This window comes from Aricia agestis, chromosome 16 (genome assembly GCF_905147365.1).
Source record: "Aricia agestis chromosome 16, ilAriAges1.1, whole genome shotgun sequence".
Taxonomy (NCBI): Eukaryota; Metazoa; Arthropoda; class Insecta; order Lepidoptera; family Lycaenidae; genus Aricia; species Aricia agestis.
Genome location: NC_056421.1, coordinates 5524961 through 5667110, shown reverse-complemented (window position 1 = coordinate 5667110; position 142150 = coordinate 5524961). Strand labels below are relative to the sequence as shown.

At 35.7% G+C, this 142150-nt stretch overlaps 12 protein-coding genes and 1 non-coding gene across 21 annotated transcripts in view; 6 read left to right on the top strand and 7 right to left on the bottom strand.

Annotated features, from left to right (window-relative positions):
* Positions 1 to 1532, bottom strand: part of LOC121734911 (inositol-tetrakisphosphate 1-kinase-like) — a 4394-nt gene extending 2862 nt beyond the window's left edge. The window contains exons 1-3 of one of the 2 annotated variants that reach the window (XM_042125542.1): positions 1463 to 1532; positions 593 to 691; positions 208 to 305 (exon numbers count right to left, since the gene is read on the bottom strand). In XM_042125542.1, the coding sequence (XP_041981476.1) occupies positions 208 to 305; positions 593 to 691; positions 1463 to 1471 (206 nt within the window). In that variant the 5' untranslated portion in view covers positions 1472 to 1532. The other variant, XM_042125541.1, reaches the window with a different exon arrangement.
* A 2653-nt stretch (positions 1533 to 4185) lies between these two features.
* On the top strand, positions 4186 to 5853 carry LOC121734675. 2 transcript variants are annotated; one of them, XM_042125272.1, is made up of 5 exons: positions 4186 to 4195; positions 4236 to 4355; positions 4427 to 4692; positions 5206 to 5337; positions 5421 to 5853. In XM_042125272.1, the coding sequence occupies exons 2-5, from the start codon at positions 4238 to 4240 to the stop codon at positions 5838 to 5840; spliced, it is 936 nt and encodes a 311-aa protein (XP_041981206.1). In that variant the 5' UTR covers positions 4186 to 4195; positions 4236 to 4237; the 3' UTR covers positions 5841 to 5853. The 2 variants fall into 2 exon arrangements, with proteins under 2 accessions (XP_041981206.1, XP_041981207.1); XM_042125273.1 differs by lacking the exon at positions 4186 to 4195 and having other exon boundaries at positions 4242 to 4355; positions 4435 to 4692.
* Positions 5854 to 7563: 1710 nt separating this feature from the next.
* Positions 7564 to 26827, top strand: LOC121734746 (CLK4-associating serine/arginine rich protein). 6 transcript variants are annotated; one of them, XM_042125353.1, is made up of 17 exons: positions 7564 to 7788; positions 7899 to 7996; positions 8171 to 8349; positions 9765 to 9926; positions 10031 to 10137; positions 12209 to 12381; positions 15941 to 16104; positions 16980 to 17070; positions 18184 to 18384; positions 18415 to 18474; positions 18985 to 19038; positions 19208 to 19336; positions 19762 to 19825; positions 20549 to 20621; positions 21462 to 21567; positions 21814 to 21891; positions 25918 to 26827. In XM_042125353.1, the coding sequence occupies exons 1-17, from the start codon at positions 7690 to 7692 to the stop codon at positions 26654 to 26656; spliced, it is 2577 nt and encodes an 858-aa protein (XP_041981287.1). In that variant the 5' UTR covers positions 7564 to 7689; the 3' UTR covers positions 26657 to 26827. The 6 variants fall into 6 exon arrangements, with proteins under 6 accessions (XP_041981287.1, XP_041981290.1, XP_041981288.1 ...); XM_042125356.1 differs by having other exon boundaries at positions 18184 to 18474; positions 25918 to 26379; positions 26455 to 26827; XM_042125354.1 differs by having other exon boundaries at positions 18184 to 18474; positions 25918 to 26379; positions 26419 to 26827.
* Positions 26828 to 30310: 3483 nt separating this feature from the next.
* On the bottom strand, positions 30311 to 36186 carry LOC121734789 (H2.0-like homeobox protein). The gene is made up of 3 exons (XM_042125404.1): positions 35945 to 36186; positions 33027 to 33238; positions 30311 to 30496 (listed from the first exon to the last, which is right to left on the bottom strand). Exons 1-3 carry the CDS (start codon positions 36168 to 36170, stop codon positions 30347 to 30349), a joined length of 588 nt encoding a protein of 195 aa, XP_041981338.1. The 5' UTR covers positions 36171 to 36186; the 3' UTR covers positions 30311 to 30346.
* Positions 36187 to 43229: 7043 nt separating this feature from the next.
* Trnak-uuu lies at positions 43230 to 43302 on the bottom strand. Its single transcript has one exon. It is a non-coding gene; the product is annotated as a tRNA-Lys (tRNA).
* Positions 43303 to 63176: 19874 nt separating this feature from the next.
* LOC121735025 lies at positions 63177 to 63770 on the bottom strand. The gene has a single exon (XM_042125693.1). It carries the CDS (start codon positions 63735 to 63737, stop codon positions 63177 to 63179), a length of 561 nt encoding a protein of 186 aa, XP_041981627.1. The 5' UTR covers positions 63738 to 63770.
* Positions 63771 to 65095: 1325 nt separating this feature from the next.
* Positions 65096 to 68135, top strand: LOC121734872. The gene is made up of 3 exons (XM_042125509.1): positions 65096 to 65213; positions 65499 to 65749; positions 67749 to 68135. The coding sequence occupies exons 1-3, from the start codon at positions 65096 to 65098 to the stop codon at positions 68133 to 68135; spliced, it is 756 nt and encodes a 251-aa protein (XP_041981443.1).
* Positions 68136 to 99823: 31688 nt separating this feature from the next.
* Positions 99824 to 102777, top strand: LOC121734615. The gene is made up of 6 exons (XM_042125201.1): positions 99824 to 99925; positions 100114 to 100306; positions 100931 to 101127; positions 101700 to 101783; positions 101926 to 102176; positions 102461 to 102777. Exons 1-6 carry the CDS (start codon positions 99824 to 99826, stop codon positions 102585 to 102587), a joined length of 954 nt encoding a protein of 317 aa, XP_041981135.1. The 3' UTR covers positions 102588 to 102777.
* A 1087-nt stretch (positions 102778 to 103864) lies between these two features.
* Positions 103865 to 106154, top strand: LOC121735024. Its single transcript, XM_042125691.1, has 3 exons — positions 103865 to 103927; positions 104482 to 104562; positions 105746 to 106154. Exons 1-3 carry the CDS (start codon positions 103869 to 103871, stop codon positions 106152 to 106154), a joined length of 549 nt encoding a protein of 182 aa, XP_041981625.1. The 5' UTR covers positions 103865 to 103868.
* An 876-nt stretch (positions 106155 to 107030) lies between these two features.
* Positions 107031 to 119265, bottom strand: LOC121734613 (YLP motif-containing protein 1-like). 2 transcript variants are annotated; one of them, XM_042125198.1, is made up of 9 exons: positions 119015 to 119264; positions 116792 to 118400; positions 114751 to 115551; positions 114402 to 114550; positions 111180 to 111368; positions 109396 to 109623; positions 108980 to 109034; positions 108487 to 108596; positions 107031 to 107439 (listed from the first exon to the last, which is right to left on the bottom strand). In XM_042125198.1, exons 1-9 carry the CDS (start codon positions 119189 to 119191, stop codon positions 107281 to 107283), a joined length of 3477 nt encoding a protein of 1158 aa, XP_041981132.1. In that variant the 5' UTR covers positions 119192 to 119264; the 3' UTR covers positions 107031 to 107280. The 2 variants fall into 2 exon arrangements, with proteins under 2 accessions (XP_041981132.1, XP_041981133.1); XM_042125199.1 differs by lacking the exon at positions 108980 to 109034 and having other exon boundaries at positions 107311 to 107439; positions 119015 to 119265.
* Positions 119266 to 125185: 5920 nt separating this feature from the next.
* LOC121734614 lies at positions 125186 to 127410 on the top strand. The gene has a single exon (XM_042125200.1). The coding sequence runs from the start codon at positions 125443 to 125445 to the stop codon at positions 126808 to 126810; it is 1368 nt and encodes a 455-aa protein (XP_041981134.1). The 5' UTR covers positions 125186 to 125442; the 3' UTR covers positions 126811 to 127410.
* Positions 127411 to 133153: 5743 nt separating this feature from the next.
* On the bottom strand, positions 133154 to 135742 carry LOC121734787 (ribokinase). The gene is made up of 6 exons (XM_042125402.1): positions 135394 to 135742; positions 135122 to 135254; positions 134724 to 135008; positions 134188 to 134309; positions 133877 to 134027; positions 133154 to 133463 (listed from the first exon to the last, which is right to left on the bottom strand). Exons 1-6 carry the CDS (start codon positions 135459 to 135461, stop codon positions 133275 to 133277), a joined length of 948 nt encoding a protein of 315 aa, XP_041981336.1. The 5' UTR covers positions 135462 to 135742; the 3' UTR covers positions 133154 to 133274.
* Positions 135743 to 140238: 4496 nt separating this feature from the next.
* LOC121734788 (39S ribosomal protein L17, mitochondrial) lies at positions 140239 to 141279 on the bottom strand. Its single transcript, XM_042125403.1, has 2 exons — positions 140949 to 141279; positions 140239 to 140696 (listed from the first exon to the last, which is right to left on the bottom strand). Exons 1-2 carry the CDS (start codon positions 141144 to 141146, stop codon positions 140310 to 140312), a joined length of 585 nt encoding a protein of 194 aa, XP_041981337.1. The 5' UTR covers positions 141147 to 141279; the 3' UTR covers positions 140239 to 140309.
* Between the last annotated feature and the right edge of the window lie 871 nt (positions 141280 to 142150).

Genomic DNA, 142150 nt, shown 5'->3' with positions numbered 1-142150 from the left:
TGTTTAAGCAGTGACCTTACAATTTGAGAATTTAAGGTCACTCTTCAGAATATTTTCATTGTGGAATAAACAATTTGTATTATAAATGTACAAAATATTTTCCACATGCACTGGAACAAATAAAATCTACAGGAAAATTCTTAGAAGCTAGCGTAAGAGTAGGAACTACAATTTTACCTAAATAAAAATTCCAATAATAGAACTCACCTATTTAACAGTATCCTAACATTGTCCAAGGGATCAATAACTAATACATTTGGATGATTAGACAGATACTGCTCAATGCGGTTTATGATGATGGAGGTCTGAAAAGTATTGTATAAGTTATAAGCCTCAAATCCAATAATGTTGCAGCTACAGTCCATTGACAGTCATTCATAGTCAATAATGATTAGTCATAAATTAATGCTTGAAAGCAGAAAAAATTTTTAAAGAACTTAGATTTATAAGTTTTTTTTTACTTCCAAAACTAAAAAGTTATTTTAATATTTAAGTACTTAAAATATTCGACGTTCTGTGGCTCAGACGTGGAGCGTCCATAGATATTAAATTATTATTATAGATCAAAAATTTTTATGACTTAAGAACTCACCTTCTCTTCCCCTTGATCGGCTGATGCTATAACATCTGTTAGCTTGTGTAAGAATATGTTGATTTCACCCTGCTCCTCAAACGGTTTTTCTATATCCAACTGAAATAATAATAATATAAATTTATTAATTGGAGATCTAAGGCAGCAGACTTCGTGTTGTTTTATAGTGTGATATGTTAAATTATTATAGTGATAATAATATTATTTAATCATTTTACATTTAAGGCACTTTTACCCCAATTATTAGACAAAAAAAAACATTATTACTTGGACACCAACAAAACTTTAGATATTAAAATATATTTTTTTACCAAATAAAGATGTCATATAAAAATTATACGAACTTACTTTTACAATATTATATCCGTGAGAATTGCATGACACAATCAGTTCCTTCCAGTTTAATTTCTGGCTTTTCTTGTCTGATATCCATATACCCAAGCTTTTCGAAAAGCTTTGATTAACATTCATTTTTGCAATGAAACCCAAAAGGGACTTTTAAGTGATACTCGAGAGAATTCAATTATAAACACGCACGTAGCCTTGCGAGTTTTCACATAAAATGACTCACATTCAATACAAATACTTAACTAAATCGTAGAACTCGTTATAAATAAGTAACCTCCGATAAACTAAAACCGGTTAGAGTGGTAGAAAATCATTAGCTAGTGTGTTTTAAAATATTTTTTATCATTTTATAAAAATTCGCTCAACGAAACACTCGATTTTAAACTCAAATCACTTTGTACGGAGGTAACACATCTACAGGTTGAACTGAAAACACTTTGACCACTATTGAAATAATAATTAATAAACTTTAACGATTTTTATGCAAATAAATCTGTAAAATAACTATTTTAAAATACAAACTTTCGTCATCAACGATTCACGTTCCCGGTTCACCAAGTCACAGATTACTAGTATATATTTTGTAGACACCAAGTTCTACTTCCCGTATGATTGACATCACAGAGTACGTACAGTACGTAGTACTTTATATTGACATAATGACATTTAAAACTTGACAGTTGACAAGGGATATTACTGTCTTTTTTTTTCTTATTATGGCACTTCGGCTATATAACCATGGTCAGTGTCAAGTATTATAAATGTAAAATGGCCGGAAAACAGTATTGTTATATTTTGTTGCATACAATAATTTTCAGCATCGTTATTCGTTTCTTTATATCGTCAGGTCAAAAGTCTGGTCAAAGTCGAAGTAAAAAGTCAATATACAGTCAAGGAGTCAAGTCAGTCGATTATTATGATAAGAGTATGACCGTTTTTTTTTCTTATAATGGCACTTCGACTATAACCATGGCCAGTGTCGAGTATAATAATATTATAATGGCTTTCCCGCCATAATAATATTATAAAGCCGGGAAAACAATATTCTTTAATACAATTTTTTCTATATCGTCAGGTCAGTCAGGTCTAAAGTCTAGTCAAAGTCTAAGTATAAAATCAATACAGTCAAGAAGTCAAGTCGGCCGATTCTGTAAAGTAGTAGACGCTTTACTGAAACTTTCGATGGAGTTTTGGAGGGAACACAAAATAGCTCGTTTCTGGATATTGCATCACTTTCCTACACTTTTGCACGATAACGAATATCTAATGGTTAATATCCTACCAATATTACACATTAAAAACCCCATTAACACAATTTTAGGAAAATAATACAAAAACACAACATCACTCTTTCACATTCCCGACAAAACTCATTACGGCCCGGCCGCACCTGCGTCTATCGTCCGAAGCTTCGGGCTACGTGTGGGGCTACGAGACGATACTATTGGACGATACACGCAGATCGTCCAATAGTATCGGTTGTAGCGGGAAGTACTACGCATATGCGTAGTACCATCAATAATTGCTACAAAACTGGGCAAGAGAATGTAAAACTTGATACATTTCAATTTGAAAAAGACGCAATAATATACCAATAAATAGGACAATAAAGTTATTATATAAACGATGTTTTAGTTACAACTCACGGAAGAAATAGCCCTATTTACCGTTATTCACACTTAATGTCACAAGAATTATACATTTTGGTTTTGACAACATCTTACCTGCACTTGTGCAAGATAACGGGTATTTAATTACCAATAACGAACATCAAAAACCCAATTAACACAATTTGGGAAAAAATAATTAAAACCACACAAACAATAAAAAGTAGGAGAAGTGTCAAAGTAACATGCCCGCCAAAACTCTTTCAGTTGTCAGTTTTCAGTTTGACAAGTATTATTATATCGTCGCCTGAGTGCTAGATTGTCCAATAGAAAGATGACCAAATTTTTCACTAGACAGGTTTTTATGTTTATTTCTGTGATGCATGCGTAAGGCGACCAATTACTTAAATGACTGTTTATAATGATAAGTGGAATCAAAAACTACTTCATCAAAATATGATGAGATTTCGTTTATTTTTAACAGTAATAGGAGGTGGAACAAAATACCACCAACAAAATTACGAATATGGACTTAGAACAAAAATGCATTCCACTTAGCACAAATTGCAAAATAATCGGTCAGTGCTTCTTTGTTCCAGCTACCACTTTGTTCTTCGTTCAAGGTACAGGATGTTTAAAAATAATTATGTCATTTCAAATTTTAAAAAAATATTGAAGTATTCGTACATTCTTATTTTAGCCACAAAATGTGCATGAAATGCATGAAATGTGCAAGAAAGAGTGTAGGCAATTTATGTTAGTTAGGTTCAAAATACATTCAGATATTTTGTTGCATAATGCATCATCATTATCCACCAAAACACCTTAGACACAGAAATTAAAATTCAATCAACAGGTTCGAACCACTCCCGTCGAGTTCCCGCCAAAAAGTCCTCACTTTTAATTACTTAGGTGACGTAATCTCAACATTCTGTAGAAGATGATATTTGTGGTGAGCATAGTGATTGCAAATTTTCCTTCAAATACAAAATAAATTTTGAATCGCATGAACAAATCTATGTCACAGTATAGCAATATGACATGCTGTACTGTGTCCAATGAGTTTCTAAAATAGAATATCATTGACTGTGTCTATGTATAAAGATGAAGAAATGGAAGAAGACGATGCGAATGTTTAATCTTATAAAAGTGCAATATATTTTATGTGTATTTTTACTTTTCTTACTTTAAAACAACAGTAAATAAAGATGGCAGTATTTGGGCATTTTTTACTACAGGCTTTGGCAGGATTTGGCAGTTTTTTGACCAAAGTTTGGCAGGATCTGTAATTTAAATATGGTCACCCTGCGAACTCGGAACTCCTACGAATTTTTTATGATACACTCAAATAATATACTAGTAATCTGTATTTTTTTTACGTCCGTGGTAATCTGTGATACACTCGTAAAGAAAGATACAATCAATCTCTTTGGTTTTTATGTTTTAAAAACAATAATTATTATTACAACAATATACCTTTTTCAATAGTTACCCTTAAACCTACCTATAATTATTATAATACTAAAGTGAGTATTTACTATTTAAAAACCGCTATGAAAGCAAAACTAAAAATATGTAAATGACATAACCTCATTCCTGTGCACTGTGTTATGTTACAAAATATACCTACTATATAGCATTTCAATAAGTACCTAAGTACTACATACAATTTTTTTTCTATTTTTAAGGTATGGCCGAGGTTAATGTGATCAATACTAAAAGTCAAATTTTAGAGATACTTTCGGAATTAAACGTGGATGATGTACAAACAATCGAAAAATGGATATGTTCAGGATCATACAAAGAAGGTTGGTTAAATTTACATGACATAAAATAAGTTATGAATTTTATATTATAATATTTATATTCACTTTGGCAGATTTACAGAAACTAAAAACATTGCAAGATCTTGAAAAACCACTTAAGAAAATAGGTACAACCTTAAAACCTATGGTCCCGTTTAAAGCTGAAATGCCAACAGAAACTATTATACCACCAGAAGTTGGTGACCAAGCTGACTGCAATGAAGTTAACACTCTCCACATAGACGAATTTCTGTATGATGTGAAAGATGTTGAGAAACTTATTAAAAAAGGCAAAATAAAAAAATATTATTGCAAAGACTGCGGCTCCCGAAACTCAGAGGTAAACATTTTGTTTTAATGTCTGTCTATAGAACTATATTATAATAACAAAACTAAGAAGGTTAATATTTAAACGTCGATCGTCGAAAAATGAGACACAATAGAACAGGGGTCACCAATTAGCTTCGCTCGGGGTCCATTTTATAACATAAAATAACTTTCACGGTCCACACATAAAAAAATAAACAATGTAATTACGGAGATTACAAAGGTATTTATTTACATACTTATCAATGAGAAAAGTGTCAATTTTTCGTTGTGTGTTTGAAGTGAAATTGGTGCAAGCTATTGACATTAAATCCTGGAGATCAGTAAGTCGAGACCTAAATTTATTTTTAACAAGTTCATCTTTGAACATGCTTGGTCCGCACACAATGGGTCGGTGGTCCGGATGCGGACCGCGGTCCGCCATTAGGTGACCCTTGCAATAGAATTTCTATTGTGTCTCGGTCACCGGTGACCATATGGGGATTGATGAATTAATTTGGTATACATGCTAATAAACTTATTTTAGGAATTGATCGTCACATCTCATTCAATGTCAAGAAAAGCTCTTCAGTATATATTTAAAGTGTTGTTGCCAGCAGATTTGAAAGGTAAACAGTTATTGGATGTGGGATCTAGATTAGGAGCAGTGTTATATGGTGTAAGTTGAAAGTATTAATGCGTCTGATTTAGTGTGGTTGTTACTCTATAATGTTTATTCATTATTGCTTTTTTTTCTTTCAGGCATATTACTGTTCTAATGCGGCTAAAATCATTGGAGTTGAAATAAATAAAGAACTCTGTGATATACAAGATAAAATAATAAAACAATTTTCTATGGACAAAAATAGAATACTTGTGGAGCATTCAGACGTAACAAATGTGGAAAATTTAATCAAAACCACAGATATTCTCGTAGTAAATGTTTTGGACTTTTTTGTTGATATACAAAAGCATATAGAAATATGGCGATTTTTAAGAAAACATTTAAAAAAGGGAGCACATCTGGTTGCAAATAGAAGCATGGTTGATACTTTTAACTGCCTTGATATTTTTGAAGAATTTATTGATTGGTTAACAATATGCAAACCTTATCAAATAGATAATGAGATGTTATTTGATGTTGAAGAATACAGTGAAATATATTTGTATACTATTATGTAAAATATAAATTAGTTTTATAAAAATATTTTGTTTCATTCAATAATCACACTACCTATGGGATAACAAAAGGGGATAACTTTATGGTGAAAATTTTATCCAAAAGGAAAAATCAGATATGACCACTGATCTCCAAGGTATACAAGTACGCTGGACTTATGATACCTACCCAACTGTTTTTTGTGCCTATTTGAAGCGGAATCAGCGCCCCCAATTGCGGGGGAAGAGAACTAAATCTGACGTAACTTGCAAATGGCCGCTTAATCGCTATTGGTTGTAAAAACTAGTATTTGTTACAAGTACTCCCACTACCAATGAATAAGGAAACATACCCACTACTTAGAACATAAATATTTTCAAAAAGAAAAGTGATAATCATAATGTAAATACTAGAAATAAGAACAAGTTAGCAATATTTTTTTTGCTTACTTTGGCTAGTCTGAACATTGGGTTCAGACTAGCCAAAGTAAGCAAATCCTTTAAAGACCAATGTATACGCCTATACAATAAAATCCCAGAAAATGTTCAAAATCTACCCTTAAACAAATTTAAAAAAGCAGTTAAAAATGTTTGTGTGCTAAAGCGTATTATAAAGTCAATGATTTCAATTTTCATCGAGGACAGCACACCTTGGGAATAGGGTGGCTCCATGCAGGTTACCTACTTTTATTTTGTTACATAGCTGTAAGCCATCAAATTGTAATTTTCCATTTTTTAGTAAAAGATGGCCCCGTGCGAGTTTCTTACGCCGGTTCTTCTCGGCGGGGTAGTTCCCGAACCGGCAAGCAACGGTAGGCAACGTAGTTTCTTCGTTCGACTTTCAAAAAGTGTATCATGATACCCATTTTGTATAAAAAGATATTTTATTTTATATATTTTATTTTATTGCTATCAGCGCCAATATGGCGACTTTCAAACGTCATTTTTACGTCAGATTTAGTTCTCTTCCCCCGCATTGGGGGAGCTGATTTCGCTTCAAATAGGCACAAAAAATAGCTATCATTTCAAAGGGTATCTTATGTCCAGCGTACCTACATACTTGTTTAGTGGAGGTCAGTGGATATGACTCTGAATATGCTCAAAAACACCTACATCTATCATAGACAATATTTTTCTCCGCAAAAAAAACCAAAGACTTTTTTTTTATTTGTCCCGGTCGGGACAGGCAAAGGGAGCGTTGTCCATACAGCCAAAAACCAATGACCTAGGTATTATGTAAATAAAAAAAAAACATTTTTTTAGAGAAGAGATCTGTGATTTTTTTACCTTTTTCTAAGTTTTTGACAGGGTTTTTGGGAGAATGTGAAAGAGTGATGTTGTGTTTTTATATTATTTTCCTAAAATTGTGTTATCTGGGTTTTAATGTGTAATATTGGTAGGATATTAACCATTAAATATTCGTTATCGTGCACAAGTGTGGAAAAGTGATGTAGTAACCAGAAACGTGCTCTTTTGTGTTCCCTCCAAAACTCCATCAAAAGTTTCAGTAAAGCGTCCTACCACTTTACTGAATCGACCGACTTGACTTCTTGACTGTATTGACTTTATACTTAGACTTTGACTAGACTTTGGACCTGACTGACCTGACGATAATATATAAAAAATTGCATTAAAGAATATTGTTTTCCCGCCATAATATTATACTCGACACTGGCTATGGTTATAGCCGAAGTGCCATTATATGAAAAAAAAAAGTTTTTGACAAATGACAATTGACAACAATGGCGTCGAATCTTCAATGTTTCAAGTGCTAATTTTTATGGATTTTTGTGAATAAAAATTTTGATGTTTATGTAGTCAGTGTATACTGTATGCAGGAGTTTAATTTAATGTTATAATCCTACTCTCAAAGATGTGGCACGAAGCTAGAAAGCAAGAGCGATTAATTCGCGGAATGATAGTTGACTATCGTCGACGCGCAGAACGCAGAAAAGATTTTTATGAAAAAATCGTAAGTAAATACTTCAACTAAGTAATAATCATGACAATTTAATGTTCAGTAATATTTACAACGTATCACAAAGTTTGTATGATAACACTATACTATCATAAATTTTACAGAAAGCGGAGCCGACACAATTTCTCCAATTGCATGGCAGACAATGTAAAATTCATCTAGATCCAGCCGTTGCTGCGGCGGGTGAAGGTCCGGCTATAATGTGAGCATTTTGAAAATAATAGGACTTATAAAAGTAGAATAGTCCAAACGTTAGTTCAAAACTCCATAAACATGCAAAGACATCAATTGTTTCAATTGTTGCAACCTAATTTTTCTTTCAAAACTATCATATTGAAAGTAGAAACAGTTTTTAATAACACATTTATTATTACAGGATGCCATGGCAAGGAGATCAAAACAATATGATTGATCGTTTTGATGTTCGAGCTCATTTGGACTACATACCCGAGGTCAAGGCCCCTGATATACCACCAGAAGAGTTAAACACAGAAGAAAGACAATGCAATTACGAAAGATACAGAATACTTGCTCAAAATGTCTTTCTGGGGATAAGTGAGTAAAATCTATAGTTTTTTTTTCTTGAAACTATGTATCATGTATATGTCGTAAGATTATTTGATAAATTCGATTTATCAAATAATCCTACGACATATACATGATACATATCGCGAAAATTCTAGAGATTTCGCGAAAACACGGATAATTAGATAATGCTGTTTATATTTTTCAATTTTTCTAAAAAAAGTTAGGTTTTTTGGGAAAATGCAAGTTGCCTTAGTAACTTTGCACATTCTTAACGCTGATTGGCTTGATTTTTTGCTGACTGACCAACTCTTATTCTGATTGGTTACTATCTTTTCCTATCTTTGAGGTATTATACCATAGAATTATAAAGGGTAAGAAACGACAATGCCTCTTCATAGGAACTTTACTTTTTACTTAACCTTTTTCTCATCTCAACCATAACCAAGTTTCTAGCTCTGTTGAACTTTCAGCACTAATTTCACTTGTATCAGTAATTTTGTATTTACAGACACACTTTTAGATAACTCTCCGCACTATTTTTCAAGTCCCACTGTAATTTTAAACACATTATAATATATCAAAAACTTCTAGCTCGCTTACAAAAACAGCCACAAACAAAACACATTTAAAACGTCAAGTCTTCAACCAATCAGAGAAGATGTTGTTGTGGGGTGCTTAAACCGACCAATCAGTGATTTTTTTCGATAATACCTAACGATTCGTTTCGCAATCTTACTAAGGCGACCCGCGTTTTCGCGAAAACACTACCTTTTGTCAGTAAGGTTGAAAAATGTAATCACCATTGTCTAATTATCCGTGTTTTCGCGAAGTCCCTAGAAGTTTCGCGATAATTCGATTTATCAAATCATCCTACGACATATATAATATTGTATACTTACTTAACGTGACCATTTATTTTTTTGTCAGAGCAGGATATATGCAGAATTATACAAAAAATAAAAAAGTCGGCCAAGTGTGAGTAGGACTCACGCGCGAAGGTTCCGTATCATTATAAAACAAAAATAATTGGGCAAAATTTGTGTTTTTTTATTAATTAATTAATTAGCCTTAATTAATTAATATTAATTATTATAAATTTTCATTTTGTTATTAATTAATTATTAAAGTATAAAGACAATTGAGTGTTTTGTGAATATTTCAAGTGCCTATCTATTGCCATTATTGATATCTAGCAAAATATGGCAGATAAATCATGTTTATTTTGTATGGGAGTGCGTTACTTCTAAGCATTTCACAAGCATTTTGAATATAAAAACACTTTTAAATTATCACTTGTCCTGTTTGCAAAAGCGGGACAATTTTGGCCTCGCGGGGGCACCGGGACAGACTGTCTCGTCCAACACAGGATGTATGGTCACGTTATGTATACTACCAATTGAAAGCAATAAAGAAAATTTGCTAATGAAACTCATTATTTTTAGGTGAAGACAAGTTCCTTCAACAATTGGCCATAGAAGAGCAGTTTGGTGTCACCATAGAAGAGAAGGAAATGCAAAAAGAGAAGTTGAGTGAAAAGAAGGGCACCGGTGTTGCCATAGGATACAATTATAATGATCCAACGGCTCAGCCTTCCAGTATTACCGGTAGATTTTATCTTTCCTTATGCAAGCTGTGACGAAGACTGGGTAATGGAAAAAGTACTTTGATTTTTTGGGGTAACTTTATGGCATTCAGTATTACGTTACAGGATCTGAACCTAAAAAAGTTGAAGCGAAGGACTCTGATGATGATTCCGATTTGGAGATTATTGATGTGGACCTAAGTATTGATGTCAACAAGATGGAAGCTCAACAGGTTATTATATTTTTTGATATTTTACTTGTTACATAAAGTCCTAAATAAATTTAAAAGGTTTTATATTTTATATTTAATATTATAATAAATAATTTATTTGCTAAAACAAGAAAAATAAAAACCTTTCTGTAACTTGTAATTTAAGTCTAGGCAAATTACACTTCTCCAATAATTAAAAGTCCTACATATTCAATGTTATGTGCTAATGGGTTTTGTAAGTAACAAATTATTGTTTTTTAAGCTTTAGTTATCTATATATTAATACCTGAGCCAAAAACTTTGTATCCCTTTTGACGAAAAATGGGGAAACGTAGGTGAATGAAATTTTGCACAGTTATAGTTTATATGGTGAAGGAGTGCATCGACCTAATATTATTTTGAAATAATGCTTTTATCATACATTTTTTTAACAAATAAAACATTACACACACTACAACACACACACTAGTCATCTCTACTTTCCCTATAATAATATGACAAATCTATATCAGGTTATCGATCATTCGTCAACAAATCGTTAACGATTCGGCCACGGTACGCGTGGCTAATGTAATATTACACGCAGCCAGGTGTGCTAACTACAGTCTACGATTCACCGTGAATTACAATTGAGTCGGGGTCTTGAGAGTTTTGGCGATGGAATGTATAATGTGGACGTGGGAGAGCCATGCTTCGGCATGGATGGGCCGGCTCGACCGGAGAAATACCACGTTCTCACAGAAAAAACTGAGTGAGTGAGTTTACCGGAGGCCCAATCCCCTACCCTATTCCCTTCCCTACCCTTCCCATTCCCCTATTCCCTTTCCTTGCCACCCCTACCCTCCCCTATTACCCTATTCCCTCTTAAAAGGCCGGAAACGTACCTGTAGCTCTTCTGATGCAGCGAGTGTCCATGGGCGGCGGAAGTTGCTTTCCATCTGATGACCCGTTTGCCCCCTTATTTCATAAAAAATGTGCAGAACCCGAACATAAATATGTATAAAGATTAAAGACACATAAATGATATACTGTATATTTTAAAGTAAATAATGATTTATAAAGTAAGCCGTCTTTATGCTAGCTGTATGACATTTTAAAGCCAATGACGTTCTCAGCGCCCCCACAACACCACTAACAGTTTTATTTTTATTATCTGGTCCAACTTCTTGATAATATGGTAAATTATTGTAGGTTCTATATGAACAAGGTTTCTGTACTTGACTGTAGATTCTTTATAATTAGATTTAACTTTTACTAATCGGCTAAATTACCGCTCGACTATACAGTGACCATAAGTCACACTCAGAGCATTCGTATTATCTATCTATATATTAATACGTGAGCCAAAAACTTTGTATCCCTTTTGACAAAAAATGGGGAAACGTAGGTGAATGAAATTTTGCACAGTTATAGTTTATATGGTGAAGGAGTGCATCGAGCTAATATTATTTTGAAATTATGCTTTTATCATACATTTTTTTAACAAATAAAATATTACACACACTACAACACACACACTAGGAAAATGACAGATTTTTGAGTGACAAGCCTATACATACGAATTATACTCTTTTATTTATGGTTGAAGTCTGTTGACAACAAGGTGACAAATTGAAAATGGATTATAGTTTTTTTTTATTGAATCTTAGATACTATTAGACAATGCTTACACGGCCAGTCTGAGATCAGCTGAGTCCCAGAGACAAGAATTGAAAAAAATATGATAGTCAATATTTTTTTTTTAAATGTAGGTAGTAGTCCTAATGTCATTGAAACTAAGGTCGAATTTCGACCATTGGGCGAACTCTAGTTATAGTAAACATCAATAAGTTCAATAACATTCATTATGTGCTTACAATAATTAAACTGATAAATAACTTCCCCTATTGATGATTATTTTGTTTGTCATATTGTTTGTTTGTGTAAGGCAGACGGCACACTTTTTCTGTGATCGAGTCTGCGGCGTGCATATAATCTGCATGGCCGCGCGATCTCCCTTAAGCACACGTTTGAACTGTGAATGTTGATTTTATAATATTTGCTTTATTTGGCAATAATATTTTTTTTTACTAATTTTATATGCGGAGTACAGGCACACGAGCTAAATGCTGTCGGACCACAGTTTGGAATGGCCGGATGTGACTTGTTCTCGTTTCTGACGGGAGATGCGGATGATGCAGAACACCAAAAACAGCTGATGCGGGAAGAAAAGGAGAAGGCAATGTTTTCTGGTCGAAAGAGCAGGAGGGAAAGACGCGCGCATCGGTAAGTGCTTATTGAATGAGAATTCCAATATGAGGCTGTTTAGCTCAAGAATGCTACTCGTTATTACAAAAGTCGAGCTGTATAGATTTTTTATTTTCATACAGTTGCATTCATGTCGGTGCCAGTATTACTTTCAGTGCTTAATCAGCAATCACACACAGAACCAATACCTTTTCTATTTTTTTTAAAGCAGTCAGAAAGAGAGGTCAAAACTCACAATGTTTAATGTGACGTCATATCGTCCGTACTGCACACAAAGTCTAACTTGCGTTATAGACACTAACAGCCATTCCCAATATTCAATCTATCTCTGGTTTGACATACAACCGATCGCAGCTAACATTGAATTGACATAAAATATATGTCTCTAATGTCTAATGTGAGCTATTCCTATCTCTAGTAGGGCAAAACCAGAGATAGATCAAATATTGAGAATGGCCGTAATAGTGAGGAGAGGAGGGTGCTTTTTTTGTAGTCACTCGAGCGTCATGGAGACTTACTAGGTGTTGTACATTAGGTAAAACTGATTAAAAAATAATAAGAGCGTTTTTTATTTTAGCGGTGGGTTCAGAAACTGCAGCCATTTTAAAGTTTTAAAAGAGAAAATATATTTAAAGAATGGCTTATTTAAGTCAGTTATAAATATAAAATATATTTATAACTGACTTAAATAAGCCATTCTTTAAATACAGCAAGAACTAAATCATTTAGTTTAGTACAAAATAAAATATCTGCGAAGCTTAGTTAGGAAAATATGAAGCTATACTTTTTATATTTTAAAATATACCTACAGGGTACAGGCTTACCAAACCTTTGAATTTGGGGTATACTAAACATCCAATATCTTAATCTGACAGATCCGATGACATTTCAATATTTAAAAAAAAAATTTTAACCCACCACATGAGACATCTGATTTCTATACCATGATAACTAGACACATGGCGGAAGCTTATACAAGCTTAATCTGACACGCCTGCGCTACTACCGAAATCCCCTCTTCCCCTCCCCAACTATAAGAGCCTGTTTCACCACTTCCTGAAAAGTGGCGAATAGGCTATCCACCAATTTACTTGACAGATCAAGTATGGAGAATCTGTCAAAAAAGTTGTGAATAGCCTATTCAGCACTTTATCAGAAAGTGGTGAAACAGGCCCTAAATAACGCGTGGTAGTCAGTAGGGATTGCAATCCGGCGTCATTTTCAATCCCGACCGGATTTGACCGGATTACCGTCAATCCGGCCGGATCCGGTCGGATCCGGCCGGATTGATGAAATTGAACTAAAAACCGAAAATCATCCTATTTTTGCTTTCTAATTAAAAAACAAGGCATATATGCATCACTTGTAGCTGATTAATGCAATATTTTCAAAACGAGATAACCACTCTTTAAAAACTGTAGAGCATGGAATAATATTTAAATGTCCGTATGGTTGCTCAGGCACATTACGGCATTATCGCAACCTAGTCGGCCTAACCTAGAAGAATGAGCAGGTTAATTGCACCCTCCCCACCACCATACGTAGCCGTAGTCAATGGCGAGTTGATATTTAACGATATAAATCCATTTGTTGCTACTTGCTCATCATTTAAAAGCTTTACTTAGCAAATAACTTCTAATAGAGCTGCTGCGGTTCCGTAGTACCGCTAGTTTTTGATAATTTTTGTATAGTCAATGAATCTACATTTATGACGTATTTTACACTACTAACAACATCATCTTAGTCACGTTTAAATAAATTTGAACGAAAAGTTCCTTTATACTTCGTCGTATAAATTTTTTTAGATGATCGACTATTACTCAATAACTTTGAAGTGTTCTTAGCCGTGATAATTTTCCTTTTAAATTCAGCACATTTCCTACTCCTGTGATTTTTTCACATTTCGAGAAGCAACCGTTTAGCTGGTAGAAGGGGGGGGGGGGGGGGCACTGGACTGGATGATTTTTTCCACTTTAAAACTTCATATTGCACAAATGGATCCCTAAATCGGAAAATGATCTAAGAATACTCGTAATATTTTTAAAACCTATCCAACGAATACCCCACACGGTGGGGTGGACGCGAAAAAAATCATCCTCGCTTCATGTCAGCGTTGCCAGAATGTTACTTTTGTAACATTTTACGTTACTTTTGACCCTTGCATGTTACATTCATGTGACATGACTACAGATGTTACTTTTGGTAATTGAAAAAAAAAAAGATGTTTGAAACCAAAAATGCGAAAACGAAACACACTTAGTTTTATTGAGTTTTGTCGTTACAGCTGACAATGCTTTGAATGAACGTGGCGAAAAAAGCAACTAACGCTGCCATTATACAAAAACAAATTTTTGACAGTTCTCCTTTATCAGCAGCGCCCCCGCCCACGAGTCTGACTCGCTCATAAAAGGTGTTTTTTTGTATAAGAGCTTATGTTATTATATTTTCATTTTAATAGGTATATAAATAATTTTAATAATAAAATAATTAAACGGAATCCAAAAAATCACTTCATCTCTATATGTATAGTATGTTTTCGTGCATTCTGGATAACCCCCCCCCCCCCCTCCCCCCCCGCGGCATTTAAAATATTATATAATAAGTAATACGAAATGTTACTTTTCCCCTCAAAATGTTACTTTTCGCATGACAATAAGTAACTTTCGAACATACAGCTCTGGCAACACTGCTTCATGTGTATGGGAGGTACCATAAAAAATATATATTTTTAAGATTTACCATATACCATTTTGTTGGAATCATTAATATGTATATTCATGCCAATTTACTTTGTAGGTCCTATACATAGTCTCTGAGCAAAACCGCGGACAGATAGACGGACAGACAGACCGAAACTATAACTGTTCATTATTCAATACAGAACCCTAAAAAGTGAGAAAAAGCTTATCCAGGGGTAACGCATTTAACGTAAGTTATTCATGCAACAACCATATCAGTTTGCTACAAATTAAAGTACATTTTTATGTTTAGCAATATTCCACGAAATAAACCTCAACTTGTAAGTACATGAGTGAGTGTACGCATAGGCATGCGCAGCACGGCATACACTCACTCATTTACTTACAAGTTGATGTTTATTTCGGGGAATTTTGCTAAAAATATTAATAATATACAATTTTTTAAGCTTTGGATTTCCGCAAAGTAACGCCTGATTCTATTAACTATTGCCACAAATCGCTAACATCGGATCCGGTCTCCGGATCCGGTATATTCGGACCGGATCCGGTACCCGTAAAATGACGCCGGATACGGCAAATTTCCGGATCCGGTTTTCCGGATTGCAATCCCTAGTACTCAGGGACTGCCGTTCATATTTTCTATCATTTTATCATTTTATATCATATCATTTTATCAACTTATGCAATTATAATAATTATTCGCACACACACGTTAAACGTCGTGCCGGTCAGGGTGGGGGGTTATGTTATTTTCCTTACGGAATTTCTTGATTCGGTCGCTGCGCTGAAAGCCCGCAATAAAATATTATAAAAGCTATGCAATGCCTTAGAATGAATATATTATTTTGATACATAATATTTGATATTCCCCATTGCAGCGACAAGAAGTTAGCGACTCGCGCGGTATCGCCTCCGAGCTACGCGGCGCCGGTCGAGCGCGCGCCGTCCCGTTCACCGTCACGTTCACCGGACCGCTCGCCGACGCCCGATGCCGCACCCACATTCATCACATCTTTCGGCCCCGAAGATGAAGTCAAACCAAGTGGGTATCATCACCAGTAACATAAAAATTTTATAATTTAGACAGGCGTGAGTCGTAACCAATCTTTTCAAGATTCCATGTCTTTTTTTTTTTTCAAAATTATCATAAATTATTAAATATTCTCATGCTGTTTATATGCTCTGCTTATAATATAAGAAATTCTCAACCTGCACACTAAACAAAATGTTCCATTACTGTTTTATTTAATTTACGGTTTCTTAGAGCAAAACATAATATTAACTATGAAAATAATTTTTTTGTGTAAGTTGTAGAAGAGATCAAATTGTGTGTTTTATTTCATAAGATTTGTGCATGTAGAACTACACTTGTAATTTAGGATACATTAATCTTATTAGCTTTGTCCACACTGTGCCTTTTTCTGTTCGTCAAAGGCATGCGTTATAACAGCGAACGTGAGGCAGGCCCGCAACGCATGCCTGACCGTATCCAAAAAACAAAAATGACAATGTTAGCGTTGCGTTCGTTGACGTATTCAAAAATAGGTCCAAACACTAAGCACTATCACTGTCCTAGATCATAGCCAAGGTTTCACCGGATCACTGACTATAATTGATCACTTGTTTTCACTCCGAAGTCGCCTTGAAGATCGCTCTGATTGAACTGAATTGATTGGCGCGTCTACCTGCTCCTATTTATATGGGCCGAGACTAGTTCCGGACAGTTCCATTCTAGATCGTACCCAAATCGCGTAAACAACGTTTATACCACCACCTAACGTCATCTAGTATCGAGTAGGGGATTTATGTTGTCTGTGTTCCCTCGATAAGTTTCGCTGGTTTGACGCTAGATGGCAGTATATGTCGTAAGTCCGTAACAATATTATCTACGATGTTACACCTTTTCGTATCTTTCAGGTCTTCCACCGAGGCCGCTGTATGCTGACAAATTAAAGTTAAATTTGAAAAAGAATCTATTGTATTCAGAAGTCGCAAAGACACCTAAAAAGTAAGTTATGATTCATTATATAATTTTTCATTAGGTATATGTACAATCGAGGAAGTTGATTCCTATGCAATTGACAGACCAACGTTATTTGGTCGAATATGTCAATTCAATGTTAATTGTGATCTGTCAGCTGGGTTTGACGTAACGCGACCAAACTACTTAGGTCCCCGATTTGCATAGGAATCAACTTCTCTGATAGTATATTATAGTGTTGTATTCGAGTAATGTTGTGTGTATACTGTGAGGTTGCTACTATGTCATATTTCTCTAATCGTGAAAACCTGTCATTGACTTTTTTTTATATAATATTGGTTTTATTGTATTGCAAATAAAAGTTGTTGGTTTTCTAAAATAAATAAATAATATTAAAGCCATCAAAATACCATCCTTTAGAATGATGACTCCCATTACCCCTATATTGGACTGTTCAAATATGGCTCCAGTTATTGCCATAAGCATGGCTATATAAATAAGTAGGGCAACGAAAATTATATGGCCAACCTGAGTATGACAGCTGATAATGGTTCTACTTTTTTACGGTGTGCATTTCGTGGATCTATTTAAAGCCCAAAAACACTGAACGAATAATATTTACTAGAGTTAAATTTAATTATCTTCTTTTGGCTCCCCGTTTACAGTATTGAAAATTTCAGATTTAATTAAAAACGAACAATAATCCATTTTTAATTTGACCACAGACTTCAACCACAGAATACATATTAGTACACTTCAACCATTAACAAAAGAGTATAATTCGTATGTATAGGCTTGTCATTCAAAAATATGGTAGTGTGCACATTGTAGTGTATGTAATGTTTTATTTGTTATAAAAATGTATGATAAAAGCATAATTTCAAAAAAAAATTAGCTTGATTCACTCCTTCACCATATAAACCATAACTGTGCAAAATTTCATTCCCCTACGTTTCCGCATTTTTCGCCAAAGTTTTTTGCTCACATATTAATGTATAAGATATTCTTTTTCATGAAAATTTTTGGTTTGTATAATAATAAGAAAATAATAGCTAAAACAGTTGTAGCTGCCACAGGGACCCGATCCCATTCTGATCGCGCGCGGATTATACTACAAACTTAAACTGTTTTTTATTTTAGGTCAACTGAAACCCGTCGACCTCAAATAGGTCCTCGGATGCCAGGGTCTCGATCGAGGTCACTGTCGAGGTCAAGTTCCCGTTCCCGGTCGAGGTCACCCGTGAACTCCTGGAGGAAGTCCCGGTCTGCCTCGAGGTCGAAATCTCGGTCCAGGTCGTCGAGGTCACGGTCACGCAGCCCGTACCGAAGGTCGAGGTCACGGTCACGATCGAGGTCAAGGTCTCGGTCGAGGTCGCGGTCACGATCGAGGTCACGTATATACGGAAGCCGTCGGTCTAGAAGCCCCGCAAAGTTTGTAGATGTGTTTTTTTGACATCTAATATGTTAAAGTCTCGTGTCACAGTGTTTTGTTAGGCCTGCAAATAGGTTATTTATCTACTTTTTATATTGATACTAGAAATAATTTATATGGCAAAACAATATTTGCTGGGTCAGATCTACGAATAATAAAAACGAAGGAAAAGTAACTCCGTCCAAAAACATGCTCCACAATACTTGTCAAAAAAGTGTACCTTAGGTACACATTTCAATACATTTGCAATATTTAGGTGACCTTAAGTGGTACTAGGCTGACGTTACATGACAGATTAAAAGGAACCAAATTTAAAACGTAATAGTATGGGAGTTACGATTCCTTAGTTTTTATTATTTGTAGGGTCAGATAATCATCATCATCATCATCATATCAGCCTATAGTCGTCCACTGCTGGACATAGGCCTCTCTCAATGAATTTTAATAGTCGCAAAAAAACTTTAAATAAAAATAAAAACACTTTTTAATAGCGAACCTTATTTTTACAGCCATGGAAGTGGGTATTCCAACCGCCATAGGTCCAGATCAAAGTCTTATGACAGGTAAGCTGATTTATTTATTGTTAGTGGTCACATCAAGCTAAGTGGGCACAAACATAATTCAACACAGGGCTATGTAATTTATGTATTGTATTACCAATCTGTTCACATTTACCCTAATAGAGGATCTTTTTTTCTTGTTGGCTTAAAGTTAAAAATTAACTTTTTTTAGCAGTGAACGCAATACGCAAAGTAAGCCGGCCCTGCCCCGCTACTACGGCCGCCGTAAAGAGGACAAATCGTCCAGTGAACTGTCACTTGATTCCGATTCTAGCGACTCTGCCGACAATGAGAAAAATAAGTGAGTATATTTTACTAATACCAGCTGCTGATGTATAATAATTATAAGCTGGTTTATGGTCTTCATATTGACGTTTCAACTTTTTAAAAGTAAATAAAAAATTGGGCTCTTACAATTTTGACTCCGTGATTTGTTTTTTTTTTTACTTTTTACACAAAGTGCAACATGGCGGAATTGCTGCTAGTCATTTACTTTAGGGTGTACTATCAGAGAAGTTGATTCCTAGGCAGATGGGAGACCTACGTTGTTTGGTCGCGTTATGAGAAACCTTGCCGACGGATCACAAATAACATTGAATTGACATGATCTGACCAAATGACGTTGGTCTGACAACTGCCTAGGAATCAAATTCCACGATGGTACATACACTTATTAAAACAAGTCAGTCGAATCCCTTTTTCATATCTTCTTTTATGTAATTTCAGGTCATCGGTGGGCACTAAATCCCATTCAAACCAGAGTCATTACCGATCTGGAGCCAGCTCCAAAGTCAGTAAGAATCATTTACTTTACATTTGTTCGCTTACATTTTAGCACCAGTTAGATTTTCTTTCAATTTGTTATTCGGAAGACATAAACCTACGATTGGTAAAAACACTAGAATCAAATACCTTTGACGATTACTTTTATGACACTGCCTCAACAAGTAAATACAATATAAGTTTCTATGAAGTTTTAGAATTTATCGGTCTTACTACAAAAGATTTAAACACCCGTTAAACAGTTGATTAGAGAAAAATTCAGTACAAAATGGTCACAAAACAACTGTTCAACAGATGTTTAATCTTTTGTGGTAAGACCGTAAGTATTTAAAACTACATCTAGTAGTAAATTAAGACTATCTTGTAGTAATTAAGATTAGAAGTTTTGCTTGAAGGAGTGTCATACATCCTTGAATATTAACTTTGCATGCTCTATACAACCTAATTTAACAATATTATATATTTGGCTAAACTAGCATAAAATATCGTGTATTTAGCTAGCTGTTCATAGAATATACTTTTTTAGAGACTCGAATCTTGTCCATATTAAATTCAACACATTTATTTAAGAAATAATTGAGTTACATTGCAATGGTTTCATCTTTTGTTGGAATATTATATATTGTTAATGTATTGTCAACAAAATGTTTGGTGAAAAAGGTAACTTTATAAAAGTATACTCTCTCAATGGTAACATGTAACATGTTATTAACATTTGTATATTTTTCAGGGTCCGTCTAGAGAAACTCTCACAATGAAAGAGAGACTTAAAAAGAAAATGCAGGCTCAGTTGGCGAAACAATGTAAGTTTTTTAATTATCTAAACACGTCCATCGTTAAAAATTATTTTTAGATTACAATGATGAACGACGAAAAATTGGAAAATAAATTCGAAATGAAAAATAAATAACCATATGGTGGAAGAACAAGTTTGTGGTGAAAAAAAATTTTAGAGATACAATTATTATTGTAAGTTGTCAAGGTAAGACAAGTTAGACTTTGCATCATATTGGTCAAGTTAGGGTTTGTTACTTGACCACACATTGTTAAGTGTGTTAAAAATATGTGAGTAATAACAATACTTAAGTTTTATAAAGTTTTACCAATTTTATTATACTAATATTATTTTTTATTTTTTAATGTTGTTACCAAGGTTCTTTGATTGATTGAAAACGACACTTATCATAATAGGATGGCAACACAGTTTATACAGTTTACTCATTTCATTCTGTTAAGTGTCTATTACTTGTATCTCAGACAAAGGCAGAAATATTGAATAGCAAACTAGGTGCTTAAATATTTTATTGTACCACTTGTAATAATTGTAATTTAAAATATTTTTGTAGATGTGCAAGTCTTTATGCTTCAAATATTGTTATTACTAAAGTAATAAGAGAGATTCGAATATTATTAGGGTGCCTTTACACTGTGTCACATGCAGTGCGGCAGCAGCGCGACTCCTATACTAAAAAGAGTCTCCTCCTGTCGCGCGGCTGTCCGCTGCTCTTTTCGTATAGAAGGCGCTGCTGACGCATTATTGGCGACCTAATGTGAAGGCACTCTTATTTACTAGTAGGAAAAGATCTCTGTTATTATATTATTAGTTTTAACTTTGATGTTGTAACTGTGTGTCCGTCTGTCAGTGCGTGCGGACAAGCGGGCGGAGGCGGCGCGGCTGGAGCGCGAGCGCGGGCGGCAGGCGCGACGGGACGAGGAGATGAGGGAACTGGCCATCAAGCTGCGACGCAGGTAACCAACAATCATATAATATGTTGATACGCGAGCGAAAAACTTTGGATCCCTTTTGACGAAAAATGCGGAAACGTAGAGGTGACTGAAAACGTAAACTTACTCAGAAAAATAAATGCAGTTATTATTTTTACGGACAAATACAACTTTTGAAAACTATTACATATAAAAAATCAAAAGTTGGAAAAAATGACACACCCTACTCTACAGTCTACTGCGTAATACTTATACTGATATTTGTATCAGGCAACGCGAGATGCGACACCAGCAATACCGACGATCCAGCGACGACGACTCCGACAGCCGCAGCGGATCCTCGTCCAGGTAATCTAATATATAAAATTCTCGTGTCATGGTGTGCGTAATTAAACTCCTCTGAAACGGCTCGACCGATTTTCGTGAATCTTAGCGAGCATATCGGCTAGGGTTGAGAATCGCACAACATCTACTTTTTATATTGATAAGTGCATTTGTTGAGTAAATAATAGTAAATTATTACAACTCGAGACTGACGGCGACCATTGTTTGTGCGACGGGATAGCGATGGACGTTGCCATGGTGCCATACTTATTTAGTCACTTCAATAAAATAATATGGGCGAAATGCTTTATATGGAAAAACAACGTTTGCCGGGACAGCTAGTCTATTTATAATAAGACTGAACCGATTTGGCTAATTTTGGTCGTGAAATGTTCGTGGAAGCCAAGGGAAGGTTTAAATTAGGAGAAAAGTGATACGAAAGTTACCGGGTCCTCTAGTAAGTAGTATCAAATAACGATGCTTCTCGGTTATGGTGACAGTGGCTGGTTTCATTCTAGTCAGAATTACGCAGGAGTGATTTTGTGTTTGCGAAGAGCTTAGTTAGAAATGTTATCTATGTAGACACCTTTTCCAATTGTACAAAAGAGTTCGAACTTTTTTGTATGGAGCGGGCATACCTAATAAGTTTCAAGTACTTAAAATGTTGTATTTTGGTGTACACCTATGAAACATACGCCGATCGACAGAGAAAATAATTACAAACAACAAATACTCTTTGACAAAATGTCGTAAATGTTATTACTTTCTATACTATAATATTATAATTGGGAAGAGTTTGTTTGTTTGAACGCGCTAATCTCCGGAACTACTGGTCCAATTTGAAAAATTCTTTCAGTGTTAGATAGCCCATTTATCAAGGAAGTAAAATAAATAAATAATAAATAAAAAATGTTATATTTCTGAGTAAATTTGAATCAAATTTTTTCAGAATGTCTACCTGATGCCTACCACCGGTTCGGGAACTACCCCGGCGAGAAGAACCGGCGTAAGAAACTCGCAACTAGGAAGGCTATAGGCTATATTTTATCACGCTAATACGGATAGGAGCGAAGAAATAGAGAAAAGTGTGGAAAAAACGGGGGGAAATTATTTGAAAGGGCTTATTTGAACGCGCTAATCTCAGGAACTACTGGTCTGATTTGAACAATTTTATCAGCGTCAGATAGCCTATTTATCGAGGAAAGCTATAAGCTATATTTTATCACGCTAAGACTAATAGGAGCGAAGAAATAGAGGAAAGTGTGGAAAAAACGGGAGAAATTATTCGAAATGGCTTATCTCACGGACTACTGGAGCAATTTTTCTGTTATTTGGCACAGATAAGAAGTAGATCACGTGAAGGATCATAGGCTATTTTTTGTGAACTAATTTGTCTGTGGAATATCTAATTTACGTGGGCGAAACTGCGCGGAACGTTATATTTCGCGTGGTCACGACATCACGCGTAAACGGTTAGACCCATTTTGCTGAAATTTGGTATAAAGATACTTTGAGTCTCGAAAAAGAACATAGGATACATTTTGTCCCGGAAAATGTACGGTTCCCGCACAATAAACTTTTATGATTATTGCCTAAACTATTCGATCTATTTTGATGAAATTTGGCATGGAGACTGGAGATACTGATTTGAATCTGGAATAAGGAATGTTTTTTGTCCCGGAAAAATGTCCCACACAATATACTTTTCTGATTTGCGCGTAAAGGACTTAATCCATGTACGGGAACAACTATAAACTAAAGTCCACGCGGACGAAGTCGCGGGCAACAGCTAGTTTTTAATATTTCAGGTTGTATCTAAAATGTTATTTATTTTACACTAGCTGTTGCTCGCAACTTCGTCCGCGTGGACTTCAGTTTATAGCGCGCGATGTCAACAAAATTGGTGTTAAAAGCTTTTATAAAAAAAACCTTGGTACCCCGTAAATCAAAACAGCTGTGCAGTGTGCACATAATATTTCAATTTTTTTAGTAAAACTTTATATTTTATGCCAAATTTTTAAGCTTATTTAGCCCCCCAATCACACAACTTTACCCATAAACTATTTATCATTGATAGGTTTAAGGTAATATGTCACTGCATAAATAAAGTACTGATTTATTAAATAACGTAAAAAAGAAATAACAATCGAAAAAAATTCGAAAATTGAATGTAAGATAATACCACCTCTTATAGAAAGACTTTTGGGCAAGCGTTAGCGCGATGTAGGAGACGCACGGTGCCATCTATTATGAATTTTTAGAACTAACTTAATTTGAACATATTTACGCATTTTCACCCCCTTACAACCCTTTTTTCCAGTAAAAAAGTAGCCTATGTTCTTTTTCAGGCTTTAGATTATCTGTATACAAAATTTCATTACAATCGGTTCGATAGTTTTGGCGTGAAATCGAGACAGACAGACAGAGATACTTTCGCATTTATAATATTAGTATAGATTTTCAAACTGAAATAACTCAGAAAGTATATTACACTACTCAACAAATTTTCAACTTTTTTTTTATCTGAGTTCTTACTATGTAATTATAATTCCTTCTTATTGGTATAATATAAATATGTAAATTAAATTTTTGGATCACATCTCATTTCAGAGATAAATGAAATTATTCAAACATATGATTTTCTAGTAAAATCAAGCTCATCCGTTAGGTTTTTTTGATGTTTTGATTAAAAAGGGGAAGATTTCTTGGTGCAGCTGGCTTTACGCTAGTATTAAGATCCTGGAGATTCACTAATAAGGCTCCAACAGTAATCTGCTAGCATAACAGGCCCCCATCTTGGAAAAAAATTCAGCCGTATCTTCATGAAAGCGGTTCCCATGTTCATGGCTAACTGATCCCATATTTTCGGGTAAAAAGTCTAAATGCGAAGTAAGTAAATGACATAATATATGATATAACATTCCTTTTTAAGGATACAGTCCAACATCAGTTGTATTTTTGGCGAAAGTCAGCGGATTTGTTGTCACCGAGAAAATTCTTTGTCACATCAATAAAAGCTTCCCCTGCTTGTTTTTTAGTATGATTAAGAGTAAGTTGATGTAAAAGATGAATCTTCGATCAGCTTTCTTACGCCCTACCTACGAATAAGATTCGATTTTGACTTCGATTTTCACCTAACCATAGAGAAAATGGCCTAACAAAACTTTGGAAACTTGCAAGAGAAATTGTAATGCAGGACTATCTTTGTTCAAATGTTTTACAAAAATATTCATAAAGCCTAATTTTATGTGTTACGGCAGCAAAATAATTTAATCGGACTCAACCAATTAACCAAATTTATCAATCTTATGTCTCGGTACGAGTGACTTTCGTGATGGCCAGATTTTGGCGTAAGTTCGCCAAAAATGTAACAAAATAAGTTAGAACTGCTAACATTTCAGTTCATCAAATAAACTAAAGTATAAAGTAAGTTTTGTTTGTAAAATAATCTTATTTTCGAAATACCAGCAAAGTTACGTCCACATTACAGAAAGTTTGAATTCATATTTCTCAGTTTCTAGATGTGATATCAAAATAAAATGCCCACACATATTTATTAGTAGTCAACCTCGATATGAAATGATATGTACCAAATCAGATTTCTTTTTAGTGTGGAGTAGTGTTATTTACGACATTTTGTCAAAGAGTATTTGTTGTTTGTAAACATCTTCTTTTTTGATTGGCGTATGTTTTATAGGTGTACAGTGTACATCAAAATACGGCAGGTTGTTCTTTTTAAAGTAAGAAAAAAAAGTAGAATAATTATTAATATTTGCAGCCCTTCTTGATAACAAACAAGTGCTTCTGTATATCTTTTGTTTGTGTCTAGTTCGACGCCCCGTTTAAGAATATTTACTGCGGCATTTTCTATATTCATTTTGTCTCAACAACTATGAAAAATGGTAAAATGTAATCGACTAGTTTTATTAATGCATTATTTTTAAATTCATGTACGGTACATAATATTTTAATGGTAATCTAACACCTTCAAAATCATATCTAATAATATTTTTTTTCTGTCTTAACATAATATTTATGTTGCTATTACAGACACTCGCCAGTATCAGAGAAGAAACGCGATCGGAGCGTGTCCAAGAGCAAAAGCCCTGAACCGAGGCCACCGCCAAAAGAACCGTCCCCATACAAGTACAGGGAAGAACCTCACATGAGGCGCAGAAACGACGAACCCTACTATAGAGACGAAAGGTGTGACGAAGACAGAGGTCAGAATCACCAAAATTATCAGAAACAGGAAAGAAGAGACTATAGAAACTTTGAGAACCCCCGGCAAGATGACAGGTATGAGGAGAGGCAACCCGGGCCTAGCTGGAGAAAGCCCGATCAAAGGTATAAACCTCAGGGGTCTAGATTTGATCAAGGGTCCAGATTTGACCAGGGATCAAGATTTGACCAAGGCGCCAGATTTGATCAAGGATCCAGATTTGACCAAGGCTCCCGATTTGATCAAGGATCCCGATTTGATCAAGGCTCCAGATTTGATCAGGGATCCAGGTTTGACTCTCAGGGGTCTAGATTTGACCAAAGCTTTAGATTTGATCAAGGCTCCCGATTTGATCAGGGATCTAGGTTTGACTCTCAGGGGTCTAGATTTGATCAAGGATCCAGATATAACCAAGCGCCCAGACACGAGCAAGGGTCTAGATTTGACCAGGGTTCCAGATTTGACCAAGGGTCTAAATACAACGATGATGGGCCTCCAGGTTGGCCGAGGGATTCGCAAGAGAGAGAAAGCGGTAGCTCTAAAAAAGTCAAATTAGTAGATTATTAATAATTTATAAAGTTTTCCAACTTACTAATGAAAATATTTACACGGCCAATGTACAAGTTTGCTTGTCTCTATCTGTCATATTGAAAATATTACATCTTACATGACGGATAAAGATAGTAAATTTTGAATATATAGTCTGTCAAGAAAGTGAAAAAATTAAAAAGTGGTAACATCGTAGTGTCATCCCTTTCAAATCAATCTAAAGAAAAAAGGGATCACACTACAATGTTGCCACTTTTTAATTTCTTCACTTTCTTGACGGACTATATGTTGCGTACAACTGTTTTTTAGTAAGAGGGTAAATACTATTATGTATATAGGAACGTTTTAAAATTATAGATATGTCACATCTTCCAAATTGTCTGAAATGAAATACTTCCGTATTTGCTACGTTATTTTACACTACACTAGGCAGCACCAACTTTCAAAGGTCTAAAATGGCAATCTATAGTATTAAAGTAATTAAGTCCTCTGATGCCGCGGCCGCACATGCGTCTATACTCTATCGTACGAAGCTTCGTGCCATGAGACGATAACATCGGACGATACATGCATATCGTCCAATGGTATCGTTTTAAGCACGAAGCACTACGCAGATGCGGCCCGGGCATAAGGGATATTATGAATAAACTTTTATAAAAGTCTGTCTTGTGCCAACCAGGATGTTGACTCGTATAGTTTGTCTTTGATCTAAAAATATAGCCAAATACTAAAATACATTTGCTGTCAATTATTTTTTATGACACAACGAGAAATATGCATATTATGGCCTTGTTTGTTGTGTTGTTAGATGTTTTGGCGTGTTGAAGATATTGTCAGTCATATGCTAAGTACTCACATACGGTTTTGCGCGATAGTTTTACTCCAAATTGAGTAATAATTACTTTGTGGACCGCAAAACTCACAGCTCGAAGGCTCGCATCGAGCCGGCTCGATGGAATTAAATATATCGATTTTGAGTAAAACTATCGAGCAATGCTGAATGTGTGGATGAAAGCTCGAGCCGCGGGTTTTGCTCGACGTTATTGCTCGATCGAGCAAAACCGTATGTGAGTACTTTGTCTTACTTAGCATAATTGTTGATTCAGACCGCAACGTAACGCGCATTTTTAAATTTATATGGATTTGACAGATTTGCAAGACGTCTCGTCAAATCCATACAAATGTATGCCACGCCGCGCCCCGCCTCGCCTCGTCACATTGCGGTCTGAATTGACTCATAGGTGTGTGGATGCGAAGTAGCAATAATTTTGAGTGTTAGAAACTACATGTTTTAACTACTTACATGTATTATGATACTTTGATGGCGAGATACAAGTCGTTAACATAACAGATGTCTTTTAACTGTTTTCTCTTTTACAATATGGCGGCGTTAGTTCTATGTTCTGGCTACGTGCCAAAATAGACTTGTAAATCTGTGTAGCCAAATGCAATATGAATGTCGTCAATTGTTACGAGTATTTTAATGTACATAATACATTGGTTGTGAAATATTGAGTTATCGGTTATATATGATGTTAACAAGTTATCATCATTAATTATCAAATAAACTTTATAAAATCGGTACAAATATTCAAATTTATATAATTTTGGCACACATAGACAATAAAATGTATACTATTATAGTCTTTAATCTTTATGAACACAATTTTATTTGCCAAAATTTGATGATATATTTTTTTAAAGAATATGGATTATTGAAACACTTATGTCAAATAAAATAGGGCCTTTGCATCCGTTGTGGATGATTTGTACAGTTTTATCCGAGCAAAGTAGGTAACCAACTCTTAAATAGTATTTTTAATAGGCTCTTCCATAAAATAACAGTGATCAAAAGTGAATATTTATGTATGTATTTGTAGGTGTAAAAATGCTTCATGTAAGTTTTGTTTCATGTTTATGTAATATACCTATTTATAACATAGTAACTGGTTTTATTGTCTCTTTCCCAAACTCGGCTAATAAATCGTTAAAACAAGAACTATCTGCCGCATTCAGCGACGAATATTAATTAGTTAACTGTAATTGGATAGATAATGTATGGTGCTGCTTTTTTTTATAAATGGCTCCTTTGTCAGAGTGTTATGATCTAAGATCACGTCCTGTACTAATCACCTGCACTCGCAATAATCAATCAAAGTGAATAAAGGACTGTAAATCTTTAATCCCAGCTATTTACATAGCTGGATTAATTAAAGAAAATGAAACAATTTAACTCTCGAATTTAGAAAAGACACAGCCCAAAATTCCACCTCATGCATATTTATAAAATTTAATATTTATTTACAAATTCAGCGTGCGGAGCCGCCGCGAGTTGTATAGTGACTGTGTACCTACTACCTACTGAGATAAAAGTGTGGATAGGCAGAAAACTTACGGCCGTTCCCAATATTTGATCTATCTCTGGTTTTGCCCTACTAGAGATAGGAATAGCTCACATTAGACATTAGAGACATATGTCAATTGTGAGCTATTCCTATCTCTAGTAGGGCAAAACCAGAGATAGATCAAATATTGGGAACGGCCGTTAACCGCTCAACGTTTTTATACTACCCTACATATAAAAATATTTAGGACTAAACACGCGCCTCCACACACACCTAAACTTTTGCTGCTTGTACATTTTTAGGGTTCCGTATTTATTTTATTTTCGTAGAACTAAACGTTAACTCTGACTGTACCTACTTTTTATTCGGTCAGAGAATTTATAAAATGTTATAATCTCGAAATAGGTCTGTTAGGTCTCCTCGGAGAATAATTGCCAGTATTCGGGATAAATCAACTAGCAAGGTAGAAAAATAACTGTAAATAGTGTATTTCAGAAAATAATATAATTTTAATTTACATTTCAGTCCTCTTATAGTCGAAACCGTGGGAGGCGCAGATGACAGAACTTTTCGTCGACACGGTTTTGACTATTTACAATACTTAATTTATTAATCCTAATACCTATATCACAATGTTTGTACTATCAGAGAAATTAATTCATAGCGGACGTAATTTAGTCGGATTATTTTAAGTCAATCCAAGTCGACGAATTACGAATGTTGACCTGAAAAACCGAACAATTAACGTAAATGATTACAAGAATTTTGTAGCACTTATGGGTACCATTATCATGATGAGTGCCTTAACTTTGTATGCAGCTACTGTCTATAGAGTATAGACTATAGAGCATGGGCGTATATAATCCTGGGGGTCCGGACCATTACTGTCTATCTTACTTGTCCTTGTTGTGAATTTCGACAATAATATATATACCTACCTTGCCGATTAAAAAAATCGGTGCGGTACATGTATAAAAAAAATATTTTAGATTTCCTAAACACGTTGCCTATTTGCTGCTGCGGAACCCTTCATGCGATTCCAACTCGCACTTGGCCGATTTTTTACGTTAGGGACCCCCCCCCCCCCTCCCTTATCAAAGTTGTATATACGCCCGTGCTATAGAGTGTAGACTATAGAGTGACACTATACAAGGCGAAGGTGAAGTTAGCGCTCGCCTGACTGCCGCACTCAAAGGCATTTCATGATTACTTAAGTTTAATTTAATGAAGATTTTGTCAAAAACTAAATACATTTTCTAACAAACTCTTCATTAAATTAGAGTTATGTAATTTATTATAATGATTAAAATATGACCCTGAGTGCTTTAGTCGAGTCAATTTCTCTGCTCTCAATATCTCTGGTTCAGTCGCTCAGTGTATCCACATCGATATCTTCGTTGTCCTCATTGGCGGTGGAGTCAGGGTCTCGCACAGAGCCCACAGAACTGAGGCCAGATCTGCCCTCTTTAGTGTGCCGCCATTTCATACGTCGGTTTTGAAACCATACTTTCACCTGAAAAAAGAATTTTGGTTAAATCAAGTCCTACCTACCTTATACAGGGGGTGTAACAAAACTAAGTGATAATATTACTTTTGTGACGTTGCGAGCTGTGGCGCGGCGCTTGCCCATACAAAAGTAAAAAAAATTGGTCTTCCATCACTTTCAAAGTTAACTCTCACTACGGAACACTTTAAACACATCCTAATGTATATTATCTCTTGGTTTTGCTTCAGTTACACCTGTATAACTTAATTACGTGTGAAGTTAGCTATAAGGTGTTATATAGTTGCTATGGGACTACCAGAATCTGATGGCAAAAAGTGAGAAAAGAAATTGACTTTGACACTAGCAATACCGGGGTAATTGGAATAAAACATTTTGATCGTTTTTTTCCTTACCTAGAGCGGCTGATTCTGTGTGTGAAACAAGCAAATTTATCCAATGATCAAAAATATTTTTTGAAAATCAGCCATCAAAATTTGCCATCAGATCCTGGTAAACTTATTATACATGTGTAATATTTAACTTAACTAGATACAACTTTATTCATATAAGAAAAGTTTCTATAGAAACCGCGATTGACATTAATGAAGTGTCAGATGTTCCTAGTCTAAGGGCGATATGGTATTTTGCATACTTGATGACCGATGTGAACTGAATATGAAGCAATGACCGCTACCGCCTCGTTTCGCCAAGTACAGTTTAGTCACTACATTAAAAAAATATATTCGCTGCCATGGGGTAGCTAGAAATTTCCTTTTATTATTTGGCAAGATTTTGAGATTTATCTATTTGTCCCAGATTTGGGGGGGTCATGTCCCCCGTGACCTCTCCCCCCCCCCCCACGTCTAGCTTTTATATTGAATATTTTAGTCGCTCAAAACGTTCAACACTACAGCTGATTCAAAAGCCGCCGTCTAATTGAAGTAGTTCAGCGCGCACCGCTGCGGCGCTAGGTGCGTTTTATTTACAATATGGCGTCAACTAGCAGGTGTTTGTTGGTGTTTGTTTTTCGGAAATAAAGTAGTTAATAAAAGTTACAAGTGTTATTAAAGAGACAAAAATTGTGGAGGCACATACGAGTGAATCAAAATTTCAACAAATATTCGAGGAGAAATTACGGGATTATGAAATGGATGGACGCAGCCCCCCCGAAATGGGGGTTCAGGGGGCACAGACTCCCATCAAAACAAAAACAAACACAATCCAGAAAGTCCAAAAGTTGCTTAGGTTAGGTTAGAACTTAGACCACAACACAGAGGGAGCCGAGCGAGCGCAGCGAGCGTGCTGCGGCAGCAGCCGGCGACCGTCGCCAAATAAAAGGGGGGCTCGGGGGGCGCAGCCCCCCGCCAAAACAAAAATAAACAATCCAGAAAGTCCATAAGTAGGTTAGGTTAGAACTGTGACTGTGCTGCGCCTGCGGCAGCAGCCGGCGACCGTCACAAAACACGCCTCAGAATTTTTTATTTTTACTTATTGCATTAAACTTAATCCGAGAATAATCTTTCAATAAAATACAAAAAGATTTCCTATTCTCCCAAATTACTTACATATTAAGCTAATGGTCGCCCTAGTTAATTTGCCATTAAACCAGTTGACTAAGCGTCGTCTAGCTGTTGAACGTTGTAGTCAACAAGTCGGCTAAACGACGTATAGCCGCGTGATTGAATGGCGTTGTTCAGTCAAAGGGCTAGCTGTTTGATTGAACGGCTATTTAAACCAGTCGGCTGCGACATAGACACGACGTTCTAAAAGTGTTAACTTTGTTAACCCACTTAGAAATAAATATTTTTCATTTCATTTGTTGAAAAGCCCAGAAATATTCATAATTTTGAAAAATACTTATAACTACCGAGTTAAAATAAGTAAATCGTGTTTTCCGTTGAGCAAATATCAGATAAATACACAATGATTAAAATTAATAAATCTCAATTTCATTAAAGTCAATAGAAAACACAGCAAAATTTGGCAGCCCGCTCTTAATTTAATGTGGCTCTGGATATGTAACCAAACTGAGGCTCATTAGGCCACTTAAGGCCCAGTAGTCCCTAAAATTAGCAGGTTGATGTCTGTCAGTACGAATATCGACGTAAAGGACATTAAAATAACATTCATATCAGCGCGCCTTGTACAGTGCTACGGTTACGCGCTCGCCGCGTGCCTTGATAATAGGAAATAGGAGAAAAAACCTTTTGTTTTTAGTATTACACAAATCAAATATATCAAATCGTTTAGGTTAGGTTACGACAAATGTACTACAATATTTTTTGTTTTTTCTTCCGGTTTTTTCTAGAAAGTGTGTAATTTAGCCATAAAATGATATAATTATGAAAAACAGCGTTATAACAGTCATCTTTGAGATTTTTTACTATCGAGCAGATATGTGATATACCTTTGCGTATAAGAAATTTTCTCAATTTTAAAACGGTACTTTTTTATACTTAAATAATGTCATTTCCTTTACAAAAAACATTCTTTGAAAAACCCATTTTACGTAGTTGCAACAACCACAGCGCCTTAAGCATCAAACACAAACTATCACCTGTGCATCCGTCAGCCCCAGCGTAGCCGCCAGCTGCCGCCTGTCAGGTTTAGTGATATACTTCTGTATCTGGAACCTCCTCTCCAGGCCCTTCCGTTGCAGGTTGCTGAAGACCGCGCGCGACCACGAGCGCTTCCGTTTCCCGGTGGAAGTGACGTCACAGCGCGCGGAACTCTGGTGCGGGGGGGAAGGAAGCGGTAGGCGGTACATGGCTGGAATAAAAAAAAAAACTTTTTTATGCATAACAAATGACGAACAAATTAAGTAACTAAATTGTGCAAATTGACAGCGGGTACCGTTTTGTGTGGTTATGTTGGAACAACAACTATACATATAACAACCAACAATGGAAAATTATGAAATTCTTAAAATAGTTTTAATTATTTGTAGTAAAAAAAAATATAGGACGGTATAAAATGTTTCATGGTCCTGAGATTTTTGTAAAATTTCGTATTGCGAGTTGCGACTTGCGACTGGCAAGTTGCAATGGAACGGGAAGATATTAGGGCAGCGTGCAGATAAGAGGGAGTTAGGAAATACCTATCTCCGGAACATGAGAGAGCCAAACTATTATGTTACAGTTAGAACAGTTTTATTGAAGAGTCACTTACGGGCCCGGGGCCTGGCAGAAAACCGTGTTATAACGTTTTCCTTGGGGGTGAGCCAAGATATTTTCTTTATCGCTTTATAGAATCGCCGATCAAAATGTATGGAATTGACATAAGACGAGTCCGACGTCAACGTCATATTAACGAACGCCTATGTCAATTCCATACATTTTGATCGGCGATTCTATAACGAAGAGATAACGAAAAAGTCTTGGCTAAATGGCGTGTCATAATAATAATATTTAGATATCGGGTGTGTTCTGCAGTGAGCTCGCAAGCCTATGGAAGATTTAGGCCTATCTACGCAGATCTGCGTAAATAAATTAACTCTGACTTGCCTAAATATGTGAATTTTATCTTACCTATATATTTTGTAATTGTTTGAGTTTAATTTAGTTGGTCAGCAACGCGACGGTTATCTAGTGAATAGCCCGCTATACTATGAATTATAAAAAACTATATTATTCGTAGCCGCTATATAATATTATACCGTAATGAATTTAAACGACTTCCAAAAAGGAGAAGGCTCTTCAGTTTTTTTTAATAGAAAACCGTTTCAAGATTATTATTTTTAACAAAAAATTAAAACCGACTTCCAAGGTAAAAACAATAATAATATGAACTAATAAGTATTAAATAACTCTTACTCTATAATAGTGCCTTTTTCAGAATTCGTCTAAATCCCATCATCAGATCACCACTTTTGTGAACATGGTACCAAATTCGAGTAAAACCCTATACAACACAAAAAGAATTTTGAAAATCGGATCACAAACGGCTGAGTTATCGTTGAACATACAAAAAAAAAAAGATACATACAGCCGAACGTATAACCTCCTCCTTTTTGGAAGTCGGTAAAAAGCTAAAATAATTGTCTCTCCTAAAAATATATCTTGGTCCTTCGACTACATTTTTGGGATTCATTATTTTTTCGAATTATGGAATTATGGAAGTGGTGGACAAGGACGCGGCTATAGACAAAAAACCGGCCAAGTGCGTGTCGGGCCTCGCGCAATATAGAGTTCCGTAGTAACGCTAGTTTATTTATTTATTTTTGTATGGTCAATGAATGTACGTTACGTTACGGTACGTTATAACGTGTTTTACACTACTAACAACATCATTTCAGTTACTTTCGAATGAATTTGAACAAAAAGTTCCTTTATACTTCGCCGAATACATTTTTTTAGTTGATCGACTATTACTCAATAACTTATGAAGTCTTCTTAGCCGTGATAGTTTTCCTTTTAAATTCAGCTCATATTTCCTACTCCCGTGAATTTTTTCACATTTCCAGAAGCAACTGTTTAGCTGAACACTGAACTCTAACGATTTTTTCCACTTTAAAACTTAATATTTCACAAACGGATCCCTAAATCGGAAAATGATCTATAAATACTCATAATATCTTTAAAAACCTATCCAAAAAATATTTAAAAAAACAAATCCACACGATGGGGTGAACGAGAAAAAAGAATTCATCCCCGCTTGATGTGTAGGGGAATGTTGTAATGTTTCTTTAATCTTTCTATAAGGGTTCCTTGTTGACTACGGAACCCTAAAAATTACCTCTTAAAAATTTACATTTTCGACGACCGACACAAAGAGAATAATAATTGTGTCTCCTAAAAATATATCTTGGTCCTTCGACTCTTCATTTTTGGGATTCATTATTTTTTCGAATTAAGGGATAAATGAGGTGGTGGACAAGGCGGCTATAAATAAAAAACGACCTCTTAAAAAAAATTCATTTTCGACGACCGACACAAATAAGAGCATAAGTTCTTTTTTTTTATTATTTTCTTTATTTATTTAGTCTCCGTTCAGTAACAACAAATACAGTACATATACAAATGTACCTAGGTATATGTACTAAAAACTTAAAACATTTTCAACTATCTAGCTAAAAAGGTTAAATAATGTGTTTATACACCTAGGGACCTACTTTATTTAGTTATTGAAGTAAGTATTTAATTTCTATTTCTTGATAAAAAAAAAACTTTAGTAGGCATAAAAGGTCTCGACATACATACAATTTTACATTTTATTAGGTGTAAAACCTAAAAATAGTAGATTTTCATATAAAATTATCGATTCAAAGCTCTACAAAAGCCGGACTCCTCTTAATTTTGGCCGGACAAGCAGGACACAGTCAGGCTTTTTGATAAGCCTGACTGTGTCCTGCTTTATCCGGACGCCTGGCAACCCTAGATGCGTAAATCATTTCCCCATGTTAAAAAAAGGCATAAAAGGTAATTCTTTAATCTGTAAAAATTAGTTTCTAGCTCACTCACTCAAGTTTGTACCTACCGGATGTAGGTCTTAAGGCGGGGTGCAAATGCGCGTACGGCATTGGCAGCTGCAGCTGAAGCAGGGGCGGTTCCTCCCTACAGCATCTATACAACGCCGCCACGCAGCCAGCGCATGGTGGCTCACTCCTCGGTTCCGCAGCAGGAGGAGGATCATTAGTACCTAATATACTGTCCACACTGAACTTAATCTTCGATGTATTCACATCACTGTTGACCGACGTCATCACAACACGACCGTTCTGCTCGGGAGCAGCTGAAAAACTGAGCTTAGCGCCTCCGCGGCTGCGCAGGCGCCGAAGGGCGGTTCCGAATTTAACGACGCGTTCCGATTGGTCGATTCGCGGAGGGCGTGTACCATGGAGTGCTTTCGAATGCCAAAGTGAGTGATATTACAAATACTCCATTTGTTTATATCACTCCAACCTTAGTCCTTAACTTACAATAAACTGCACCTTAATGTATTTTATATTGGTTTTGTTTAATTTATTTCATGTCTTACGTCACTGTGGCAACGATACCATTTTTGATTATTATTAGCAATTAGGTACACAGGTTTACATAAAGGTCCATATTACATACCTACTCGAAGTATTTTTATGGAGGACATTTTTGTAGCTGATCATGTCAAATTTACATTTTAATTCGTCTGCATTACATTAAAAGTATTATATTTCATTTGATAGCCGTTATAAAACGATATTAACACAAGTATCATGTTTTCATCGCTAGATATAGATGAATTATTAAACGACTGGTTTTTAGTTTGAGTACGTTTTTATTGTATCGTGTGATTATTATTAAAAGTACTTAACCGATTCAATGCGGCGCACCTTTTTGAAGACTTTCAGTCGTGGTGGCATACAATTTTCTCGTGACACGTGAGCCGTGTCATACGCCATAGAAGTAGATGACACGGCTACCGTGTCATCCGCCACGTTCAAAAAGATTTATTGTTTTTCTTGGTTTTTGCATGTTTATTAACTTATTAACAAAAATTAATTATTATTATTATTATTATTTACTTCTTTATTAATTTATTTAATTGAACCCAAACCATTGATGTTAACGAAAGGCTAGTAGTAGTTTTACTAAGTTTTAACCTGAAAATGGCAGGTAAGCAATTTTTTATTCAGGAGTTGCAAACCTTTTGTGGTTTTCAAAGTTGGTCAAAGTCTGGGTTTCCAATGTAAACAAGACCACTTTTAACCGCAGGGAAACGTTTTATTCCTATGGATAAGGAAGTTTGCGGAAACGGCTAGTTAGAAATATTTTCGAAAGAAACAACTTAGGTTAAAACAAAAATCGTTAGTGGATTAGTAATACTTTGATGTCAACGCAAGTATTTTTCTACATTATTGTTTTAAAAAAAATGCGATAACTTGAAAGTCTAAAATAATATAGAATAATATGGGCTCCCAATATTACTTCTTTATTTTCTTAAAAGTTTACTACTGAAAAGCCCAGCCGCACATTATCCGAATTTTTAATCTTCTGATCAAAATACATTTCTAAATACATTTTGACACGTCAGAATTCTGATAGCATGCGGGGTCCACAACAAAATGTATGAACAGAGTGCGTTCCGGCGGGGGTCCGGCGGGCGTACGGCCGGGCGTACGGCCGTACGCCCGCCGGACTAAAAAATCCCCTACTTTTTTCAATTCCCAGAATATTCAGAAACGAAGCGTATAGGCTTGTTTTACGTGGAAAATTAAGACGGTTTTGTTCACAGTAGAACCTTCTAAAGTGTAATTTGAGGGAGATACAATCGCTTTCTAAATGACACGGCTCACGTGTCATACGCCACACGTTAAAAACCCATAAGATGCAGCTGCCGTGTAATCCGAAATGAATGCACCTTTTAAAAAAGGTTGACGGCCCCTTCTTTTTTTGAATTGAAAGAATATTCAGAGGCGAAGCTTATAACTTATAGACTCTTACTTTGTTATCTCAATAAAGTACTACTACATACTTACGGCCGCAGACAGAGACATTTAATTTAATAATGATTTAACTCTAATTTAATTAAGACTTTGACAGGGGCTTATGTCAATATCTTCATTTTTCTTTTCTGAGTGCGGCAGAACTTACTACCATCATTACAAGTATTGTTTGTAATTAACACAAACAAATGCGAGCGCTATAATGATTCTATATCTGGTGGCGCGGATGTACCGCAGGTGCGTTCTGACAGACAAAATAAACTTGCCCTAATCGATTCTAAGCTTTATATTGTTAACAAATGTATCCGATCGATATTAAAATAATGCTCGCCTAAGATGTATCGTGTTTATTTTTGCAGTGCCTTTTAAAGTTCTTTGATTTGAATAGCTCTACTAGGGCCTCACACGAGACGAGACGAGAGTAACAAAAATCTCGTCTCGGTCTCGTCAATCCTCAAAAAATTGATTCTCGTTCAAGTCTCGGTCTCGTCTCTTTACGAGTTGTCTCGTCTCGTCTCGCTTAGTTGTAAATAATGATTTATTTATATAAGTAATATAATAAAGAGAATAAGGAATATTTTATGACTAGCGTATTTATATGATAAAATGCAGCTTGGATGGTTACCAGATTTTATATTTTGTAAAATATATTGTTTTCTAAGTAGACCTTTTCTGATTTTTTGAATAAAAACTTCATTAAAAATAAATACGAGACCCAAAACGAGACTCTCGGGTTGCCCTGTATGTGGTCTCGGTATTGCCGATAATATTTTCCAAAACGTCTCGTCTCGTAAAAGTGAGACGAGACGAGAAAAATCTCGCTCTCGCGTGAAGCCTTAAGAGGATACACCAGGGGCTAGAGAAATGAAAAAAAAGTACGTGTAATATCTATAGCTGTCTCTCTTACCTCAAGCCTATACCGCAGAACGCGATAGAGACAACTGCAGAAAATCCAGAAAATCAACGATTCGTTGTCCCCTGATTCCTTCTCCAAAACTTAACCGATTTAAGTACTTTTTTCATTAAAGATTAAAAAAAGGCTTGAGCTGTGTTCCTATGTTTTGCTTTTTTTTGTATAATCTAGCCAAATCTGTTTTCTAGACGTTTGAACACAGCGGAAAATCTGGCCATTTTTTTGGGTTTTTGAACGTTCATATCTTATTTAATAATTAAATTATGAAAAAAAAGAAAACATAGGGACATCGTATTAGTGGCCGTAGATATTCAGGAAAAAAATTATAACTCTACTAGCATTATCCAGGGAGGAAACAGGGGACAACGTTTGTATGGAAAAAAGGGCGGTGTGGACTCCTCTTAAGCTCTACTGAATACTATAAAATATGTAATTAAGAAAAGCTTTCGACTCCCGACTCCCGATTTTATTGAGATAACAAAGTAAGAGTCTATAAGTTATAAGCTTTGTTACTTTAACGGGATTAACACTAGCCTATGCTATGTGCTAACCTAGTACCTACATCCCTGTCACCTATGCTGAAATCGGCATAGGTGATATAATGGTTGACTTAAATTTATACTATTTACTGCTTTACCAACAATATTTAAGTATTTAGTATCCACTTGGTGTGGCTATCAAGCAGTAGGTATATGACGTACCCGCTTCTTTTTATAAGAGAACTAGCTGTTTGACCGAGCTTTGCTCGGTATTCGATAAAACGCGAATAAAATGTCATTTTCTAAAAATTATTCCTAGCTAGATCGATTTGTCGCCCCCGAAACCCCCTATATACTAAATTTCATGAAAATCGTTGGAGCCGATTCCGAGATTCCAATTATATAAATTGGATACTTGTATATATACAAGAATTGCCCGTTTAAAGATATAAGATTTTCTAGTCGCACTATTTCGTTTTTATAAATTACAAGTAAGTAACAATATTCGTGTTTCGTCCCAAGGTTTTTTGGCCCAGTTTTTGGTTATATTCCTATACTAATAATTATAGAAGTAATTATGTATTTTGCAATTCTTATCACAATTAATTATGAACTGCATCCACCTGGTAGTACATTCCAATTACCATGGTATTGTTATTGCTCAAAACACAAAAGAATACCAAATTCCTTCGATCCAAATTCCTAATATTATTATTATCGTGTTACAATATTCTAATAACGATTTTATTGACGCCAAAATAATTTTAATTTCGTCCATTATTATGATAATTTGCAATAAAATTTCATTATAATAAGTATACTTACTGCATAAATTGTTACTGGGTATGCACAATACTTTATAATGTGTGTATGTCCTAAAATTAAGTTATGGAACAAAATTAATCGATTTATTTAGGTATGCGGTATGCCATTTGCGATAAAACATCTGGCCCTCTAGCCAACACAACACGTTTTCTTTATCGCTTCTTTATAGAATCGCCGATCAAAATGTATGAAATTGACATAATATGAGTCGAATCATGAATGTCGATTTTATTTTAGCGGACGCAATTATGTCAATCTTATACATTTTGATCGGCGATTCTATATAAAAGATAAGATTAAGCGTTAAAGAAAATGTTTTGGCTAAAGGGATTGAAGTTTACGTAATCGTAACTCGTAAATCGTACCTAAGAGGATTTAAACATTTGTGATTGCAAACTTGCATATTACACTTCTTTGCGATATATTTTAGGAAAACTTGGTATAGTAGCTCTTTGAGTAGAGGTTGGATTAGTACATAGGCTAGTTTTAATCACGTAAAAGTATCAAAGAATACCTTTAATCATAAAAAAATAATATTAGGTCCTTCTGAGCTCCAACCTACCTTAGTTATCGGTATAAAGTCGGGATTCGAAAAACCCTATCTGGCAACAAATAAAAATTACTAAGCATATATTTAATAAAATCCAACCAATCTCTTCATATAAATGCATTAGAAAACAGAAAAATAACTACATAATAATATTATATCCACTGTCCAATATTACTTATTCTAACTTCGTACTCGTTGCCTAAAATCCAGGCAAATCTTCAGAGATTATGACAGCTTAATATAAACCAAGCGTCTTAAGAGGATACACCAGCAGGGGCTAGAGAAATGACAAAAAAGTACGTGTAATCACACGTAAAAATCAACTATTCGTTGTCCCCTGATTCCTTCTCCAAAACTTAACCGATTTAAGTACTTTTTCATTAAAGATTAAAGAAAGGCCTGAGCTGTGTTCTTATGTTTTAGTTTTTTTGTATAATCTAGCCAAATCTGTTTTCTGGATGTTTGAACACAGCGGAAAATCTGGCCATTTTTTTGGGTTTTTGAACGTTCATATCTTATTAATTAATAATTAAATTATGAATGAAAAAAAAAAGAAAACATAGTGGCCGTAGATATTCAAGAAAAAAATTATAACTCTACTAGCATTTTCCAGGGAGGAAACAGGGGACAACGTTTGTATGGAAAAAAGAGCGGTGTGGTCTCCTCTTAAATAATTATGGACGCTACACAGGCAAACGCAAAATCATCGCAAATAACATGTGGAAAATATCAAAATATACAGAGTGTAACAAAACTAAGTGATAATACCTTAGGGTGTGTATGAGTCCCGTGTATAGAGTTCAATGTAAAAGTAGCAGTGCTGAAGGAGCATTCTTTTCACTTTTGTATGGGAAAACTCGTGACGCTGGGGCCTGGGGCACTTGCCAATAGAAATCACAAAAAAATTTGGTCTTTCAGCTCGACTACTTTCACAGTTAATACTCAACAAGGAACACATACACACGCTTAAGTATTATCACTTAGTTTTGTTACATTCTGTATAGGCATTGAGTAATAGCACTATAATCATTTGGTATCGACGATAGTGTAATTTGTTAGCGTTTACGGTTTAGCCAAACATTAATTATTGCGAAGCCAAATAAACATCTATTAGAATTAAACGAAGATTAAAGAAAGTGTAGAGATATGGAGATAAAACGTGTAAATAGAGAGGCGTTTCACGAAGTTTTTGTAACTTTGAGGTTTAAGTTTTTTGTAAATACGTAATCACTAGTATGGGTTTTGGGTACATACTTATTTATACTGCAGTGAAATTAATATTATAAATGTTAACTATAGCAGGCCCAAAAAACATATTAGTATGTTATACATAAAATTGTTGTCTACACAGTACGTACACATCTTAATAGAAAACTTTTGTGGTAAGATGTCAGAAACTGGATTCTAACAGACTGACAGAATGTGAATGTGAACTACTTAAGTACTGTTGAACCTACTAGAATATTCTAAGGGCCCGGTTCACCACTTCCTGATAAGTACCGAATACGCTATCCACCACTTAACTTGACAGATGAAGTATGGAGAATCTGCCAAAAAAGTTGTGAATTCTATTCTATTCGCCACATTTAGTCTAAGCGATAAGTTGAGAATGGCAAAATAATGGCGAATACGTGCGATAGCTCATTAGATTCTAGAAGTCTAGAAAAATATATCTATTATTTTATAATTCTAATTTAACGCTGAAAGTAAGCCTCCGCGCGGCATTTTTAGATTAGGCTTCAAATCCGAGCACGTCACACTGATTATTTTATATAAATTTCCTTCCAATCTTATTTATAATGGCTGGTTCGTCAAATGCAAGTTCTCATTATGTGAAAGCTGATACGAGAAGCTTACCAAAAGTTCGAAACGTAATGTTGGTCGAATTTATTGCTAATTTAACGCCATTGAAGGTCAAACAAAGGTTAAACATATTTGTTCAAAAATATAAGTAACTAATGGGTATTTTTTTCGTTTATATATAGAAAAAATATCACTGACCTTATTCCTCGAAATGTTTTTGTAATGAGCAAAATTAAAAAAAAAAATGGACAATCCCCATTTGTTGAAAAAGTAACTTGAAGTTAAATTTCCAACGGGAGCAAATTCTTTGAAGTGTTCGGAATACACCATAAGTTTTTGAAATTTTTAAATTTATACTTAATACCTTTAAAAAATAATCAGTGTGACGTGCTCGGTTTTGAAGCCGCGCGCGCTACCTAAAATGCGGAGGCTTACTTTATAAATAATAGAGATAGAATTCCGGGAGCTGGGAGTTTTCTTATGGAAATTTCCTTTAAGAATCTTTTTATAAACTTCTTCGGAAATTTTAACAAAAAACGTAATACCTTTTTTTTGGCAACCTAATTTGCTTATAACTTTTGCAATTTTTTGTGTGCTAAATACACGCTTCCGATACATTTTTCTAGACGTCTTTCCGAATCTAATGAGCTATCGCACGTATTTTTATGACCCTTATCTCTATATTTCGCCATTCTCAACTTATCGCTTAATAATAATATAAAGAAATTAAAGATACATTAATTTACTGCGGGTAGTTATAAAATAACAGTCGCCCGAACAGGGACTTGAACCCTGGACCCTTGGATTAAAAGTCCAATGCTCTACCGACTGAGCTATCCGGGCTATAGATATAACTCTACAAATATAGAGTCGCGATCACTATGAAAGATAAGCGACGTTTATTCCCAATCCCATGTAAAAAGCTAACGACCGCTATAATTAGAGACATTTAATTATAACTGCGGGGCTAAAATTGTCGCTTTGAAGAGTCATATTATGAATCATAATATTATGATCCATTTTTTAAAAATCGCAAAATGGTCACTCTGCTTGCAATTCATGTTTAGTACCAACTCGTACTTAATTCAAATATATGTGACCATTTTAGCCCCGATGAACTATAAATTATTAAGATTGAAAAGAAATGTAGGGAGCTTATTTAAAATTTTCATTAAAAAGGGTAATGACTAATCAGTAAATATCTCTGAGCGCAGCCGATAGAGTATGAGTTATGTTTTAGGTACCTAATAAGTATAGGTCTACCAGAATCTGATGACAAAAAGTGAGAAAATAAATTGACTCTAGCAATACCGGGGTAATGGAAATAAAACATTTCGATCCTGCTTTTTCCTTATTAGCGGCTTATTCTGCGTGTGAAACTGGAAACATGCAAATATAAAAAATTATCCAATGATCAAGGATATTTTTTGAAACTATGCCATTTTGCCATCAGATCCTGGTCTGTGGCCTATATTTATTATATTTGTGTCATGCATTTTTTGTTGCTTTTGACATGAATCAAGATCTCTATTTGTAATTTAACAATATTCTATCACAAATCACAATTCACAACTCATAAGTTTGACACAAGTAATTTAACAAAAAAATTTAATTATAAGTACTTAATATTTTAAAATTTTATGATATTAAATAATTATTACAATAGCTCATACCTAATTGTCACACTAACATTATGATTATTGAGTAAATTCTTTTATAATAATAATATGTTAATATAAGTATATACCTACTCCACTCGGGCTAACTTGTCGCTAGCGGTCGTTGACTCCCTGTCAAAAACTTGTAATTTTTCATATAAAACCACGATTGACAATATCTGACACTTCATTGTCAATCGCGGTTTATATCTAACTATTAGGAAGTAAGGTGATACGGAAAAACCACTCGATTCGAATCGAACGAAAAAAGCTCCAAAGTCATTAAACGCAGATTAATCACTGTAATTTATGAAGATCATTAACGAACGGGTGCATCGAATGATCCGATTCAGGAAGATGAACGACTCGGATTGTTTTTATGACAATAAAATCGATTTTATGCTCGATCCTACTGCGATACGCGGCCTGTGTCAACAAACAGACGCATCCCTTGGCCACTTCCTAAATACTCTTGTTTATTGCTCCTACTGAATTTACTGTTGTAGGTGCTGTCAGAGAAATCATCGGCATTGGACCTACCTACGTCAATTAGCCAGGTTAGCTGACATAGTTTTGATAATAGTCCGACTAAATTGTGAAGGTACTCCATCTGAATAAAATGTAGAAATTGATGTTGCTTATTCATGCGAACCAATAATAATAATCATTATAGTTATACTTAGTAATAATTACTTTTATTGGTGTAATGTGTTCTTAGTTCTTACTAATAACTTAGGTAATAAGTAAAAACCAATATATATATATATATATGTGTAAATGTGTAAATTTGTGTAGTTTATTTGGATATTCTATTATGTGTAATATATTATTACTTATATATATAAATTACTATTATATATTTTATAAATATATAAGGTTTTTTTTTGTGTAATTTGGTTGTCTGGAAGAAACCGCTGAAAGCGGTAAGGCCGCCTATTTGCCTAATGTTGTTTTGTTTTTGCTATTTTATATTGTTTTTTTTTTAATGCAAATAAAGAATTTATAAATAAATATATAATGATCGGACTGTTTTTAAACTGGTTATAACAGTCTTTTCAAATTATGAAACAATGGAAACTAGCGAAAAGTTCAATGATCCTTTGAACTTTGTAGGAACATCTAGGTACAGGAGTCAGGAGTCAGGACATACCTACTTTTATTTTAAACATTTCAACAAGCGATTATAACGATTGTTATTTCTGTGAACATAATGAATATGGATTAGTATCCAATCGTATTTACATAAGATTGCTGTTCACTTATCTAAATGGGATCTTTGTTTTTTAGTATCGAACGTCGAGGTCGTATCGGTTACTAATTATTTGTCTATACATCGGTAGCTGTTTATTGACGATGTAAAATGTTGTTAACTTGAAAATATTATGTCCGATCAAAAATTAGTTTTCACCATAAAGGTACCTAGCGGAAGCTAGCCTATATTAACTTTATGGTTTTGACAGACACCACAATTGAATTTTTTTTATTTTGATGATTTTGTTATTTTCATATTTAGGGCCTGTTTCACCACTTCCTGATAAAGTGCCGGATAGGTTATCCACAACTTATTTGACAGATTCTCCATAATATCTACTCTATCTGTCCAGTTAAGTGGTGGATAGCTTATCCGGAACTTATCAGGAAGTGGAGAAACAGGCCCTTAATATTTTTATTATAAGGGTGGCTGCATACACACGTTTTCCGTTCTCGGAATTCCGTGATAGCGCGTTCACATTAATTTTTTTTCACGCGCGAACGCACCGACTTGCAATTGAAACGTATGTGAAAAAAGCGAACGTGTGCGCCAGTTATTGTATTTTCTTCTAATTCTATGCATTTGGATTTCCAAATACGGAAAACGAATTCGGAAATCCTAAAACTATACGTGTTAAACATAAAACTTGAAAATAGCAACATTTCTAGTAAATAAGAAACGCATGCTTCTTTTCTACAAAGTGAACCTAAGGCGGGCCTTCAACTTGTTTTTGAGATTGAACGAGGCCAAAAGTTTGGTCAACATGATTATTCTGTCCGAAGATGGCCAAACCAAAGATAAAACCAAGGTCAAAGCGGAAGTTTCCGAAAATTTTCCAAATATTTGCACAGTGCTACAGGGACGAAGGCTAGGTTTATTTTTCGAGTTCTAGCGGCTTGCCTGTTTGGTTGAGATTTTATTGACGGTCTTGAAAATAAAAGAGTTAAGAAAAGTTATCAGAATTTAACGGATAGAAATACGGATTTTTTTTCAGAATAGAACCTTATTTAAGTATTATACTAGCTATTTGACCGAGCTTTGCTCGGTATTCGATATATCGATCGTTTTTTAGTATGTAACGACTAACGACGCATGTGGACGATGGTACCCAATAAATCAAATCAGTCGCTGATTATTTCTCTAGTGCTCATTGCCCCAAATGCCAAGCCACTAAAATAATTATAAAATAAAGAAAACTATTGATAAATTCACTGAATGTTGATTTAAATTACAAAATAAGTTGAAGGCTTGGCTTGAATGTGATCTGAAAACTTTTTACGATAGATATATTGCATGGCTATGCAATATTTTGCTTGGCTCCTTTTTACATTTAATGTTTTGGTGGGATTTCATTTCTTTTTTTAAGGTTTCTTTTCTTTTCAGGTCACGTTAAAGCTTTTCTGTTCATAGCTTAGCACCCATTCTCTATCTCTAGGTATATATTCTAGGTCGTAAAATTAATTGATAATAACAGGTAGGTACTTCTACAAAGTACAAATTCTATGACGATAGCCCAACAACTTTTGAACTTTCAGGAGGTTATTCATGCACCGATGTTACTTTCGATTGAGTATTACGACCTATCCCGGATTTTTTACACCATAATAATTATACTCCGCAAACAAGCAATACTGCGATATAAATGGAGTGCTACACCATCTATCGACCGAGTATGGAGTGTACATCGTAATTCGCAGTTCTGATTTCATTTATATTTTAATCAAATTTAATTATCATAGTTTCATTGTTAACTTTGTTAACACTATTTTTCCTTTTGTACGTAAAATAATTATTATGAAGACGAAACTTATTTTTAATGTTCTTGCAAGGCCACAAACATAAAAATCTTTTCTTTTATTTAATAAAGTTATATTATACTTTTCAGTTTTTAGGTTTCCTTGCCCAAATGATGTAAACGGGGCTCCCGTTTTCATCCTAATATTCCTAATGAGTCTAGACTTCGCTGTCTGTCTGTCGTCCGTCCGTGTGTCACGAGGCTAGATCTCGAGAACCGCAATAGCTAGATATTTTAATTTTTTACTAATTATGTACTTTTGCTGTCGCTATAAAAGCTAATAGTCCAACTAATATAAAATAAATGATTAATGGGGGGTTTCATACAACAAACACGTTTTTTTGCACTTTTTTGCTCTATATCCATAATGGTAAAAGTAAGGTTTTTGAAAATTTCAGAAAATACTTAATTGTATTTCAACTTTAATAATAAGTAATAGAAAGTACATATACTTGTGATTTAAGGGGGGCTCCCATACAAATTTACGGTACGAAACCTTATGTACGCCAGTCCGACTCGCACTTGGCCAGTTTCATAATTTTTTTCTTTCATTGTGGATAACGACCTACCTTGTTGCCAAATTTCAAGGTTCTAAGTCTGCTAGAAATACCTTAGAATTTTGATGATCTGTCAGTCAGTGAGTGACAAAATATAGTAACTTTGATCATCCGTAACTATTAAACTATTTATCAAAATGTTATGTAATTTGGAGGTTAAGCTAGTTTTAATACTTGCTCCTAGTCGCCGAAATTCTAAATCCCTATCTTTGTTAACATCGAAGATAAAGGGGGTGTGAAATAGCCGGGAACCGCTTCGAGAAAAGTAGCATACTTTTCTCCAAGCGGTTCCCGGCCGTGCCTTTGCTAAAAAGCTTGGCTGGAGCACTGCCGTGCTCCCAGATAATTGGGATCTCGGAATCGGCTCCAACGATTTTCATGAAATTTAGGTTTCGGGGGCGATAAATCGATCTAGCTAGGAATCATTTTTAGAAAATGTCATTTTCATCGAATACCGAGTAAAGCTCGGTCAAATAGCTAGTTATAATATTATATTATATCATGTTATCATATGAGGAAAAACTAGCCAAAAATTAAAACATTTTGTGACCTCGTCTAAAGTCTAGAGTCTAGACTCTAGCTGTAAGTATGTTAAATAGAGATAAGCTTTCTTCTATTATTTTTTTCCAATATGTAATTCAATACTATTTTATTACTATTACTATTATCAATACTAATTATATAAGTGTTATATTTTCGACCTGTCATTATAGATTAATTATCTAAGTTTAGGTTAGGTTAGGTTATGAAATTTTGCAAAGCTCTTAAAGATAGATTCAGTTATTTTTGAGATAAAGTTTCCTGAAGCAGTGTTTACTACTTATTTTAAATAGTATATAGTTATATTATGTAGAAAAAAGTCCAAATAAACAACCCTTAAACACATTATTTTCATATCGTGTGTGACTCTACCACTACAAATATATCCATAGAGATTGAACACCGACACACCTTGAAACCGTAGTATCATTGTGGTATCAATAAGAAAGTGTCAATTTCATACCACTATAAAACATTCAATATACAAAGCAGTTTAAACGATTTAAAACAGAAAATAAATCGATCGACGTTATTTATTACGCGAGGTGAAATAAAACATAATAAGGTCAGAGTCGTAAGTTACGCCGTTAATGTGGTATTATTGTCGATTATTAGCCGGTATTAGTATAGTGAATAAATCCCGACATATTGAATGTCCGTGTCGCAATAAATATTAAATATCTGAGCCGTTAAAAATATCTCCTTACACTTTACGAGAGCGCGCCCCGACATATTTACGCACAGGAGGCGGTAATCAATTTTCTTTTTTGTTCTCAACATATTTATGGATTTTTTTCTCTGTTTCTGATTAATGTTTTATCGATTGTTCGATTTTATTGAGCTTTTTGATTGCATTGGCACGGTTTGTGGTTCAGGGGGCACATGGCACTGCTGATGTTATTAACTTGTAGACGCTTCAAAAAGTAGAGTCTTGAATCAAGACGCTTATTATAGTAAAAAAAAAAAAATAGTTTCGACCATAATTACGACCGATGCCTAATAACCTGCCTTATAATGTTATCTTAAAACTCGTATCTACCTTTTCTTTAGGAGAAGTTTCCCTTAAAGTCGTATCTGCCTGTTAGGAGCTAGGCACATTTTAAATGGATGATGGATCCCTATACATGGGCGTAGTGCCAATTTGACAACCAGACTTTATACAAAGGCGATCATGTGCCAATAGGATTAACCTCACACCAACCTACTACCCTAATTCCACTATTCAATGCGTTACCTATGACAGCTACACCACCACTTATAGCACCATATACATACGTCAAACTAACTTTTGGAGTTGGATCAAACGGCCAACGGGCAACGGCAAACAGACAGCGTTTGACGTTTACAATAAACACACATAACACAAACAATAGAATAATATCATTTTGTACTTTTGATAGGAAACCGACAAGGAACGAATTCCATTAATGTTGCAAATGGTAGAATCTGGGTATTACGCATACTCGGTCTCGAAGTATTATTTAATTGTGTGCGATATCATCACAGCTAATAAAGTGTGCGTCGACGGGTATTATTCGCGGGCTGCGGGTCAGGGAGGCTATTCCCAAAGCCTGATTGCGAGATACGCGCGTGGACAGTGCCGGTTTTATATTTTTTTAGAGTGTAGGCCACTTCATTTCCGCCGCCCCATGTACGAAATTTACATATACGGCCTATTTATAAATCCAGAGCTGCGCGTAGATGAGCTTAAGGTTGAAGCCAAAGTGAGCGTAATTTTGTGAGTCGTGTAAATATCTTTTCATACAAATCATGACTCACAAAATTACGCTTGTGTGAATCAAACAGGACTTTTGTATGAAACTGAATGCAGCAGAATTTCTGCCAGCCGAAATTCAACGACTCACAACTCACAAATTACGCTCGTTGGTCTTCACCCTAAAATTGACGGTACACGGTTTTTTCAGTAAGTACTGAAAGTGCTGTCTTTGTCTTACACTCAAATACTGATTACTAAAAAATAAATACAATTACACTCTAATTTCAGCTATAATATCTCTTTAGTTTCAAGGAAGAGAGCTTATCTAGTAGAGACTGGAGAATAAAATGTAATTTCTGACTCAGCAGCAACAACAAACCATGCGATAATGATAATAGTGGTTATACTTATTATCGAGCGTGTTCGAAGTAGAGCCTCCGATGTGTCGCCTCAGGAAAGTCTACTAAATCAATATTACAACTGTAACCACATAACTAACAGCTCTTACAATAAATAATAAGCATAACCTTTAACCGTATATCACATTTATTCCTACATCCGTCATAAACAAACTAACAGATTATTAAGCTTCCTTTTATTATGTTAATTTTTATTCATAATATAATAAATTAAAAATAATATGAATGAAACGAAATTAATAATGATAAGTTATAAATATTATGCGTTTTCATTATAGATTGTTTTAAAATGAGACAGGCTTTATAAGTTTTACAACGGTTCTTATTCTCTCCGGGTATTAGTTCCCGAACTGGTGGCTGTAGGCACCACAGCTTCCACTAGATTTTTTTGTCAAAAAATAACTTACTAAGATATAAATAATTTAGATTTTTTCATTTGATTTTGTAGGAACCGTACATTGCCCCAAAAAAGTAGCCTATGTCATTACACGTATAGTCTACATTATCCCCCTTACTAATAAACGTTGTATAAGCTTTGAATAGTTATACTTACAGTGTTTTCTTCCTGTCACACAAGTGACATATTTAATTTTTTAAAATATCTATGGACGCTTCACACCACGTCAGTCTGGTCCCGTGCTAAGTACCTGAAGGACTTGTGTTACGGGTACCAGACAACGGAAATATATTTAATACTTTTATATTATACATATATTTAAAATTTTTATTATATAATACACATCTACGACCCAGGAACATTAAAAACTTTTTGTTCCGTCGGCGGGATTGGAACTCACGATCCCCGGCTTGAGCTACCGACAGCCCATCCACTGAGCCACAGAGGTCATCAATTGGATTGAGAAGACAAAACACTGTATAACTATTCAAAGCCTAAACAGCATTTATTAGTAAGGGGGTTAATCTATGCCAAATGACATAAATATCGGTCCAGTAGTTTGTGAGACTAGCACATTAAAACAAACAAATAAAAAACTATTCAGCACAGCCCTGGATTTATAAAAATACCGAGAGGCAGCAGCACGTCCTAGGGGCGCGGGCAGATTTACATGCATTGGCGAGTGGGTTACACTCGTAAAAAATCCGGCACTGATTCAGCGTTAAAAGTAAGCATAGATTTAAGTACTTAATACATTTGAAAACTACGGTCTAAAAGTAATCACTTATAGGTAGTTTTCAAATTTCATGTCTGCAAGAGTCCAGTCTTGGGATTGGACTTAATTTAATACTCGTATCTGTTTTAATGAATTACAAGCAATAAAACGTGTCTAGTTTTGGAGCAGCTAAAGAAATTTAATAGCTATCGACATTAAAACTGCTTTCCACCTGCTTCCTTGTACCTAGGTCAAATGATAATTCGGTTGTTAAATAACATTTCTATTATGCATATTGTACTTTGTATTATTATTTTATAGTCCGTAAATTTTCCATTACATCTGGCGTTTACAAGTATTTTCTTATATTTACCTAACATAATATATCTATGTAAAGATCACAAAATTCGCTATTTATGAGTTGCAATCATTAAAATATTATGTTTTTATATGTGCCTAATTTGACGGAATCATTCGTCATCTAGCTAGCGAAATAGAGTGTAGACCTATAATAAGGGTGGCCGTGCTTTCCGTATTCGATTTTCTAGTGTGAAATTACGATCTGGGGGGCTAAAATGGTCGCTTTGGAGAATCATATTAGGAATCATAATAATATGATTATTTTTTTTTAAATCACAATATGCTACTTGTAATTATTCATGTCTAGTTATTCGTACTAATTTGATATTCGTCAGTTTGAATGTTTTGACGATTCAGTTTCTGAATTGATTTTACGGCCGTTCCCAATATTCAATCTATCTCTGGTTTGACATACATCGCAGCTAACGTTAGAGGAATTGCAAAATGCGACCATTTTAGCCCCTCTGGAATTCTATGAGACTAGCGCAAACGTTCGTTATTTTCATGCGGCAACGCGCCGCGCCGGCTTGCTCTTAAAAAGTAGAAACTAAGGCTGGTATAAATAGTCAGTACTCAAGATGCATCTCGGTCTCAAGACACGGTTCAGGCTCTGTGATTGGTTGGCTGTCAAAATTTGGACCAATCACAGAGCCGAACCGCGTCTTGAGACCGGGTCGCATCTTAAGTACTGACTATTTATACCAGCCCTAGTGTGCGAAATTCATTATGTTCGAAAAAAGCAAACGTGTGCACCAGTTACTGCATTTTCTACAGACTCCATGCATTCGGATTTCCGAATACGAAAAACGTGTATGTGGCCAACCTTAAGATGTTTTGGCGCGTTTAATTATTTCAAGAAGCATTAATTATAAACCTCGTATATTATTTACATAAATCTCCTTTTTGGGAGTCGGTTAACCTCTTTATCTGAGAGATCTATCTCTCTCACGATCATTAGCTTGAGCTTAAAAAGTCTCGTCAGTATAGAGTTTCGGTATAATTATACCTAGTGCTATAACGTCAGTATAATTTTACATAACCTATTGCATTCTATTAGCTCATAATGATAATAAATATCTGGTTATCGAACGAAATAAATGTCGTGTCGGAGTCGGTAGTATATCTTACGATATTTATATTGGGCGAGTTCTCGTTTTAATAGGCAATTAATATTAAATTTCATAGAACGATATAGGATTATGCAAATTTTATTAGTTTCTAATAAAATCGTTTATTTTTATTCGACGCCGTCGTAATTTAATTATTTTTAGGGTTCCGTAGTATAAATACATTATTCTGCATTCTGCGAAATCGAATCGAAATTTCGCTGGAAATTGGAATTTCCAGCGAAATAATTTCGATGCAACTCCAGAAAATCTCCAGAAGGGTGTTTTAACTTTTAAGGTTTTGTTTTGCTGTTTTTGACATTTTCCTAATTTATATTTACTATTAAGAAGAGTCCACACCGCCCTTCTTTCCATACAAACGTTGTCCCCTGTTTCCTCCCTGGATAATGCTAGTAGAGTTATAATTTTTTTCCTGAATATCTACGGCCACTAATACAATGTTTCTATGTTTTCTTTTGTTTTCATAATTTAATTATTAAATAAGATATGAACATTCAAAAACCCAAAAAAATTGCCAGATTTTCCGCTGTGTTCAAACATCCAGAAAACAGATTTGGCTAAATTATACAAAAAAACTAAAATATAGGAACACAGCTCAAGCCATTCTTTAATCTTTAATGAAAAAAGTACTTAAATTGGTTAAGTTTTGGAGAAGGAATCAGGGGACAACGAATCGTTGATTTTCTGGATTTTCTGCAGTTGTCTCTATCGCTTTCTGCGGTATAAGCTTGAGGTAAGGGAGACAGCTATAGATATTACACGTACTTTTTTTTCATTTCTCTCGCCCCTGGTGTATCCTCTTAAGTTACCTACTAAAACATACAGTAGGTAACATAACATCTGTCTTTTGAGACAACAAAAACCGATATAGGGTATTTCTCACACAAACGATAGGTTATATCGTTTACTATTTTGTAGAGCGGTGCCCATTGTAACTTATATTCAACACTAATAAAACAATATTTGCGTGCACTTTTTCCACTATATTAAGAAATTATTAACAAATTACACGTAGCGTGTAATTTGTTAATAATTTCTTAATATAGTGGAAAAAGTGCACGCAAATATTGTTTTATTAGTGTTCAACATGCATTTCCACCAAGAACCAACGGTACAATCAATTACATATAACTTATATTCGTTGATTAATGCTTAACTATAATGATAATGTTATCACTCTTATTTATACGTATGGTAATGAAAGAGACGGCTATAGTTCGACTTTCCATGTTGACAAATTCTGACACCACGGAACTCTACAACATCAACTAATGACTCGCTCTTGACCGGCTGAGCAACAATATAAAGTAATAATTGTCGCGATCATAATAATACCTGATCCTGATTATATTTCATTTATTTAATACTTATGTTATACAGAACACTCATTAAAATATTTTATGAAACCGACGAAAGAAAAACAAAACATATAATACCTATATTATGTTATAGATATGTTGTTGTGTTTTAATTGTTTAAATAATTCCAACTACAATCCCCATTGTAAAGCTAGGTTTTGCCCAATATCACAGTATTACAATAATCCAAATATTGTAATACTGTGGTATTACAATAACCAAATATTGTAGTAATCAGAAATTTATTAAATGGAAAATACAAAATTGCTGTACCACATATGGAAAATTGTAAGAAACTGATTATCGGAACCATATTGTATGAATGAAGGATAATTTTACATATGAAAAATCGAAAAGAAAAAGGAAATTGATAAGAGTGACAAGAATCACGAAATGATTTAATGTAATAGCTATGTAAGAAATCAGTAAAAAATATTAAAAGAAATAAAAAGAAATAAATAAAAGAATAATAACAAGCTTTAATAATGTTATATATTATGTCATATATATATGGTGGGAATATTAAAAAAAATGTAATACTGTGCCATTAATAGTATGAGCAAAAAGATCCTTTTACGCGAGTATGAGTCTGTCTTCAAAACTTTTGTCGAATATTATATTAAAAAACATGTTATGACACATATTTATTTACTATGCAATAATTAAAGATTTAATAATATTTTTGAAAATTGCGAGGGCCCGATTCTCATCCCCCGAACGTCGTTTTAATTCCTTTCATGTGTTTCTACTACAGTGCGCGGAGTAAGCGGGCCACTAGACGATCAATTTTACTGTGCAATATCACGTAATGTGCAATATTATTGACCGTCTAGGGTTAATTTGAACGCGCACGCCTTTCATTCTTATTGTCAAATAAGATTGAAAGGCTGTAGGTCTAAGGGCCCGCTAAGACAGCCTGCAATCGAAGCTTAAAAAGATACGAGAATTGTGTACCTACCCAGGACAGGAAGGCGCCAAATGCTCGAATCGTTATAAACGCTAATGTAGAAAGTCCTAGACAATACGTAATTTATATGCATTTAAAGGAAATTTAATTTAGGCATATTAAAATAAACTTGGCTTCGATTGTATCTCGTTATGAATCATACACCTACGGGTTGTCTCGGCCCTTTATGCGACGGCTGCCTACAGATATTTGTGACTTATTGAATGTTTACCTTGATACAAAAATTTCATAGAGGTTACGATTTTGATGAAATATCATACTAGGTAGAGCAACTAGCAAGTTAAAATGTTACTTTAACTCTTAAAAAAAGGTTTGAAATCTCTTGGAAAAAATGCTTATTTTTATGTTTTAACTTTTAATGTTAGACTTTTAGTTTCAGTAATTTTTAGGGTTCCGTACCCAAAGGGTAAAAACGACCCTATTACTAAGACTTCGTTGTCTGTCCGTCTGTCCGACTGTCTGTCTGTCTGTCGCCTAGCTGTAACTCAAGAACCGCTATAGCTAGACATCTGTCACAGATTGTGTTACATATCTGATATCTGTTGCCACTTGCCACTATAACAACAAATATTATCATTGATATCGAGCAAAAAAGGCCAAAAAATCACGTTTGTTCTATGGAAATAGAACAAACGTGATTTTTTGGCCTTTTTTGCTCGATATCAATAATGGCAACAGATAGGCACTTGTAATTTTCACAAAGGCCTAAAATACATGTGTTCTTTAATAATTAATAATAATATTTAAATAAAATAAAAATGTAAGGGGGTCTCCCATACAATAAACACAATTTTTGGCCAATTTTTGCTCTATAACGGTACGGAACCCTTCGTGCACGAGTCCGACTCGCACTTTTTATACTGCTGGGCGTAAGAATTTTATCAACTGATTAAAACACTCTTTAGTTATTTACTCAATGCTCATCGATTTTCAGATTATTCAAATTTTCAGATTATTCAACCTTTTCGTGTCGTTTTAGTCTGAACAGATCCACTGCAGTTTCCACTATAGTTTCCACGCCTCTTTAATGAGGTGTTAAACACCCCTCAATAACTCTTAACCCCAATAAGTGTTAATATCATCGTGATCAGACATCAGCGGTCTGCGTGTAAATCACAATAAAAGTCCGGCGCGACGCCGAGAGGCGGAGGACGCGAATTATGATGGCCAGCGCGGCGGTCCGCGTGATCCGGGTACCGTTTACAGGTTACGGAACACGATATTTTGAATCAAAATTTAAATTTGGAAATAAAGTTTTTTTAATGATTTTCTTTTGGTGCACCACAGTCATGTTACCAGAGAAGTGGCCAGTGTAATAGATTATTTAAAGGTCTTTGATTCTTCCCGTGGTAAATGGTGGTAAATGTGAAACTTCCATCTTTTAACATTTTCTATCAACTTATGGTTTTTTTGGGCTATATTAAATTAATTAAATACATAAATGTTCAGCCTGAAAAATATTTACGATTTACGAACCTTTACTTTATTTCGATACTTACTGTATAATCTTCTTTATAATTTATATATACATATATATTATACTGTAAGTATAATTCATTTGTGTCTATAAATAGGTAACCTAATAAATAATATGCAAAATACACTTTTTATAAAATCCATACGAACAAAACCTAGTCCTAATATTATATCCATGACCTGTCTAGAAATGTGTTAAATATTGCCACCAGTTGGCGAATAAACCTCAGGTGGTATGGTTATAAACAATTGTATAATTATGCATAAAACTATCGTAAAATAATTCTTGTATCCGTTAAATAAATTTCATTCCGATATCCTTTTATTAGAACTCATTATAAATGCTTTAAAATTTATGGTGTCTATGGTAATGTCTATAGTCTATACTCTACAAAATATATATAGTTTTGTGTCAAATCGGGTTATAAATGTAAAGGCTCTACTTCACGTTATGCCATGATGAATATCTATGATTGAGAAACTGGCTTAGCGTCCAGAATCGACCTCGATGATGATTCATGGGCATTTAAACACGAATATTCCTCTCCACAATCGCTTGTTAACCATCATGAGTCAACTCAAAAAAGCCGCATTATACTTTCAAAAACGATATTATGTAGATATTATGTAGTAGGTAAAAACTATATTTTATAAGTACAGAAGTTCTGAAAAGTTTCAAACACTGAAAGAGTCTGTAAAAACGTGGTAAAAACCGAAAAGAAATACATTTTTAATACGCTCTTAATTAGGAATCATTTCACTTGGAAGCTGTAAAATAACAACTAACAAACGGAAGTCTAAGTGCACACGAGACAAACAAAAAAAAAAAAACAAAAGGCCAATAAATTCCAAGTAGCTTTCACCTCACCTGGAACCATAATTAAATGAACGGTCACCACCAAAATGTATAATTCATAAATGTATACTATTTATTAAAAACAAATTGAACGTGCTAGTAATAAATACGTTTAGCGAATTATAGTCCGGGTGGCGGTAACAAATCATTAATATGATCACCTAGTGGGTTTTTATTTGAATAAATTTCGTTGGTGACGGTACCGGGACCCTTGTGCTAGGGTTGTCAACGTGATATAAAATAGAGTATTATATTAATTAAGTACATAAAATATTCAGGCACATATGAATAACTATAAATAAAGAAGAACATTAAACGGATTGTAAGTAATCGTATTTATGTTGTTTTTATTGTGTCTGAAAAAAAAACATTTAAATTACTTGAAGATTTCGATTTCTTGGGTTAAATTAGTCAATTATTATCGAATTAAATTTTGATGTAACGCTACTTACGCATAGGTTTATTTAGGGTAAACCTTCTTAGAACATGTAGGCCAGCCATTCCCAAAGTGACGATAACGCCCCCTTGTGGGCGCTAAAGGTCTAAAGGGGGTGTGGGACCCAGAAAAAAATGGGGACGTTGTGTAGAGGCTTGGGGGGGTGATTTGTAACTTAATTTCATCTGAATGCATTTTAAATTAAACAATGGGGGCGCTACAACATAATTTGTTCTCAAAGTGGGCAGTAGATAAAATGAGTTTGGGAACCCCTGATGTAGGCTGTAGCAAGTTGGCCCTTTAGATTTGGCGGGACCCTTATTTCAACATCTACCTACATACAATACAACCTAGCCTCTAGACTCTAGTTTATACTACAAACCGCGACAGCCTCAGAAAGTCAAAGTATTTTCGACAAAACAATGTTCGTACCGTACAATTTAAATTCAATTAGACCTCAGCTTTAGTAAAATACTGTTTATTAAAGTTTATTACCCAAAAAACTACAGTTATTAAAAACTGCAAGCAGTCAGCCCTATCGTGCACCCTGGGGGCAGCACGAGATAGCGCCGCCGCGGGGCCCCGGACACCCAGCACGCTGCGCCGCCGATGGAGGATACGACCTTTATTTATTGACGAATATTGGAGATGGACACCGCCTGCCCGAGATTGGCCGTGTACACCTAGCCTAGGTTATAGGTATTGTTGGTAGAGAAAGGTTCGAAAATTTTAATTGATATTCATGCTACTTTTTTGTGTAAGCAATATCGCTGAAATTGCGGTGAAACTTCTAAGCTTGCTTTTGTCGATTTCGTAAAGAAAACTTTAGAAAATTTACTATTTTCATAAACACTGCCTAAAGCGCAAGAGCAGCTATCAAACTTTATTATCCGTTAAAGTCTTTTTACATGGCTACATGGCTACATGGCTACATGCATAAAGTATAAACCTTCCCTGGACTTCTACAAATATTTCAGGACTAAAATTAGCAAATTTGGTTTAGCCGTTTTCGGGTTTTAGAGAGACTAACATAATTTAAAATTCATTTTTATTTATAACTAGCTGTCCCGGTGAACTTCGTGTCACTTTAAAACCTTCCCTGGACTTCTACGAATATTTTAAGACTAAAATCAGCCCAATCCGTTCAGCCGTTTTCGAGTTTTAGCGCGGCTAACACATTTGAAAATCCATTTTTATATATAAGAAGATATCAGAGGTTTGTTGATAACTACAGGAATTAGGATTTAGGTCACGGCGTCCTTTTGAATAAAGACTAGCCTGTACTGGTGCCTATAACGTGTACCTTTTATAAACCAATTTTAAAATAAAATATAAAGGCGTATCCACACGTTTCTCTCCCGCGGTGCTGGGTGTGCGCCGCCGTGTAAATAATAATTAATTTTATTGTAAATGCTTATATTTTATTGCGGGATTTGTCAACAGAGCCGCGGCCCGCGTCGCCGTCTGACATATTTATGATGCTTATTACCTACACTTACTGTCCGGCATGAGTTATTCTGCTTCTGACAGGACTCTTATGCCCTTCACATTTAAGGACTATTCTTGTATAAACCTCGACGTGAACTGACTGACCACTTACCGGCACCTTACCAAGTGTCGGACTGACAGTTTTGTGGGAGCACCAGAATTGGGATTGTAATTAATAATTGTTACAATTACAATTTACAGCTTTAAATTATAAGCATTCATATTTTATTTAATAAGATCAATACAATATTATGAACCACTATACTAATGTTATGTGTTATGTTATGTGGCATATAGAAGCAACTAAGCAAAATCATTTACTTACCTAGTCACTAAAAATTATTTGTAGGATTTGCATAGATATATTTGTCGAACATGTGCAATCAGAGACAAATCTGTCTGTACAATGTACCACAAAATCAAAATGTACATCTCGCCAAGTCGCCATATTTCAAATCTTGAGTTTTGAAAACGTTCTAAAGGCAGCTTTTGTTTTCTCACAACAAAGTAAACAAGTGTTTGTTGTTTACGTCATTAGGGTAGCATAAAGCATTAATGGTTTAGTGTTGACAGCCACAAACCTGACTACTCTGGGAATAACAGACGCGGCATTCAAAAAAAATCTATGTAGAGATATTATTTAGTATATGGTGCATTGACTGCATTCCTACCGGGTTAAGTCCTTGTATCACCAAAGTTCATTACAATTACTTGTTTATCTATTAGTATCATGCTGTTTCACTGGTTTTTCGTTGTAATGAAAGAGAAGGCATGGTTCTTACTAGCGAGCTTTTATAAATAATTTGGTGAGAATTTGTACTTTTGTACAATCAGAGAAATTGATTCATAGGCAAATTGCGGATACAATACCTGCCGTGCTAGCATACGCCAACGAGATATCTCACTCTACACATTGTCTCGATGTTAACTGGTTTATCTCTTCATCTCTATTGACCCTAACATGACATACATTTTTTCTCGGACGTCTGTCGTCAAAATTAGAGATATATTTTTTTTTTATATGTGCATTTTTCCTATATACTTACTAACGAACTATATACGAACGAGAAATTTATCTCTCGAGTCTATGGTCGAGGTCGAGTCGAGGTATGCATGTTAGCGAAAAAGAGATATATATCGACAATATCACTACGCTCGAGAGTGAGATATCCACGAGATATCTCGTTGGCGTATGCTAGGGGGGCTGGTTTGGTTGGATTATGTTAAGCCCAGACAACTAATAATCCTGCAAAAACCTAAGTTTCCTTGCAGTCAAGAACTACTCTTGTGAGTTGTGACATCAAAACTTGCTGGATCCCACCTCATCTCATAAACACTGAACGCTTCACCTATCGAGAACATTCCAAGTCTTGTTTCAAACGACATGACGATTTTATGGTTATTGAGCTATCCCAACTTAATATCGAGGGTTAGCCTTTACGATTGAGTTAAAAGTTTAAACGTAATTGAAATCGAGTTGAAATCACGTCGTTAAACCGAAGAAATCTGACGGGGCAGATGTAAAGATAAGTGTAAAACAAGATAAGTTTACTACGTTAACATGGATAGTTGCTACGAATCTCTATCCGATATTTTAATAGCATGTTTTTAGCTATTTAGTTTTTATTATGTCTGGGATCGGAATAAGCATGTTTCATGTAGTATGTTTAAATGTAGTACGTACAAAGTTATGCTAAGTACTCACATACGGTTTTGCTCGATCGAGCAATAACGTCGAGCAATACCCGCGGCTGGGGCTTATGCCCACACATTCAGTATTGCTCGATAGTTTTACTCTAAAATCTAAATCGATACTTATATTTAATTCCATCGAGCCGGCTCGATGGGAGCCTTCGAGCTGTGAGTTTTGGGGTCCACATAGTCATAATTATTACTCGATTTGGAGTATATACTATCGTGCAAAACCGTATGTGAGTACTGAGCATAAGAAAGAAGCGCAGTTCTGCTACATCATCCAGTATTAAAAATATGTTATAAATATCAAAAATATGCAGGTATACTTAGATATACGAAAGTAGACTTTAATTCTCAGTCTAGTTCAATTATTGTACTCTACTCTACATGGGTAGACCGTAGAGCATTTCTGAGACTTGGTGAGACCCTTTAAAACTGTAGGTAATACCAACTCTTCGTAGAAAACATAATATTGTCAACATACATATTATTCCTTTTTTCAAAATACACATATTACGTATAGTCCGTCGAGAAAGTGAAGAAATTAAAAAGTGGCAACATCGTAGTGTCATCCCTTTTTTCTTAGATTGATTTGAAAGGGATGACACTACGATGTTGCCACTTTTTAATTTCTTAACTTTCTTGACAGACTATAACATCCTTTTGTGAATGTCAAAACTCAAAAGTAACAAAAAGTAATCTAAAATCTCATTTAACAATTTCCACTTGAAGTAAATAGACCTACAAAAACATAATAACAATAAATTCCTTAACATTTTTAAACTTATAAAGGTACATTTTCATTAGCAGATGTTGAATCTCACATTATATTCTTTAAAGCAATAACATAAAGGAGCGCATGTTTTAACCCGACCTCGTAAACACCAGGCGAGGAGAGATCCAGCACAGACCCTCATTACATCCTACACAAAACATCATAAAAACTTTAAACATACATACAAAAACACACCTTATTATCAAAATCGAAGGAACACTTTCGCGTGGTGAGTTTTTAAGCGAATCTCAAGTGGATATTAGTCTGAAGAAGCTATTATTGGGTGCTAGGTCGATAATTTGACAGTTTGAAAACGTTTACAGATTGTAGGTATATTGCGGGCAATCTGGCTTCCTGCCGATAATGTAAACACCGTTTTGTTGTGCTTCAATATTAAATAAAGCTGTATAAAGTATGCATTCGACCAGACCAGGATCTGGTACAAAATGCAGGAAGATATTTGCAGTCACACCAAACAATATCTTACTTTATATACGGTTTTATATTTCTGGGTTACTGCTAAGTGTTATTTCTTATTTGTTTGTATAAAATCATTGCATTACTTTCAATTTTCAGAAACACAAAGAAGTAAGAACGAAAAAAATAAAATATTACATAATAATCCATGATAAACATTAACCCAGACAGGTTTCAGTGGACAGGTTTCAGTGGACGAGAGGATCTTTACATTTTCTTAAGTAAGTATATAAATAGGTACTATAATATTATGCTACTTAATTTTGGTCTCTAAAGTCATGAACTGGTTCTATCTAATAATATGTACGTTACTCTTTAATCTCCATTTAGATTTAAGAATGTCCGAAATTCTTAGATGTAACCATATTATGTAGAGTTTCAACGTTCAGCTACAAAAGTTACAAATACTTACCTAAAGTATAGATTTAAAAATACTTAAGTAATCATGTTTTTATGCAGTGATGAAGGTAATAAAAGGTGTTCAATATAATATTCATACTTCCTAGCTGGCTTAGATTTTAATCAATTAATTTCAAGGCAGCTTTTACGATTTTCCTCCAAATTAATAAAATTGTAACTACACGGAAACATAAAATAGCACATCTAATTTAAATATTTATTGGCCGACTAATTTGATAAATCACAATTAATATTAATGATTATGCTTACTCCATTTGACATAGCCCTCACATAGATGGGTCAAAGAAGAAAACAGTTGCTCTGGAGGAATAATAATGTCAGTACTGCGTTCGTCCCTCTTCTTTCTTCCGTATGTCGCAAACTGAGTTTGGGGTCTTTTTATCCCGGCGTTGAAGAAGAGGGTTGACTGTGTGGTCGGCACCGTCATTGTGGTTTGATTGGACTTCACTGCATGCACTATGAGACAGAGCAGATAGCCTCCAAATGCTAAGAACGCTAGTGTTGTCACCGACATGGAAAATATATTGCTCAGCTTGCCGTAGTCACCCTTTTTCACATCACTATCCTCGTAATCTCCTCTTCGTATCGGTGATTTCATGGTCAGCGCCTGCGCACCGAACTCCGAGTATTCTGGGGTCGATATTGTCGTATTATCGTATGCCACATGTTTCAAAGAATTCTTCAGTTGGAGCAGCTTATCAATAGGCAGCTGATTTAAGAACTGTATTTCTTCGGTAGTGTATTGAGATGATGTGAGCTTGAGGAGTATGAACAGTGAGCACACGCGCAGCATGGCGTCAGATGTGTTTCTGGTGACAGAGCTGAATTATCGTGGTCTGCAGAGCACGACACATAACTGTAGTAGCAACGGGACATGATGCTTATGTCGGGCTAATTTCAGTCTTAAATTTTAATATCTACTTACTACAATTAATTTAAAAGGAATCAACAGTAGCGAGAAGGACACAAGAAGATATTTTTGGTCACAAAATATGTTTCAATAAAAAAAAATTATGAGCCTATGCGATAGCTGATAGCATAGGCTCATAAAAAGATTAGGCCTTGGGGGAGGCCTTTGCCCACCAGTGCGATACCAATGCTGGGCAAAGGCCTCCCCAAGGTCTTCCATCTGTCTCGCTCCAACTCCACCGCAGGCCAGCCTGGCTTGTAGGTATAGGCATCCAGTTCATCTTGCCATCTTTTTGGAGGCGTCGTCCGTCCACTGGTACCCACTCTGTGGTGACAATAAAATATTATGAGGATAAATTAGATGCATTATGTTTTATTAGACGGATTTTGTAACCTTTTGAACCTATAGTTAACCTATACAGTATGTAGCAATAATAATAACAAGTTACAAAATGTATGAAAGCTAGAACATAATAGATTGTATTGTTCTTTTTTGCAATTCTTGACTTGCTATGTTTGCTTTTGACAAATGAATTATTGTAGATAACTAGATATAGCATGTTCTTTAAGCGCTTTAAAAAATTGGCAATGTCAAATTTTAATTTAAAAAAGTCAGTTTTAAAGAAAAATATAACCCTTGGTAACCCTCGTGCCTTGACCAGAAATCGGGATAATTGTATCTTTGAAATTCTTAAAATATATGATAAAGTTAGTAGGAAGAACCAAATAAAACGCTCCCTCTGAGGCTCTGACATTATGTACTATCAGATAAGTTGATTATCGGGGAGAGATAATCGGGGACCTAAGTAGTTTGGTCGCGTTACGTCAAACCCAGCCGACAGATCACAATTAACATTGAATTGACATATTCGACCAAATAACGTTGGTCTGTCAATTGCATAGGAATCAATTTCCTCGATGGTACTTCAGAATACTCTAATAACAACGATGGTCACTATTTAAACAAAATTTTAGTACATACAGAGCCATCTACTGAAAAGTAGCGAAGTCTTGTTTGTTTTAGAACTTAGAATAATTACACTGTTACTGTATATTTTTAATTGTTTCCGTGTTGAATAAGACAAGAATATTTTTTTCTAAAATATAATCAACCTGTATTTGTCACATAAGACGGATTTCATGCTCTGGTGGGATGAATGCGCTTGCGCAGCTATCAAGATGGCCATCAGAGCGTGGCTTTGGAAAGCTTGGCTTCATTCTAGTGCGCGCGCTCGAAGCAAGATGGCGCTACTGATATGGCTACTCCTTTTTAAAATGGTGTGCGCAAAAGAAAATTACGCAAGCAATGGGATTTTACACCACATAAACACGGGGATGAATATCGCTAAGGATTTTTTAGGTTTGTATCCGTAGTCATTCTCGTAGAATTAAGGATAATTACACAACATTTTTATGCTGGATATGAAATCAATTAAAATTAATGGGAGCTCTCAAGTCTCAGAGACTTTTAATGATAATATACTTTAAGTGTTTATTTAATTAATAATTACCTTGTAAAAATGTATTTAGTAATTACTTACCCGTTGCCTAATCTGAGTTTAGGCTGTTATTCTTTGAAAACTTCGTAATGCATAGGTACCTATTATAATGTTTAATATTAACGAATACTTATATTGTTTTACAGGATCTGAATCGGTAGCCCTCAAAGTAGCAGATTTTGTTGTTCGCGCGTTCCAACCCACAAAGCAGCATCAACGACCTTCACATTTCGAAGAATCTACGGAAAACGATAAGAAATTTTCCGAAGAGAATGAATTTAACGTGAAACAGTCTTCATCCTTGTCGCCGTGGCGTCACATAGTGCGACTACTGGGACTCCAGCCGAACCAGATTAGTGCTGTTGCCGTCAATGCCCTGATATTTGTTGCACAGATGGTATGTAGAGAGTAGAAGACTTTGATAGCGATACTTTTTATTTTTATCCCCCGACAAAAAAGAGGGGTGTTATAAGTTTGACGTGTCTGTCTGTCTGTCTGTCTTTTTGTCTATGTGTGTAACTGTCCGTGGCATCGTAGCATCCAAACGGATGGACCGATTTTGATCTAGTTTTTTTTGTTTGAAAGCTGACATGATCGAGAGTGTTCTTAGCTATAATTCATCATCATCAGCCTGCTCAGTGCTGGACAAGCAGGATTTATCTGGTTCATGAAAGGCCGTTAGCAACTTGTATTCGTTTGATGGGTTTTATATTTCATTCTAGTTCGTGACATTTGTGAATATGCAATATACGTATATCCATATTAATGGAAAGTTGACCAGGTGCTGCAGCATCACCTGGTAATCAATAGGATATCCAACTCCTCGCCAACTTAGAGCAGAGTTTCGTGTTTGGGCTCATTTTAATTGCGACAACCAGTAAGAAGTAGATAGACAGTAAATATTTACATGCTGCTGCTGCAGCATCACCTGGATTCTATAGGAACCGAGCTTCGTATGAACGCAAAGTGGAGGTTTCATGTTTGGGCTCATATTGAAGGCCTCATCGAAAAGGACATTGATAGATGGTAATTACGTTGATAGGAATTATTCTGCACTATAACCAACACAAGTTTAAAAAGTATGAAATAAAATTAAATTAAGAAATTTAATAAAACCCCCGCTTAACAGCTTTAAAAAGTAATAAAATAATATTTACTGCCTTTAAGTTCAAATAATTCCTAACTTGTGTAAAGTAATATTTTAGTCCATAATTGTTGTCAAGGTGTGTCGGGGGACCGCTAATGTAGATGTTTGATTTGAGATTTCACATAACATTATAGTTTAAGGATCAGTTCACAGCGAACCGAATGGAGATAATCAGCGATTTGGCGGTTGTAGGTTGTAGTTTACTTGGCGGTCCCCCGGGACACCGTGACAACAATGGGGATTGTCCATTTTTTTTTAATTTTGCTCATTACAAAAACATTTCGAGGAATAAGGTCAGGAATCGTTTTTCTGTACATAAACGAAAAAAATACCCATTAGTTACTTATATTTTTGAACAAATACGTTTAACCTTTGTTTGACCTTCAATGGCGTTAAATTAGCAATAAATTCGACCAACGTTACGTTTCCAACTTTTGGTGAGCTTCTCGTATCAGCTTTCACATAATGAGAACTTGCATTTGACGAACCAGCCATTATAAATAAGATTGAAAGAAATTTAAAACATATGCAGAGGTCGATTGGCGGCCGATGATGACGTCAGAGCGAAACTTTAAAAATTTATTGAGAAAAAACTAGCTAATGAATTTCAAAATTATTTAATTTATATTCTTAAAATACTCTATTTTAACGAAAAAAAATATAAAAAGTACATGTGATTTTTTTTTGTACAATGCCCATTATGGACTAAAATATTACTTTACACAAGTTAGGAATTATTTGAACTTGAAGGCAGTAAATATTATTTTATTACTTTTTAAAGTTGTTTGGCGGGGGTTTTATTAAATTTCTTAATTTAATTTTATTAAATCTTTGATAGCGACTAGCGTTTACATTTTTTAAGAGCCTATTGCGTTATTAGTACTTAAACTCACAGTGGTCAGTGGAATTATACGTCAGTCCACAGTAAACTGTACTTTAAAGTTTAAACGCTGTGGACGAGCAACTAGCAAACAACCATTAACCATAATAATAATATATAGGCTATAGCGTCTTTAAAGTTTCAGAAATTGACGCGAACTGTAGGGTGACGTCTAAAATACCTACCTACAGCGGGCTTTGGTCTGACCTTAAACAGACACTGCTGGGCTAGAAGTTGGTTACAATAGATCCTCAAGGGTCGAAGTAACGTAAGGACTGCAGCGACCTGCCTTCGAAGGGAAAAAATTTAAGTAATAACCACAACTTCTGCCTAAAGGTACCTACTTACCAAGTTTTTTCTCCCTTTCAGATAACAACGTTCCTGTCAGGGCCAAGACAGCCAGGCAAAAACTTCAGAGCAGAGGATCCTTTTAAGTTCGTCCTAAATAAGAACTCCGAAAGGCTGCAACAGCTTCTAGCAACGGCTAAGAACGAATCTCTACCAGATTTAATCAACCAAATTGTAGAGGAACAAGAATCCCAGGAAGAAACCAGCTGTATTAAATTGCTTGTATGTAAACTGACACCATTTATAGAGAAGATGCAAAGAACGGTGTTTAATGATGATAGTAGAGAAGAATATGGGAAAATCCGTGGCGCTGAGATATTGTACCGCCATCTACCGACCAGCGACGAAATTAATTTAAGCAGCGACATATGTGAAAACAAATATAGAGATTGTAATTTACATGAATGATTAGTTCATGGTTAATTAAATAAATAGAGCTTAATTAGAAAGTAGAGTCTGGACTCTAGACCCGCTATCCTCAACCCGCGGCCCGCCGGGCCTTTATTTGGGGCCCGCGTGATGTTAAACAATATTGAAATTCACGCCCACTGGCAAAATAACGTGATAGTCGTTAAATTTTTTCTACTTTTAAGTCGTTAATTTTGAAGAGTGTTATTTTTTAACCCTAAAAAATTTTTGTTGCGGCCCGCGACACAAGACCAAAACATGTTTGTGGCCCGCATGAAAAAAAGGTTGGAGACCACTGCTCTAGACTCTAGAGAGCTTGATTGCTTTTAATATCTTTAGAATAGAAAAGCAATGAAAGCTACAGGTTATTTTAGAACATAATCAGTAATTAATATTGTTTTACTATTTCCGAGTGATTACATCTAATTTGATAAATTAGGTTTTTTACTTAGTTTTAAATAATAATTTTTTTATAGTTTCATTTAGATTTGCGATGACTGATGATTAATTACCATTCACTACCATCAGGTAATTAATGTAACTAGTAGTAGTAGAGAGTAGTACTAGCCAGTAGCCATGTGTTTTAACTTTTAAGTTATCCGTTTTTACCAACCGAACGTACCCTGTCCTTAAGAGTCCGTATACGAAATTTTGCTGAAATTTTGAAGAAAACGACAGAAATAATCTATATAGATAAAATTCTATCCAATTCGAGAAAATAGAAAAAAAAAACAAATTGTGCCAAAAAACACTATTCAAAACAACCTAAATCTCACATTATATTACTCGCCGCATGGCTAATGTGAGATTTAGGTTGTTTTGAAATCGTGTTTTTTGGCACAATTTGCTTTTCTTTTTTTTTTCTTTTTTCTCGAATTGGATAGAATTTTATCTATAGATTATTTCTGTCGTTTTCTTTTTATGAAATAGGTACAGCTCCAAGTTGCCGAAATTAACAGCAATTCTTTGCCCATTTTCTCTAAAATTTTGCCGAGTTACATATTTTTTTAATCAACTATTTCATATTAAAGTGGTAAAAAGTAATTCCAACATTGTATAGACGACTTTCTCAACAGTACATTGTATTTTTTTCATACCGTTAAGACGTCAATACAATCCATAAAAAGGTGATATTCTAAACCTTTTACAGCAAAAATCACAAAACTGTCGAGGGTTTGAGTTGGATTATTTAAAAATACTTAAAAAAAAACAAAAATCTAGCTCCAACATTAGATTATAATTGAAATGATCTTACATGTTGTGCATTAAAACTTATAGAAATATTGTTAAATCACGTCTGTTAATCAGCGAAATCGGCAAAATTTCGTATACGGACTCTTAAAGTCATGTAAAAACGTTTTCATCAACGCTTTGGCAAATAATCCCTGAGGTCTTCTATGGTCTGTGCTATGGTGATAAAATATTATGAACGCTGCATTGATGAAATCAAACTTAGGATATAGGATTCTCAAAATATTATCGCTTTTACCAACCGAAGCTAGGGTACAGTTGGTACCACTCGAACCTAGGGTACAGTTGGTAAAAACGGACTTTAAGATTGTAATTTCTAAGGTAATGTTTTGTATTACTTAATAATAATATTATAACAATTTATAGATTTTCTGGTTTTTCATTAATCTTATAAAGCCGCCGAGATTTTTAACGTTTGGATTTGGAACAAACCCATTACAAATGAAATTGTTTTTATCCATTACCTAGATATGTTAAGTTTAGATAGTATATTTATTTTCCGCAGCTTGTTCTGTCTACAATTTTAATTATAAAAAAATGATGCTATGTTAGATGTAGCGATATACCATCTTTCAGGTGGTATGTGCGACGTTTCGACCACGTTTCGACTGTTACATAAAGACCATTGACCGGCGCGGCACATGCACGTAACAGTCTGGGGTGTGAGACTGCTTGTCGGCACGACATCTTAAATATCACTTCTCATCTACTTGCTACATAATTACAAGACTACCTATAGCTTTGTCCACACTGTGCCTTTTTCTATTCGTCAAGGGCATGCGTTATAGCGCAGTCAACAGCGAACGTGAGGCATGCCCGCGACGCATGCCCTCTGACCGTATCCAAAACTTCAAAAATGACAATAATATTTGCGTTGGGTTCGTTGACGCATTCAATTATTGAATGCGCCAATATGAAAGTTGATGACGAAAATTGAAGATGAAAGTGCACTCCGTTGTGTGTGCAAACTCCGTTGCACCAAAAATCGTTGATGTATGTCCTTTCCCGGAACCCAAAGTATCCAAACCAAAAGTTCACCAAAATCAGTTTAGAGGTTTGAGCGTGACGAGGTAACAGATAGACACACTTTCGCATATTTTATATTATTATGAAGACGTATAGGTTTTTTTTTTAATTTGGCCAAATTAACTTCAACGATAATATTTATTATTTTAGTTATGACTTAAAACCTTTCTGATTGAACGACTTACTATAAAGTAGTATACTATAATTATTATTATGATTTGAGGAAAGTATACTCAGTGATTGATTTTTGTCAACCTTATATGGTGCGGGAGCTAGCAAGTTTGAAAAAAAAGTAAGTCAACTGATTTTGTGATATGTCGTCATTCTAGCTTTTCCGATTTGAGTCTGGGCGGTCGGGCTGGCGGTAGTGGTTGTGACATATCACAGAATCAGCTGACCGAAATGCTTTCTCGAAAACGTTGCTCGAGTACCTCCTATGACCTATACCGCTGTCCTAGCACGGGGATTGTCGATCTAGAAGAAATAGATAAAAACAAGAAATAACTATAGTTTCTTGGAAAATAGTTCCTGATTTAAAGTAAATAAGGTCGTAAATTCATCGGCAACAATAATCATTTTTTATGTAAGTTTTTCGAGCAACTTTTACGACCTATTGTTTTGCGAGCTCGGATTTATAAACATTTTATAAAATGTTACACAATTTGTCTAGCACTTTGGCGATGTAGATTCTTTGAGGGTGGAATTATCAATTTTCCCACGCTAAACAATGGGTAATAAAAACAGTTCACAAAATGCACTTCAAAATAAAATAACATTGACAATGAATCTACGACCTTATTTACTTAAATGTAGGATCTTTTATCAAAAAAACTATAGTTATATTTTGTCTACGAAGATCGGAAACAAATTTCAATCCCCGTGCTAAGCAAGCTGGGGTCACCAAATTGCAGACCGCGGTCCGCATCCGGATCGTCGACCCATTGTGTGCGGAAGAAGTATTCATGAAGATGAACTTCGCTAAAAATAAATTTCGGTCTCGAATTACTGATGAACACCTCCAGGATTTAATATCAGTAGCTTGCACCGATTTCACTCCAAATATCAGAGACATAATTCGCTACAAAAATTGACACTTTTCTCATTGATATGTAAATAAATAATGCCTTTGTTTAATTTTTTTTTTATGTGTGGACCGTGAAGGTAATTTCATTTCTTAATATGGACCCTGACTGAAACTAATTGGTGATCCCTGACCTATACTATTACTTATCCAAGTACGACTACCAAAAACCTTTAGCCCCAATTTCACCAACGACTGTTAAAGTTAACGCTCGAATTAGTATCACGTTACCTCTTTCGTTTTTCTTATGAATGAAAGAGAAGACATGACATTTTAACAAGCTGTTAACACTAACAGACGTTGGTGAAATTGGGTCTAAATATTCTGACCGCGTGAGAACCATTATCCAGTCTGCCTAGCATACGCCAACGAGATATCTCACTCTACGTGTTTTCTCAATGTTTGATGGTTTGTCTTTTCATCTCTATTGACCCTAGCATGACAAACATTTTTTCTCGCGTAGATCTATCATCGAAATAACACATTTTTATAGAGTTTTGCCAAGATAATGTCGAGATTTTGACATTACGAGACGAGTAGTTTTTAATTATATCGAGAGTAAGATATCTCGTTGGCGTATGCTAGGCAGGCAAGACATCCTGACGTAAAAATAGTCAAATTAATATTTACATCGGTTTCATAATAATGGGTGATGCAATAATTAGATAATAGATCGATGACCCGGCCGCAGTGAATGGTGTTATGTAACCAAATTAGGCACATAACCAAGTGCAAACTTGACTTACGAGAAGCTCATGAGATGGTAAACAAAGCATAAACCAGAATGAGAGTGAAGGAGAGATCGGAGAACGGCGAAAGAAAAGGAGGCAGGAGAAAAGTTCATTCTACTTATAATAAGGGGAAGAATGGTAGATAAGGTAATTTACTCCTTTATTTCAGGAATTCTGGCAGGAGTTTCTCTTAACAGCGTTGTTGATTAATTTTGGCAGGAGTTTTTCTACTTAACAGCGTTGTCACTTGTTGATTTTTCAAAACCCCTAGTGAATAGACATAAACTTCAGTCAAGAAACTTCCCCCGAGCCATTTAAACGAATTTACTGACACGGTATGATTAAATTTGGATCTGTTTAGGCGTTATTATGAAACAAACATAAGTGCAGACGTTTAGAGGCTTTCAAATTTATAACCAGCATTAATTCATACGGTAACCGGTGACCGAGACACAATAGAAATTCTATTATGTCTCGTTTTTCCACGATCGAAGCGTTAAATTGTAGATCAGTCAACTGCCTATGAATCAATTTCTTCGATGGTAAATGTACCATCGAGTACCATTAGCTCGAATATGCAAAATATGATGTTTTGGCTAAAGGTACGCGCACAGTTTGTCGGCGCGTGCCGGGGCTCGCCGGGGCGTATCGGGGCTCAGAGCAGCGTAAAATGCGCTATAGCACACTATTGCCGGGCCGGGTCGCATCGCATTGACGGATTTTGAGTACTTTGGATAGCTCCACTCTTAAATCACTCGTGAAGTCGTGACTCGATATATCAAAAACGTTGCACAAAATATTTAAAAGTAGGTTAAAATGGTGTCAGAAACATCAACTTGAAATAAGAATGAATAAAATTACCACACTTAGGGCATATAAAATTTTTCTAAATTTTGGAAAGAGATAAATAAACATAATATTCGACCGTGCTTACCGGTGAGTGTGGCTGGCTGTAATTCTCAAAAAGAAATTGCAAATATGTTCTTTAAGGTCTCATCTCCGTTAGGACTTGCTGCACAGATGGACGATGCTGAGAGTTGTCATGATAAAAATCTGATACGCTTCTCATCAAAGCAAGTGTCTGTCGCTATAAGCAAAATGTCAGGTGGGAAGTCTCCTGGATATGACCATCTCAGTATCGAACATTTGAAGTATGCAGGATGTCACTTACCGAGAGTGTTGTCCATGTTTTTCTCCTTACGTTTAAGTCACTCATATATCCCAATGAACATGATGCGAACCATAGTTGTCCCGATTATTAAGAACAAAACAGGCAACATCTCGGATGAGTGTAACTACAGGCCTATATCGCTCACTACAATTATTGCGAAGATATTGGACAGCTTGCTAGACAAAGTGTTGGGCGAAAAGTTGCATTTTCATGACGCACAATTTGGTTTTCGGTCAGGGCTTTCTACGGAAACTGCAATACTAAGCCTGAAGCAAACTGTTCAATATTATACACAACAGAATACCCCCGTGTATGCCTGCTTTCTTGATCTCTCCAAGGCTTTCGATCTAGTTTCCTATGATCTGCTTTGGAAGAAGCTCGGGAAGGCTGGCGTACAACCGGAAATAGTAAACTTATTGAAATATTGGTACTCTAAACAGTCCAAAAATATAAAGTGGGGTGAGGAGCTGTCTGATGATTACAGGTTGGAATGTGGCTTAAGACACGGAGGATTAACCTCGCCTAAGCTTTTCAACCTGTATATAAACGACCTAATCGACGAGCTCAGCAAGCAGCCAGTCAGTTGCTGGATAGATGGCGTTTCAGTCAATAATTTAAGTTATGCAGACGACATGGTTTTGCTGGGCCCCTCGGCTGGGTCTATCAGGAAGCTCCTTAGTCTATGTGAAGCTTATGCAACCAAGCACGGTCTAGTTTATAATGGTAAAAAGAGCGAAATACTGATATTTAAGGTCCCCCGTAAACACATTGAATATGAACCGAAGATCACTCTAAATGGATCGAACTTAAAGCGAGTTACCCAGTTCAAATATCTCAGACACTATGTTACGGAGGATCTTAAAGATCACGTCGATATTGAGAGGGAACGTAGAGCCCTAGCTGTAAGGTGTAATATGCTGGCCCACAGGTTCGCAAGATGTAGTAAGGAGGCAAAAATAACACTTTTCAAAGCGTACATTCAAACTTTTTATACGGCGAACCTGTGAACTAACTATACACAAAAAAGTATAAATAAAATTAGGGTACAATATAATAATGGTTTTAGAATACTGTTGGGACTGCTACGATTCTGCTCAGCGTCGGGTATGTTTGCAAATGAGCATACTGATGACTTTTATGCAATCATAAGAAAAAAGACATGGTCCTTGCTGAGCAGACTGCGATCGAGTACCAATGGTATTCTAAAGATGCTGGCTGAAAAATACGACTCGCCGATACTAGAACACCATTTAAGGGTTCTAGTTAGAAAATAAATGTCACTCAAAACTTATAAAATACTACCCACTAACCTAGTTTTTAAGATATTTGTTACTAACAATTTGGGCCTTAGAAGCTCTCAATAAATAATTTATTTATTTATTATATTCTACTAAAATCTACTAGACCGTGTTTTAGCTTCTACCGAAAATCTACCTTTATTAATCAATGTATTCTACGTGGTTGAAACTAAAATAAAACTAAAATGTTCATATGGACTGTCTTCATTATGCATCTAAATTTTTATATTATTTGTTATATAATATCGATCTTCTATTAAAATTTATATACAATTTTGGACTACTAAATCGTCATTCATTTGACCTCAAATCTACCAAAAAGTGGAAATCTATGTGAAATGTGGTCACACTGTTGCCGGGGCTCAGCGGGTTTGTCGGGCTTTGCCCGGCCTTGTCGCATTGACAAAAAATCCGCTGCGCCCCGACACAGTGTGCGATACGCGCATCCGCTTCCATAGAAATTGTATGGAGGCGGATTTTCGCGATGAGCGCGCGCGATGCCGGGGCTCAGCGTGCCGGGGCGCTGAGCCCCGGCACGGCCCGTCTCAATGTGCTCACTCCTTAAGAGTACAAAATTAAGGGCAGAAACAAATGAATATGACGATGGATGTATAATATTGTGGTATTTTCCAGTAATATTTTCACTTTTCGTATGCCTTAGTATTTAGTTGTTTACGTGCGGGAGAAAGTGGAATGGCCGGCTCGTAGCGTCGATAAAAAATGACCGAATTTAGGCTTCGACTCACATTTACAACTCATATCAATTGATATCTCTATAAAATGTTATCTTGTTGTTATTGATTGGGACTACTATTTCTTTATTAGATTTATTAAGTCCGAAAAGCTAATAAGCACATAAGGACTAATTGATAAAAATATTCACAGTTTCCAGTACTTAATTCATGCAACAATCATTGTTCGACATTATTATGTTTGACATTATTATTGGAAAAACTATTATTATAGTTTTTCCAACGTATAAAACAAAGACAACAACATAATATTCAAGTATTTTACTGATAGGTTTACTAGTACTGGTTTAGTAATAGCACCCGTATTTATTGAAAAAAAAGTCTTAGGGTGGGTTGCACCAACTTACTTTAACTATAACTGTAACTTTAACTATAACTTTAACTATAATGCAAAATGTCAAATCTTTGGTTAAAGTCAAAAATGGACGCCATATTTAGATATAACCATAGAGCTCGCTACAAGGCTTTAAATGCACGTGGCGAAAAAAGGAACTAACGCTGTCATCATACATAAACGCCATTTTTGACAGTTCTCCTTTACCAGCAGCGCCCCCGCCCACGTTCATTTAAAGCCTTGTCGGTGCAGCACATCTAATTGTCATCTTGTTTAGTACTTACTAAATTTTAACTTGCTACTAAATATTGTGTTTACATGCAATTAACAACTTAAAATTAAGTTAAAATTTAGTTAACTACTTATCAACTTAATACGTGTAAATCAGCTATAAGAAAAAAGGGATGACACTACGATGTTGCCACTTTTTAATTTCTTCACTTTCTTGACAGACTATACAACTTACCTTATCTACCTACCTATCTCCTAAAAATTTGTACAAACACCTCGTGACATAGTAAATTAGAAACCCAGAAAAAAGATTTCACTCAATTCTAAATATTTTCACTGAATTTGTATGTAGGTGCCAAATCGACTACAAATACGTAAACAGTTAGCTATGGGCGCGTAAATATTTTGGTGCCTAGTGACTACCTCAATTATTTTTAAATGTTTTTGAATTTCGAGCCTTGTAGATTATTAGGTAGGGTATAGGGTGAACATGACAAGTAATTGGATAGTAGATACTAGTCATTGGAGAGAGCACAAAAATCTATATTAATTAAGATTAAGCTTTAAAAACTACCTACTTTTCTTTAAAATCAGGCGTATTAAAAGGGCGATTAACCCAAAATTTTCGATTTTATAATTCATTTTTATACTTGAAAACAAGCCCCGAATTGTTTCATTTTCTAAAATTTGGTACTACATTATATTTTCAAAAATTCGATCCGAGCAAAAACACGATATCTTAAAATTTTCTCCATAGAAAAAAATTACAAAGATGCATCTAATTTTCCCGAATTTTTTATTTATTGCCATAACCGTGCATTGAAGTAAGTTAATATTTTAACACGTTGTATAAAATTCTATCATTGAGAAACCGACCTAGTGGATTTTTAAAATGTTGTATATTTATCGAGTTAAGCACTTAATCCACCTTACTAAATTTAGACGTCTAAATTTAGTACCTACTGAATCGTTTAGACGTCTAAATTTAGTAAGGTGGAATAAGTGCTTTATTGAGAAAAAACTAATTTGGCGATGAATCCGCGTCGTCCTTTTTCACCTGGCATATGAAAGACGGACGTGAGTATGAAGAGAGAAGGACGATGTTTGATTTTTTGGGTTAGTCGCCCTCTTAAGATCTTTTTATAATAATTATAATTGACTTGTATTACGACAAATAGTTAAGCAGGTACCTACTAGATTCGGATTGTATGTATGTACTCTATATAACTTTCAGTCATAAGTCATAACTTGCCTGCCTAGCATACGCCAACGAGATATCTCACTCTCGAGATAATTAAAAACTACTCGTCTCGTAATGTCAAAATCTCGACATTATCTTGACAAAACTCTATAAAAATGTGTTATTTCGATGATAGATCTACGCGAGAAAAAAATTTTGTCATGCTAGGGTCAATAGAGATGAAAAGACAAAGCATCAAACATCGAGAAAACATGTAGAGTGAGATATCTCGTTGGCGTATGCTAGGCAGATTGGAATCACTATACCTACGGAGGCGGACCTACATTATTTGTCGTCAATGTTCTTCTGTCCATTGGACTTGACGTAACACGAGTAAATTACGTAGCCTGTCTGCCATTTACCTAGATAAATCAATTCTCGGATGGTACATACCATAGACTTAATATATACCTACATACACAGTTATAGGTCGTAACTCGTAGTACACAGATATGTGTAACAATACCTAGTATCCTGTATCACAGTCTATGGATATCTTTATTACGCTGTGCTAGTGTTTTCACTGGATATGAAATTGCAATTTAGAATAAGTGATTCCGGCTTCGTTCTGCTTCACATCGAGACCGCTTCACTTTCTATGGCGACATTAAGGTTTAGAGCTAAGTTTGGGAAATTTCTTTTCCCATTCGTAGTGGCAGCTTGGCAAACACTTGCCATAGCTGAGTTATGAAAGTAGCTTGAAATGTCTTGGCAAATGTGATGGCGAACAAACATGTGCTGCATGGGTATGGAATAAGAAAGCCTTAGAGCAGTGTTTTTCAAACTTATTATAAATAAGTTTGAAAAACACTGCTATAAGGCAACCCCAAGATGACATGACAAAATATTTCACGACCCCTCCGTTGGCTTTTTTATCATGTATACGTATTTTTGAAGATTTCCTTCTGTTATATTGCATCCTTAATCTTTATTTTTTTTAATAAAATAGTCCTTTTAACCTTTGGCGACCACAGAAGCTTCGTGACCCCCTGGGAGTCGGGACCCACAGTTTGAAAAACACTGCCCTAGAGTATAGAGAACAGACTTGCCATTCTTGAACTTAACAGAGCAATTTTGTTTTCTGAAACAATTCTTATTTAATTGTACCTGGCAAGTCCAAGCTAATACATTGTTTGTATTAAAATAAAATATCGTCATGTCACGTTTCCAATGATCCAGATTCCAGATAATACCTATAAAGAAGAAAATAGGAGGTTATTCAACATGTTATTTTCTAACTTTGGTAATTTCACTATTGAAAGTTATAACCGAAAGTGCCTAATTATAAAAAAAAATTGCTTCTAATAGAACCTGGGCCCGTACCACGAAACGGTTTTGAGACTCAAACAATCGTACGAGAATGTTGCGTCCTACTCTAACAAACGTGAAATGATGTTGTTAGAGCGGGACGTGGCATTCTCGTCCGATTGTCTGAGTCTCAAAACCGTTTCGTGGTTCGGGCCCTGTTTTCACAAACATTTCAGTTTAAGACCAATTACCATGACTCTACCAAATACAGATTTTGATTATGATTCTGATTATTATAAATCTGATTGATTCTTAACAATACGTGTTGGCGCCGCGGCTTTGGCTATCGGAATGCAGCGAGTCAACGACCAGCGACGAAAGCCATTTCGCCGACCCACTAACCCGCTATGCGATTTTACATTTATTTACATTACTATAAGCGTATGCCATCATTTATAATTTCACTTTTTAAAAAGAAATTAACGTGAATGAGTCGCGATAAGGAAGTAAGTTGGTTTTGCTAATTTTTTTACTCTTTTTGTTGATTTTGGATAAGAGCATTTTAGCGTTTTATTAGCCATAAAACTATTTCTCTTGTAAGTTAATGTATCTGATCTAGGATAGCATACTTTTTATAATGGTAGAATTTAAAGCGGCGAAGTCATGGAGATTAGCAAGGAAGAGTATTCACATTGCTGGGTAGTGGGTACTAATACCTAACCTTAAACTCTAACCTAAAATCTTTTGCCGACCTTTATTAAGCTCAGTTTCTGAGGTTGTTGACTGAAGTTTATCTTTTGAACGGCGTTGTTGATTGGTTAAAACTGTTTCAGCAGCCAATCAAAAGTCCTAGTGAATAAACTCCTGTCAAAAAGTCTCAGAAACCGATCATTAAAATTTATCTTTAACAGAGAAACACAGATTCTGAAAAGATGGGAACTCTTCAAGCTAATGAGAATACTATAACCCCGTTTAACGTAACTGGTTTTAATGGGATTTGGGTGGCAAGTGTCAAGCATGTGGTTCACCTGTGACTCCCGATTGGGGCCATACGTGACCTCCTAAAGTGCCAAGCCTTAAGAACTGTTCAAAGTTATTTTACTTCTGATAAAACCTTTATGGTAACGACATTAGAGTCATTCTCATAGCATCTTCGAGGCAATAAAACTATGAACGATTGTAATGACATGCCTTTGGCGTCCTTCCCACGTCGGCCCACGATACATGGATTGATTATGAACGGGGCATGTAAAGTTATAAGGGGCATTTTCGTCTATGGCTCCTGAACGACATAATTTGTGCATGCTGTAGAATGTGGACAGCTTCGCAGTCATGGTTATGGATCATAGCTAAACTTAGAGGTAGGTATATAAAGCCACTTAAGGGTTGATTCAGACTGCAACGCGACGCGTAGATGCATTTCTAAACTTATATGGATTTGACAGATTTCATTTGAATCCGATGGCAAAGCCAGTCTTCTTATTATCAGTTTACCTCGCTATTGGAAAAATTGGTATAGTTCACACGTTACCCTTAACATAGAAGCCACCTTAAATTACAAACTTCTACCCAATATTTACAGTAATAGTATTTGTACGAAATTATGCGAAGTAATGCAAGCACTTAGTCTATGCCCTAATTATCGTCTCTGCATAATAACACAGTAAAATTAAGTGCAGCTGGAAGTAAGTCGAGTCCCCATTCCAGAGTACAGTTACCGTGTGGTAAGTTGACGCAAATTGACATTACCGGTCAGTTCACTTCACACTTTATGTGACCTTTTCGAAGTCTGATTAGTGGCAAATTGGTAATTGCTTTTAGGCCGCTTTTCCTTTAGTTATTTTCTCGAATTTCTTTCATTCGGGATTTTCTTTCTAAATGTCACAGTCAAAACAACATACCTATATTCTTTAAAATTAAATTAAATAGAAGCGTATGCAGTGGCGGATTTACAAATTTGCCGCCTGTAGGCTATTCAATTTTTGCCGCCCCTATAACTGACCTTTGAAATTCAATACGTTAGTTTAGTTCACAATCATATCCCACCAAAAACATTTATTGAAAATTTTTGCTGAGACGACCACACAAGGTTTCACCCTGTGCGGTAGCGAAACAGCGAACCCTTAGGTACATATATTTTACTGGTATGTAGAATTTGTTTAAGGTGGGGATTAATTTCAATCCAAAACGATAACCTTGCACACAACCAAAGACCAAGCGTATACGCATCGCAATAAGATTCATTTTAGCTTAGCATAAAACTGTAGTTTCTCGGGCGGATCTTCTCTATTTTTCATGTTTTTTTAAATATCTTTGGAAATAAACATTAAGAAACAAAATTGTTCAGTTAAGGGCATTTTAATATAGATTTACTAACAATTTATTCAAATAAAATGTGTAATTATCCTAGTTAATACTTATATTTCGATTAAATTGATTTTTATCGGAGGTGAGTTTGTAAATTAATTACAGCCAAAGTATTACGTTTTATTAAAATGTTTATGGTTTAAGGTATTTTAAATATTGTGCTTTATATTTCATATTTTTTAACACTTCGTTATTATATTGGAACTAGGTAAACCGGGAGTCACGGAATAACTAATTGGGGTTTATCCTCGCCTTAAGTTAGGGTCAGTAGAGTTAGGCCGTGTAGATTCAGAAGCTAATTGACTCTACATGGGATCTCATATTACCTTTTTCACAGGGTAAACCTTATGTGGTCGCCTCGGCAATATTTTACAAGAAATGTTTTTGGTGGGATTTTTTATTTCTGTAAGATTAAAAAAATGGGGCAAAATTTGCCGCCCCTCTAAATCTGCCGCCCTAGGCTCCAGCCTACTTAGCCTATTCGTAAATCCGCCACTGCCTAGATGTTGCCTTCGTTGGCGCGGAAATTGGTTATGTCCTTCCTTCTCCTCATAATCATAATATTTCCATATCACATTAGAATAAAATCGATGCTGTGGTTTCAACGTGATAACAAATAGAAACACAAGAAGCCAAAATGAAAATTAAAAGAGTTAAACCTCTTAATATTTCCCAAATTTTCTTTCGTAGATAATATCATTGTTATATAAGTACTTGAAAGTCAAAGAGATAGAGAGGGTAATTTGTTTCATTACCTACATTATTGTATAGTTAACTGATAAGTCGATTTTGTAGAGCATTTTGTAGAGTGGACAGTGGTAGGAGGAAATTATATTCTTGTAGCGCGCTCTCTTCGCGGGTTCTCGGAATAAGAAAGTAAGGGTGAATCATTTCATTCAATGTCCTGGTAAGAATCATCTAGAATATGTTTACATAATTTCTACATAAGAACTTTCGTGAAATATTTAAGAATTCCCCAGCAGTCATTCTAAGCGAAAAAAAAAAAACAATTCCTTCAATGATGTTTTTTGAATTCCTTCAAACATTTTAGTTTTTATTACTTTTTTCGCTAAATAAACATTTATTTACATCATATTTGTTGTTTATAATTTTCATAGACAGTGAAAAATGCTTAAGAAAGCACGTGTACCTACTTATCCAAACTTTTGATATATTTTTTTTTTATGAAATAAAGGGGGAAAACGAGCAAACGGGCCACCTGATGGAAAGCAACTTCCGTCGCCCATGGACACTCGCAGCATCAGAAGAGCTGCAGGTGTGTTGCTGGCCTTTTAAGAGGGAATAGGGTAATAGGGGAGGGTAGGCATGGGAAGGAATTAGGGGAGATTAGGGAAGGAAGTAGGGTAGGGGATTGGGCCGTTGAGCCGGCCCATTCGTGCCGAAGCATGGCTCTCCCACGTATATTAGTAGTAGTATTGTATTATCTAATATATAAAATTCTCGTGTCACAGTTTTCGTTGCCATACTCCTCCGAAACGGCTTGACCGATTCTCATGAAATTTTGTGAGCATGTTGAGTAGGTCTGAGAATCGGCCAACATCTATTTTTCATACAAAAAAATATATATATGGCAAAACAACGTTTGCCGGGACAGCTAGTTATATTATAATATTATAGCTAGTTATAGTATATACGAAAGAGTGTCTTCTAAGATAAGTCTGTCACATCTTTACGCTTCTCTGAATCGATTTTGATTAAATTTGGTAAGGAGATGCCTGAGTCTCGGGCAAGGATAAAGTGTAGTTGTATCCCGAAAAATGTACCCGCACTATAAACACATTTCTGCGCAACGAAGTGGCGGGCTACATCTAATAAGACTTACTCAGAAACATAAAAATCTACTGATCAAAAAGACAACATCAACATAGACCAGAGAGCTTTAAAGCCTCCGTTTTTGGAAGTCAGTTAAAAAGCGTAGACTCTATCCATCATCTTTTTGTGTTTTCAAAAGAACCGTGATATTAACCTTTCAAGGACGTTAGTGAAAGGTTCTGTATCATCTCATCTATGCATTAGAAAGTGGTTTTGGTTATCGTGGCTAGTTAATTATTATACTGTTATGTTTTGTTGCACCGAACTTATACATTCTTCGGAAATAACTATGGAACTAAGATTTATAACTTTAAGACTGTCCAAGTCAGAGCTGTAACAGCATGATCAATGATTATTTTAACAATTTAGCTTGTCAGAAACTGGGTATTGGGTAATAAAATAATTAGGTATTATCAGAGAAGTTGATTCCTAGGCAGATGACGGACTCCACCGATTACAGCTAACGTTGAATTGACTTATGCTGACCACATGACGTAGGTCCGTCAACTGCCTAGGAATCTATTTCCTCGATGGTACATAGGTCCGTCAACTGCCTAGGAATCAAGTTCCCCGATGGTACATCAAATTATTTAGTTTTGATTTCTTGCTTCGCTCTCGAAATAATCAGTGGCGGATTTACAAATTTGCCGCCTGTAGGCTATTCAATTTTTTGCCGCCCCTATAGCTGACTTTTGAAATTCAATACGTTAGTTTAGTTCACAATCATATCCCACCAAAAACATTTTTTGAAAATTTTTGCTGAGACGACCACACAAGGTTCACCCTGTGCAATAGCGAAACGGCGAAGCCATACATATTTACTGGTAGGTATGTAAAATTTGCTTAAGTTAGGATCAGTAGAGTTAGGCCGTGTAGATTCAGAAGCTTGGCTTTACATGAGATCTCATATCTTTTTCACAGGGTAAACCGTAAACCTTATGTGGTCGTCTCGGCAATATTTTACAAGAAATGTTTTGGTGGGCTTTTTTATTTCTGTAAGATAAAAAACAAAGCTAAATTTGCCGCCCCTCTAAATCTGCCGCCCTAGGCGCAAGCCTACTTAGCCTATTGGTAAATCCGCCACTGGAAATAATCAAGATCTCTCGAAGAAGCAAGCTGTTGAAATGCTCTATATCTATCTGAACGATATTTCTGAACTTTTTTAAATGAAAACACTATTCAGTGTAACGATTTTGATGCAGTTTCCATTGATAAAGCAGGATAAAACTTAAAAGATCGATGTTTACTGTATTAAAAACCCGGAAAAAAGGCTCTGTTGCTATTTTGGAAACCTTTACAATAATTGCATCTTTTGTGATATTTTAATTGTGAAAACGGATCTCAAAGCCTATTTTGCTCACGAACACTATATCATCTCAGTTAAAACTGCTATGTAATCAAAATACACTTCACGATCACGCTTCTGGCATTTTGCCGCATCAGTGGTCACACGTTACTGCAGTGGCGTAGTGAGCCATGGGAGCCCCATATCAATCTTAAAATAAAACTTAATTTTTGAGGAAAATACCAATATTTTACAAGCCATCAAAAGTGAGCCAAACATCGGTTCGACTTTTATTTCAGAGGCTCTTAATTTTAGAACAAAATTAGCACTATAAAGTAGGTACACCAATTTTTATTATTCGTAGAGACTAGAGGTACACATTATAATATGTTTTAAAGTGCTCACCATATTATGCTTGTGAAATTAAATTTAAAGTTTAAATTAAACTGCGGGGCTAAAATGGTGACATTTAGCAATTCCTCTCAGTTAATTCAGCAAATGAATTGTCAAAACTGTCAAACGGACAAATGTCAAATTAGTACGAATTACTAGACATGAATTGCAAGCAGACTTGAATTTTGCGATCTAAAAAAATTGAATCATATTATAATTCATAATATGATTCTCCAAAGCGACCATTTTAGCCCCGCTGTTGTTCGTTACCAATCTGTAGCCCAGGGACCCCTACTGCAGAAGTAGCTATGCCGATGCACAACTTACGAGGTGTGTGTTCTACATAGTATCTGTACCGAGCATCAGCGGGTTATCTCATAAAAACCTGACCGGTCTATGCTTGATGGAATAAGTGGGGAAGATTTATACACTAAATACGTATATTAACACAATACACTGGGATACATGTAGTAAAATAATTAGAGGCAGTGATGATGGTCGATTTACGCGGTATGTGACTAACGGGTCGATTTTAGTCACCCGACAAGTCACCAGTCGATCGCCTGTCCAAGTCGAATTGCCACCCCATTTACACGGCTGACTAACGGATCGATTTTAGTCACCCGACAAGTCACCAGTCGATCGCCTGTCCAAGTCGAATTGCCACCCCATTTACACGGCTGACTAACGGATCGATTTTAGTCACCCGACAAGTCACCAGTCGATCGCCTGTCCAAGTCGAATTGCCACCCCATTTACACGGCTGACTAACGGGTCGATTTTAGTCACCCGGCAAGTCACCAGTCGACAGTGGTATTCGCAGCAAGCGATCGCTTGCGACTGAGTGTTTGCACGGTCGATTTGAGTCACCAGCCGCACGACTTTGGGGCTTGCGACTTTAGCCGCATGCGGCGTAGTTGAATTGCAATTTACACGGTCGATTTTTGCCGTGCGGCGTAAATCGTGCGGCTTTAGTCACCCGTGTAAATCGGCCATTAAGCATGCTGTAGCAAGTCTTTACCTCCATATAAGGACTTGATTACACCTTACCTCAGGACTTAACTCCCACTTACTCTAGCTACTTAGTGAATACTTAGCATGGTATTTTCATGAGGATTTTCCTTTGGGGCTACTTACCACTCATAGATTTTTTAGATTTCCAGGTTAATCGCCTAATAGTACACGTGGCCCTTTAAAGCAGGCCAGTAAGGCCATTGATGTTCTATGTATCAATCCGAAAGGCGTCTTTAATTAATCTCCAGGGTCCATGCATTTTTTTCCGGGATATTAACTATCTTATGCCCTTTCCTAAGACGATTTAAGAGTAAAAAGCCAATAAACAGACAGACTTTCGTAATTATAAGTATGGAAATATGGACAGTAAACTTTTATATTTTACGTGGAGTGCAAAGTGCAGTAAACTGGTCAGTTTGAAAGGTTAAACGGGAAATTAAAGATAAAATGTCCATAAATACTTTATTATTGCACTTACCATTGGTTTCTCACAGCACGTGTTTAATACAGGGTGAAATTTAACCTTCCTGCCAAATTTGGATATGTTGATCCTTGTTACAAATAAAAATACAAGTATTTTTTCTTTTATAATCACTCATATCAGTACAAAAATGTTGAGAAGTAGCTTCCAAAAGTTATCCTACTAAACACCACAAAATATGGACACATGCGCGGCCCGCCCCGCCCGCGCCCTCCCGCTAACGTATTTCATCAACACTTCTTAGTTCTTGTTATTATCATAAGTTGCGAATTTTCCCTTCATACTTTTACGGGCTTAGGACCGTCAAAATGTAAAGGATGTTTAGAATAAAATTAATTGATACACATCAAAATAATGGAAAAATTACAACTTTTTAATTACGAATAATAAGCACTTTAGAAATTTATAATAAATCTAAGCCACACCCTTTACATTTAGGCGTATTTCAAAAATTCAATCAACTTATGTATGTACAACTAATTAAAAATCAAAACCACCCCCCTCTAAATCTTATTTACATAACTAGCGACCCGCCCCAGCGTCGTCGTGTGGGAGCTATTATTTATTATATCTAACACTGAAAGAATCATCAAAATTTCGTTGCGTATATATCATCAATATCCGTGCGTAGGGAATGCTGTCCATCTCTTTACTGTAAAAGTAAACATATTGAATATACTGAATTATAGCTATTAACAATTTCCTTTAACTAACTTAATCTTCCGAGTACTCCATATCAGCGCAAGAGCAGAACACAGCACCTATAATATTACGGTAAAACAAGCAAATACATCTCCTTAAGAGGATACCACAGCGGCTAGAGAAATGAAAAAAAAGTACGTGTAATATCTATAGCTGTCTCTCTTACCTCAAGCCTATACCGCAGAACGCGATAGAGACAACTGCAGAAAATCCAGAAAATCAACGATTCGTTGTCCCCTGATTCCTTCTCCAAAACTTAACCGATTTAAGTACTTTTTTCATTAAAGATTAAAAAAAGGCTTGAGCTGTGTTCCTATGTTTTGCTTTTTTTGTATAATCTATCCAAATCTGTTTTCTGGACGTTTGAACACAGTGGAAAATCTGGCCATTTTTTTGGGTTTTTGAACGTTCATATCTTATTTAATAATTAAATTATGAAAAAAAAGAAAACATAGGGACATTGTATTAGTGGCCGTAGATATTCAGGAAAAAAATTATAACTCTACTAGCATTATCCAGGGAGGAAACAGGGGACAACGTTTGTATGGAAAAAATGGCGGTGTGGAATCCTCTTAAGAGCTCACCTGACTCTAAGAATCAAACATCGTCCTTCTCTCTTCACACTCAGGCCCGTCTTTCATATGCCAGGTGAAAAAGGACGGCGCGGAATCATCGCCGAGTTAGTTTTACTTGAATAAAAGACGAACTATAATGATTATGAAAAAAGTGTTTTGAGCAAATTTAGGTTTTATCAATACCTTTTTAGATATTAAAAAATATTAAAGAAAAGACAGCAACCTTCGAAGATCCAAGCAAAAATGTGTCTAAAACAAGGTTTTTTGTAAAAAAGAAACTATAGAGCATTTTTTGAGTAATCGTGTTTTCGTCTTGAGCATTTAATCTTTATGAACTGAAGTTACTTGTGTCAAAAAATCAGTTTTCTAGACCTTACAGATTTTGAGATCTAGGTTAAAGTATGTAGTCAAGTTAGGGTCATATGGGCTCTTAATATTATGGTAAAAATATAAAAAAGGTAAAAACATAAGTTTTTACCTTTTTTATATTTATTTAGTAGTTTCCATAACTATGTTTTGGCAACAATTGGGTATACTCGAATAATAAAAAGAAAGTGAACATTTTTGAGGAGTGGCCCGATTAGAACTGAATATGTCGGAAGGAATACGGAACGTGGGAAGTTCGGGCTCTACGCACGTAGGGCTGACACCTGCGCGAATTAGTTAGCTACGGACTACGGTCTACCGCTTATTAGCAGGGTTGAACTAGATTACTTCAATATTAGTTATTATGACCGGCCATGCTTTCTTTAAAGAGAATTGGCCCTCCGCTGTATCTGCAGTGTCGCCACTCGCCAGGATCGCTAGCAGTTTCGGACCAAGAAAATATTTTGATATGGACGCTGGAAGCCCGAGAGACATACTAAAGCTGTCTTAAAAATTGAAACCCAGAGAAAAATTATCAAAAAAAATAGGTGGAGTAGGAAGTCCGGCAATACTTGCGACCCCTCTGCTATACAAGGTGTAACAAAACTAAGTGATAATACTTTAGGGTGCACGTGTTCGTTGTAGAGAGTTCACTGTGAAAGTAGCAGCGGTGAAAGACCAATTTTTTTTCACTTTTGTATGGGCAAGCGCCCCAGCGTCACCAGTTTCCCCATACAAAAGTAAAAAAAAATTGGTTTGTAAAGTGAAAAATTAAAATTTTGGAATTTTTTCAACGGATATCTCTTTTAAGCCCTTTTAAGATTAGCTCAAAAGAATAATAAAAAAATCTAGATTTCTTGTATTGAAATAATCAGCGTTTTTACGTTAACACTAGCGGCCCGGCCCGGCTTCGCACGGGTGGACATTGGTTTTTAAATTATTTTTTTAAAATAAAGGTAGTCAATCTTTAAGTTAAGCAGAACATAAAAATAGTTTACATTATTTAGCCTGCAACTACTATATTATAATTATTATGTACATATAACACATTTTTATTGTATTTTTTTTTTATATTTTTATATTTTAAGTATTATGTTTGATTATTTTATCCTTACCTGCAGAAGATACTATTATTTATAATATTTTGCAATTTCTTCATGTTTTTTTTTTTGTTTAAAATATTTTATGTTTTTTTTTGTAGTTTTATGCTTTATTATTTTATGCTTACCTACATCTACTATTATATACATTTTGAAATTTTCTATTTGTTTTTGTATAAAGTATTTTTGTTGCACTTTTGCGCTTTATGTTTTTTTACACCATACTTCTTTTTGCGTAAAAGATTCCATTAAAATTGGGTTAAAGCTTCCCTGTAAACGATATTTGATGTTGTTTTATTTTGTGGCAGCAAAATAAATTGATTATCAGCAGCTCCAACTCGGGATAGGCCAACGTATAGTTGACCATGAGTAAAACATTCTTTTCGTAGGTCGATGCCTACTAATTTGAAAGTTTGACCTTGGGACTTGAATAGTCAATGCGAAAGATATTTTTACCGGAAATTGAAGCCGTTTAAATGGGATTGGCAGATCAGTTGGAATCATCGGTATCCTCGGTATATGAGCTAGTTGACCAGCTGCTGGGCCGGTGATAATGGTAGCTACAATTAAATTGTCCTTTAATTCTTTAATAAGCAGCCTTGTCCCATTGCACATATTTGGTGGGCATAAATTTCTCAAAAGCGTGATTGGAATTCCGATTTTTAACGTCAGTTCGTGTGGTGGAAGTCCAGAAGGATTCAGCGAATTTAAAAACTCCTGTGGATAATGGACTGCATCTTCGATATTAGTGACGGTGTCGATCGATACCATTTATAAAGCATAAGCAAGAAGGAATATTTTGGTAGATTTTTCACACAATTATTAACACTTAATACGGTTCCCTTTTTTCTCTCATTAAATATAGCCTATATTCAGCAGAAATAGTGTGGATTAAAAAATATGCATTAATACTTCCATCGTGCATCGGCATCGTGGGTATCGCAGACACAATAGATCTTCAATTGTTATGCTGGCAGCCGGCTGCCGCTATTGGAGATTTATAGTTAAAGAAATTAATTAATTATAATAGCAATCAAAAATAATAGGTAGTCATTCAAAACTTATTTTAAAGTATAGTCTATAATTTATAAAGCATAAGCAAGAAGGAATATTTTGGTAGATTTTTCACACAATTATTAACACTTAATACGGTTCCCTTTTTTCTCTCATTAAATATAGCCTATATTCAGCAGAAATAGTGTGGATTAAAAAATATGCATTAATACTTCCATCGTGCATCGGCCCACGATGGGTATCGCAGACACAATAATCTTCAATTGTTATGCGGGCAGCCGGCTGCCGCTATTGGAGATTTATAGTTGAAGAAATTAATTAATTATAATAGCAATCAAAAATAATAGTCATTCAAAACTTATTTTAAAAAGTTCTAAAAATATTACTTTCGTAGTCATAACTTTTAAAGCTTTTTTGAAATTAGGATTATAATAATGAAGCACGATAGTCTATATCAAATCAATAAAGCAGCACCCGGCTGTCGCATAACTATTGAAAATCTGTTGTGTCTGCGATTCCCACGATCGAGGTAATATTTACGTGGACTCTCCGGGCGAGTCTGTGGCACTGATAATTAAATCTCTCCCCTACCGCACGCACACCCGCGCATCGCGCCTTGACGCCCAATTCGCAACGTGCAGCAGAAATCATAATATTTTAATTTCGCCATAACATTAAAACCAAACGTCCAATTTTAATCATTCAAAGACCAAATATTATCTACATTAACTGTACTTAGTGATGAAATAATTTATTTTGATAAGGGTCAATAGCATGATTTAAATAAACGCATTTAAATATAGTCCAAAAAAAATTCTAGATTTTTTAATAAAAAAATGGTTATTGTGCCTCACTCAACATAGATAGGTATAGTGTGTCGCGGACTTTTTTGTAGATATTTAAAAGATTTATAATTACTTAGAACATTTTATGCCTCTATCTTTTATAGTTTAGGCAGCGTACGCAAAATAAGTAACTTTTCTGGTTGATTTTTTAAACCTTGCGTCCGAAAATCCCAAATATCTTACGGAACCTTATATTTTTCCAAAATAAAAATTAGCCTATGTTCAGCAGAAATAATGCAGGATTCCAATGGTAAAAGAATTTTTCAAATCGGTCCAGTAGTTTCGGAGCCTATTCGACTCAAACAAACAAACAAACAAACAAACAAACAAACAAACAAAAAATCAAATCTTTCCTCTTTATAATAGTAGTACTTAGAACATTTTATGCCTCTATCTTTTATAGTTTAGGCAGCGTACGCAAAATAAGTAACTTTTCTGGTTGATTTTTTAAACCTTGCGTCCGAAAATCCCAAATATCTTACGGAACCTTATATTTTTCCAAAATAAAAATTAGCCTATGTTCAGCAGAAATAATGCAGGATTCCAATGGTAAAAGAATTTTTCAAATCGGTCCAGTAGTTTCGGAGCCTATTCGACTCAAACAAACAAACAAACAAACAAACAAACAAACAAACAAAAAATCAAATCTTTCCTCTTTATAATAGTAGTGTAGATTAAAATGGTGACTATTAACAAATTAACAAAAGCATAACAATTAAACAAATTGTGATAATTTATTTTTGTTGACGGATTATTATTTATTGATATGTCTACTTAGTACCCAATTTTTTTTATTTCTTTATATTAGTATTTAATCAGTTAAAATATATATTTTTAGTTCACGTGGCAGATTGCGGCAATTCACACGAAACCCGAACTACGCGTTTTTACCGTTACTTTCGCCGCTCAATTAAAGTTATAAGGATTGTTGATAAGGTTCTAGGATCTAAGACTTTTTTTAGGAAATTTCCTGCTCTTTAAGGATCTATTTTCAAATTTTAATCATCTCAAATAGTTTTCGAAATATTAAAAAAAAACCAAACCCTTCTATTTATGTTTACTTAGTTGTTTATAACATTGCATTTTTTTTCAGCCCCTCTTGTAATTTTGAAAGAATGTTCTAGATGGTATTCTGAATCGAATGAGACCAAAATCATATTTTTCGGTGCATGAGATCAGGTTTTGAGGAACATGGCACTTGTGAATTAGACTATATTGCGCGTGACCCGACACCCGGTTTTTATACTTCTAATATGAATTTAACTATAATTATTCACATTTTCAAGAGAGACAGCCCTGAGTTCATCCATAATGTAATTATTAGAGTGTATGGGAAATCCATTTTCTAAAAATCTTTATAACACAACAATGGCTGTCAACCTCTATGAGTTCAAGTTGTAAAAACGTACCGACAACACAAATGAAATCTACCTTTATTCTTATGACGAATATATTTTTACTTACATGAGAAACTTTGCTATATTGTGTAAATATTTACGGTGTGAACTTGAACTAGAATGAAAAAATATTACTATTTAAAGTAATAGTTATGAGTGGCTTATTTTTAATTGTAATGTTGCTACATTAAATGCTACCAAATATAACAACCAAAAACTAGTACAAAGCGACGGGACACACTATACGGAATTCGTATAATATCGATGTCGGCATCTCAATTATTAAAATAAGGAATTAGTACTTTAGCGCTTTTATCAAACAAACATACTTAAATTCATACATAGATGATAGACTACTAAAATTCCTTGCCTTTTGGCTTTGTTGCACGAAGAACTTTCAACATTTAAATAGGTCTTACTTACCTTGTAAACTGTTATTTAAATTGTACTTACCTACATATTTTGTGGACGAACATAATAATATTATGTATATCACACTCTTACCAGTCAACATATACTTTCTATATTTCCATCAAGTACCTGCAAACAAAAGAAATTGCATTTAACCTATATTATATATAACATTATAGTGATGTGACACGCATCTATTTTCTATCGATAGATTAAAGTATCTTATAAATAAGTCGATATATTTGTTCATGTAAATAAGTTGGGATCCATGCACATGTTACCCAAAAAGGGCACTTCAAATGCTTATTCATTAGGATGTTGTTCCAAATCAAAGTGTTCCAATTTGATTTAGAACAACACACACTTCCAATCCAAATAAAATCATTTAATTAAGTACAGAAAAAAAAACACATGTCTGAGGATAGTACACCTTTATTGTAATTTTGAAATCATGGTTATAAGACTGGATGAATCTTTAAGAACAACCCCGAAATCAGGAGTACCACAAGGCTGTGCTTACTCCTGCTTATGTTCGGTACTTTAACATATTGATTGATGTCTCAATACCCAACAACAAAACCGTTTAAAAGCATTGCTTATACCATACCAACAATTACACGATCTTCCATATTAACGCATTTAATTCACATTAAAGGTTTTCCGACTGCAATAATCAAGAAAACCATGTTGCTTATCCCTAACAATTTTAACGGTTTTCCGACTGCATTTATCGATAAGCCTCGTCCTTGGCAAGGACTCAGGACACGGGATGTAACAGGTACAGTGGATCACAGTATCTGGGTCATCATATATATACGACAAGTTCAAGGCGCAACACTCAATGCAAGTCAGACTCTCGAGCCAACAGCACGCACTTTCACTAGTGACGTTCCGATAAGTGTTTGTGATACAGTGATTTCGGAGAGAGCCTGAGGTAAGTCTTTGGATAAGTGGATAGTGATGGGAAGTTTTTTTTCAGAAGTGTTTCTTAAGTTAGTGAATAAGTGGTAAAGTTGTGACTGGTGTTCTGAGCAATAAGAAATTGCAATTTGGAGCCCTACAAAAATAATTCTCCGAAATAGTGATATAAAAGGACTGCTAAGCAGAATTGGGCCAGTGAAAATGCAGAAAATCAGACCATTTTTTTTCATTTAATCATACTTCTTTCCTTATAGACAACATCACGTAAAAAAAAAATCTACGTGAAGTGTAAAAATCAGTTCAAAATCATTATCTTATTATCCACACTGAGCGTCACTAAAAAGTGACCACAAAATGATCTACGCACAAGTGTCATCGGTAGCACCTTGGCTTTCTAAACATCCATTAGTCGGCGTGAAATTTGAGTGATGATCTAAGAATTTCAATGGCTCAAGTCATTTACACCTTGTTTAGAAAGAAAAGCCGCGATTTTATTTCAATTTATCTTATTTTTGACCGACTTCCAAAAAGGAGGAGGTAATACGTTCGGCTGTATGTATCTTTTTTTTTATATGTATATTCATTTTAATTCCTTTCATTCGGTCAAAAGTAAAGCGTCACGAATTTCGTAGCAATGCTACGAACCTACGATAAGCCTCTACGCGGAATAAAGCCAACTGAAAAAAATCAATTTCTGCCTAATACTTGTTTAAAACTTGACTTTCATGACAATTTGTCACATAAATTATTACTAGATATTTCTCTGTCGTATGCTTTCTCAATCACCTGCTAAGTGGCCCACTTTTGACCACCTGTTTTGTACCAGTCTTCACCAACAAATTGCGCTACATAGTCCCCTAACCTAATATTCGTTTTCACATTGATTTTGTATGACTGTGTAGTTTTGTATGATTATAATATTATGATCTCGCCTTTTAACCTTATGATTAGGGTCTTGTCAAACAGACTTAAGTACAGCTTCAATGAAATCACTTGTAGGACTTTGCGAAGTTTCTAGTGGTGCCTTAGCATGGTGTAATATCGAGCAAAATCCTGAGTTGAATCTTCATTCGGAATTATTTATTTATATACGTATATGTACTCAAATCAGCCATTTTTTAAATATTTTTATGCTTTTGCTTTATAGTTATTGCTTGTCAAAATATTATGCCTTCTCTTTCACAAATATGATGAAAAAGGAAGACAATAACGGATGCCGCAGGGGAGCCTTAAAGAACTATTTAGTAATCATAATTCTATCAATCATTTCTAAGCCAGCAGCTTCTACTTGGAAGTGAATGAACTGTATTCAAAGTCAGGTCATTATTGAACCCAACCGAGGTCGTTTGTAATCAAGTGCAATCATCCAAACGATATCCTAAATCGTAAGTAGGGACGGGTATATGCTAGCATACCTTTTGAAGCCAGCAATTATAAGCAATTATGTGTCAGCTATAGCCGTCCCTTGGAGCCTTTGAAGTATATAAATTCGGGGATAGTTCCGCTTTCTGATGCTTGAGAAATCAATTTTTTGACACTTAGGAGTTTTGGACAGTTCTTGTTGCTTGAATTAAGAATTGAATGGACAAATGTTTCTGGCTAACAGCAAATTTTAAAAGACTTGGTCTTAAAACTTAATGATGAATAAAGGATTAACCCAGTAGGTATGTTCATAGGACTTCTACAAGTATTTTCCATTCAGCATCACACATTTGTTTATTTATTTTATTTATTTATTATTCGGAACAACAACAGTCATCATTTTTGATTCATTGTTGATTCATTTGTCTTTTTGAAATTGATGTCTAGTTTTTTCTTTTTTAAATTTTGTTTTCTAGAGATATCTCGGCAATAATATCTCTGTGCGAGTATATCACCGATCACGTCTGGTGCTAATTAACAGTCAGCCGGCGTCCGTCGAAAGTGGCGTCGAAAGCTGCCTGGTCAATAACTCGCGTGCCCAGCTCGAGCAGTTTCTCGCATATACTATACACATAGACATCTCACACATACATCCAGCCGCATTTACGACACACATACAAACATCTCACACAAGCATTACGTACAGGTAAAACTCACACATACTCAATCTTGTACACACACGCCACATCTTACGACTCGCCTGAGTAGGTGAAATATTGCAAATCCGGAGAAACGCGGTAAATGATATTGTATCTATCGATTATAGGTATAGGCGACGAAAAGAAAAGAAATATACCCTCTTTTTAGTGGTTACAGGAACAACATGGTGTTTTCTTTATATTATGGTCAACTCCATCTTTAAAAAAAATCTTGTAAGTATAATTTAGGTAACAAAAATGTATTGTAAAACAGTAAACACATTTTTTTTGGGAATAATAGGATGACTGCCAACTATATTATTATCAGCTACATAATAAACTCACAATCGATAACCTTACATTATTAACTACTGGCAACAATGTCTCTTCACACAGGTGCGATCGCAAGTTCAAGTAACGTATTGCGCAAGCGCAGGCTCCGAAACTAAAATAAAACATTGAGTCACTCCTTTCATAGCCGAGTGAAAGTCATTGAGTAACCGAGACGCTTAAAACATTTACCTTAATGCCTTTTTTCCGGTTCAATTTTTGGAAACTTTTACTTTCCATTCTAACGTTAACCTGTTCTTTTTAACCTGTGCTTCTTATGTTATTTATCTGTCCTGTCAGGTGTCAAAGTAATTTGTAAACTCGTGATTTTGTTTATAACCTAACCGCCTTGATAATAAAAAAGTTACATTGTGATGTTTTGACCTTGTCTGTTAACAAATTTTTCAGCATAAACAAAAACAAAATATTGTACAGCGTTCATTTGTTTAGACATTTTAGCAGTATGGTGTAAGAGCCTGGCATAAACCGATTCAATATCAACATTTAACAAACACCTATTTTACATTTAACAAAAACCTAAACTTTTCCAATTTTTCACACCTGTTTCTGATTAAATATTTCTAACCTAAATATATAGAGCAAATGAATTAAAGGAAACTTAAATCTAACGGTGCTTACTTTATTAGCCAGCTAATTTGAGTTCAACTGACTAATCTCAGTTTAATTATGAATTATTATCCGCGGAAGCGCAATCCGTGTTATCGCTAATAAAGATAGCGTTATTCGATCTACTTGTAGGCATTGGATATGTGCATCTGAGCCAATATACCGTAAGATCTACTTCTAGAGAAAATACTTCAACGCGCGCGCGGCTGCATTGAATAGGAAAATTCTATCACACCAAAAAGACGTTTATGTTTTTTTTTTCTCTTGTTGGGTTATTAAATATTCATTTCACTTTAATTAACTTTCTTCATTCGTAAAGTGAAATGTAAATTAAGACAATTGCTACCAAACAGTTTGTTTTCGTACGCTTTCGTTTTGTTATCAATTTTCGTCTTTATAATAATAATAAATAAACATAAGCAACAAATTAAAATACATACTATCATTTAGTTGTGTAGTAGCATATTATTATTTTATTAACCGACTTCAAAAAAGGAGGTTATCAAAAATTCGAGGCGTAGGTATACAGTATGTAATATATTTCCAGAACTGTCCTGTTTTTGTATATGTTAATCTATAGTAGCTTGTGAACAAATGTGCCAAATTTCAAAAGTGTATGTATGTATGTTTTATGTTTGTGCACGCTTATCTCCGGAACTACAAGTCCGATTTAAGTGATTCTTTTTTTATTGCACTAGGTATTGTTCAAATTAGGGGAAAAAATATTGCAAGTTTCATCAAAATCTGTTCAGTAGTTTTTGAGATAGGGACTTTTAATTCTTAATTACGTACAATTTGAAGTCCGTTTATCTTTTTAAAATACTATTATGCGAATTAGTTTTGATTTGTTACATAAATTTTAATTTTGTAAGCAATTAGTTATGAGCTTACCGACTTATATAAAGTCGATTTTAAAGCTTTGATCGAGGTAAACTTAATAACTACTTTAATATTAATTGCTTTTAATTCTTACTTCTTCCACACACCTCTACCTTTCCCAACTAGTATAGAAAGGGGTAGTAAATTGTTTCTTGGCACATTAACATGGGAAACATAATACCAAATCAAACATAGATTATAAAACAGCACGTAACCCCTTTAACAGTTAAATGTAACGTTTCCTTATCCTACAACGTATCCTACGGTCGAGTAGCCCGCGACACATCCGCGTGGATGCACGCATGCGCGTTTAGAAAGCGGCCGCCAGACCGGTCCACGCAAAAACGACAGAGAATTTATATAACGCGACGTAACGTGCTCGAAAATATATCGGATGTTAACGAAAATTGTCGGAGGTGATGGGGGATATACCGAAAAATTTGCATAATTGAACCTCAGAGCAAGATATAGATAAAAAATCTGCGTTAAGTTCAGCACCATTGTCAGTCTTATTGTGCCGAAAATACTTAACATTTGTGTAGAGTACAGATTATTATTAAATAGTTCAACCGAATCTTGGGGGACAAAATGTTTTATGTCCTTCAAGGTAAAAAAAAATAGCCATCGCTCTTCACTTCAACTTCATTACCATCACAAACAGCATTTCAAAGTAGCAAAGCGCCAACATCCTTTTAAACATCCTTGGCTCCTTATAGAAGTGGTCATGATTTCCTCTACATATAGAGACGATGAAAGTGGCCGAGCTGAACCTTCAGCCGAGCACACGCGACCGCTTTCACCACTTCCCCACCAGTTTGGCGACGGACGCACGTGTTGGACGCGCAAAAACGTGCAAAGGAGTATTTGTTAACGTATCGCATAAGTCGATATGACCCGTAAATATAAATATGCGGGTGGTAGTATGAATAACGAAAATAATTATTATTATTGGAAACAGAAAAATCTTGGTACAAACGCCTAAAAATGGGACGTCCGTTAGGAGTTTTTTGGCACGTATATATAATTTATTATAATCGACAGCACTTTTGAGTGGCTTACGTGAAAATACTTACTAACCAATCAACAAAGCTATAGAATAGTAAAATTCCTGGCAAAAATTTTCATAAATCAGCCACAAGAGGCTACCACCTTGCACACGTAGGTACATAAATAGTACAAAAGCAAGTATCCATACTTAGAGACTAGTGAAACTAAGCCCTCTACGGAATACATTACCGAGTTCCGTTCCGTACAAATTCCTCCCAAGATCCGGAGTTTTCTCGGTCACTGGGTCGCCCGGCGTCGTTTAATTTCACTAATCATACAGTCTTCATACAACCATGAGGTAATAAAATGCATCGGCTGCATTCTTGAATGTGGATTGGCGAAAGCTTGAACTTTGAATGTTGCGAGGAAAAAGTGTGTAAATAATATTATGAAGTTTAAAAATAACTGCTGGTAGAAACTTACTGCTAAAAAGGGTAGTCTCTAATCTTTAGGAGACTGCTAGAATTGTTTTATTAGATACCCGTAGTTTTTACGAAAGTAGGGTAGCAGGAGGAAGAGCATCATAAAAACAACAAACTAATTACGTTAATTTCACCTGTCGTTTTTACTTTTGTAACATAGATAATATGTATTATATTGTTAAAACTAATTAGGCGTAGTTGTTGCGTGTAATGCATATGTGCAAATAAACTCTACCTTTCTCTGTTGAGTATGCCTCATAATAATATAACCTTAATAATATTCTGTATTGTAAGATTTTCTACATCGAAATTCTCTAGCAAGTCAACGGGTCATCATTTAGGACACGGATGCATTTTATGTTCTGTAGTTCAGTAGGCAGAACGTGCTTGTATGCACGGTTTTGCCGTGATTAAAATTATTTTTGATAAAGTAGAACAGGTTCCAAATACAGACCCAAAGTGGAAGTCAACAACGCAACAATTACCTAATAATGCAAATTAAAAATTTGTAACGTCAGAATCAGATCCGTATTACGAAACGCGACGTATGTGGAACAACTAAAGCATGTGCATGTAAATTTCGTCGGGCGTATTCTAAGCGTGCTAATGCATCAACAACAACCTTATTAGCTGCAGCTACACCAGGGTACAGTTAGAAAATACCCGGTCACCCGGTTGCGGAGTCGGTCAAACCGCTAGCACACTTCCATACCGGATGATCATGCAGTAATTCTATAAATAAAACCTACAAATAGTTTAGTAGAAACCATCTGATCACGCGACGCGCGGAAAATCCACAGTGAACGCAAAATTACGCTCCAAATTAGCGCAATTTTTATTATGTACCTAATTGATACCGAAAGGTAATTTTCTAGCGATTTGCCATTCTATTAACAAATGGCACTTCCTAAAATGATTAGCAGTCATGTGCAAGTATTTAAGTACGCAATAAAAAAACTTGCGATCAACTCGAAAAAAAAAGTAACCAACTTTAACTAGAAAGCTGTCTGTAAAAAAACTTGCATTCAAATAATGAACATTTAAATATGGCGGCCCATGTAATTATTTTAATGGACATCCTCTAATTAGACAACATCCTCTTGAAATGAGCGAGACGTAAGTGGTCACTTTCTAAAAACGACACCGGCCGATCAATCCGCGCGGATCGCTCATCTGAACACTTTCTACTTGACGGCCACTCAAAGAACACACTCGGTGATTTTATCAGATTTAAATAGCTCGTTCTTGTTCGCAGAATGAATCAAAAGATGGCAGGATGGGCCCTATTGGCCCTTATCAGTACGTCCACCATCCTCCAGACATTGGCGTATCCACAGCATTCCCTGCTTATCTCACAGGTGAGTTTTTTAATTAGTAAAACAATTGCCTTTACCAACCTTTCATTATTTTTTCCTGCATTTTATAATACTCCTCTTACGAAATTAAATAGTAACAAAATATTAACCGAAAAAAATGGTTATAAATTTACCAACCTACCAGCAGTATTTTCCTATATTTTATTAAAAGCCCATTGTTTTCCTTCCAGGCTACAAGCAACGTAAGGAATCAAAATCCGCAGTATTACAGCAACTCGTTACCGCTACCTCAGCAGGAGTCAGCACAAGAGCGCAAGTTTGCCGAGAAACCCAACGCGCTGAAGAAAGTAGCCCTCGATGACATCGACGAAATACAAACCAACTCCATATCGGACTCCGGATTCTCCTGGTCGAACATGCTGGGTAATACACACAAATATAAGTTTTATGTATTTTTCCTTTAATATTCCTTTATCAGAGAAAACATAAAGCCATTCTGCTGTCGGTTACTGCATGACAATAATTATCACTTTAACGTAAGCTTTATGTCTTCCCTGTTAAAGAAAGTATTTCTTTATCTGAGAAAACCACGGTATTCTTCTGTCAGTTACTGCAGTGCATAATGCATATTAATCTCTGCACAAATGTGAAACTTAAATTTTCTTGCACGTCTCAATTTTTATGACCACAACTTTCTATTGACCGAAGTCCAAACGAACGGTGTGATTGATGCTTAAAATTATCATAATTCTGTTTTCGTTTTCTAAAATTTAAATAATATTATCGCAGAAATATTTGAGCTGCTAAGTTTTACACACCTTCATAAAATAACGGTATACTTAGTAAAATTTTGAGAGCTTAACGAACTTGCATAAATAAGCGCGCCTTCGTCACTATAATAGCAATATGTTTTTTGGTAATAGCATATTGTGCTCTTTCTACAAACTTCTTATCAGCATTCAGCTCATGCTTTCCAATAAGAACCCTTGTTTAACTTGTTCAAGACACTTTATTCCATTATTAAATTATTACTTTCTGTTATTTCAGGTATGGTAATGCAAATGTTATTCAACCCCGGAGGCACTGGGGCCAACAAAAGTGACAATATAGATACTGAAACCGTTGCACCATCCCCGTGGGCACAAATGTTGTCCATGGGCTTGAAAATCCTCACCGCGATCCTTGGAGGAGGTGGAGCCAGCGATGGTATTGACAAGGTTGACAACGGATCTTCTACAATGCAGGTATGAACTGCGTTTGAGGTTTAAATTTTCCCAAATCATTGTACAAACAAGCCACATTCGACCTACTGATCCACTAACCGTCTAGTAGAAATTCACACCGATTAGTATCACTCATACATAGCACGTTCAACCCTACCCTCGTTATCAGATGTATTTCGCATGGGAGATATGTTTTGCAAAATTATAAATTATGTTTCATTACTCTAACAACAAGAAGGAAATCTGCAGAATTATATGTTACACATTTTAAAAGTTTGAACAACATCTTTTCGATTAGGTTTTGCTGTAACGCAACGATATATGATACGAATAGTAATTGATATCTTCTCTAGCAGAATGCTCTTGGCATATCTCCTGTGAATAAATCTGAAACTCTCACAAGGATCAAGTAGAATGTAATTTTAGTTACAATAATATATCAACATTCAACATACTTCTAACTGCCGAACCCTTCGCATCCTTGGATTATCTCACTAAAATTGGTTGTATATTTAATTTATTGAGATAGTCCGGTCGATATGTAAATAGTAAAGATTGGTTATGGATATGGTTTCGCTTCTACCTTGCTTCAGAGTATTTTGGCTGCGGTTCTGTCGACGGTGCTCGGTGCAAAAGATCCCGATCAAGTCTCCTCTATGGCAAAGCAAGCTGGAGAGGTATGCCACTTATCCTTCCTTCCCTCTTAGAGTTCCATTAGTTTTTTAGTAATAGCATCATAGCACTGCAATTAGTTTCTGAATGGGTTCAACCATTTAAATTTGACAGCATAATCTCAATTTGGCATTTTTTCTTCAACAGTTCATCAACATCGTTGTAAATCTACTGGATGCTCTTAAGACATCTTTCTCTCACCGTTCCCTGACTGCTCGCTCAATGGGCAGAAAGGACTCAGTCAGTGATGCGTCTATCGCTGGTATCGCGATGCTCAAAACCTACGTAAGGTCCTTCGGCACCAACGACGACAAATGCCTTCAGAAGTACCTCTGTGAAGCCAACAACGAGTGCTCCTCTGACATCGGACCAAAGAGCGTCTTCTGCCAACTTGGAACGTAAGTGCAATTTATCACCAAATTTTATTTAATTTAACATTAAAAATATTTATTTTCAATGTTATTTTTGCTATAAAAGAAGGTATTGAGGTCACGCATCGCGGTATATAGTTATAGAATGTACCTAAACTGTCGCAAATACATAAATCCTCGCCTTCCAAAAATGCTCAACACTGGACCACGAATTTGTGTCTTAAAGCCTGAATTCTTACTCAAGTTCTCTCATTTAAAGTGAACAAATTGATGAGAACTTGTTTTTAAGTCAACTTTTTAATTGTTTGCAGATATGCCGCTAGCTTTGTCCTCGAGAGGCAGTCCGCTGGTACTTTCGACCAATTCTTCGAGGCCGGTCGTCGCGGACGCTCAGGCACCGACTGTCGCCAGATCTATCTCGAGTGTAACGAAGTTTAAACAAAGCCATTCTAATTTCTAATATTCATACCGCCAAAAACTTTAATGTAGTGTCAGTGAAACGTGTATAGAACTTCTTTCAAAAATCTTAATTCTAAACGGTATTCGGTCTTGAAATTGTTAGGTTCGGTCTTTTTGTAAACCTCAAATTAGAAACGTAGAGTAGAGTCAGCATCAAAGAAACGCGCGATTAATTTAAGTGTTCAGTAATTTATTTAAATTATTTATTTATTTAACTTATTTTAGAGTAGATTCTCAATGTTGACTGTAATGAAAATGTTTAAAAGGTTTAATTTTATTAAGGTGAAATTCTTAATAATGTTCCATTTTAAAAATGTTTCCATCAATTGGTGCAATTGACGACTGATGATGAAAATGCGTGATATATTTTTGTATCACATAGTAGTTAGTAATTATAATGTGTATATTTTTGTGATGGTATGCCTGAGGACGTCCTTGAGTGAATGTTGATGAATAAATAAAAATGTTAAAATAACTTCTGGTTTTTTTTCATCCTTTTCAAATTCACAACTCTCTTAACAAATGTACCAAAACAGCTTTGGTTTTCATACATTTCTTAAAAGTAGTATTCTTACTCATTCAAGAAACATTTTAAAATTACTTACCTACATCAAAAATAAATCAAAGCGAGTTATCGCTTCAGTTCATATCCTGCTAGAGACATTTCAATTTTCCATGTCGTTCAGAGGAAAATGCCGTTACAGTAGTCTAAGCTGAGGTTAGTAGAGCGGATACACATGTAAGAGCGAGGCCACGTTGCTCCGACGCATTGCGAACTGCGATGATTATAGCCGCATAGGTAACGCTTCAGGCTCCTGCGTTGTACCAATCGAAGAAATTAATTCATATGCAGATGGCAGACCTACGCAACTTGGTCGAGTTACGTCAAACCCAGCAGTCAGATCACGACTAATATTGAATTGACATAACCCGACCAAAAAGCGTAGGACCAACAACTGCCTATGAATCAATTTCTTCAATAATACCTACATGTTTTATGACATGCGACATTGATGCTTGTATGGTCGGAAGTAGAGTTTCAAGGAAACATATTTTTGAGAACGAAGCACAAGAGCTGAGATTCCCACTTTGTTAAGCCGTAAGATGAAGGGCGCTACTAGGTGTTGTCACCGCACCGCAGTTATGTGGCATAAAATGCGTTATTCTATAAACGCAACGTAACGGAACTACGAGGCCTCGCTCTAACACCGGCGAATCCCAACTGCACCTTGACATTCGGATTGGTGTGACACAACTGACATGACGCTCGCCAACATTTTCTCCCAAATGGGAGCCACGCCCAAACAATTGATAGACAGGTTAGTAGCACTCAGTTAGTAGTTCTAGTAGTTATACCTTTTTTTACGCAGCAACTGGGTCCATAATAGTTTGGGGACTGCATTGGTTTTGATAAATAGTCCACAATGTGAATCAAATATTAGGCAAATCGAATCCTTACATACTATGTACATAATTGTTGTATTCAAATAAATTGCAATATGTCGTGAAGGCATTTAAAATTTCCCGATGAAGGTTCATTGGATTGCCGTAAGTGCTTTCATTTTCCGCGGCAGTGTGTTTTCAAAATTCTACTTACCAGTTATTGATGACGATGACCTTTTAACTTACCAAATGAAGCGCAATAATTATTGATACTTTAGATTTAAGATTTAAGCATCTCTCACCACTACACTTACCCGAATCTTGGTGAATCCACATGGATGATACGATTAGGTAATTTTAGGCATTATCGCATTCAATCTTTTGGTGGTTTTAATAGCATGCGTTTAATAATTTTTATAAGCGAATTGAATAGGCATGGATTCTGTAGTTTAAATCCAGCCATGCTTACTTTTTTCCTGAAATCTTTTAGGTACACGGAGTATCCCTCGGGTTTGCACGAGCAACACGTGTACTACGAAGCCCCGTCTCATGGACACGTTACTCATAAGCAGTAAGTAGAGGTCTAAGGGCTGGTTTACACATATTAAGTAGATAAGTAGTAACTAAATTTTAACTTATAGTTTGTGCGTTTTAAGATGATATGGGTGACACTTCTCATATTCCTTGCTACGGGTTTTTTATACAAGAAAACAAAAAAAATCAAAATGTAATAAATTATATTCCATCTACAAAAACAAATTTTTCCTATAATTGTAAATGAATAATAATAAAAAGTTGCTAAATGCTAACTTATTAATATAAAATTATAAATATTAACTGTGAAATAGGAGTATAAAAATTATTGTTACGAAAACATTTGAAAAATGGCATATGCATGAAACGGAACTTATGTCAATAGAGATTGACTCTGTTGAATCGAAATCAAATCGATAAAAAAGGGCAGCCATCTTAAATCGCCGGCACCACTGAAATGTCAGTACGAAATCGATAATTTCGATTGCAATTCCTTTACGAAGTGATTCGATATTTTTAAAACTATCGATTAATTTTTGTTAGGTAACTTCCCTACTATTGTCAATTATAATGTGTCACGCATATCATCATAAAACGAACAAACTATAATTTAAAGTGCCTGCCCGAAATGTGTCAAGTGACAAGCCCCGCCTTCCAACATAATAGAAAATAGTCAAATTTCTAATTTCCTTGTTTAGTACTTAACTAAATTTTAACTTGCTACTAAATTTTGTGTTTACATGCAATATAATATAATATAAATAACTTAAAATTAAGTTAAAATTTAGTTAACTACTTATAAACTTAATATGTGTAAACCTGCCCTTATATATTTCTATGAATTCTGATAGGGACAATTTGTTTAGGACTATAATAATAGCTGATAAGTTGGTAATTTGTATCCCTTGAAGGACTTAGGCCGGTATAAATAGTCAGTAATTAAGATGCGACCCGGTCTCAAGACGCGGTTCAGCTCTGTGATTGGTCCTAATTTTGACAGCCAACCAATCACAGAGCCTGAACCTGAGATGACTATTTATACCTTTGCCTTAGATTAACTACCAAGAGTAGGTTATGTGATAAGTTGAGATCATACGATTAGGTGGAGGGGTTAGGTTTCAAACGTATCACTAGCATGCAACTACCAATTGGCACAATAATACCTAAAGATGATGAATCAAGCATTTCATCAAAATAACTAAGGAATGATAAAATTTCAGTCATCACAGTAAAGGAGGTCACAAAAGTAACGCTGCGCTGTCGGCCCTTACGCTGCTAGCGTTTCTCTTCTTCCTGCACATCTTACAACAGTGTCTTAAGGACCACATGACAGCGATGAGCACACCCCAAGTCATGATCATGACAAGCAGCAGAGAAGGGGAGGATATTGGGAAAACACCCAATAAACTCGACAAAAGTGGATCCACCGACATCAAACGGAAATCAGCGGATAAAGAAAACAAAATTGACGTTGAAACAACGACGAGTGTGGACGAAGATAAGTTTCTTACGAAACTAACTGTCGCTGAATATACGCCAAAATCTGGCGCCGATAGATACAGAGAAGTTTTAGATATATACAAACAAAGCCCAAAAGGGGCCGAAATAAAAAAGTATACAAGAAATTGAGAAAAATAACAGATATTTTTAAAGTATTTTTATTGAGACACATACAAGCACGGAAATTCAATGAACAAGTAAAAACGATAGACGTAGTATTATATCGCTAAGATGTCTGCACTCTATCTAACTATTTTATACAGTTAATGTATAACAATGAACAAACTTTATAAACGCCCATACTGTTAGACCTAAATTGTAGCCTATACAATATTATACCCAAATCCGTTCCATTACCTAGGAAATTAAAAATATTTACAACCCTTGAATGTATCATTTAAATGTGAAGTTTATACCTCTGTATCTTTGTCTGGCTTGCCAAAGCACGATGTTTTATTTTCCTAATAATAAATGTAATGTTGTAATGAAAATTGTAAATTAGAAGTAAAGACAATCCAAAAGTAATTTTTGATGCTGGCAATTTTTGCTATGAGTACCTAGGTGTAGGCGTACCTAGGAATATTAGGTGCTGTCTAAATAGAACTTAAAAAGTGTAAAATTATGAGTATTAGAAATAATGAACTGAAAGTTCAAATTATTACTTACTTTACAATATTGGTCATATTAAAACGAAACTATTATTTTATGAAAATTACTTATTGTTTATTATACTCTTACCTCCTTTGATACATTAATTAAAAACGTGAACATAAACTCTGTGTATCATAGACATCTATGATGATTTTTTTATTACACAATAGTCTGAGAGTCTAAAGTAGTTTATCATTTTAAATATTAAAAATTGAAGCGCATTCATATCTATCTGACTTATTTTTATGTGGTGGCTCAATTTTAAGAGATTGTAAAAAATGTAAGCTTATCGCATACCCAACATAATAAAACGATGTTCTTGTATGTAATTAGGAAGAAACCTTTTATAGTTTACTTTTATGTAACAAGTTTCGTCTCGTGCAAAACTAGATATAACATTTTAATATTTATAATAGATTCGTTTACATCTATTTTAAGGACTATCCTCCAAATTAGACCATGAAGGATACTAATGATGGCGCAGCCTATAACAATCACGTCAGCAACGGGCAATCCATAGACAAATAGACGCCTGTACACGTTCGTAATAATTTGTATCGATCCATCATAGGCCAACGTGGAGACGCATCCAACTAGCAATATACTAATTTCGTCTAACGCGTTCAATGTATTTAGTCTGTGTGAGGGCGCTAGAGCCCATTGTCGGGTCAGTCATACGATTCCAGTCAGTCTGACCGACAACAAAGCCGATCGCTCGCATCTTCTCTTGCTGTCTTCTCTCTTCCAAGTCGGCCCACCGTACCTGTTTTAATAATATACGATAAAATCCCATACACAAAATCTCATACTCACCTCTAATTTATTAAAGTTGAAACGTTACCGAAAAATTGTCCCGTGTTATTTTAGGTGGGTTAATTTAAAAAAATGTAATAATAACTTATATTTTATATCGATAACGAAGTGACAGTATTGTAAATTATATAATTTACGGTCATAACTTAGTGAAAAAATGCGTGCGTATACGCCAAACTGCGTACGTGTGGCGTGCACCCGTGCGTATAATACGTAAATGCGTACGCGATCGAAACTTATTGACTACATGTCATTGTACCGTATAAAAGAATCCCATCAAATATGGATAAGTTATCTTATTAAAGAATATAATAAATATATCATAGGTGACGTAGAAAATGCGTAGAAAGTAAAATTGTAGCTGTAGACATAAGTTATCAACGTAACTTATAACGTCTACGAGGTTACAGTAAAGATTAAAAGTTTAGAAATAGAATAACGTCGATCGGTTTAAACATACGCGAAAAACAATCGTCGATAATCGATTATAAATAAATCTTTTTCATAAAAATACAATAATATTATAAAACAATATTTTGTAACCGCAAAATGGCCGCAAATCCAAAAAAAAAGGTGACCAAATAATTCTATCCTTGTCTTCTCTCTGAAGAATCTCGTCTTTTTTTTTAATTTTCCGCGATCAAAACATTTTGTTTACTATGTCCCGTCTGGCGAGTGATTACGAACCGTCAACGTAACCGATTAATATTTTACGTAAAATAAAGTCTTGTCAATACGCAAAAATTGGACTAGTCTGGCCATTGGTCACTTTCATGGCTCGACCTTAAATTTTGCAGGCACAACAATAGTCCCTGAAATTTTGCTACATAGAACATGTCATGTGCGACTCTTATATCCGCAGGGACGAAATAGCATTTTATGCGCGAGAGTAAATATAAAACTAGTACGAAAACCTTCTGCATCGTGTCAAACTATAACACTAATCGCGTCGAACTATAAAACTATAACAATAATGACAATATGATGAATTACTCACAGTTTTCTTCCCCGGTTTAGCCGTGTTGGGTTTCCAGTCGTCTAGCTGTAGGTAGTCTTCCATTGAGAGCTGCGATGGCCGTAGGGGTTTGTTGGTGCCGTCGAGACGAGCTGTAACAAACATTCAATTGTATTAACAAAAAGTATTGACAAGTTGATACGCTTTCGGTAATTCAGACAGTGGGTTAATAATTAATATCTTTTTTTTAAATTTAGTTTTCAATTTTATCATAGGTTATTTTTTGGAGGGCTACATTGGCCCTATTCGATTACGACGCACGCCACATCATACATAAAATATAATACATAATATGTATTTAAATAAAAACATATAGCACCAAGATATTAGGATATTATTTTTTTATGATTGTAATTGATAGGTATTTTATTGATGATATTTTGACAATGAGCAATAACCCCGACTGGCGTAGATGTGCCAACGCGTGAATAGATGGAATGTGGAATATAAGAAATAAAAGAACACCAGGACCCACCTAGTTGGTTGGCATCGTCCATCTTCTCCCATTTCGACGAAATAATATTTTCGACCTGTGGTGAACAGCACTAGGCGTTTTAGTTACGATGCTGAAATAAAAACATTAACCCTACCCTGCTTCCAGACAAAATATACAGAGAAATTAAATTAACCCTTTAAACCACACCTTACAAATCCTGGTTCGGTTTCAATTTGAAAATGGAATTCGACATTCGAATGTTTTTTTAAAGGAGACAGCTTAGGGGCAAGGAGCTAAGTAACTGGCCAACCAAAGTAATTCAACTTCTTTCTCTACACAGCAATTTTTTTGTGGCCAGCTACTTGAATCCGTTGCCAGACTGTTGGCTTGAACCATCTCCTTTAATTTTAATATTGGCCTAAGTTTCAAACGAAACATGTCTCGAGGTTTCTCACCTCCGGTTCCTCGTCGGGTATTTCCACAACGTCATCATTGCTAACATCCTCCATTTGTACGTCTGTGATCGAAGCGTTCTGGAGTAACGTGGTAGCATCCAACTGTATGTGGTGAGCGGGCGTTGGGAAAAACCTAGAGCAGATCACTTCAATGTCTTCCAGTTTCCTATTGTGGATGTTCCTCTTGAAACACACTTGTGGGTCTAATTCCATGGTGCAAATGTAAACCTAATAAAAAGAAATTATTTAGAATTCATATATTTTCATAGCAGAATTTTTTTCTGACGCGAATGACGCGTCGTGAGTCGTAACGCTTCGACTCTGCCCCAGTGTAAGTCGAGCCATACCTTGTTATTTCTATTTTTTTTACTTAATTACTATCTGTCCCGGCAAAAGTTTCTTTGCCATCCTACTAATATTATAAAGGCGAAAGTTTGTTTGGATGTATTGATGTGTGGATGTATGGATGTTTGTTACTCTTTCACGCAAAAACTACTGAACGGATTTTAATGAAACTTTACAAAAATATAGCTTATACATCAGAATAACATATAGGCTACTATTTTAACCGATTTTCGAAATGGACGAGGTGTTATGTTCGTTTTTTTATCTTCAACGATTACTCCGCCGTTTATTAATTGATTTTCAAAATTTTTCCTTTGATTTATAGGGTATCATCCCAATTTGGTATTATATTCACAAACGTGGTGATTTGATAAAGGATCCATAAGTAATCGATGGAACTCCTCAAAATTTATAGGGAAACATGTGGTGACTTCGGTTTCGTGAAAAGTATTCTAAGCATATGCTACCAACAAATAAGATTTTGTACCGAGGTATACCTGGTATACCGTGGTTCGGAAGGTGCTGAAAGAACTCCTGATTCTTTATAAATACAAGTTTGGGAGTTTTGGCGTTATTTCAAGAACGGAAAGCATAGGTATGCTACTATGCAAATTACATTCATCATCATCATCTCTACCATATTATACCATGCATCGTCCCATGATTATGAGCCTATTATGACCCTGTTATTGGTACTTTTCATAGTCTTTTAGATCGATACTCGAGTTTGTCAAGCGATAATTTAAAAAATCTATCTATACTTAATATTATAAACCTGAAGGGTATGTTTGCTTGAACGCGCTAATATCAGGAATTACAGGTCTGATTTAAAAACTTATTTCAGTGTTAGATAGCTCATTTATCGAGTAAGGCTATATTATATTCACGCTAAGACTAATACGACCGAAGAAACACAGGAAAATGTGGGAAAAACGGGGGAAATATTAGAAAGGGTTTATCTCACGAACTACTATAGACTAGACCACGTGAAGAGAATATAGCTATTTTTCATGGGAAAATGTACGGTTTCTGTAAAATTCCTAATTTACGCGGGCGAAGCCGCCCATATTAGTTTATTGAAGTGACTAAATAAGTATGTCACCATGGCAACGTCCATCGCTATCCCGTCGCAAAAACAATGGTCGCCGTCAGTCTCGAGTTGTAATAATTTACTATTATTTATTCAACAAATGCTCTTATCAATATAAAAAGTACCCAGTAGCCGATTCTCAGACCCACCGAATATGCATATAAAATTTGGTTAAAATCAGTAAAGCCGTTTCGGAGGAGTGCGCTATCTAACATTGTGACACGAGAATTTTATATATTAATTATTTTTTAATCCACTGTAATCGTACGGATAATATTATCATCCAGACCTGAAAGTGTACTGTCGCGGGAAACTTTAAAAATAAGATAAAATATACCACCATACACACCTGGAAACCATTTTGTCTAGCAAAGTTCCATATATCTGCGTAGCCCTTCAACTGGTCATTCACTGCGTCGTATATCAAAAAGGAGAAATAGCCATCAGTAAGAGATCTTTTAAATGCCCGTTTCAATGAGTTGATGTATGATTCCTCCAAATGTTCATCATATTCATACTTCAGTAACGGTTTTTTAACCTGAAAGATATAATCATAAGATGTAGGATATAATTAATTATATCTTGACGTCTAGATCAATTTTTCTGCAAATCCTTAATATTAATTTATTTATATTTTTAACTAACAACTTACTTAAAAATGATACATAATCTGCAAGTTATTCATTTTAAAATTTAAATATGGTTTCAGCATAACCACGAACATAACATACAATAGATAATGATAATGTATAAATGTCTGATCATTACCCTCACTTAGCTGAAGCACCCGGGGGGTATGTGGGACTCTTACCCACTAAAACCACCTGTGGTTTGCCTTCAGCCGGGCAGGTTCCCATCTTTGCCCGGAGCCCCAGATTAGACGGAAGTTTGGAGGTTCGCGTAACGACGCCTCCGCACTCCCGTCCTACGCCGGCGGAGCGGAACGGAGGATGGGTCGTCCTCTCTGTTCCGCTCCGCGGCCTCTTTCTGCGAAAGGACGGTTTCGCAGAAAGAGACGGGCGCTGCCAGGCGTTATCGCTCTCGAGCATGCAGCGAACCATGCTCGAGAACGAGAGTTCCCGCCCAATCTGATCGTTACCCAAGACAATCTGTCTCATCACTGATCTACCGATAACATTCCTAACCCCTGGCTCCACAAGAGAGACCTAAATCTCGAACATTTCTTCACGTGCTCTTAAATTTATGTGCAGCATAATAAGAAGGTCAAAGATAAGCAGATTTTATAAATAAAATAAAGATAATAAGTATAACATAAAAATAAGTAAAATTTCAGCTTTAGGGCCGATTCACACCGGAAAATCAGCGGCGCGAAGAGCATTTTTAGTGTGAAATAATTTTAAACTTTATTTACATACCTATAACTACTAGTATCGCTTGAAAACTTCTAAAAGGTCGCACGGCCGCCCGCGGCGCCTCGAGACACCGCGGGAGGCCGCGCGGCGCCGCGCGACCTACGGCGGAAAGTGCTCGCGGCTGAACGCGTCGCCGCGAGGAGGTGCCGCGAGCACTTTCCGCCGACGGATGCGCGGCGCACAGTGGATCGAAAATCGAGTTTCATAGACATAGGAACTTGGATTTCCAGATGTCATTTTTTTGGGCTGAAATATGTTCTCCTAGTTACATAATAAAATGTAAAAAGACGCAGCTACGTGTAATAATAAGGGAGTTATAATTTTTTTATGAAAGTAAAAAACATGGATCATTTAACAAAAAAACAATAGAATATGTCAAGTAGTTCCAGACAATTTAATTTAATTCAGTTGGAAGTTTTAAATTGTTACTGGGGACAGTGAAAAAAGAGAGGGTTGATACATTATATCACCATAATTTCTTTCTTCTTCCTATTTGAATTAAGTTTTTAATTAACCAAAATAAAGTACCAATGGACACTCTTCCAGTTACTTTATAAATAAATACCAATAATGGTCAAAGTTTTTAATAAAATAATTATTAAAATGAAGGACATGCCAAAATAACTGTTGTATTATTTTTTTGAAACTCCCCAGATATCAATAATGGCAACAGATAGGTTCTTGAATTTTTTACACTATTTAATTATTTTATACGTGGGAGAGCCATGCTTCGGCACGAATGGGCCGGTTCGACCGGATAAATATTACGTTCTCACAGAAAACCGGCGTGAAACAGCGCTTGCGCTGTGTTTCGCCGAGTGAGTGAGTTTACCGGAGGCCCAATCCCCTAACCCCTACCCTATTCCCTTCCCTACCCTCAACTATTCCCTTCCCTTCCCTACCCTCCCCTATTACCCTATTCCCTCTTAAAAGGCCGGCAACGCACTTGCAGCTCTTCTGATGCTGCGAGTGTCCATGGGCGACGGAAGTTGCTTTCCATCAGGTGACCCGTTTGCTCGTTTGCCCCCTTATTTCATAAAAAAATAATAATAATAATATTACAATAAAATATAAAATTTAGTGGGACTTTTACAGAAAAAACTCAATTTATGACCTAATTTTGCTCCATAATGGTACGGAACCCTTAGTGCGCGAGTCCGACGCGCACTTGGCCAGTTATGTGATATTTAACCACAACATAAGCTTTTGCAACAAATACAAATAGAATAAATATTTTTAATTTGATGAATTTTAGAAAAAAAATCGCAAATGGTGCCGTAATACAAAATATGCCAAAATGTGAGTAATAATTAGTACTATAATAGTGTGTGAGGATATAACGGCCAACCATGCGATTCCAGAGATAGCTCATTTTTCATGTCGGCTCCATACAAAAATTTCTTTAAAAAATTATAACTCCCTTATTATTACACGTAGATGAGTCTTTTTACATTTTATTATGTAATAACAACTAGGAAAACATATTTCAGCCCAAAAAAATTACATCTGCTACCATATGTGCAATGTGTGCAATGCACACGGGCGCCATCCTCTAGGGGCGCCAAATTGCCATCTTTAGAGGCGCCAAAATCAAGATCCCAAAAAAATTGCCTGAAAGGGCGCTAAAAATCCTTTTTTTGCACACAGGCGCCAGTAGCCCTTACGGGGGCCCTGTCTGGAAATTAAAGTTCCTATGTCTATGAAACTCGATTTTCGATCCACTGTGGTCTGTGCGGCGCTCTGAAGGTAGCGCGCGGCCGCCAGTGGCCACGAGCGTCCACAAGCGGCCGCCCGTGGCGACGCGAGCCGCCGCTGCCGATTCTGTGTGAATTGGCCCTTATAACTTAAGTATTTTTTGTTAGTAGCCTTAAAAGTTGGATAGTCAAGTCGTTTTTTTTTTATTTTCAAAATGTTTGCATACCTACCTATATTTGTATATTATAATCATAACGCAATATTTAACGTATATTTAACGTAATGTTCTCCCACAGTGCATACAAACTAGAGGGTTGTGATGTCATAGTCCCGTTTCATTTTGTATGGAGTGTTTTGGGAATGTTAATTTTATGTGATTTTCTAATTGTTATATCTCGGAGAGTTTTTAAGATATCAGAGTCATTCCTTCACCAATATTTCTATTTTTTAGAGTTCTTCTAATTGCCAATAAGAAAAAATAGTTAACTAGACTATTAACTAACCATTTTCCCAGTAGCTGGATCTTCCTCTTCAACCTCTCCCTCCTGCATAAAATAGTCATCTATGGACATGATACGAACGGTACCACCATACTCTGCCTCTCGGTCCCTTATCAGTTTTGCCAGATATGATTTACCACTTCCCGGTGGACCTAAAAATTAAAAAAAATTAATATTGCCTTTCACATGTAATTATTACATCAAAAAATTAATTAATAACTAATTTAAGGTATTTCATAGTAATCTTCAAAAAAGAAGAGTAATTATGAAAGCAAAATCTTAAAAAGTAATCTTGAAATAATCTTAAAAAAATCTTTTGCTGTTGAAAGAATTAATTTAATGTAAAATGTACCTCTTAAAACAATAACTATTTTCGCTGGCCTCATATCACGTCCTGGATGTTCTAAAATATCATCAATCATAACTAAGTGCTTAGGTCTTGCACTATCGGTCTTTGCTTTCTTTGATGATGTGTTACTAACTTCACTCTCCTTACTCAATCCTCTTTTACGTTTCTCTCTATCCATACTGTGGCTACTTCTGTCTCTCCTATCTCTATATTTGTCCCTTCCAAAATCCCTATCTAAGTCTCTTTCCCTTCCAGTGTCTCTATCTCTTTCCCTTCCAGTGTCTCTATCTCTTTCCCTTCCAACATCTCTGTCCCTTTCCCTTCCATAGATCCTGTCTCTATCCCTGTCTCTTCCAAAATCTCTATTTCTGTCCATTCCCAAGTCTCTGTCCCTTGTATAATAATCTTTTTCCCTTCCCAAATCTCTATCTCGTCCATAATCTCTATCTCTTTCGTAATCTTTTCCTGCTCTATCTCGGGGCTCTCTTGTTCTGTCATACTCCCTTTCTTTATAAGGATCTTCAAATCTATTTGTTCTATCGCGAGCTTCCTGCCTTCTGCCTTCAGGTCTTCTGTGATAGACATCTCTTCCGACATCAAATTCATTTCTACTCTCAAATCTCGATGATTTATCCCTGTAGTCTTTCGAATTCTTTTCACGAGCCCAGTCTTTGTCTACTGGTCTTAATGTCTTTGAAAATATCTCATCAGCCTCTTCCTCAAATTTTCTTTGATTAACATTTTCCCCATCTTTTGACACATGGTTATAGTCAAATGTGTGCACAGGTTCCATAAATTCACGAGCTAAAAAAATATCGGTAAACATTAGTAATTACTAATTAGTATGTAACAACTAAGCAGAAGAAAAAAACCTAGTGCAATAGCCATGGGCGTACCCAGGTTCTGGGCCTTGGGGGGGTTTATAAAGAATAAAAAAATAATAATTTTTAATTGTAAAAATATTGTATTGCAAAAAAATGGCAAAAAATTTGTTTTCTAATTTTAATTTTTATAGATAAAAGTACTAGATAATATACTTAGTACGGACGTCAATATGATCCAGTGGGGGGTGGCTGCCCCCCCCCCCCCTCGGTACGCCCATGGCAATAGCATAATATAATGGTTACTTGATGAAAAATCGCAAATGCCGAAATTTTAAATAAAGACTAATATTGGCTAATAGGTACATAAAAACAGTTCCTGAAAATAAAAACAATTATTATTATTATCCCAATATGTTCATTTTTCATAATTACTAAAATTTGAATGCATAAAAAACATTTTACTAATTAAATTCAAAATTGATAAATTTTATTGAATTAAATAAGTAAAATGTTTTTCATCATAAATTATTTGTGTTTGTGTAAATTATAATTTATAAATATCCAATTTTGATTATTAAATTATCTTCATATTCATGATCTTCATATCAACAATAATATTACCCTTTTTAGGCTATGCATCAAGCCAAAGTGGTAATAATAATTATTAAATAAGACAAACAGATTAATTAAAGGCCTCTTCCTTACATTGGGCCATGAAGCAAAATCATGTTTACCACCATCATTGCACCAGTTGCCTATAGTAAGTTAATCACGAGCAATTAAAAACAAATATCTCTCAGTCATGATTCATGGCCCAACATAGATACTTTTATAACTTAGTGTAGTCACAGACCACAGAATTGTGATGGTTAATAAATGTTAAAAGTATAATATGAGATTTTCTGTACATTCCACTTAATATTGCCACAACTGCTATGCAAATTAATGGTTTCTCTTTGGCTGTCAAAGATATAGGTACTATTTGAGAATTTGATTTATAAGTAGATGGCACACCTATGGTAATTGGTAGGATTATGTAATAACCAATGTTTATCATGATGTGTAGGTTGGACTTGACAAAATCCAACAAAATGACATAGAGATATGGATATGAATAAATTTCTCAGATGGTACATACTTTTGAGACACTAATCTTTTGCATAATAAGATAATCCCATCAGCTGATCTACAATAACTTAATACTGCAAAATAAAATTTACCTTTTAATCTCAGTGGTTTGTGTTCATACTCAACAATAACAGATGGAGCAAACAACGGCTCCGTGACCCATTTTGGTTTGACTGGGGGCATAACCGGAGGGGGTTCTTGCACTCTCTCCCTTGGAGGTACCTGTGGCAAGTTTGGTATAAGGGGTTTTTTCCTTTCTTGCATTCCATACTCCTCATTGTACCCAGGGTCTTCTGGATAAGGTCCCCAATTCTCTTGCATATTTGGACCTCTCCTATTTGGTCCTTGGGGATATTCAGGATGTTTTTGGGGCATATTTGGAGGTCTAATTTGTGTATTAACTAGCATAAGCGGTTGGGGCACATTTCGAGGTGCATTCTGACCTCCATACTCATTTCCTTGATTGTTATAGTTGTCCACATTTGAATCATAATTTCCTTGCTGATGCACAGGATTATTAAACTGGCTTTGCTGGTTTGACGGAGGGTACTGTGCATTTTGAACATTAAATTCATTCTGCTGCCTATAATTGTCATTTCTACCCCACTGATTATTAGGTGGTGGTTGGTTTAGATTAGCACTAACATTTGGAAAATTGTTTTGATTGTTTCCTGTGATATTTTGACTAGACACCATAGACAGAATGTTCATAATTTTCTCATCTCCGAGTATATTATTTATGCCCTGTGATATTGTAGAGTAATCTGGAGCCTTCTTTTGAGACTGATTGTAATAATCAATTGAGTTTTGCTGTTGTTCATCAGGTATTTCAATTACATCATTTTGCTCGGGTACTAAATCCAAGCCAGGAATACCTTTGGCGGATGCACCGGAAGGCAGAAAATTACTATCTTCTTCAATCACAGTACCATAGTCATCCTGCATATAATCGTTATTGGAGTCATGATTATTATACAAATCATATTGGTTGTTATACGACTCTTGTTGGTTTACATTTCTATTGTCTCTATTAAAATTACGCTGTGGCATGTTATATTGAGACTGTGACTGTGACATGTTTCTATTGTTGCCTGGACGAGCTGAATTATTAGTATATCCATGCTGAACAGGTGGAGCACTCATAGAGTAGTTGTTTGACTTATTATACTGCTGTGGTGGATTACTAGTAGGTTTATTCCCCACAATAGTATTATTAGCTGATTGAGGTATATTACCTAGAAGACGATCCCTTTTCAGCTTCATCTGTTCCCGCCTTTCCATTAATTGAGCACGGCAAGCCTCAAACTTCTGTTCGTATTCGCTGTATGCTCTTTTGTCTGGATGGTTAACATTTTCTGCTTTCCACTTTTCTATTTCTTCTTCCCATTTCTGAAATTGAATGTCGAATACTCGTTCCTCCTCCGCCAGTTTTTTTAAAGCCTCTGTATTTGTGACGGGTTGCATCTTCTTATCTTCGCTAGGCATTTTCTGATAATTATTTCTATCATTACTGGATCCATAATTTGTGTTAGGAGCGGGTACTGGCTCCGGACCTTTGGGTTTACTGAACAGCGGTTCATCATTCTCGTGAGGAGGCGGTGGAGGTTTATCTGGTGGGGGTGGTGCCGGTGGCGGAACATTAGCAGACGGCAGGGGTGGAGCCAGCCCCATTGCTTGCATACCTTGTAGCTGCTGGTTATACTGTGAATAAATAAAGAAATAGTTTATTTATTTTTATTAACTCTTTCTTGCACACAAGACAAAACATAAAGATACAATTAACATGGAAAGACGACACAAAGGAACTGCTTATTTCTAAAATAAATCTCTTATAGCAGCCCTATGAAGAGATGCAGTGTAAAAGATAGCAGATAAAAATATGCACAATCAATAATTATTAACTAATTAAACTAAATAAATTATAAATACAACAAAATCAAAATAATTACTTACATTAAAACTCTACAAAACCTATTTTGTAGAGTTTTAATGTAAATAATAATAATAATCAATAAATAATAATATAATTATTTATTATGATAATATACATAGTAAGTATAGTGTACACACTATACAGACAGGTTACAGTCATTGCATGGTTGTACAAAGATAAAGATAATCAAGTTCTAGGCTAGACAGCAACCCAAAAATAGTATGTAAGTACCATAATAATTATTATATAGACATTGAAGTCTCAGTAATAGGATCCCATTTTACCCTTTGGGTACGGAACCCTAAAAACGCAATTAATCAAGAACTGCCAAAAAGGATGTCAAAAATTATGAATGTCTCTAGAGACCCTAAAAGAATTGTACCTTATCACCATATTGATTTTGCCATTGGGCGTACTGTTGTTGCCATTGAGCCCATTGCCAGCTCTGTTGCTGCATCATTGTCCATTGCTCTGGTGTGTAGGAACCCATGGACATGTCTGCCCCGGCTGCCATTGGCACAGCAGAGTTCCATTGACCCGGTGGCACGGGCCACGCCATTTTTTTGTTATAATTATAATCGACTACTATAATTAAATATTGCTCTCGAGTTTCCCTTAAAATTTTAAACAGGCAAGTATAAGTTTATAATAAAATACAGCCGTTCATCATTCTAAACTGGTTGACATAATATTTTCACAATAAAAATGGGTCCGCAAATGTAGTGATTATATTCTCTTTGGGGTCCGCGGCCATTTTGTTTTGAAATGATTAATGAGAGTTTATCGCAGTGTTGCCAGATGGTCTCGGCGCCGTACCCCTAAACTAATTTGATTTCCCCCTAGAAATCCCCTAGATTACGTCTTTTTCTTTTAATATTCAATAAAAAGGGAAAACTTTATTACAGCTCTGAGCTCGACAAGGCTTTATATGAACGTGGCGAGAAAAGGAACTACCGCTTCTATCATACGAAAACGTAATTTTTGACAGTTCTCCTTTACCAGCAGCGCCCATTGACAATTGACATCATTGACATATTCATTTAAAGCCTTGTCGAACTGTATTCATCTTTTCAACATCTCGAATCTCGACCTCGATTAGTTGTTGTGGCGCTTAAGTAATTTAAAGAGGGTAAAAAAATATTAGGAACGTGATATTTGGCAAAAAAACTGTTGTTATTTTTTCCCCCTGTTTTGCCCCTAACTTGGTCGAAACCCCCCTAAATCTAGGGGGAAATCCCCTGATCTGGCAACACTGGTTTATCGACCATAGACATGCTATAAAAAAAGTTTTAAATCGTTTATGGTTTAAAGAACGACGCAACGCGGCCAATTTGTCTAGTGATGGGCTTTCATATCGATAAAACCAACACGCCTAGTTCTCCGATTTTCGATAAATTATGAATCTGTCTAAAGTGGCCCATTCTCTATCCTGCATTGCAGTCCACCATGCCGTCCGCCGGCTTATGCAGGATTGTGAATGGTGTCGCAGGCCAACCACCATGCAGGCCTGCGACACCATTCACTATCCTACATAAGCTGGCGGACGGCAAGGCGGCCTGCCGTGAATGGGCCCTTTAACAACAAAACTGTTGTCAGTTTTCTTTTTACGTCATGAAATCATTTGTTTGCAGTAGCGGTGTTAGCCCTAACATCGCTACTGCAAACAAATGATTTTGGGATGATTTTGGTCGTCCCGCTAGTCGACCTGGGAGGTCGACTAGCGGGACGACGCTAGGCGACCTCCCAGGGCGCCAGATAAAAATGGGTGCTGAAGGTAAATAAAAGGGGCGCCAAAATTTATCAGCACCCTAGGCGCCAAATAAATCTCGCCCAGGGCGCTGGTAGTCCTAAAACCGGCCCTGTTTGTTTGTTTAATATTTAAAACGAATTGCGAGACTAAAATTTAAGTAAACTTTAAAGGAGTGAGCAAACTATGCCGGGCCGCAGCGTGCCGGGGTGCAGCTTAAAAATCCGTCTCCATACAATTAGTATGGAACGAATGCGCGTATCGCACACTGTGTTGGGGCGCATCGGTGCGGATTTTTGCGTGTCTGTGATACGGCCCGGCAAGCCTGGCTGAACTCCGGCAACAGTGAGACCACATTTAGTGGATTTCTACTTTTTGGTAGGTTTGAGGTCAAATGAATGACGATTTAGCAGTCCAAAATCTTTTAGTAAATAATTTTAGTAGAAAATCGTTATTATAGAATAAATAATATAATTTTTTTAAAAAGATAACGAAGACAGTCCATTTTAGTTTTAACCACGTAGAATACATTAATATAAAGGTAGGTTTTTGTTAGAAGCTAAAACACGGTCTAGTAGATTTTAGTAGAATATAGCAACGTTTTTGGTATATCGAGTCACGAGTGATTTAATTAATTAAAAGTGCTCACACTAGAGCTATCCATACGTACTCAAAATCCGTCAATGCGATGCGATCCGACCCGGCAATAGTATGCTATTGCCCCTACCCGCCCCGGCACGCCCCGTCAAAGTATGCCCGAACCTTAAATATTACATACTATTTATTTATGTCGTCTTATCAACTACTTAAATATTATTATAACATGTTACAAGTAATAGCTTGAAGCTCAATAAATAAGCTTTTTATACAACTAGCTAAAAGCTGAGCTTTGTGAGGGCTCGCGCCTCGCGTCGTCAACTTGTCACACCTTGACTGACTGGTAAATTTAACACATATATTATGTAGATAAAAGTTACTATATTAAAACACAAATAAATAGGCGTGATAGTTTTTCCGTAAAGTGTATTACAAAAATATGTAAACATTGTGGGATATATTAGGACTCGCTTCGCTCGCCCTGATAATCTGTTGATAATACTCGATAATATTATCGGACAGGAATTTCGAATCGCAGGTCATCCAGGAAGTGTGTAGAATTTTGGAAATGTATAAGACGAGGACCACTACCACCATTATTCGCCTACCATCCAGTCTGACGAAATGGTTGAGAGATTTAACCAGACCCTTGAGAGACATTTGGCAAAATTGGTAGATATAACAAACAAAAGGATTGGGACAAGTATATAGTCGTACCGTACCGCCGAGCATGAGAGCATAAAGGCCCGGCGTATGTCAATTACGGTGTTAAGGGTTAAAAGGATTACAGTCAAGTAAGAACATGAAGACCAGATACAACCGAAAATCGAACACGAGCGGCCTTGAAGAAGGGTCACTGGTGTGGCTGCATAACCCAACTCACCGAAAAGGGAAATCTCCAAAATTGCAGACCAAATGGGACGGCCCATACAAAGTGGTTACCCGATTGTATGATATGACTTACAGGATTCAAAAGCAACCAAGAGGGACATTTGAAGTGGTACTCATAGACCGTCTGGCGCATTACTATGGCAGTAACAACGATGCTCGGGATGAGCATCTGTAAGAGGGGAGCAGTGTTACGGACACACAGTGCATTCTAGCGTCAAACCAGCGGAACTTATCGGGGGAACACAGACAACATAAATCCCCTACTCGATACTAGATTGCGTTAGCTGTGTACGATTACATGCGCGTATTTTCTAGAAACGCTCAACAAATGTTTACATGAGTCAGGTACTCTCAAGAAACGAACTCTCTGGAATATTCTGGCACTCGCCTCGGTCCATATAAATAGCTGCAGTGAGGTGGGCTAATCAATCAGTTCACTTTGAGCGATCTTCAAGGCGATTTCGGAGTAAAAACAAGTGATCAATAGTAAGTGAACCAGTGAAACCTACGACTTGGCGACGACAGTGATAGTGCTTTGTGTTAGACCTAGTGCTAGTGATAAAAGTCTTCATAAGAGTCAGCAGGTCTTTCTCTCCTTCGAACCCTAGCACGTAACAATATTATAAAGTGCTCCAAGGTAAAGAAGAACTGTCAAAAACGACGTATTTGAATGATGGCGGCGTTAGTTCCTTTTTTCGCCACGTTTTTAAATTTAAAGCCTTGTCGAGCAATAGACGGACGTTGAATTAGTTTTTTTAAATAATCAATAAATGGGGTTGTCTTATAATTTCATAATTAAATTAACATTTTTACTTTTTTAGCGTCCATGATTTTTCTCATGCACATTTGTATATGATTATAGATTTATATATATTATACATTTTTTCACGTAGACGATAGACCACTCATTCATTTTTAAACACAATAATGACATTAATTTAAAATTAAAATAAAAAGTATAATTTTTAAATTGTTGATAAATTATGAACAAGCGTTTGTTCAACGATTACTCTGCCATCTGTGGATCGATTATTAAAATTTTAGCTTTGTTTTCTGTCCTTTGATATTTTCATGCCACATTGATATGAGTATTTGCGTCGGTCGAAAACAAAATCCACTTATACAGTTATACAGTAGACAATACGCCACGGGGTTGTATTAAATAATTTAACATTATTGCTCCTCTACATGAGTGGCGAGCGCTGGCCCATCGAATGGCGCATGCGATGGCTATGCAATGGTCGCAACGCCTCTACATGATGGCCGTGTTCAGTTGTGATCTAAACGTCATTCAAGATGGACGTGTAAGCATTAGCCATTGCGGCAATGCAAAACGTGCATTTTTAATAAGTTATGACTTTACCAGATGACCCGGTGAACTTCGTATCACCTCCCTCCTAATATGAGGAACCTTCTCTTGAATTCTATGAATAATAGGCATGATGACTATTTTTTTCTTATCGGTAATTGAAGGACACTTCAAAAACAGAAACATCGTTGAAAGAATGACTCTGATAGCTTAAAAATTCACCAAGATATGACTATTCAAATATCTCATAAAAAAGGCCTTCCCGAAACGCTCCATACAAAGTGCTACGAAAGACTGACGTCAGTCTTTCGTAGTTTGTATGCATCGGGAGACAACTTTGTTCGACAGGTATATTAAATATTGCGTTTATGAAAGTGGTTTCATAACAAAAGTTGCTTTTAATTGCATACGAGTAAGTTATCGAATTGTATACAAATATTAAGAAATTTAATTGAAAAAAAAAATCGACTTGAATATCCAACTTTAAAGGCACATAACAAAAAAAATACAAATGCTATCAAGCTGAAATTTTGGGCACACTTATTTTTCACCGTGATTTCTTTATTTTATTAACAAAATTTGCTTATCTTTGACCTTGTCATCATCCCTATTGTTTCAAAACTAAAATTAAAATAATGGTTTATGGTAGTGATAATGATGACAATGAGGAATGTAATAACTTAAGTAATAGCACAACATGCTTTCCGTCAATACAGCTTTCCGTTCAGATTAAAACAACGCCGAAACTCCCAAACTTGTATCTTTAAAAAGTTAGGAGTTATGTATATACTATATCTTATATCTTTAAACGAGCAATTCTTGTATATATATATAATTGCCATCTCGGAATCGGCTCGTTTTCATGAAATTTAGTATATAGGGGGTTTCGGGGGTGATAAATCGATCTAGCTAGAAATTATTATTAGAAAATGTAATTTTATTCGTGTTTTATCGACAGTCAAATAGCTAGTTATAATGTGAATGCTATGATAATTATTGTAAAGTTTCATTAAAATCCGTAATTATAATCCGTATAAGATATTATTATTATACAAACTTTCGCCTTTATCATAGCTTCATTCATTATGAGACCACGTACTCGTCATTTTGAATGAAATTCGTAAATTGTGATACGAATTACGACGTCGCGACCGCGGTCGAGTGAGGACTCGACCGCGGTCGGGCAGCGAATGTAGTTCAGCCACGTGTAGAGGCATACCGCTATCGCTGGGCCATCATCCTTTGATGTGCGGCTGAAAAACCGACACTGCCGCCATTCCACGGCCATCGCTGGCGCCATCGGCCATCCTACATCACTACGCCCTCCCCACGCTGACCCATCGTGATGGGCCACTATGCTGGCCCATCTTGTAGAGCCGCTATTATACGGCCACGGGGTTGTATTAAATAATTTAACATTATAAGTTTTTTAACTTTCTAGATTTTACTCGTGCATCTTTGTAGATTTTTCTTGTGTAGACCACTGTTTTGTATTTTTAACTTTAATCAGGGTTAATTTCGATTAAAAATAAATATGTATTGTTCGTTAGAGGGTAAAATAAAAAGAAATTAAAGTTTGTTTAACGATTACTCTGCCGTCTCGCGTCTGTACAAAATTTTTGCTTTCTTTTTCGTTTTTTTAAATATATTTTCATACCACATTGACATCAGTATTTTAACGATAAGTTTTTGGAAAAATCAAAATACTATTTTTAATAATTTATGTCACACACAGTTCAAAGTTGGGTAATGGGTTCAAAAAGTCAAATATTCGATTTTTTTTTAACTTTAAAACTTTTAAAATCGTTTAAAATATTTCTTTCTTAATGCTATCGAGTTTAAGGATTTTTAAAATTATTACTATAGGTATTAGATATAGGTTTTTAAATTTTATACAAAGAATAGTCTGGTTTATCACGTTTCTTATCGATAGGAATGTCAAAACTCAAAAGTGACAGTTACAAGATCGATGTTTTATGTTGACAACATACATCACTAGTAGACGCCATTTTTGTGTGATTTTGTAGTGCTTGCTTGCATATCATTCTCCATTTGAAAAGGGTTTTTCGATTTTATTTAGACGCTACGTTTCTGCGACATGCCTAATATGGTATTCAAAGTAACATACTATTTATTCAAGTAAAAAGTACAACCGTAGATCATACGGGAGCTGTATTAATTGCTTGCGCGGGAAATGTGGACTCATATCTGGAACAGTGCTTTGGATTATTCAATATAAACTCGTGTTTGTAATAAATCTAGAACAATGATTGCACAAAGATTAAGGGAGGGAAGAAGAAGTAAAGCTCTCAAGTTGGCAAAATTATATAAAGAAGGAAAATGCAGGGAATGCTCTGTGGTGGTCACGCGAATGGATTTTGCTAAAATTCTTGGAAAACATACAAAAGTTAAAATACAGTATGAAAGTTCAACGCCTAAAACACAGAAAACGACACGACCTGCTACGCCTAAATCTAACGGGAGGCTAAAAAACAATGAAAATGGTATGATACAGGGATTAAGAAGTAGAAGCAATGTTACTCCATCAAAACCGATACAGCGGCCAAGAATACTTAAAAGTAAAGAAGCTAGTTCACCAAAGCAACAGAAAAACAATATATTAAAGGAAAATAATGTGTTAAAAAAGACAACTACAAGTACAGATAAAAAAATTGAAAGTAAGTCTTTAAACAATAAAAAGTATGGTATCATTTTCAGTCATCCAAAAAACAATAGTAGAAATGAATATAAAAGTAAATCTTCTCTCAAAGACCTTTTACCCAAGGTCAATACCAGTCTCTTACCATCTTCGGAATGGTGCATAGATTACTATCCAAAACTCCAAGAGACTAAAGATAGTAAAGTGTATGATAGGATAGCTGCTGAGTTAGAAGATTTGATGAACAGTGAAAAGCCTCAGGTACAAAACCAAGATAAAGTTGTTTCCTCTGATGATAGCAAAGTAGATGAATTCCCGTCGATTATGGATATTTTGAATGATAACACAACTGTATCTACTACTGAGCAAAAAGACCAAAGTTCAATAGACTTTAAAGGAAGCTTATATCCATCAACAACACTAGATGTAGAAGCAATGCTGCTAGGTAAACCTGAAGATCCTGTAAAAGTTACACCCATGGATATTGATACATCTGTGATTGATAAAAACCTGCCTGAAAACAGCTCCTTTGACGATAACCCCGGCAGCCCCTCAATATTAAATGATACAAGTACTGAAGAAAAATTACTATTATCCAAAGACAGTAATGAAAAATCTACAAAAAATTTGGCTAATATTGACTCACAAAATAAGCCACCGGCTGATAGCGATTCCATAAACAACAAAAACAAATCCATATTGAACTCACAAGATGCTGTAGTAAAGAGCAGTTTCAATTTGCCTACATCTAAGTTAGATAGCATTTTATACTTGACTTTCAAAAAGATTGTTGACGGTAAATGCTTGAAATCAGTGAAATGTCCCAAAAATTTGAAATTTAATATAGAACTTGATCAAAAATCAGTGGAGTTAATTGGTGCTCCTAAATTTATATCTACCATAGATGATTTACAGGTACTTTTACAGATTGTGAACGAGAGTGACCCAACAAGCTCATATATCCAATGCTTATAAAGCTGGTGATTGGAATATCCTACATGAAAAACGTTGACATTGTAGTGAAATGATTTTGTATAATTGTTGTACAATTAATCATTTATTAATTGCAAGTAATATAGTACTTTATTATTTAAATTAAACATCAGTGTTGGAATAATAAGTAGGTATATTTTACATATTATAAATTATAGTAGAGACATATTGATATGCTATCACAACATATGCACCATAGTAATTTAGGATATTTTATTTCCTATTTAGTTTTAAAAAAGTATAAATTGAATGTTTGAATCTGTAACTTTTCATGTTTATGTACATTTGACATTTTGAATACAGTGTTGCCACTTGCTAGAACTATTTTTTTCTTTTGAAGGTGTCACTGTGATTGATGCATTTTTTGGAAAAGTGCCTAATTTTTTTTACGAAAATTCAGCACTAGGGCTAGGTGGAAGGAATAAACTTGTAAATGATAGAGCAACAATTTTATGAAAGAGACTTATAAAAAATTAATAATGATATGCATAAGGTAAACATTTTGTTCTCAATATAGTGGGGAATTTGAGCTCAGCTTGTAAAAATATTTAATATTTCTAGATAAATAAATCTAAGAAATGACATGAATTTAATTTGGTATAACCTACATTGATATTTAGAGAGTAATTCTGTTAGAATTTTCACTTCATCCATGGGTGTAGCCAGGACTCTACATAGGGGGGGGGGGGGGCATTAAGAAAATCCTAGACTTCCTGTTTGGAAGTGGTTCCGGAAGGAGCCACCTCTAAACAATAAACCTTGCCTCGTCTTGTCTTACCTCCTAAAATTGGACCCTTGCAAAATACACGTCATACATTATTACATAACATGCGTTGAAACTTGAAAGTGTGATGTGACACACACGAGTGGTGAGTCATGAGTCACGACTCACGTAGAAATATGGTGAAAAATATTGTATTCTTAAGGTTCTCAATGAATATGTAATAATATCTTATTCTAGGCTTATATTAGTAAATAGGTATGCGTTAATATTTCCAATTTAAAAAGGTTAATAGCCTTGCTTTTGTTTTTGTTAGTATAATCATTAGCACTACAAATTAAGTCATTGTTCATCTAAATATGAAAAAAGATAAATAAAAAATACTGCATTTTTATTTCAATATCCCTATCCTTTACAAAATAATGAGGGACTTTCATTTTACGTCTGTCATAACAAGTGTTTATTATCTGTTTCATTTCATTGTCATATTTATCTTCCTACCCTCCTTTCGCACCCAATGTAACGTGAATCATGATTTAGGTACGTATTCATTTTACATTGGGTAAGAAACTGTACAGTTGTAATACAGTACGTCCAATTTCCACACAATCACGAATATGTTAAATACACGCATGAGAAAACGTGATAATTATCCAATATTACATTTTGTAAAATGTTAAAGAGGAAAATTTACGATAGGGCTTATTATGATATTGGAAAAGAACTATACGTCAATTTAAGATAATTTTATGGCAACACTAAACTGACAACTAATAATTTTTTACATGTCGTGTAATTTCGGCTTGAGACACAAGCCCATTAAGCCAAAAATAACGATTTGTTAAAGTATATACTTACCTATATATATTACATTACATCCACAAGAAAACAAAATAGATAAACGTATTACTTAAAATAATAATAAATACCTACATATCGCTAAGCACCTAAATATAAAATTAAGACTTTCACGATGATTTTGATTTGAGAGTTTCGGTATATCTTTAACTTATTGTTTGGGACGAGGTATTTATATCGACTGTGGGAATATGCGTGGCCACCACAAAGGAAGATCCTCCGACCGAGCGATGTGTTAAGCTCGGTCAGGCCGGAGCCCACGTGATACATTTCAGCTGTCGTACAATATATTTTACCGATGCACTTGAAAACTTCGATAGTGCGATGCAGGAATGTTAGGCGAATTGTGGGTACCGCCACATCACTTTCCCCCGAAGACCGGAGGTCGAATCTTTAAGACGTCTTGTCGCTTGAGTCGCCAGTGCCACTCATGCCAGAGAGTTCCAGTGAGTCGGAACTGTTGCAGTGAGTCGGAACTGTGAAGTTGCTGCACGGGATCCAGTGAGTCGGATAGCTGCCGTGCGGGCTACGTGCTGACCAGGAGAGATGTGCTCTGCTTGCTGACCGGTCGATGTAGTGAGAAAGCCCGATATAATGCCGATGCGGAGTCGCCCAGGCCGCGGTACATTGCGACTAGTCGACGAGGTACCCTATGAGGCGATGCTGGCTGGCGCGGTGCGGAGGGGGCAGGGGCGGGGAGTGATGATGAAGGAGGCGTGTTCTGTCGAGGGTCACCAATGTGGGAATATGCGTAGCCACCACAAAGGAAGATCTTCCGACCGAGCGAGGTGTTATGCACTTAGAAAACTTCGATAGTGCGATGCAGGAATGTTATGCGAATTGTGGGTACCGCCACACCACCATTAAAAAGCATCTTGATCACAGACCTAACTGTGGTAGCTTACTCTCATTGCTCAACAATCAACTCACACTGGCGCAGAGTCAAAACACCACGAGTCACGACACGTCACACGACGCGTCTTATTAGCAGGCCCGGATCTAGGGGGGGCGAGAAGGTGCACTTGCACCGGGCGGCAAAGATTGGGGGCGGCCGGAGGCCACCTCCCAATCTTTTGCCGCTTTCTTAACCTCCGCGTGCGCCACCGGTGGCCCACCGCGCTACCCCGTCAACGTTGTTTCGCAGAATTCTATCTGTTGTTATAAGACTTGGAGGCGCCCCTTGTCGCCAAGGACCTCGGCGTGACTTCTCACCACCGCCACTTCAATTCAACAAAGTTCTGTAGAACTCGTTCTGCGGTTAAAACCTATGTGACCATGAAAATTATTCCGTATTTTTGCTTGGAGGGCGGCAAATTGGGATTCTGCTCCCCCCTTTTTAAAACGTAGATCCGGGCCTGCTTATTAGTTATCGCGTCGCGTCGTTTATAGTCCCATAATTGGGCAGGGCATAGATTAGTTATATAGGGCAGGGCCAGGGAAGTGGGCAGCACAAGAATGTAGCCAGAACATAAAATTTATATTTAATTAATGATAAAACACTAAATAGTCACTCGCGCTGCCACTCCTTTTTTTTTTTTTTCCTGCCATGGCCGCTGCCCCGTGCCCGTCGCGGCAAATATTTTGTAGAGGGTTGAGCGTAAACTTTCACTTGCTTTGATGCTGCCGCAAAAGTATTCGGGGCTGCGCCAGGAGCAGCGGCAGCAGCTGAATCATTATACCTACATTATATTCTGTATGTGTACTGCGAAGATGCTGTAAGCGGAAAAATATGATGCCGGGGGCCGTCGGGCCGGTTTGAGTCTGCGCAAGTGTAGGTAAGTGAGGCTCTCTGGTCATAAATTTGCCCCATTGCTATTAATTTTTTATTCAGCGACTATAGGACCTAAAAATATAAGAAAATAAAACCAAATATGTAAAACAAGTAACATACTTTATTGAAATAAAACTATAAGTACATATTTTAATATTTTACAAAAAATTATAATGCATCACATCATTCGCCGGTTTAATTAAAGACAAAACCAATGCATTAACCCCTTTACTATTAAAATATTGACACTACCACTAATAATAATATAAAGGTCACTTTTGAATCGTCGGTAGGTCGGTAATGCCAATGAGTTTCTAAAATACTAGAGTAGCAATGTCTTACAAAAGATTCTCAGAAATGCGTAACCACTTTTTTGTTCAAAAGACAATGTCAAGTCATATATTCGTTATGTCATTATGTATGTGAGATATGCCTGCAGGCATCTTCGAAGTGGCAACGCGTTGCTACCGTAAACTTCCAATCTAGTTACGTTAGTAACATAGAATATCATTGGGTAATGCTCGATTTGCGGTGACGGTGCGGGGTGACTAACGGGTCGATTTGTCGCGCGGCAAGTCACCAGTCGAATCGCCTGTCCAAGCCGAAACGCCACCCCATTTACACATTCTACAAAAATCACCTGGGCCTGTAGACAAGTGGCAAAGCGCTAACGCTAACGCTAGCGCTACAAAATGTATGCGATTTGACATAAGTCATCGCTTCGCTAGCGAATACTAATGTCAAATCCATACATTTTGTAGTGCTAGCGCTAGCGTTAGCGTTAGCGTTTTGCCACTTGTCTACGGGGGCTGTGCCGCCCGAGATCTCCGCTATGTATTTGCAGCAAACGATCGCTTGCGACTGAGTGTTTGCACGGTCGATTTTAGTCACATCACAGTGGCCGCACGACTTTGGGGCTTGCGGGTTTAGCCGCATGCGGCGTAGTCGGATTGCCATTTAGATGGTCGATTTTCGCCGCGCGGCGTAAATTGTGCGGCTTTAGTCACCCGTGTAAGTCCAGCATAAGCGAACGCGACCGACAAAGGTTTCATTTTGTACTGCACTTCTACAAAGAAGCGGCGGTAATCGGCATGGGTCGCTAGACCAATTATATCGATAGAAAATGGAACCTATAGCACAATAGACAGAACATACCAGTAGCCCGACTTTAAACAAGCTGACAAATTGGAGTTTTGTACCACGTGCAAGAATGCTATGATCGGCTCAGGTTATACATTACAAGCAGCTGAAGTAACAACAGGCAGCTTCTGTGCCTGTGCACTCGCACGATAGTAGCTCGAATCGTCTCCCTGGGTCGTACCATGCAAGCTGCTGACGTCGCAATAGACGGGTACTACCGCGGTGAATTCGCAAGTCAAGTCGTATATATTATGTAATGGGGGAAGACGAGTGGCGAGTGAAAACAAAAAATGTTGTAGTAACTCGCACGCACGAGTACAGTTACTCGCGTGCGAGTTACTACTCGCACATGAAAGTAACTCGTATGATGGGGTCACATGGTGCATACTTGCACCTCAGTAACTGACTAGGCCAGCTCGCACCGTGTAACCCAGGCATTACGGTGCGTGCCGGCCTACGTAAAACATAATATTTTATATTATACCTAACTGGTTCGTTCTGTATATTGTGCCTATATAGTCTAGTTGAGGGGTTCCCAATCTTTTTCAGCCTGCGGCGCAGTTACATGTCTCAATATTTTATCACGGCGCGGCGCCCCCCTTTACCTGGCTATTACAAAAAGATACATAAATAAACATTTTAGATACATAAATCAACACCTGCGTTTATCGTCCGAAGCTCGTGCTATGCGACGATACTATTGGACGTCGGACGATACACGCAGATCGTCCAAGAGTATCGGTTTTCGCAAAGCATTACGCATATGCGGCCGCGGCTAATGCTGCGTGGGTACCCGGGTGGGGTGTTGCACCAGAGGCGTGGTTAAAGTTAAAGTTATGGTTATAGTTAAGGTTAATTATTGTTAAAGCAGCCATAAGAATCAGTTCAGGACACATGCTATCAAGGTCATTTGCATTTTTAATGAAGATAGAAGATTCGGCTATCTGTGAAAATTGTAATAAAATAGATGATATCTGGCATGTTTTGATGGAATGTGTCATGAATAGAAGTAAAAATAATTTACTCATCAACCAATTTAATATTTATAAATCTTTTAGATGGGGATGGATTCTGAGTTGTTTGCGCATGCCTATGTCTAATGCAGCTTTGGCTGTTTACCTACTGGAAGTTGATGAGTGAATTTCATTGGCGGATACGATGGGGTTGACTATTGACAAAAATCCCCATAAAAATAGATAAATTTAATAATAAAAAATTAAAAAAAAATAGTTAAGACAATTTAACTTTAACCTTAACTTTGACCACAGAATTTGACAGAAGACGTTGCTGGTCCGACAAGGTTTTAAATGAACGTGGGCGGGGGTCGCTGCTGGTAAAGGAGAACCAAGAAGTTTAAAAAAAACACAGGAGAACTGTCAAAAATGGCGTTTCTGTACGATGACAGCGTTAGTTCCTTTTTTCGCCACGTGCATTCCACAAGCCTTGTCGAGCTCTTTAATAAACTAAATATATTTAATCATCTGCCTGCATATATTATAATTTTATTATAATAGGTATGTGTGGTTTCGAATAATGATGGAGGATCGATTCACGGCGCCCCACGGCGCACCAGGGTGCCCGCGCCGCGCCGCACAGTTTGGGAACCCCTGGCTTAGTTCATAAAGTGGAATTTATTATTTTACATTTAATGGTGGCAGAATAAACGTTTATTTATTTATTTTATTTACTAGATATTATTCCCGAAACACCCGTTACGCCAAAACTCGTTTATCACGAAGGAACCGTACATTTTTCCGGGATAAAAAGTATCCTATGTCTTTCCCGGGACTCGGAAAAAACGGAACCCTTCGTGCGCGAGTCTGACTCGCACTTGGCCAATTATTTTGTATAATGGCAGCGTTAGTTACTTTTTCGCCACGTTCTTTTAGAGCCTTGTCGATCTGAGATCTCTATCTTTTCTAGTAAAGGGCTGAGGGGTATTTTTTTAATTAGTACTTATAACAACTCGTAAGGATACTCTTTCGTAAATGGCTTATAGTCTGTTGGGTAACTGGTCTGTGTTCCTTCTTTTAGAACTGACATTGTTGCAATATCGCATGCAGCACCGATTATTTGATGTATTGCATAATCCTTGTGACTTGTGAGATAAGTTGCTAGGGCCCCAACAAATGCATCACCGGCTCCCTGAAATAATAATATCGAAAATACTATAAAACTAAATAAAGTATAACTGCGAAAGGGTCAAAGGATAACGCCATATACATGAAACCATTATTTGTAAGCGCTAGTGTACAGGGACCCTTATATTTACACTAGCGCCATCTAGCAGTTTCTGAGGAGGTTATACAGGGTGCAATTTAACCTTCCTGCCAAATTTGGATATATTGATCCTTGTTAAAAAAAACGTATTTCTTCTTATATAATAACTCAGTACTAAAATTTTGAGAAATAGCCTCCGAAAGTTATCCTACCTAACGCCACAAATCCACAAAATATGGACTGGATAAAAAAATTTGGCAGGTAGGTTTAATTGCACCTGTATAACCTCCTCGTTTTTTGGTAGTCGGTTAATGATCTAGCAAAAACAAATTACTTACAGTTGTATCAACAGCGGTAACTTTTTCACAGAACACGTGATAATATTCAGCATTATGCTTGCTACCATAAACGGCTCCTTGGTGTCCTAAAGTAATAATGACAGTTTCACATCCTGATTGTAGTAACTTTTGCAAGGCTACTTTGGCATTACTGGAAAAATATTACGTATAAAATAAGCGCAATTTTTTACTTATATTCCAAAATATATGCAAAAATTTATGTATCTATAGGACATGCAAATTCTTAAGATCGTTTGGCAGAAATGTAAAGATATAGCAATTAAATATAATGACAAAAGAGCAAAACCTACTATAGATCTACATCAAAACCAGCCAACATAGAGGCCTCAGATTCATTCACACAAAGTATTGAGCACAGAGGAAGAATTTCCTCAATATCAGTTCTAGCAGGTGCTGCATTCAAAAGTTTTATCTAAAACAATAGGTACTAATTAAATAAAAGCATGTGATGTGGACATTAGATATTATGTTTTCTATAAATAAATAAAAATATCTCATACTGTACACCAAAATCAAATAAAATAGCCATTAAAATTTTTACATAATTTATCAAGCTTTGATAAAAATATATTACTTGTTTACTAGTGCATTTTGCAGTCCTACTTAGGGTCTATACAGACGAACTGCAATCCAACCGCAAATTGCAGTTCAAGTGCAGTTTGAATGCAGTTGACACGACTGCATAGAATTGCAAACCATTATCAACTGCATTCAAACTGCACTTAAACCGCAATTTGCGGTTGGATTGCAGTTGAAATGCGGTCCATCTGTATAGACCCGTATAATCAAGATAATAGTGATAGCATATTATACTCAACCAACTCACTCCATTACTAAGTTTAAATGCTTCCAGAGTTGTGCTTAATGGTGTTTCTAGTTGAGCTACTAGAACATATGCATTCCTTATAACTTCCTTTGCCGTATCTACATCATCTTTACTTAGATGATCATTTGCGCCAGCAACTATCACAATTTGGTTTTCACCATTTTCTGCAACTGATATTTGAGCTATACCGGTACTTGTGTCTTTTGTTATACTTGTATAAGTAACATCTACTCCTGATTTGCCTAAATAATCTTTATATTGCTGTCCCCATTGGTCATCTCCAAGCTAAAGGAAAAAACTATGTTAAACATCTTTCCATGAGAGGATCTACCAAAAAAAAAAAGAATAAATACCTACTAAAGTACTGATTTAAAGCATATAAGACTTTATGTACTTACTCTACAGATCATAAATGTTTTTCCTCCAAGTTTTGCTGCAGCTACACATTGGTTTGCTCCTTTTCCTCCGTAACTGGTAGTAAATTTAGTACCATGAAGAGTTTCGCCAGGTTTAGGTAGCCTTGATGAGTAACTGCAATATACTTAATTAAGTATTTTTTTTTACAATTTTCTTATAAGTAAGTAAGTACTTACTTACGTTTTTGTTCATAGAATTCATAGGACTGTTGTCTGTTAGCAGGAAAATTAAGCTAATATATTTTAATACTTACGTTGTAAAATCAACGCTACATGATCCAATAACCACAATATTTCTCATATTATTTTTATCAGAGGACATTCTTTGGTTGAAAAAAGTTAGTAAGTGGGTAGGTAGTAGGTACGTAGGTACTTAATCACAGATTACTAGTATATATTTACTTAATTCAGTCACGTCGGTTGTACTGGTTGAGAGTAAGTATTGCTTTCAAAGTAATCAACAGAGATATAAATACCAACCGTGTATTAATTTTTGTTTCAAGATAACGCCTTATCAGCAGGATTGAGTACCTATGTAAATTATTATTTTAACCTCAAGTCAACGTGGTTTCTATCACAGATTACTAGTACTTATATATTTTCTATCAATTAAAATATGAGATGTGTACACTGTAAGTACATTTTTTTTACGTCCGTGACTGTACATTAGTGTTTGTTCTTTCATAATGCTGTCTGCACAGATTAGTGATTACTAGTATAAGGCTCTCTACCCTAGTAATCTGTGTGTCTACCTATTGCTACTGATGTAATTTTATCTAGCTGTAACTATTACAGGGAAAAATAATGTTTATTTGTTTTATCTATACTAATATTATAATTGGGAAGAGTTTGTTTGTTTGTTTGTTTCACTGTTGGATAGCCCATTTATCGAGAAAGGCTATAGCTATATTTTATCACGCTAAGTATAATAGGAGCGAAGAAATAAAGGAAAATGTGAAAAAAACGGGGGGAAATTATTTGAAAGGACTTATTTGAACGCGCAAATCTCAGGAACTACTGGTCCGATTTGAAAAATTCTTTCAGTATTAGATAACCCATTGATTGAGAAAGGTTATAAGCTATATTTGATCACGCTAAAACTAATAGAAGTGAAGAAATAGAGGAAAATGTGGATAAAACGGGGGTATATGAAAGGGCCTATTTGAGCGCGCTAATCTCAGGAACTACTTATTCAATGTGAAAAATTCTTTCAATGTTAGATAGCCCATTCATCGAGGTAGGCTATAGGCTATATTTTATCACGCTAAGACTAATAGGAGCGAAGAAGTAGAGGAAAATGGGGTAAAAACGGAGGAAATTGTATGGAATTGCTTATTATCTTATGAACTACTGGAGCAATTTTTATGTTATTTGGCGTACAAGAAGAATAGACCACGTGAAGGGACATAGGCTATTTTTTGCTGCAAAATGTCCGGTTGCGTGAAATTCCTAAATTACGCAAGCGAAGCCGTGCGGAACATCTATATCTATAAAATCGTAGGAAAGTCAATTCTGTATATCTATACTAATATTATAATTGGGAAGAGTTTGTTTGTTTGTTTGTTTGAACGCGCTAATCTGGGGAGCGCGCTAAATGGGACGCGCTAAATGGGAGAGCCATGCTTCGGCACAAATGGGCCGGCTCGACCGGAGAAATACCACGTCCTCACAGAAAACCGGCGTGAAACAGCGCTAGCGCTGTGTTTCGCTGAGTGAGTGAGTTTACCGGAGGCCCAATCACCTACCCTATCCCCTTCCCTAATAGGGGACTATTCCCTTCCCATCCCTACTCTCCCCTATTACCCTATTCCCTCTTAAAAGGTCGGCAACGCACCTGCAGCTCTTCTGATGCTGCGAGTGTCCATGGGCGACGGAAGTTGCTTTCCATCAGGTGAACCGTTTGCTCGTTTGCCCCCTTATTTCATTTAAAAAAAAAACTCAGGAACTACTGGTCCGATTTGAAAAAATATTTTACTGTCAGATAGCCCATTTATCGAGCAAGGCTATAGGCTATATTTTATCACGCTAAGTATAATAGGAGCGAATAAATGTGGAAAAAACGGGGGAAATTATATGAAAGGGCCTATTTGAACGCGCTTATCTCAGGAACTACTTATCCGATTTGAAAAATTCTTTCAATGTTAGATAGCCTATTCATCGAGGTAGGTTATAAACTATATTTTATCACGCTAAGACTAATAGGAACTAAGAAATAGAGAAAAAATGTGGAAAAAACGTGGGAAATTATATGAAAGGGCTTATTTGAACGCGCTAATCTCAGGGCCGATTAAAAAAATTCTTTCAGTGTTAGATAGCCCATTTATCGAAGAAGGCTATAGGCTATATTTTATCACGCTAAGACCAATAAAAGCGAAGAAATAGATGAAAATGTAGAAAAAACGGGGGAAATTATATGGAATTGCCTATTATCTTATGAACTACAGGAGTTTTTTATGTTATTTGGCAAACATGAAGAATAGACCACGTGAAGGGACATAGGCTATTTTCTGCTGCAAAATGTACGGTTGCGTGAAATTCCTAAATTACGCAAGCGAAGCCGCGCGGAACATCTAGGTATATATAATAAAGTCGTAGGAAAGTTAATTCTGTATATTGAATATTTTTATATAATAAATAATACTTGGGATGTGATCTACTACGCTAACGCGGACGAAGTCGCGGGCAACAGCTAGTTGAATATATTTTGTACTTACAATAAATAATACTTGGGATGTGATCTACTATGCTAACGCGGACGAAGTCGCGGGTAACAGCTAGTTAAGTATAAAAATTCTGACAAATCTAGTAAATTTACGATTTTAAGGCTCCCACACACAGGCGCGTTAGTAAGTAGTAACATATATAGTATATACTATAGTTTGTGCGTTTTATGATGATATGCGTGACACATTATAAATGACAATAGTAGGGAAGTTACCTAACAAAAATTAATCGATAATTTAAAAATATCGAATCACTTCGTAAAGGAATTGCAATCGAAATTATCGATTTCGTACTGACATTTCAGTGGTGCCGGCGATTTAAGATGGCCGCCCTTTTTTATCGATTTGATTTCGATTCAACAGAGTCAATCTCTATTGACATAAGTTCCGTTTCATGCATCTGAGATTTTTCAAATGTTTTCGTAACAATAATTTTATACTCCTATTTCACAGTTAATATTTATAATTTTATATTAATAAGTTAACATTTAGCAACTTTTCATTTTTATTCATTTACAATTATAGGAAATTGTTTTGTAGATGGAATATAATTTATTACATTTTGATATTTTTTGTTTTCTTGTAAAAATACCCGTAGCAAGGAATATGAAAACTGTCACCCATATCATCTTAAAACGCACATCTCGCACAAATCTGTGGTTAGTAACTTAAACACACTATCTAAATTCCTTGATGCCGAATTTCCGCGGCCGGTGGAAGTTCGGTTTGATTCCGCCTGCAATGTATTCTAAATTACCGAACGGCGATGACACACCATGCCGAAATTTCGTCGGGTTATATTGTAGGCGTTTGACATTGCTGACGTAATCATGCGGAATTACCGCCGCGGAACTTGGCATGGTGTGTTTAAACACACCATGCCAATGTGCGCCTGTGTGTAAAACACATGCGGTATTGCGATAACGCGTCTCGATTCCTTGCACACAGCTGCGTTTTTATCGTCCGATATTTCTTACGAGAGAGCGCCGCGCCCGCGCCATGGCCCACGACGACGCGACGGCACTATTTTACCATCTCTCTCTCAGGTATGCAAAAAAATTGCGCTATTGCGATAATATAGTTCAATTGCGGCGATATTATCGCAGCAGTGTGTAAGTAGTTAAGTACCTACATGACCAATGACCATCCTAAATCCTAATACAAAATACGCATGCGCTATCGACAGACTGATAATGACGCGCCTGTGTGCAGGAGCCTTTATCAACTGTCAACAACAGCTGATCGATGACAACATTGCTGTCATATACTATAATACTTTATCTATGGTACATGCTGTTTTCTTGTCAAATCTTTGGGTAAAGTTAAAAATGGACGCCATCAAGACGCCATATTATTTAACTATAACCCATAGAGTAAACATTATAGCAAGCTATAGAGAGCTTCTAACAAGGTATGAACTGTAAGCACGAGTGTGAACATATTTTCCTATAAGCGTCAAACGATGGCGCATGGAACATCACTAGACTTGCGTTATACGTTTGACAAGTATCTATAGAACTTCTGCTTACGATCGGCACAACGGGGAACGAGCGATGCGCGCGCTCTATAGCTTGCTAATGTATACTCTAAGCTATAACCATAGAGCTCGACAAGGTTTTAAATGCATGTGGCGAAAAAAGGAACTAACGCTGTCATCATACAAAAACCGCAATTTTTGACAGTTCTCCTTTACCAGCAGCGCCCCCGCCCACGCGCATGTATAACCTTGTTGGATCAGCTGTCATCTGTTAATTTTTCCGGGCAAAGTTAAGGGTAAAGTTAAAGTTAAATTTACTAATAAAAGTAAAGTTAAAGTTAAGTTTAAATTTAACTATAACTTTAAAAATATAATAATTTTTTACTTTTTTATGAACGCGGGATTGGGATTTTCTTTTCGAGATAATTCAAAAACTATAAAAGCGAGACACCTGGGTGTTTTACTCGGGGATTTGTAATTAAGGACTCTTTCGAATTTACAAATAAAAAGACGATGTCCGTTTTTTGGGCTACAATAAACACTGTGCGCTGGTGCAACCCAGTCTTAGGGTTTTTACCAAAGACACTTAAACCTATTTTCTAACCTACTTCTTTTTCCGTTCTACTACATTGTTTTCTTTTTTGTTAGGACTTCCTCTTGCCTTTTTTAATCCTAATTTCAAGAATATAAATGACTTCATGATCTTCCTTTTATTTCACAGACCAATAATTATTAGTTTTACCTTCAACAGACAAAAGTTAAATTAGCAATGCCATGATGGAAACACTTTCTCTGACCACCATAAAAGGCATAATATTCTAGATCCCACAACCCACTTAGCTATTTATTTAAATTTTATTTTTTTGCTAGTATCAAGCATTCAATATAAACACAATTTAATGTCTCAAATATTTAATAACATTTTTGTTTACTTTACCTACTTTTTTTATCTTAAAAATAACATAAAAACCTAAGCATCTTTTTGTGGTTTGGTGTCTTCATTTTTGGCCTCATTTTTTCCAATTTTCTCTGCCATTTCAGCATACTTTGCTTGCCTGTAGTCATACTTTGCTGCATCCAACAGGATATTTTGGATGAGTAATCTATTATTGGCCTGTTTATTCCACAAAGCCGGAAATGGGTTTCCTCTTAATTCCAAGACAGATTTTTCAATGTGCCTACCGTAAGCGGGTCGAGGAGCCTTGTACATTCTTGTAAATGTTGTGTTACAATTCTCATATCTTGGTACAAGAACTTTGAATAATTTATGGACAAGCTCCTTTTCTAGTAACCAGTAGTCAGCCATTTCCATGGTCGGCTTATGACAGTCTCCGTGTACAATTGCTTCAGATATTAGCTGTAAGAACAAAACAATTACTAAAGTACATTAAAAGGTGAAATGTTTTCCTTTTCATTCCTCATCATCATCATATCAGCCTATAGTCGTCCAAAAAGGAATGAATTTATAAATAATTTCATAAATTATAAATTAATTTATTGTACGTTTAAATTAATTTATTTTAATTTATAAACTTTCGTTTGGTTCCTTTTCATTGCTAGAGAGAAATTTTATGGATCAACTACACATAAAATAGTTCCATTATCTTACCCTTTCTGCATATTGACGGGCTTCATCTCCTCTTTTGTAATTAAGCTCAATGCGTTCATACTTTATTAATCCTGTAACAGTTTTACGCAACTTATTTAATCTTCCTTCGGGTCCTTCTACATTCCTAAGCTTTCGATGTGCAGGTGGTACTGTAATTCGTAGCTTTGAAACTAATTTGGTTACATCGGCTTGATTCATTTTTTATGATTTTGGTGGAACAATAACTTAAAGTACCGTACCTACGCTGTACGACGGCAAGATACAGTTTTTTATTTTCTAATTTAATTTTGTATCATTTTCTTACAAAATTTTAGGTTATAATTGATAATGACATATTGTTTTCTTTTTGCCAAGTGCTGTTGCAATTGCATTGAGGTAATCTTAGAGTATACATTAGCAAGCTATAATGTATACTCTATGGAGGTAATGTGCTGACATTGCTTGTCACTTGTCAGTTGTCAGAGGATTGTGATAACTATTTTTTTTTGTCAAGTTTTACAAAATTGACAACATTTCAAAATTTTTAAGCCATAAGATAAAAAATACCGTTTCTTTAGTTTCTTCTCCTGATATCAAAAAAACATTCAACATTTTTTTATATTGTTTGTTATAACTGAGAAAATAAAGAAAAACTGAAAAATACGCTGTGACGTCATACTTACGGTTTATAATATCATACATTTTATTTGCCTGGTGTAAATATGTAATGGTTTTAAAAAGACAACATGAAGCATAAAAAAAAACCGTCACTGTTAACCACCTGTCAACAATGTATAATTTTATTTGATTTGATTTTATTTAATTTGGCTTAATTTAATTTAATTTATTTCAATTTGATTTGATTTGACTTGATTTAATTTAATGATATTTATTTTGATTTAATTTATTTGATTTCGTTTTTAATATTTAAATCAATTTTATTTTTAGTTATCACTTTTCATATTGTTTCAAAATTGTAATATCAATCAGTAGGTTACTTTAGGTAAACATTGTACTTGTTTTTTATAAAAGTTGTTACATCCTATTGCTAGTACATCAGCGGGGCTAAAATGGTCGCTTTGAAGAATCATGATATGAATCATAACATGATTCGTTTTTCTAAAATCGCAAAATGCAACTCTGCTTGCAATTCATTTCTGTATTTTTGTACTGATTTGACATTTGTCAGCTTGACAGTTTTGACAATTCATTTGCTGAATTGA

Excerpts from the sequence above, each read along its gene's own strand:
- LOC121734675 (XM_042125272.1), top strand. The coding sequence starts at position 4,238 with ATGGCCGAGGTTAATGTGATCAATACTAAAAGTCAAATTTTAGAGATA. Across the intron at positions 4,693-5,205 it reads GCGGCTCCCGAAACTCAGAG|GAATTGATCGTCACATCTCA; the intron begins GTAAACATTTTG and ends AACTTATTTTAG. Across the intron at positions 5,338-5,420 it reads TAGGAGCAGTGTTATATGGT|GCATATTACTGTTCTAATGC; the intron begins GTAAGTTGAAAG and ends TTTTTCTTTCAG.
- LOC121734746 (XM_042125351.1), top strand. The coding sequence starts at position 7,690 with ATGTGGCACGAAGCTAGAAAGCAAGAGCGATTAATTCGCGGAATGATA. Across the intron at positions 12,382-15,940 it reads AGGGAAAGACGCGCGCATCG|CGACAAGAAGTTAGCGACTC; the intron begins GTAAGTGCTTAT and ends TCCCCATTGCAG. Across the intron at positions 19,337-19,761 it reads GCCGACAATGAGAAAAATAA|GTCATCGGTGGGCACTAAAT; the intron begins GTGAGTATATTT and ends ATGTAATTTCAG.
- LOC121734789 (XM_042125404.1), bottom strand. The coding sequence starts at position 36,170 with ATGACGTCGGTCAACAGTGATGTGAATACATCGAAGATTAAGTTCAGT. Across the intron at positions 33,239-35,944 it reads CGCCTTAAGACCTACATCCG|CCATGTACCGCCTACCGCTT; the intron begins GTAGGTACAAAC and ends TTTTTATTCCAG. Across the intron at positions 30,497-33,026 it reads TGGGGCTGACGGATGCACAG|GTGAAAGTATGGTTTCAAAA; the intron begins GTGATAGTTTGT and ends TTCTTTTTTCAG.
- LOC121735025 (XM_042125693.1), bottom strand. The coding sequence starts at position 63,737 with ATGCTGCGCGTGTGCTCACTGTTCATACTCCTCAAGCTCACATCATCT.
- LOC121734872 (XM_042125509.1), top strand. The coding sequence starts at position 65,096 with ATGGCGCTACTGATATGGCTACTCCTTTTTAAAATGGTGTGCGCAAAA. Across the intron at positions 65,214-65,498 it reads TATCGCTAAGGATTTTTTAG|GATCTGAATCGGTAGCCCTC; the intron begins GTTTGTATCCGT and ends ATTGTTTTACAG. Across the intron at positions 65,750-67,748 it reads TGATATTTGTTGCACAGATG|ATAACAACGTTCCTGTCAGG; the intron begins GTATGTAGAGAG and ends TCTCCCTTTCAG.
- LOC121734615 (XM_042125201.1), top strand. The coding sequence starts at position 99,824 with ATGAATCAAAAGATGGCAGGATGGGCCCTATTGGCCCTTATCAGTACG. Across the intron at positions 99,926-100,113 it reads ATTCCCTGCTTATCTCACAG|GCTACAAGCAACGTAAGGAA; the intron begins GTGAGTTTTTTA and ends TTTTCCTTCCAG. Across the intron at positions 100,307-100,930 it reads CTCCTGGTCGAACATGCTGG|GTATGGTAATGCAAATGTTA; the intron begins GTAATACACACA and ends CTGTTATTTCAG.
- LOC121735024 (XM_042125691.1), top strand. The coding sequence starts at position 103,869 with ATGACGCTCGCCAACATTTTCTCCCAAATGGGAGCCACGCCCAAACAA. Across the intron at positions 103,928-104,481 it reads CCCAAACAATTGATAGACAG|GTACACGGAGTATCCCTCGG; the intron begins GTTAGTAGCACT and ends GAAATCTTTTAG. Across the intron at positions 104,563-105,745 it reads GGACACGTTACTCATAAGCA|TCATCACAGTAAAGGAGGTC; the intron begins GTAAGTAGAGGT and ends ATAAAATTTCAG.
- LOC121734613 (XM_042125198.1), bottom strand. The coding sequence starts at position 119,191 with ATGGCGTGGCCCGTGCCACCGGGTCAATGGAACTCTGCTGTGCCAATG. Across the intron at positions 111,369-114,401 it reads ATCCAGCTACTGGGAAAATG|GTTAAAAAACCGTTACTGAA; the intron begins GTTAGTTAATAG and ends TATATCTTTCAG. Across the intron at positions 109,624-111,179 it reads CTAGACAAAATGGTTTCCAG|GTTTACATTTGCACCATGGA; the intron begins GTGTGTATGGTG and ends TCTTTTTATTAG.
- LOC121734614 (XM_042125200.1), top strand. The coding sequence starts at position 125,443 with ATGATTGCACAAAGATTAAGGGAGGGAAGAAGAAGTAAAGCTCTCAAG.
- LOC121734787 (XM_042125402.1), bottom strand. The coding sequence starts at position 135,461 with ATGTCCTCTGATAAAAATAATATGAGAAATATTGTGGTTATTGGATCA. Across the intron at positions 135,009-135,121 it reads AAACATTTATGATCTGTAGA|CTTGGAGATGACCAATGGGG; the intron begins GTAAGTACATAA and ends TTTTTCCTTTAG. Across the intron at positions 133,464-133,876 it reads TTACCGCTGTTGATACAACT|GGAGCCGGTGATGCATTTGT; the intron begins GTAAGTAATTTG and ends TTATTATTTCAG.
- LOC121734788 (XM_042125403.1), bottom strand. The coding sequence starts at position 141,146 with ATGAATCAAGCCGATGTAACCAAATTAGTTTCAAAGCTACGAATTACA. Across the intron at positions 140,697-140,948 it reads CCCGTCAATATGCAGAAAGG|CTAATATCTGAAGCAATTGT; the intron begins GTAAGATAATGG and ends TTGTTCTTACAG.